At 46.2% G+C, this 130160-nt stretch overlaps 2 protein-coding genes across 3 annotated transcripts; one reads left to right on the top strand and one right to left on the bottom strand.

The window, feature by feature from the left end:
- Nucleotides 1–2384: 2384 nt before the first annotated feature.
- On the bottom strand, nucleotides 2385–8807 carry LOC142587016 (uncharacterized). The gene is made up of 4 exons (XM_075697890.1): nucleotides 8555–8807; nucleotides 7781–8065; nucleotides 4279–4417; nucleotides 2385–2628 (listed from the first exon to the last, which is right to left on the bottom strand). Exons 1-4 carry the CDS (start codon nucleotides 8756–8758, stop codon nucleotides 2447–2449), a joined length of 810 nt encoding a protein of 269 aa, XP_075554005.1. The 5' UTR covers nucleotides 8759–8807; the 3' UTR covers nucleotides 2385–2446.
- A 20748-nt stretch (nucleotides 8808–29555) lies between these two features.
- Nucleotides 29556–93118, top strand: LOC142587014 (uncharacterized). Of its 2 annotated transcripts, XM_075697888.1 has the most exons (12): nucleotides 29556–29831; nucleotides 30918–30947; nucleotides 36157–36251; nucleotides 47737–47810; nucleotides 49725–49815; nucleotides 50941–51220; nucleotides 71382–71541; nucleotides 73360–73484; nucleotides 82182–82299; nucleotides 85621–85788; nucleotides 90803–90934; nucleotides 91779–93118. In XM_075697888.1, the coding sequence occupies exons 3-12, from the start codon at nucleotides 36179–36181 to the stop codon at nucleotides 91941–91943; spliced, it is 1386 nt and encodes a 461-aa protein (XP_075554003.1). In that variant the 5' UTR covers nucleotides 29556–29831; nucleotides 30918–30947; nucleotides 36157–36178; the 3' UTR covers nucleotides 91944–93118. The 2 variants fall into 2 exon arrangements, with proteins under 2 accessions (XP_075554003.1, XP_075554004.1); XM_075697889.1 differs by lacking the exon at nucleotides 30918–30947.
- Nucleotides 93119–130160: the final 37042 nt, after the last annotated feature.

The following is a 130160-nucleotide window of genomic DNA, read 5'->3' as shown; positions in this document are numbered from 1 at the left end:
CTTGTATGGGAGCCGAAGCGTATTGGTTTCTCTTCTTTTAATGTTTTTGGTCGGCCTGCGTTTCACCCTTGACTATGAGCAGTCCCTACCAGACGAGTTTTCGTCGAACTCTTGATTCCAGCTGGTTACCTCAGCATCAACCCTCTCGACGCCTGCGCCATTCCAGGCGTGACCTCCTCCGACACCCCTCAGCGAATATTATGGTGATGTGTGAACTTCAGTGATCTAATTATGGAGTTTGTAGACTAGTTGGAGACTTCGTACTTAGCAGTGTTTTTTATTAGTGTTTGTTACCAGTTATACGCCGTTGAATTGATATAAAGCATTTGTGTGTCTGTGTGACAGGGAGTATACGTTTCGTGTGTTTTATTTGCTAAATCACTCTGTATTGACTACGTTCAAGAACCAACTACAAGGAAACAAATCAGCTTTGTGATAGCTTCTTTTTTCTTGTCACCCATCCTGCAACTCTAATGGTACATCATTTATTTGTCATACGCATTACATGGGCTGCCCAGCTCTATTTCTTTCTCCTAATGTCAACTAGAATATCGGCTCTCACCGTTTGCTCTCTGATCCACACCGCTCTCTTTTTGTCTCTTAAGGTTATGCCCAATATATTTCGCTTCATCGCTCATTGCGCGGTACTTAACTTGATCTCGAGCTTCTATGATAACCTCCAAGTTTCTGCCTCATATGTTAGCACCAAAGGAAATTAATAATTGTAGATGTACTTGCATATTATGGAACGAGTAGGTCGCATTTGAATGCTAAGAAAAAGTTATATTGCACTTCGACTTCGTATGAAGACAGTTCAGACCGAATGCACTAATAATTTCAAAAGGCAACCTATTAATTGCGTTACTTTGCATAAATTCTTTGGTAATGTCGTTCACAAAAACTTAAACTACTGGATATTCTTTAGCTATTTATGGACGAAAGTTTCCTGGGCTATCAAATATAATTTGTACGTTAAGCCAATTATTGCCGATTTTGGTAAAAAAGCAAATTTACCAAGGAAATATTCATTCGTACTTTCATAAGTGCCTTCCTGTGAGGGAACTACAAAGAAAACTAACTTGGATTGTATATACATCTATTACGAAAAGAACTTAGTTAAAGGGTGTCATTGGGGTGTCCTTTTGCTCTCATACAGTGCCACTTTGTAGAAAACCTGAACTAAGAATTAATTACATAATGTATAAGAAACTAGCGGTGGTCGTATGTCACTAAATAAAATTTAATTTCATAAATCCTTTTAAACAAATATCTGTGGAAAGATTACATCAAGACGTATGATCAGAATTTACAAAATAGGTAGACGTCACATTAACTATGGAAAACAAAAAGATAGCTTATGAAATTGCACACTTCCTAACCAACGCTCCTCGGTGATCACATGAATTGATAAACTCACTTCTAATCAAGTTTTTAAAAAGAAAATGGATATACATTTATTAAAACCTCGAAGCTACCTTCGCAACACGTTTATTGATTCTTCTGTCATATATATCTCTCGCGTCTGTTTTACAATACATGTTTTATTGACAGTCAAAAAGTTGTACGTATTATTTTCTTTTAATGTTCCTAATGTTTTCATATGTAGGCGGTATATATTTCTTTTTATATCTACATCACAAAAAGCCAACAAACACGGACATCGAGAACAACATAGAAGAAATTACTTGTGCTTAATAAATGAAACTGTAGAGAGTTATTTCATTTATTAGGCACAAGTAATTTCCCCTATGTTGTCCTCGGTGTCAGCGTTTGTTGGCTTCTTGTGATATGACTAATAAAAATCGGGCCCCTCAGTTAACCCCCCTTTCTTCTCGTTTCTTTTATATCTAGTCTGTTTATTTAGAGCATCTAGCCGCAATGCATTCTCCTCTGTACAACTTTTATTTCGCTTCAGGCGGTGTTGAGCTGTGTAAACAAAAAAAAGTTGGTTGGGGGACGCTTGCTACATCCAGCTTTCTGAGCCCCTTTGCGCCGGTTCCCTGGGCAGCTACCTATTTGTTTGAATAATGAGAAAATGGAATGAATATCTGAAACTTGCAGCATCTGTACAACATTATTCTAAATTTCCATAAAAGATTTCTGTGTGCTTTCGCAAGCCAGGAACGTGCAGTGTACCGCATTATAGGAACTATCTCGGACAACGTATGTTTGTGCAGGATAGCCAGCGGTGAATACCTTGAACTCACCTCCTCACTGTCACGCGTCACGGACATCCCTATCATGATGCCGTTCACAAAGGAAAAGCGTATTTCGCACATTGGTTTCATAATATTTCTTACAGATACGTTCGGCCTCCCGGAAATCACACAGGGAACCTTCTCGTGGAGTTTTTTCGCCTTTGGATATATTAAAGACCGGTTTATTGTCAAATAAATAAGCAAGGTGTTTGCGTCGCGGTATACAGTGTTCGATTCCCGACCCTTCCTTATATGGCATTGACCTTTCTCGGCTTAGTGGCACCAAAACGCTTGGGAACGGCGTTGGCCCCCAGAGGGCCTCGCAGCCCGAAGCGGTGCCCGATGGCGACGTCGGCGCAGTTGCGGTACGTCTCCTGAGGACCGCAGCCCAGCGCCATCTTGCCGTCGCCGCAGTCTCCCCAGTTGTTCGCTGCAACAGAATTACAGAGAGTGGGTTTAGAAATTGTGCTAAGTGGGAGCCTTTATTACTAAATAAAAATGACCGGGAAGTTTATGTAAGTCGATCGACGTCTAACGGAATGGGTTTCCCCCCTTTTACCGGCTTCTATTCTTTATCTGCATAAAGTACGGGACATCCCCTTAGTTATTTAAATCGGAAGTCCAAAGACTGCCTGTGAATGTAATCGTAAACCACCGATAGACCTAGGTTCTCTACAAACATGCATTGTATAGATAACATAGATAGCGATGCAGGTATTTTGTATGTATTGGTCGTATGAATTCTGACAAATAAAATTAGCGCCGTTTACTTCACCCTGGACAGACGCCTAACTTTTGCTAAGCGTTTTCCAAGTTCAGTGCTGTCTGTGAATCTCATCAAATCGAATCTCTTGATTTGCGGCATCACGGTACGGAAGCACTGGTTTAATCGCATTGTCGAACTGCTGAAGCGAAGAGAAGGATACAAAGAAGTAAGGCGACAGAGGTGTGTGAAAGAAACGTCGTGTCATGGCACACAGATCGAAATAGCTATTGAACGTCTTCGCGTTGCAGACCTCAGCAAGTATCAGGTTGACCCTAGAGCTAAGTACAACTATGGAGGGGCCGCACAACAGGCTATGGTCTTTATTTAACGCCCCGTAATATTGTTTAAATGGTTGCCCCTTTTTTGTAGTCAACTTCGTACAAACTTTTCGTAGAAACGTTAAGCTCGATTCTTGAATATCACCAGCGTCCTTTCTTCTTTCGTTGTTGAACTACGTTCGAAGTGACTGTTGCGATAAAACACTTGTGTGGTGCACCGTAAACTCGTATCATACGCACATCCATTCCACTCAGAATGAAAAAAGAAAAGAGAAGTGTGGGCACATATCGTAATTCGGACAATGTTGAAATGGCCTCCATATCTTCAGAAATGGTGCATTGCGGCAACGCCGAAGTCCGCGTACGTCTTTCTTTTTTTTTTTTAAACGGTCCCACAGCAGCTTATTCATTGCGACAACGCGGATGGGCCAGTTCACCTTCATTATGGTGCCAGCACAAAAGGGGGACGACGACTGAGGGATAACCCCACAAGGTAAGCGCCGAACCAACTCTCTCAGTTTCACGTCCTACCGGAGCCCGCCTTTTCTGTAGTGAGCGCGAGATGCCGCTGCGATGCATTGAACGGTTGAACCAGGTGCAACGAGCGGTTCAATTTCCAATTCCGGTTCCAATTCCAATTCCAACGTCAGCCCCATTCTTGACTGCGTAACACTAGGAACGCCTTCGCAGACCGCGTGACAGTGCCCACAGAAACAGTTCTGTATTCTCGGTGTATGTGTGTGTGCGTGTCTTTGAGTTTTTTTTAGTTTTTTTTCATTATTTTTCTCTCTCTTACCTATCGCATCCCTTTGCCCCTTCCACGGTACAAGGTAGCCAACCGGAAATAATATCTGGTTAACTCCCTGTATTTCCTTTGCCTCTCTCTCTCTCTCTGACGGTGGGGCGCCATGACTCTGCCGTACTGAAGTGCTAGTCGGAGTGCACAGGACATCAGAGTAGCAAGGCACGAGGGGTCGCGGTAAATATGTGCTAGATCACATCAGGGTCGTTGTGACATCGACGCGGCGCCGCTTACCAGATCTCCAGTGCCAGCGGAGGACGCAGTAGTCGCAGGTGAGGAGCTCCGGCAGCTGGACCTGAATCATGTAGAATCCGTTGGCGGCGGTTGGCAGCCGGTAGCGGGTCGGCGGCTCGGCCGAGTAGAAGGCGGACTTCTGCAACGCCCGGCGAGAGAGTAGACGTACGTATACACGTACATTTACACATACGAATACATACGTGTACACATACACATACGTATACACATACGGATACATACGTACACGTACGTATGTGTACTTACGTACACGTACGTATACAATGTGTGGATGTACGTTTAGGTTATCGCTAAAAATTCCTTTGCACTCGAGGCTGAATCAGAACGTTTGGTCCTGGCTCTCGCTATCACGTGCAACGTTCAAGTCCCCGCCGTAAAGCGCATTCTATACCCGAGTTTCCGATCCGCCGTATTCTGCAGGTCGATAAGATTGACCCGCATTTTAGCTCACTTCCTTTAAACAATTGATGCGGATTAACTTGCCCGAAAAGCAATTTGGCTCGTAGAGACACCGTGTGGAGAGCTCTGAATTATTTGTGTGACCGCTCGAGGTCCTCTATTAAATCGTGGGGTGCTCAATGACTGCAAACTGCGAAGTGGGTTATGAGCTAGGGGTGTCTTAAGAGGAAGCCTTAGCTCATGGGCTCCTGTCTAAACACATGAGAAAGGAGAAATAGTTTTCCTCGGCAACCACTGTACTGAATTTGAAGAGGTCTGTTGCATTTCAAAGAAAAAAAAATAAAATCTAGTGAAGGTAGGAAGCAGATTATTTATTTAGGTCATTCATATTTATAAAAGTCGTTTAAAATTGGAAGCTTTTGTAAAGCGAAACTGTTCAGTTTAGAACTGAATAGTTATCATATAACTGTAATTTATTAATAATAAAAGTTATTAATTCATTATATCTACGATAACTATTATTAACAAGTGTCATTAACTAGTTATTCAGTTTAGAATTGAACTGAATGATATTAAGGTTCTGTAAATCGCATCTAACTTAGACCTAAAGTGGACAAATTGAAGTATTATACATGACCTTTAAATACTGCACTAAGATGTGAACAGGGATTTTGCAGAACACTTGGAAGCATTGCAATAAATTGCGGTAAAATAGAAATTAGTATATCAAATTTGTCCGCTTTGGATGTTCTAATGGGCGAAATTTAGAGAACTTCGATATCCGTTTTTAGTACAAAATTACGGATTTGGAAAGTAAGTTCTATTTATTTTTTAAAACTTACCAACTATTGCGAATTAAAAAAAAATGTGAGCCCTAAATGCATATTTTGCTTTAACAGTTCATAGAATTTAACTTTCTCAAATGCAACACATTTTACTGAAGATGGCCCAGGGGTTATCTCAGAAAAGCCTTTCTGCGTATTACATTTGTTTGCATAGGAGACAATGTAGTTGGACACGAGCTGGCACTTCCTCTTAAGAGGAAGTTATGCGCCGTTAATAAATTAAGGCTGAACCCCGCGTGTCCAGCTGCTTGAGAATGCGTCAGTCTGCGTGTCAGTGTGATGCCAGAATTCAAGTAGCGCTTGGTCAAAAACATAGAAATGAATGTAAACGAGCTTTGTTTTTTTGACTCGGGAGATCCGCTTATAATACGTTCTGTCAAACAGGAGTGGCCGCTGATCTCGACCACGTTCTGAGTGTTGCTTGTTTGTTTCTCTAGATTTGTCTACTCTCCTTTTTCGTGAGCCAATGAAATAGTAAAAGAGAGAAAGGGCCAATTTTGTAATGGTTGCCCGTGTTGAACCAACATTCAGTCACCATGTTACTATACGTTGGCGTTTTGATCTGCGCTCGAGTGTTCCCTTCTTTCCTCGTGTCCGATCTTGTCGCGCAGCTTCTATCGATGAAACAGCAATATGCCTCTGGCAATGGCACAACCTTTCTTTGTCGGTGTTGATGTTGGTGTGAAACTTGTTTTTCGGACAGCCTGGTTTTCGTAGGCGCACCACTCAATTATTCATTATCCACAGTGCCATGCATACACATAGCACGTAAGTAGTAAGGAACAAGAAACTGGAGGACGCTTAAGCTTCGCCTTCAACAGTGGAACGCGATAGCGTTATCGCGCCCCGTTCGCACCGCCCACTCATTGCTCGGCATGCTCTTGAGTCACACAATGACGAAACGTGTGCCTGTGCAATCAGAACGAACCAAAGAACTCGGTGTCTCGGAGGGAGAAACGATCTACGCGAGCCAAACGTCGTGATCGGCACGGACAGCCGGGCCGCGAGGCGCCATGAAGGCGGACGCGATTATGGGGCTGACGCCTCGATGGGATCGTCTTCTATCTCGCTTGGGAGCATCACGCAGACGCATGACTCCTCGCCAGCAGCACGGCACACATCGCAGGGGACGCTTTCCCACCAGACGCGCTACGGCGCAGCGATCACGTCAGAGGCGTCCCGCATCGGACGCTGCACCTAGGAATCGCACTGTGGGCGTAAAGAGGAGCCGCGTCGCCTAAACACGAGGGTTAGAGTGACGCACGCAGCAAATTGGAAGGGGAGAGAGGGAGAAAACTTATTAAACGCAACGGTATTGGGGCATCCTCGCACCGGTCCCTGCACGGCCCCAATGCGCTCAAACGAGACGAAGGGGAGAAGCGGGCTAGTGGCGCGCCACCTGTCGTGGCAGCGACGTACATTGCGAGAAGGGGGTCTTCTGTGTTTGCCGCAATATGGCTCTGCGTGCGCCCCAAGCGCGGAAGAAATGTAACGGAAACGTACTTCGCTACGCGTTTAACTGCGACTTCTGCAATTTACATGCTCATAATTACCGATATACACCACAGTATAACTTTCTACGGCACGTTTCTAAGGCAGCACCGCATTCAATAGAGGCACTTTTTCCCGCTTTGAAGCATCGAACTCATGGCTGAGTGGTAGCGTCTCCGTCTCACACTCCGGAGACCCTGGTTCGATTCCCTCCCAGCCCATCTTGCAAGTTGTTTTTATGAATTGCCTTCCGCCGTATTTCGCTTACGGCCAACGGCGCCGACGCCGACGACACCGGCTTTTCTGCGACACGAGCTGCTCCTTAACGCTATCACGTTAAAAGGAGCACCAACGGTAGCTGCATCGTCAGCAGTGCGCAGAAGGAATTGACGTACCCTGAAGCTTAGTAAACATCGCACTGCCGTAACCTGCCGCTCTTCTATCCCTTTGAACAAACCTCCCTACAATGAACGGAGCTCGTGGCGTGATACAATAACCAACAAGAACCACCGGGAAAGTTCACCTTCCAGAAGCGCAGGGGTGTTCCAAGCGGATGGAAGCATTACCTGACCAGCGGTCGAGGTAAGCAACAGATGTCTAAGTATCGGGGCAAAAGAGAACAGTCTTGAAAGAGATCGCTAGAGACAGCGTCGTTACGGGCATAGGTAACTGTTCAATGTAGAGATAGGTGTATATGAATGAGAGATAAAGGGCGTGTAATTTCCGCGTCGAGATAGATGTTTTACCCTGCGTCCCGGTCCGCTGGCAGTCACCACGGGGAGCGGGTGCATGTCGAAGCACTCCTCGCTTTCGGCCTCTTCCCACGATGCCCTGGGGCAGAGCGCGAACTCGAAGTGTCCCAGGTGGTTGGTCTCGACGTCGACGACCAGGTCGACGAGCTGCCCGGGCGCGTAGCGGCGCACTGTCACGTTGCGCGCGTACATGTTGCCGGTCTCGTGGCGCCGTGGCCGTGGCTGCGCGTAGTTGTCGCCGCACACGCCGCAGCGGCCGCCGTTGTCCTCCCACTGGGCCTGCGGTTCGCCGCATAGCACCCGAGCTCAACGGCAGAAAGGTTTCGCGCAGAGGCGTCAGTGTGCTCACACGATCATCCGTCTTCGTTGTGTGTTTCTTCAAATTCAAGCAGTAGCCACGTACGCAACACACCCAAACATACACAAACACGCACGCACACGCTCATGCCCGCACACAAGCACGTATATCTGCGTCAAACGGCTAGCGGGTGTGTTTTCGCCATCCGCGTTAGAGTGTCTTAGGGACGCGTTCATTATATTGCTAAAACATATACTTTAATGAAGCATTTCATTACCGCTTACCAGAAGTTACTTGATATTGACAGTTTCAGTTCATCTTTCAAAACATGAAGTAAAGGACATGTCTTTCACGTACTTTCAGCTTGACGGTAGAATGATGTATTCCGGAGAGTCCATATATTTACGACATGGCCAACAATGGTCATGGTATACTGCAGGCTTCGCCGCTTTGCATACCGAATGGCTTACCTTTATGCCTCCACAAAAGAGTTCCGTATCTTCGAAGTTGGGAGGCGTGTTGTAGCTTATCCGCCACATCGCGTTTCTGGCAGGCGGTTCGATGAGCCTGCCGTGGCCTTGTGCTCCAGGAGTGTGAAGTACGACAAACATCACCGAACAGAAGGCAAAGATCACAGGCCTCCTTATCCACAAAGGGACTGTGTTGAAAGACATCGCCAAGACGTCTCCTGGCTCTGGAAAAGACACTAAAGGTTATGCTGTGCCAATCATGTCAATATATAAAAACAACGTGCTCCGCGTCTTAGCATTTGTTTAACGGCGTTTCTGGGTATAGTAAAAATGAAAAAAAAAAGATGTTGCGTACTTCAATTTCATCTAAGCTCTGCAGGCGCTTCTAACTTTGGGTAACATTGGTCTACGTGTCAGTTGAATCATTTTCTTGCTGTGCCGTTGGTAACAAACTTGTAATATCGTCTGCGGGTAACTTAATTTAGCAGTAACATGCGTTCGGTTATTGCTTAGGCATGTCCGTGACAAGACGGCATGCTGTGTACAGGAATTTCTTCGAATAAAGGTATTGGTACCAACATGGGACCTGTAGACCAGTGCAATGAATTTTCGCAAGAACACTCGCGAGGCGCGACATATCAGTTTCCCCACGTTAGTCACGCCTCTAGGTGGTTGCCAAGAAAGTTTACACCCTTTAGATCTTGTCTTGTTTCCCAGCAATAATCGCGATCTGTCTTGAGTGTTTTTGCTTTAATTATTGCCGCGCTCTCGGTACTTTCGGGTCTGGAACGGCATGCGCTTATCAGCTTCACAAAACGTTCCTGACCGGAAAGTAGCAAGATCAGAGTGTTATGGCATATTCGGCTTTTCGTTCTAGAGGGATATTAGAGCGCTCCAGGCTGCACTACAAAAATTATGTACGACAGCAACTAAGCCTCCTTCCTCCGTGCATAAGCGAGTTCCAATGGCCAGATCAGAACTACTGTATACGGTTATTCTAGCAATACAATTTTAATCTGTCATTAATGACATTAATACCTCAGCCAGAACGCTCAAAAATCACCTTTTGAACCAGCTGTAATTAACGAAAGTGTTCCACAAAGATGGATGATGAGTATTGTCAGGGCACGAGACTAGTGTAAAAAAATTTTTTTTTCACACTGTAGCGACGCAGTCACCCGAACGAGTCGTACCTTGTTGTTTATCCGCAATGCTTGCGCAATCCTCGCTTTCGTCCTCAGGTGCTCCTCTCACTTGCCCTATGACGACTCCTTCAACTCGTGCCTACTTCCACTGATACGTCGTATCAACTTACCCCTGTAACAACGGCCGGCACGGTCATTCACCGGGACGCTATATGGCACCGTAAACAGATTTGGCCTCGACTAGGGCGATGTGAACCGGCAACGTGTTTCCTAGACGGGGCCTTGCGCACTCCGAACGGGACAACCCGCCACCACGTCTGGCCGACCGTTCCCCAGGAGCACGTGATGCGAGCACAACAGGAACGGGTTGTTGCGGGCAACAGGAAAGGGGTTTCCTCGCAGCCATCCACGTGCTTCAGTGACCAACACACGGAAGCCACGTGTGAGGGAGGGAAATAAGTAATGTGCGAGAGATAACGGAAGGCTCGGGGCTCCGCTCTACAAGAACTGTGCAGTGGTTCTTTAGGTTACCGCAGACCACCTCCTTTTTTTGGTGCTTGTTTACGAGGACCACAATAAGCTAGAAATCTATCTAGCTTATCAGAGTCACCCAACCAGTTCTCGCGGACGTCATTTCGGAAAATAAGGGGAATTCCGTAAAGTCGTTCACTTAGCCAAGAAACACGACACGCAGAAAACATGGACAAATCTCTTTTCGTGAATCTGACCTGTTCTTGTCTGTCTGTCCGTCCGTCCGTCCGTCCGTCCTAGTAAAGCAGAAAGCATCAACTGCAGCCCCCATTTCAGCCTTAGCAATCGTGAAGTATATTAAACGTACCCGACAAGCGCACTAATTGCACTTCTGTACTAGAATGGCATACTGCGTTACAAGTATACTATCGGACTCGAAAGGGAATGCGAACGGATCGAAACTAAATAGAATGCATATTTGTGCTTCTATTCACGGCATTATGTACGGCAGTGGCGTGGGTGGTCTGCGTTGCTTTCTCAAGTAACCAGGTGTAAAAGTCGTATTTTTTTTCCTCCTCAAACTTTAATCCCTGCCACGTAGTACTTGGGTGTGCTAAAGCTGGCTAAGCGCTATTTCTAGATTTGTAAGTTTTAACTGCCATGGATACGCACCTCTGCTATGAAAGCTCCATATCGGAGAGCTCTAGATTTACAATATTACGCACCGTTAGATTGGCAAGTGGAAGATAATGTCTGCCTTCTGCCTCCATCAGACTGTAGTCGGCAACTGAATGTGCCACCTCGATGTAAATGTGCACTAGAATGTCATACACGCATACCCACCGCTGCCTTTGCCATTGGTACTGGAAATACAATGAACCCTGTTGATGCATCCTCTTCATATGAGATTGCTTCAGTTCCCGGTGCTACTATCCAACCATGGATTTAACAACAGACTTTAATTGATATGCAGGACAAATACACACCAGTGACTTCCTGGGACTCTGGAACAGAACTTGGTACGCAATCCTACCCACGAAGGGCATGCCATTATACTTGCGCTAGTTAGGACTTGTGGGCGATCTTTATACTTGAAACAATGAGAAATGCTGTCAAGAAAGAAAAGAGGACGAGACAGACATAGTGGTGACTACAAATTGAATTTCAATAAACAAATACGAGCACGTTGTTACCAATTATTAAAAAAATAAGACCCTACGTGAATGCAGGATGAAAATACGCTATGCTATATTACCCTACGTGGACTTCGCCAAGAGACTACGTTATCCCCTATGCACCAGTTTCGTCCGTATATAGTTCAATAAATTATTTAAAAGAAAAGAAAGTCAATAATAAATAAAGGTGCCCCGATATAATCGACCGAGGCCATAAAGTAATCAGTGAAGCAATTCTTAAAGATACATTTCACGTTACTAACGTCACACGCGGGTTTGCCGAGCAATTTATTATAGCTAAAATTTATTCTGTGAAGAAAATAGTGCAAGTTCGTCTAAAATATCGTTTTCAAGGTGTAATACACAAATAAAAGCCAAAATTTTAAAGGTATGCTTACAAGCGAGAGGGCCCAATAGATGTTTTACTAGGACTTTATTCAAATAATTTTGCTGTCTTGCACAGCTATAACGAACACGAACTGACAGCGAAGTCGAAGACCTCTGTTAGAGTTCTGTTAAAGCAGCACCACGTGTTTCTGCAGTACGTTTCCTTTCGATGCAGTCCAATATGCCGTTCTTCAAAGCTCATATTTACACAGTTCCAGTGAGTCGCTGCTAAGCCTGATTTCATTTCGAGGACGACCTTCAGGTTTCCAGCTCCAATTATATTTGGCGTTCTTGTTTAGACATGCCACACTAATGAGGGTCCTCTCAGGCTGTGTGTCAGAGCGTGGTGAACGTAATATGAGCTGGGTCAATGTCACGACGGCCCTCAATTCTTGCGTGCCGTCACGATTTCATCTCTCATTTTTGCCCAGAATGGCGCAGTTTATTTTCCTTCACCATCGATGGGGCAGGTATTAAACAAACAAGAAAGGCGATTAATATTTTACAGGGTGACTTATTCATGGCTAGATAACTAGGAAGTGAGAGTTCGCCATTCCTGTTCGAGTCTTCCGGGGTCATACAACAAGTGAGCACAACGCTTCTGTCAGTGTGGCCAGGCCTGGCATGACCACTCTGGTTTACACGCCGAGAGCAGTCGCTGGTGCTATGAACTTGACCTCGTGAAACAAACGGGCAAGATACCGGGAGTCTTTTTTTCTAACCTCAAGGAAACGTGTCTGATAATACATCTAACAACGAATTCGGAGGTATCGTGCTTCAGTTTGTTTGCCTGCTTCAATGCAAGCAGCTATGCAGCGCTTGCACTCTGAGCCCAAGTTGACGTCTTCTAACGGGATCAATACTTGTGGGTTCACGCGGATGACGCCATTAAATTATACTGCGCTGGGCTGGATAAAGTTTTGCAACAGGGTTCCAAGAAGACGTTCGTCCTGTGTTAGGCAGTCTGCTTTCAGATTCTGACGGTACTGAAAAAAAAGTTTATTGACTCGTTGAATGAGTTCAGAACTTACCTCATGAAGCTGAAATGGGCCTTGGTGGGGCAGTTCATGTTGTTCACAATTTTCTCGTCCATGATAACATGATCATTGATTACAGCTTCCTGGAAAAAAAGCCTCCGCGTATCTCATTTTTTTTCTAATACACGCTCAATGCATTTGTGAAGGACAATTTACCCGCAATATTGCGCTAGAAGTCCATAACGTATACCAAGGTAACGTCCCTGTATCTTTGCTTACAGCGTATGACCATGAAACTTCGATATCTTTTTTTTTTGCAATTTCGGTAACAAATAATTTTATTGACTGACGATTAGCATTGCCACAGGCAAGGCCAACTATGTTTTCGACAGGGATGTTCCTCTTCGTGAATCAGTTTTCAAGTACTGATACTAGCACCTCAGCAGAACAACAAATCATGCCCAAGGGAACCACTTCACAGAGCTGAGCCGTAACCTCTCGTTTTTCGATTGAAAAGGTACCGCACTTTCATAGCAGAGTGGCCTATAATGTTGGAAATTTCGGTGCCTTCATCGACTTAAAGTTATAACATTCGCTTCCACGGCATTGCTGCCAGCTGACCAGTCCCGGTCTTCGCCAAAACATTTTCTTTATTATTATCGCTGTGCATTTTGTGTGGAGTAGCTGCAGCAGCATTGCCGCGATCGAGTACGGGAAAATGTGTTTTGCAAGTTCTCCTCGTGGTGTATTGCTGAAAGCACTGACAATCACCTAGAGTACGTTAATTACCCTACGGTTACACCGTTACGAAAATACTCTGCATTTTGTCTAACAATTATCGGATGGCTCTACGGCTTTACTAAGCACATAACACACTGAAGATACCCTACACTAGTGCAATGGAAGCACACGTACACGAAGAGAGCGACCATGCGGGCAATAGATGACCACTTGTGAATATCTAGGATAAATATTTGTTTTTCTAGCAGGAACTATCGGTGTCGCGTTAATACGCTTATCAGCAGCTTTACTAAAGAACATTTTTTACGATTTCACGTTCCTCCTCAGTTTTCTCCCGTTCTTCCGCTTTAGGAGCTTAGTCTTCTTAAATAAAGATGTTGAAACACTCTTTACAATGAACAGCCAAATAACTGCCGTATCAGCTTTCTACGTGGTTTTGGTGTTGACTGGGTCGACCGCTGAACTATTTTATGTAAAGTTCACTACAGCTTAGCGAGGTTTTGTACGCGACTTCTGATATGCAGTCCGCGCATTTTTTTTGTGTGGTTGGTGGAATATGCCGGCTGTCTTTCTTTACGTGAAAGGTAGCAAACATACAAGGAGCAGAAGAAACAACTACATTTGCTTCATGTCTGCTGGCTACTTTCACGACATTGTGAGGGAGCTTACGCGCACTCTTAGTCAAAAATGTACTAACTACGCTGCCGTTGACCAACAGACCGTCCCCAGTCTGTTTGAGGGAGTTGCTCAGGTACGCCGAAACTACGACACCCTGGAAAATGAAGTTAAGTTTCGTGTTCGCCATACATAGGCCTGGAATGTCAAGAGCTCCATGTACACATATAGCGTGTCCCAGCTAACGTTAGCCAAACTGTTCAACGAGACAAAAAAATGAAAAAGAAAAGAGATGACGCAAGATAGCATTTTTAAGACCTACGGTGTTGAGTAGTCAGAATGCTTACTATCGAACACCGTAGGCCTTGTAATTATAGCTTTCACGGTGTTTTTTAAATTTCTTTTGTTCGTTGAACAACTTCACTAACGGCAACTGGTACGCGCGGTATGATGAAGGCGGCGCGGTGTAGCCTGTCTACATTTGACAAAGGCTGCACATGAGGAGCTACATTCACTGGCGATTTTTTTTTCTCGTTTTCACATCTTTTACTTTCTACATGTGTTCGTTCTGAAAGAATCGCACGGAAATGGTAGGATCACTCGAAAACCCTGTGTCTTACATTCGCCTTGTGTGGGTATTGGAAGCCACACAATTAAGCTCGCGCTCACGTGACTTTATTAGTGCAGCCCGAAGGCCGGTAGAAGCAGTGCCATATTTAATCTACCTAATGTAGGCGCTATCGTAAGGGAGGACAATTTTCTTTTTTTTTTTGGTTATGTGCAGGTATGCGCAACTCACGTGCCAACCGGAAGTGAAATATAGATGAAGTTTGAGGAACTGAATGCTGTTGTTCGAGTGCGATCATTCTGAGGGGCTTAATTTCGGGCGCGAAATGCGCCAGAAGAATAACTGGTGACAAATGTGTCAGTGTGTGATCGCTCACCCAGCTGGTAAAAGCAATACTGTTTCTACCTAACTACAAATGACACTTTTGTATTGTACGCATGATCGCTTTCCATCTCTTTTTTCTTTGTCCGTAGAAGTGCTATTTATATATGTGCTGGTTTTTCCTCGACGAAATTCAGTTGGCAAGCTGCGCTCTGTCATTCCCCTAGCTACTTCCCTTTCCCGCCACTACTTTCTGCTGTTTGAAGAATAAAATTCGATGGTGAGCCGTCTAACCCACTTCGACTTACATACATTTTTGAGCTTTCGTTATCTGGACTAGATGTGGTAGCTTATTTCTAGTTCCTTTTAATTTCAGCAATTGGTTATTTTTCTTATCGTGTTCGCGCAAATGCAAACACCCTATTCGAAGTGGCCCGCACGCCGCATCATGGCGGCCAACTTGAGCTTTCATTAAACTCTATCTCATTCTCTTGTAACTTTATTTATATCGCTGCACTTTGAGTTTACGTAAACACATTCCTTCTGAATTAAATCAGCGAGTAGGGCTGTCGGATACGCAAGCTCGCTTCAGAAGCCCCAGTGTTGTTAACTTAGCGAAAAATTAGCAAACTTACTGAGTTTCTGGTAATTGTAGTGAGAACTACGCCTGCTTGAAGTCCTGACAGTTATATTAGTGAATTTTGTTTGGTAACGTAAAGGGTCCGCAAATGGCAATGGTAAAATTTCTCAGGAGGCTTTAACTGCAGTTCTGTGGTTCGCCCCCCCCCCCCCTCTTTCACTTCGTGGTGCACCCCTCCCCGTATACGTCTCCATTTGCCGCTACTTCAAATGAAATGAAATGAAATGATATCAAGCCAAGTTTATTTTTCCATAAAGAAATAGAGGGAGTTCTAAAGATATGCCGAATTAACGGGGATAGAAGCCATCTCCGTTAATCAAAGCTACTTAATTTTCCTTTTTCATATTCCGACCACTGACTTCTCACCAAATGAGCTAAAGTAATAAAGTAAAGCTATGTTAAGAAAAAGACAAGGAAGAGATCTGGGGAAAGAAATATAAGACAAAAAATGCGCAATTACGGGCAAGCCATCATCATCGTCATCAGTTAGCGACTTCCCTTTAGAAATGAAGCGCGTTGGACCGCAAATTGGGGCAATTGTCCGAAGATAAAATTGCCAACGCTATTGGAGATTTTTCTCAGCAAGAAGAAGGTTCTTCGAGGTCCCTATAGGCAAGCTTGGCCTCAAGATGAATGCTGCCTGCTATTTCTTTTTTTTTTTGTGGCGCGTCTGCATTGGAGTGCAACTGCCTGAATGTTTGCAATGTGATGAAAGACTATTTTTGAGACCCATCGGCTGCCTTCCTAATTATAGTAAGTTTATGGCAATTATTTATTCATGTTGTGACTCATTATATCATGATGACCGCTACTCTTTGAACCGTGTGCAATATTACGTCTTTCCTAAGACATTTTTCCTTCCTCTAAACTTTTACTGATTTTGTGCAAACCGCCCAATTCTTGGCTGATTCCCCACAGTGGGTATGGGCCACTTGTGCCGAACAACAACAACAACAACAACAACAACAACAACAACAACAACAACAACATCATCAACAACAACAACAACAACAACAACAACAACAACAACAACAACAACAACAACAACAACAACAACAACAACAACAACAACAACAACAACAACAACAACAACAACAACAACAGCAGCAGCAGCTGTGAATGACATGAAAAGCGGTCCGGTGGCTAAAACGTAATCTACCAATTAACAACAAATGAATAAAAAAATAAAGAGAGCAAGAAGCTCAGGGACGCGAGATTTCAAACAAACTGAAAGGCCAACAAGGTCTGTTTGATGGTGTAACACCAGTTCTTGAAATACTTAGCTACTGAAGCGGGCCTAACATCGATGCCGTACAGTGTGTACAGCATCGATTTCTTACAGTACAGCGTGTCATTTTCTTGTGCACCAAGTTTTGTACCTCAACATGCTGATTGAGGCGCGGAAAGTGTTATTGCAAAGACCATAGTAGCACTCTTTGTTAAGCAGGAGGGAATTCTTCATTGTGGATAGATAAGAAAACCTTTTACTAAATAAATAATTATACAACAATTATGTTTCATCTCGAATAACACTATTTGGGGAGGGGGCGAAGGGTATTTCTTTTTGGTTCAAAAGTATCTTCATGGCCAGAAATAGAGAAGAACAAATCGTGCTAATTTTCATTAATGTAATTTGATTTGTAACGTCAGTATTCAAAAAAAAAGAAAGCAGGTAAAATGCTTAAATTTTCTTAAGAATTAGTGTTTGGGCTTTTTCGTGTTATGCTAACGGTTCTTCACCTGCATAGTCGTTCGACGTCGAGGAGATCGCACTTGTCGTATTGTATCTTGAACACTGCACGGTTTTGTGCAAACACAGAGCGCACCTTTAAAAAACGTAATGCGCGGGCAAACGCAACACGGCGGAAAAAAAAGAAAGATACTTATGCAAAGAGCGCGATGTCACGTGTTTTTTCTTTCTTTTTTTTTGCCAGACGAACCGGCGTAGACGTTGTTTTTGTCGCCGCCCAACGGAAGCGACCGACCGACAGACTCACAACCCTTTGCAGACGGCTCGTCTACCCGAACCGTTGGCGCCACGCAGGGTGGCACGGAAAAACATCTGAGAAAAAAAAAAAAGACGTAAAGAAATCGGCTTGCGCCAACCCGGTGAAGGTCGGGGTCATCGTGCTGCCGACATGAGCTGTCTTCTTGCCAGACGGGTTTTCGAGTCGGCTTAATTTTTATTCCTTTGTTTCGTTTGTTTTTGAATGGCACTCTTTTTCCTTCACTTTAGGAGAGAAGCCCGACTACCGCAGAGGGTAACAAAGAAAACAAACCGCACGGTCACCTGACAGGAGTCGTACATCGCAGCATATCTCTCCTGTTCGTTGTAATCTGGCGTTTCCGGGTTCTTTCCTCTCTGCTTATCTGGTGACGTCATGATTCTGCAATATTTATACCCTGCGAAAAAAAAAGAAAAATGAAGTTGTAGCTGGTCGCAGTGTGGGCGACCATTGAACAACAAGTGCCTTGGTTGGTGGTTCAGTGGATGTATGGCGTTCACCTGCCGAGCAAGAGATGCTCGAATGCCGGCTTCGGCAGTCTCACTCCATTGATGACAGATGAAAAAAAAAAGAAAAAAAAGAGCCGCTCGTGCAGGAAGCTTTTTGGTTTGGTGCGCATTAGAATAAACTCCGGTTGACACGATTACCCTGGAGCCCCCTACCCCGACCCATCCTCATCATAGTGTCTCATTGAGAAGCTCCGCTCAAAAATATTTTGAGGTATCGTAAATAAATAAATAAATAAATAAAGCTGCTAGGAACGACAGCGACGAGTGCAACCGGCGTGGTTACGTGAAGACGCATCCACTCTTCTCCTACGAGTTTCATTCGAGACACATTACTTAGGTGCATCGCCGATGAGATGCATCAGTGAACCAATCAATCGATTTACTTGCACTTAAGGAAAAGCAAAATCGTATGCGGTGACACACAGGCGGAGAGAGAGAGAGAGAAAGAGATAAACGGGATGGGAAAGACCGGGAGGTTAACCGGATGAGATTCTGGTTTGCTACCCTGCACGGGGAAGGGTAAGGGGAAATGAAAGACGGGAAAAGACAGCGGAGAGAAAAAGCAAACTAACGAAAAAAAAAGTAGGGATGGTCGTGAACTGGCATGAGAATTACAGACTCTCCAATAGGCCACTGGAAGGTAAAAATTTCAAGAGGGCCTTCACTGTCTTGTGGCGTGACGACCGTACAGGTTGGCGTTCCAGGACTGCCTGCTTCCAAAACTGCCGGTCGTGAAGACCACAGGGGCGCATTCGGCCGATAAACTTGGACTATCTGCACGATGTCGTGAGCGTAACAGAAAATGGCTACGGGGAGGCCGTGAAATGATTCCGGCAACTACCGACAAGATTTGGGGCTTTAAACTCCAGAAGTTTCTCCGACGCTGCTGTATGATTTCTGCAAAAGCACTCGCAAATGTTCAGACGTGCTTCCAGGTCCCGACGCAGCATTTAGTGTAGATAGCAGCGTCCGGTGAACGCCAGCAGCCGTAACGGCACATTGTTGTGTTTCCCAGTGTTCCAAGCTCTTGCAACACAAAATCATCCATTATTCAGTTCTCTTCACACACCTCGAGTTTTCGGATGCGCTCCTTTGCCAAGCGTTCCCGAAACATTGAAATTATTGCGATGATTCAGCAATCCCGAAGCTGAATTAATCCGATACTGAATTTCACGCCTATCTGTCGCATCTATCCGCTCACAAGGCTATCTTGCTATGCATCCGCCGCGTTTTATTATGTGCCAATACCACCACTGTGCATTCGTTGCACTCGCGCCTCCAGACATGGCGTTTTTATTGCGAATAACATTCTTTGCCTACTTCAGCCATTCGGAATCTATGTATCTATCCCCTGACGCCGACCCTGCGACCTCAGTTGCCTACCTGCTTGGGCCACTAGGTATGTGTTCCTGGTCATGAAGATGTCGTGGTCGTTCGATTGTCATTATTACAGCTTCGTTATCTTAATATTGCTACGGGGGGCAATCTCATCATCATGCTGTTGTCACGCATTCCACCACGACCCAGCGGCACAATTTGTGTAATAGCTTGGGCCACTACGTAAGGGCTCGTGGTCAGGATGTTGTCGTGGTCCTTGCATCACCGCAATTCCAGCTTTTGTCATACGAAACTCGTCACCCATTTTTCTTTATACAGTCGTCAAGCACTCGTTGTCAAACCGCCATAGCGGTGCTGTCGTGGTGGTTCAGTCGTCGTCATTCCAGCTTCCTGATCTGACTCATGTCATGCTACCGCCGTCACACTTTCTACTCCAACTCAGTGATTCAAATTGTCCAATTGTTGGGCCCACTAGGTATGTTCTCAGGGTAGTGATGCCGTCGTGGTCATTGTATCGTCGTCATTCCAGTTTTGTCATCCGACTCTCGTCATGCCATCGTACACACGCTATCGTCATCACATTCGCCGTCATGCCGCCATCGTCATGCTTCCGTTTTATCATTGTCATCACTTCAGTAACATCATCCAATTCTCCTCATGCCATCATCGTCTCACCGCTCTCGTCGTTCCATCGACGTCAATCTTTATTCGTCATTGCATTGTAATCATACTGTCGTAATTCTATCGCGAATATGCTGCCCTTCTCATGCCGTCATCATCAGACAGTCGCAATCATGCCTTCATTGTCAGACCGTCGCCATAATGCTGGCGTGGTCGTGCCCCCATCGTCGTCATTCCTGCTTCGTCATCTCAGTCACGTCATGCCGTCATCATCCCGCCACAGTCCTGATACGTGCTTCGGGATACAGTCATCGACATTCAATTGTCATCGTGCACTCGTCGTAATCTCATTGTCCTCGTGCCGTTGTCGTGCTATGGTCGTCACTGAAACTTCGTTATAAAGTCGTCGTCCTGTATTTGTTGTCATATACCGTCGTCAGGTACAGCGGTGGCGTAGAGATAGAGCATCCGCCTCGCGAGCAAGAGGACCGTGGTTCGGATCCCGGTGCCGCGCAATTTTCCACCGGATTAAAAAAATACGCGTGTTGATAAAATTGCATAAATAATGCCAGGAGTGCGGCCTGATCCCGGTGACCAGAACCAGTAACGCACTCCCTCACCAGAGCAGGATTGCCCACCCTGGTGCAGTATATGAATACAACAATCAAACCCCGGCCCTCAGTCGGCAGCAGCTGCGAAGCAACTGACCACGGCGGCAGTTAGACCTGTGACGCAGCAGAGGGTGCTAAGAATCCCTGAATCCGGACAGGCCTCCATTGGAATCTGAACCTGGCAACGTTTACCGCTAGAACGTTATCTAGGGAGGCGAGTCTAGCAGTGCTATTGGAGGAATTAGAGGGCAGTAAATGGGATATAATAGAGCTCAGCGAAGTTAGGAGCCCAAAAGAAGGATATACAGTGCTAAAAAGCGGGGATGTCCTGTGCTACCGGGGCTTAGTGGAGAGACGAGAACTAGGAGTCGGATTCCTGATTAATAAGAATGTAGCTGGTACCATACATCAATTCTATAGCGTTAACGAGAGGGTGGCAGGTCTTGTTATTAACAGTTACAAAATGAAGGTCGCACAGGTCTACGCCCCTACATTCAGTCATGATGGCCAGGAAGTCGAAAGCTTCTATGAAGACGTGGAATCGGCGATGGGTAAAGTGAAAACAAAGTACAGTATACTGATGGCCGACTTCAATGCCAAGGTAGGCCAGAAGAATGCTGGAAACAAGTCAGTGGGGGAATATGGCATAGGCACTAGGAATAGCAGGGGACAGTTATTAGTAGAGTTTGCGGAACAGAATAATATGCGGATAATGAATACGTTCTTCCGCAAGCGGAATAGCCGACGATGGACGTGGAGGAGCCCGAACGGCGAGAATAGAAATGAAATAGACCTTATACTCTGCGCTAACGTTGGCATCATACAAGATTTGGACGTGCGCGGCAAGGTGCGCTGTAGTGACCATAGGATGGTACGAAATCGAATTAGCCTAGACCTGAGGAGGGAACGAAAGAAACTGGCACATAAGAAGACAATCAATGAGTTAGCGGTAAGAGGGAAAATAGAGGAAATCCAGGTCAAGCTACAGAACAGGTATCCAGCTTTAACTCAGGAATAGGACCTTAGTGTTGAAGCAAATCTTGTGGGCATCATTAGGAAGTGTGCAATAGAAGTCGGTGGTAACTCCGTTAGACAGAATACCTGTAAATTATCGCAGGAGATGAAGCTCTGATCAAGAAACGCCAATGTGTGAAAGCCTCTAACCCTACAGCTAGAATAGAACGGGCACAAATTTCAGTTATTCAACAAGCGTAAGACAGCTGACATAAGGAAGTATAATATGGATAAAATTGAACATGCTCTCAGGAACGGAGGAAGCCTAAAAGCAGTGAAGAAGAAACTAGGAATTGGCAAGAATAAGATGTATGCGTTAAGAGACAAAGCCGGCAATATCATTACTAATATGGATGAGATAGTTCAAGTGGCTGAGGAGTTCTATAGAGATTTATACAGTACCAGTGGCGCCCAGGACGATAATGGAAGAGAAAATAGTCTAGAGGAATTCGACATCCCAAAGGTAACGCCGGAAGAATTAAACAAAGCCTTGGGAGATATGCAAAGGGGTAAGGCAGCCGGGGAGGATCAGGTAACAGCAGATTTGTTGAAGGATGGTGGGCAGATTGTTCTAGAAAAACTGGCCACCCTGTATACGCAATGCCTCATGACTTCGAGCATACCGGAATCATGAAAAAACGCAAACATAATCCTAATCCATAAGAAAGGGGACGCCAAAGACTTGAAAAATTATAGACCGATCAACTTACTGTCCGTTGCCTGCAAACTATTTACTAAGGTAATCGCAAATAGAATGAGGAACACCTTAGACTTCTGTCAAGCAAAGGCCTAGGAAGGATTCCGTAAAGGCTACTCAACAATAGACCATATTCACACTATCGATAAGGTGATAGAGAAATGTGCGGAATATAAGCAACCCTTATATATAGCTTTCATCGATAGCGAGAAAGCGTTTGATTCAGTCAAAACCTCAGCAGTCATGGAGGCATTACGGAATCACGGTGTAGACGGGCCGTATATAAAAATACTGAAAGATATCTATAGAGGCTCAACAGCCACCGTAGTCTTCCATAAAGAAAGCAACAAAATCCCAATAAAGAAAGGCGTCAGGCAGGGAGATACGATCTCTCCAATGCTATTCACAGCGTGTTTACAGGAGGTATTCAGAGACCTCGATTGGGTGGAATTGGGGCTAAGCGTTAATGGAGAATACCTTAGTAACTTGCGATTTGCTGATGATATTGCTTTGCTTAGTAACTCAGGGGACCAATTGCAATGCATGCTCACTGACCTTGAGAGGCAAACCAGAAGAGTGGGTCTAAAAATTAATCTGCAGAAAACTAAAGTAATGTTCAATAGTCTCGGAAGAGAACAGCAATTTACAATAGGTAGCGAGGCACTGGAAGTGGTAAGGGAATGCATCTACTTAGGGCAGGTAGTTATCGCGGATCCGGATCATGAGGCGGAAATAATCAGAAGGATAAGAATGGGCTCGGGTGTGTTTGGCAGGCATTCTCAGATGATGAACAGCAGGTTGCCATTATCCCTCAAAAGAAAAGTGTATAATAGCTGTGTCTTACCAGTACTCACCTACGGGGCAGAAACCTGGATGCTTACGGAAAGGGTTCCACTTAAATTGAGGACGACGCAAGGGGCTATGGAAAGAAGAATGATGGGTGTATCTTTAAGGGATAAGAAAAGTGAGGATTGGGTGAGGGAACAAACGCGAGTTAATGACATCTTAGTTGAACTACAGAAAAAGAAATGGGCATGGGCAGGACATGTAATGAGGAGGGAAGATAACCGATGGTCGTTAAGGGTTACGGACTGGATTCCAAGGGAAGGGAAGCCTAACAGGGGGCGGCAGAAAGTCAGGTGGGCGGATGAGATTAAGAAGTTTGCAGGGACGACATGGCCACAATTAGTACATGATCGGGGTTGTTCGAGTAGTATGGGAGAGGCCTTTGCCCTGCAGTGGGGGTAACCAGGCTGCTGCTAATGATGATGACCATCGTCGGGATGGGGTTGTGGTCGTTACATCACCATCAATTGTAACTTCGGCATCCAACCTTGTCATACCATTGTTATGCCGTCGTTGTCAGGCTATCGTTTCAGCATCCTCATTACTTCGATGTCGTCGTTCTCATTGTCGTCGTGCCGTAGTCGTCATAGCCCCTTCAACGATCCATGAAGGTCATTCCTTGTTTGTCATTCCAAGTTTGAACGTGCTGTTGTCTTTCAATCGTGATTAGGCCACCGTTGTCATTGAGTCGCCGTCTCGCAGACGGTACACCTATGCCACCATCGTAATACCCGCTTCTTCATCTAGTTGTAGTCGTACCGTTGTAGTCATATCATTGCCCTCATGTACTCATCGTCGCGTCGTCGTCATTGTATGATCGTCATAATTTAAGAATCGACATTACATTGTCATCATGCCGTAGTCATTCGCTTTTATCCTTCCATCGATACCATTCCTTCTTGATCAATCCATCGTCCCTCCGTCAGCGTCATACCGTCATCGTCATGTCTTCGCGCTCAATGACGATCTTGGCAAGCGAGTGCCATAACAAAGTGGGGCGATAACACAAAGGTGTGGCATATAGTCGAAGAAACAAAACTCTCAGAATTAGCGCTGCACGTCTTAAATAAACGTGATTTCAGGAAAATGGTCAGCCGCTATTGCACGATCTCAACAGCAACTCCGCCGCTGGTCCCGACCACGTTACGAACAGAGCGCTAAAAATCTTAACAAAGCGGCCACCGAGAACCTCACGGCATACTTCAACACTTGCTGGTGAGCCGGGTCACTACCCCGGCAGTGGAAAGGAGCCAAGACTACCTTGATTGCCAAGTTGGGCAAACCACCCAACATTGAGAACCTCCGGCCGACCGCGCTTACGTCCTTTGTGGGCAAAGCGTTGGAGCATGTATTCATGAACAGGTGGCAGAGGTACCTGGAAGATTCGGGGCTCTATCCAAACACCGTCATCGGATTCCGAAACAAGCTCGTAATTCAGGACGCTATGATACAACTGAAAAACGAAATCCTCGATGACGCTACCAATACGAAAGACAAGCGAGCCATCTTGGGTTTGGACCTGCAGAGCGCTTTTGACAAAGTGAGACACACTGCGATCCTGGCCCAGGTGTCACGGCTAAACATGGGAAAGAGAACATATGCGTACGTCAAGGATTTTTTGACGGAGCGGACTACCGAAATCATCGCCGGTGACCAGCGGCTCCAAAAGAAGAAGCTCGCCCAATGCCGGGACCCCTCAGGGCTCGGTCATCTCGCCATTACTTTCAACCTTGTAATTATAGTGGTGGCCCAGCGCCTCTCGCGAGTCGCGCGGGTCCGACACACCATCTATGCCAAGGACATAACGCTCTGGGTCCAAGGAGGAAGCGACGGACAAATCGAGAGTACATTGCAAGAGGCGGTTGACGCTATCGAGGAGCAGCTGGACGGGTCTGGGCTCGTCAGCTCCCCAAGCAAGTCTGAGCTGTTGGTGATTCCTCCGAAAAGAGCAGCTAGGAAGACGAAAGGCAACGAACCTGCGAGAGAGCAAGAAACAATCAAGATCAAGACGAACGGTGGTCCCACGATCCCGGTTGTCGAGAATACCCGAGTGCTGGGGATGCTGATTGAACGCAAACGAGTCAACGGCCAAAGTCACCATGGCCATCCGCCTCATCAAGATGGTGTCACAGAGAACAGCAGGCATGAAGGAAGAAAGACTCACCCGGCTAGTGGAATCCTTCGCTATAAGCCACATTACATACGTTGCTGCTTTCAACAACTGGAGGCAGTGCGAGCGAAATAAGATCAATGCGGTCATACGCAAAGCGTACAAGGCTGCACTCGAACTTCTTGACTGCACAAGCACCGACAAGTTCCTGGTCCTGGGAGTGCATAACACCCTGGAAGAAATCGCTGAGGCGCAGAGGACCGCTTTGCTCTCGCGGCTATCGGAAACAAGAATGGGCAGACAAGTGCTGCGTGACCTAGGCCTGGGGCCAAAGGAAAGGGGACCCGAAACTACAGAGGTGCCTGTACCGGACGCAATTAGTAGACGGCTACGGGTATGTCCGGTGCCAGGAAACATGAACCCTGAATTTCACAAAGGGTGGCGGGCGGCGAGGGCCAAGGCGCTCATCGATCTCCATACCAAAGACAGGGGTGCCGTGTTTGTGGACGCGGCAGAGTACCCACATGACAGAAAGGCATTCGCCGCTGCAGTCGTCGGGGCATCGGCCGGTGCAACGAGAACAGCCGCGAGTGTGCGGACACTAGGGGCGCATCCAGCCGAGGAGGTGGCCATTGCTCTGGCCATCGCCGACCCCGAGTGCACGACCGTGCTCTGTGATTTTAGGACGGCAGTGAGAAACTACGCCAGAGCAAGGGTGTGTGGTGAAGCCGCGCGTGTGTTGCGTGTGGTCGATCTCGCGAGTGAAAATCGGTGTGTAGAGATAAAGTGGTTTCCGGCCCACATGGGCAGTGGTGTGTCGGATCGCGGCAACGCAAACCACAACGAGACGGCGAACGCGGCGGCGCGAGAACTAACCAACCGTGCCGCTGCTACTGCGGTCGACCCATCGTGGTGGTGCGAAACCAAGGACAAAATGACTTCTTACAATGAAATTGTGAAGTGGTACTGACTAGAGCGAAGGACTATGCCGCCACCTCATCCGGGCTTGACCTGTAAGGAAGGAGTTTTGTATCGACAACTTGAAACGGGGTTGTTATTCACCCCGGTGCTAATGAGGCACGTGTGTCCAAGTGTTTATGTAAGTGACCTGTGTTGTGTGTGCTGAAAGGAAAGAGCCACTGCAGCTCACATCCTTAGGGACTGTGCTAAGAATCCGCACAAAGCTACAACGACAACAACGATCCCGCCGCTGCTCGAAGCCGCAACGAGGTGCTATGATCAAGATGCCCAATCCTAGGCCGTGCAGAAGATCTCGGGGGCCCTCGAAAGGTAACGACCGAGCGAAACCGGAGGGATGCTGCCACGCCAAAAGAGGGGCAGGCGCGGTCGACCAAAGGGAATAGTGCGGCCGCGGCCGAAGTTGAGGCGCAACACGCCGCGAAGACGTCATGGCCGCGTCACGGTGACGCCTCCCGAACAGGGGAAGGCTAACCGTTCTGCAGGAATTCATAACAAAGTTGCTTCACTCACTCACTCACTCACTCACTCACTCACTCACTCACTCACTCACTCACTCACTCACTCACTCACTCACTCACTCACTCACTCACTCACTCACTCACTCACTCACTCACTCACTCACTCACTCACTCACTCACTCACTCACTCACTCACTCACTCACTCACTCACTCACTCACTCACTCACTCACTCACTCACTCACTCACTCACTCACTCACTCACTCACTCACTGCCGCTATTTGCTCGATTGCTATTCGTATTACCATCGACAGACATCATGAGTTGAGTTCCGCCGTATTTTTTTCTGCATGCAGACCTTGGCAGTAACAGAAAATAAAATAAAGCGAAAATAAATAAAACAAAATAAGAAAAAAGATAAATTGAAGTACAAAAGAAAGAGATCATAGATCCAATACAATAAAATGTATGAAGTAGTGATCTTTGCATAAAGAAGAATAAATAAAAAATGCCTGTTAAAGAATAGTTGAGGGAAAGCTATCGAGTGGCGTAATGGATATCTTACAAAATTCGGTAGGTGCACGATTCTGCACTGGTCCCCCTTGTCTTATAAAGTATGTTTATCTCAAGCTTTTCCCAACGCGTCGTTATGGATGTTCATTTGGTTAATCATTTGCGTTGCCTGTCCCCTATTGGCAGGTTGACAAGGAATCAATATGAGCAATAAATATTGATTTAGTTATACCACAGACAGGGAGCGACATTCGCTTTTCCTTTTCTTTTCTTCCATTTAGGAGGCTCAAGCGTTCATCCTCGGCAGTGACGGGGACCACCTTTTCCTTAACTTCCACAAGGCACAAAAAAAATAAGTTTTCCTTGAGTTCTTTCAGTTATTTGGGTTTTCTGAAGAAACAACGCGATACCGAAATATTTCTCAGTTCTCGACCGGTTTCGGTGGGTGCTTCTACAGCGAAGTAAGGAAGATGAAGCTCTGTCTTCCCGCATGCCCCTCGAGCCACGAGATTCACTACAACGGCTTCAACGCTCGCTTCTCTCGGCCCCTCAACCGCCAGTGCCTGCCAGGTTCGACCTTCTCCTCTGCCTGACCCCTCCTCGAAGTAGACATGGCTGACGCACAAGGTGAGTGCGGAACATTTATTCTTCTCACGCGGCAGCTCGTCAGATGCCTCAGCCCCTCAGCCATTCAGTTTCCTGCCAGAGTTTCACGCTGCACGATGCGGCTCGACCTTAGTGCGAGAGGCCATCGGCCATGTTGCATTGGGTGGGCCGGTTCTCGTTCAGTCACGTTAGCTGTGCGGGCCACACGGTATCACCGAGGACCGCCTCTCGGAACGTAGGACTCTTAAAAACGGTGTACAGCCTTTGGGGCGTCTCTTGTCTTCACGACATGAATCTATCTTCAAGAAATTCAATTACCGTACATCACTTTCTGGCCCTGTGTAATCAATATGTCGACGCCCACGACGTAGAAATTAAAGCAAGACAAGCTGTCAAACCTTCTTGTTTTACAGCTCGCGCAAACCGCCGTTAAAGTGGACTCCATCTCTCAAGTTAGCAATTATAATCTTTAATTATAGCTTCTGCTTCCATCATTTCTAAAAATAAGAAAGAGCTGTGAAAAAGAGCCTGAAGCTGAAGGGCCCGCTATCACGGCGGTCCGAAGAGCTCGAAGAAATTGCGCGGTTGATTTTACGCATCCGTCGCGGTTCGCGTTCATCAACGCTGACCACACGCCAGCGCAGTTTATCTCTACATATTATTTACTCCACAATCAAATACTCTAGAGAACATGTTGCAATCGCCCATGGTGACTAGCCAATGTTCGAGGTAATTTTACTTAGTAGGCGTAAGTCGAGACTAACCAGTTCTGAGATACCCCTCAGCGGACATGCGCCGAAGTACGCCGACAATGCACCAAGCACAATCTCAGAAATCCTTGCTTTCGCCGTGAAGGACTCGACTGTGTTGAACACTGATGTAGTTCGTGGAAGCTTTCGAGGATATACATCTGGAAACGTGGTAACAGCCGGGGTGTGCCTACTATGTGGTTATGCTTTGAGTACCCACCAGCTTCAGTCTCTCAGTGGCAAACCGTGCCCTAAGTTGGAAATATGACTGCGAAACGCTTACCTGACTTCCTCAGACACGTCTACCACGAAAAATTACATCTTCCACTCAATGCTGCGATTCCGTTTATATGAATAGGTCTCCGCCGAAATGCAGCAACTTAATTATGATGAATTGCAGCTCGAATAAACATTAATTTTCCTGCAGACCTAAAGTGCAGTCGATTTAGCGGCGTGGGCAGTGCTGCGCCAGCCTGTAGGTCGATCACGGTACTGCCCTTCGGGAAGTTCATTCCTCGAAAGTGAAGGATAAATAGATTAAAGAGCGAGAACAGCGAAGTGGCTGGGACTTTATCAAATATGGCTGTATTTATTGATTGGAAGAAAAAAGAAACAAGGAAAATCGATTAGGTTTCACGTCTCAGAGCAAAACGCTGCTTTTTGAAAGGAGCCGTAGCTGGTATGCTTATAGGTAAATGGGATGAGGTGGGCCTTTGCACTCCTTTTGATACCTTCGGGTCGTATAGATGAATTGCCCTGACCTCGTCATTGGCGGCATGTGGGCGAACAAGCAAAGTAAGCAGCTGTGTCTGTGACGTCATGCGCCGAACAGCTGTCTATACTGTCCGACCGAAGAACCGTGCGAAAGCGTTTTTTTTTTGTGTTCGAGATCCCGTCACAATTTAGCCGCTCGGGTCTACGACCGAACCCCTGACATCTTGTTCTGTAGAGGAAACCTGCAGCTTCGCTCTTGCAGCTTCTAAACCAGCGCTGCACGTTACTGACGCTTTTACTTCGTGGCTGCTTTTTTGCGTGTTCAGGTTATTACGACCAGCCCCAGTACCAACAGTACCAGGAACCAGATCCCCAGCATCACTACGCATACGGCTGGTACGAGCCGGCCCCTTATAACTACGCCGAGAACGAAGTGGCACCCATTCTTGAAGGCAACAAACAAGGTAAGGGTCAAAGGGGGATGTCGTTGCTCGCTGAACCTTTTAAAAAAGGACAATGAACACTTGCTGCTTGAACTGTTGTGCTCGAGTGTAAAGCGCACCCGATACGTCTGTACTCACGCATACTCACGTAACGTGAATCTAAGGAACTCTCGTTCGGCATGCAGTCTGTTAAAAGGATATCGCGGTGGTTAGACAAATTCGTAGTGCCAGTAAGCGAATAACCTATTCTAAATGACTCACCAACAATTGGCCCGCTTTCTATTGCTTCTGTGCATGAGGAAGACGTGAAGTCCCACACTGGAGTGGTCTATGCACTGCAAAGAGTGTGCTTCGGCAGAAACAAAGCATTGCGGAGAGTTGTTATACATGAAAATGCTGTGTGATATATGCCAAGACATAGCGTGATATAGTGCCTGGCACCACGTCGATTTGCAAGTGGTCTAGTGATAGCAGTCACGCAAGTTCTAGGCAGTGACGCGGCTATAAACCAACGATGTTTTGATACCAGACACGCAAGCGCTTCGTAGTTCTTGGGTACCATGATGACTTGCGAACAGTCCATATTCATAGCAGACACGTCAGCGCTTGCTAGTAATACAGGTAGCATGCTGACTTACAAACCCTCTAATAATAGCAGACAAGCAAGAGCATGGTAGTGTTAGGTACCATGCTGACCTGCGAAAGGTCAAGCGATGCCAACCACACGCGCGCGTAATAGCGCTTGGCCCCTTGCCAACTTGCAAGCGTTGTGGTGATAGCTGACACGTGACTTCTTATTAGCTAAGCCCGTCACTGTTAAGCCCATTACCAGTGCCGGTTTTAGGGGGACTTGCAACTTCCGAGCGAATAATCGTCTTTACCGGCACCAAAACAGTGTGAGAGGGGTACACAGTGTCAGGAAAGGGGCCGTTCAATTTATATAGAGGTCCTACTACTCCATTTTGATGCGCGGACAAATTCATTGCGCGGGCAAATCTTCCGTTCGTGTCAGGGTGAGGCAGCGTGAGTGTAGCTTCGACGAAAAAAAAAAGGCGCTACACGGTTAACCGAGTTGGCGTTGTCATTGTTTTTGTTTCTTACACGCAGGTTCCCACTTGACTCGCGTGTCCACTTCACGTAAGTTGACGCGCCAATCTGCGTTAGCCTGTATGTGGGTGAACGTGCTTCGTGCCCTGTAGTGGTTTGCCTAAGCCCCGCTTAGAAGGGGGACTGTGAATCCTTAAACGAAGCACGCTTAGAGAGTCTGCGCACTTGACGTCTCTTGCTCTTTCCTTTTACGTGTTTCGTGATTTTACTGGAAATATATACGGGCTAATTAAATACGCATTGTTTGCGAGCCCTGATTTTTGTATATGTCGGCGCCTTTGCGATGGGAAAGCAGTAGTACAAAAGCTACAAGGCCACGGAAGAACTATACTTTTATGCTTGCTACAGATGCCTACGCAATAACTTAGTGATTTCGAAAAAAAATTATAGTTTGGTTGTATGTATTAGGCCCTCAGGAACTGCTACAAATACAGTGTTTAACACAAACGTCCTATACACGCCAACTGGATGCGTAAGGACGTATTTCCGGAAGTTTTGCTTATTTTCCTATGCATTAAAGAAGTAAAAGGACTAATCTAAGGAGGTATATCTGCCCAACAGTATGGCCGAGTTAGTATACTACGAATAATTAGACCAATATCAAAGCCGTACTTCAATCGTTTCTGAACATTGCCTTCCCACAATCAAATGTGAGCCATATACACATCTTATTGTCTGGCAGTATTCGAATGTCGTCGAATATTCTGATGGCCTGCTTACATGTCGTACAACATACCGTCGAGGAGATCTGCTTTTTTTTTTGCTTCCCTAAACGTTTTCGACGGTCATGACTTTGCAAATCAGTCACGAGGGTCTAAATGACCGACGAACGCAAAATAGTGGAACATCTCGAGGACGGTTCGTCGCCTGATACTTCAGGCAGCCAATTTATGCGACATACGCTATTAGACGTCAGACGTCAGTGAAAAGCGCGACCACCATTAACAAACTGCTGTCACGGTTACGCTTTACATAGTGCGAATGACTTGTTCTTTTTTGCAATTTGGGGCGTTGGTTTCCCTGCTGGAGCTATCGTTGACATTCTGTGAAAACCCCTTGACGTGGTGCGACATGCCGGGCACGGAGTGCTTGCATTCGCTCTGTTTCAGCATCTGCGATTTGCCCATAGCCGTCAGTCGGGCTCTGCTCGCTTCGTCCATTGCCGAACCATTCCCTTCTCAACTATCCCGCTGACAAAACCAGCCGGGAACGCATCGGCACACGTGAACTGACAACGAGCCGCGGGGATTTTGTGGCTGATTGAGTGGCGGAATGTTGGTGGCACTGGCCTCACGCGGACTCCTTTTTTGGCGTAAAGCTCGGGAAACGATGGAGCACACTTTATCAGAATGTGAAGATATCTGCCCAACGGTCGATTTAGGCACCTCTGGAATCCTTGAAGCCCTTGGGGTCAGCGAGAGGAGGGGAAAGCAAACATGTCCGCAGTAGAGATTAGTAAGGGGCGATTTGAAGACTGGTGTAAGAAAAGTAGGGGCACGACAAACAACGGAGGCGTACAAAAACAAAGTTTGGTTATGGGAATCGTTTGTGGGTTTTTTCCACATAGGTAGCACATTTGGAAATATAATAGGTACTTTGCGGCGCAACCTACTGCCCCGTTCCAAAGGGGACGCTCATGGTATCCATCCATCCATCCATCCATCCATCCATCCGTCCATCCGTCCGTCCGCCGATCCCCTGCGCTAGCATGGCGCTATAGAAACCGCTGTTCGCGGTTAAAATGATTTCTGGCATGGTCGAAAGTTTTTTATACGCCATTTCAACAGTTATTGCAAGACCACCTTGATGACGGTGCATGATATCACTCACATTGCGTTTTATATTCCTTTACAGGAGGTGATGGGTAAGCGAACGCTTTGTATTACATCGAGTTTTTTATTCCAATTGGCCACAGAACGTGGTTTGTGTTATATGCCACATTTACTCCGCAGAAGTATTGAAGCTAGCAACCTCACAAGATATTTGCCCTTAACATTTATTAAACAATAGATTATTATCCCGCCAGTTGTTCCTAATTACCGAAGGAAATCGCTATGAAAAGTTAATACATGGAACGCCACCGCATTTCGATAGAAGTATTGGAGAGAAGATTTTTAGGAACTAGTACATGTAGCACAGCGATTCCCACTAAGATCAGATGCATTTGGCATTGATTATCTTCGTTTCCGAAATTGAAATGTTTAGGCTGCAGTAGCGTTCCTAAATATTTCAATTGTGAGTATCGTACTCTAGTTAAGCAGATAAAATATCAGACTATTACAGTATCTTCTAATGCAAAATTTGAGCGCAGCTCTATGCGTTTAATGAGTATGCGTGTCAATATTGTGTATCAGATTATATGAAATTTGAGCGCAGCTCTATGCGTTTAAATGGTATGCGTGTCAATATTGTGTATTAGGATTATATGGGCATGCGGCTTATATTAGAACTTGATAAGGTGGAAGCATGGGAGAGTTGGTGATTAAATATCGACATGTTTGCACAACGCAAAATACGAGGACTGAAGAAAGATCACATCACATGCGCCGACTTCAACTGATCTTTATTTTTGAGATCGCCAGAACTATATACATGAGCAAAAGTAATGAAAAAACAACTGTTGCATTAAGCCACACGTGAACCCCTATTGCAACACAGCCAGATACTTGATTTCGTTTTTTTTGTGAGGGCAATCGACGGCATGCTAATGCAAAAGTCGCCCTGCAGCCGCTGCATTTTGTCAGCCTCTATGATTTCACGTATAAGCTGTTCTCGGTGTTTGGAAATGTTGACACAGTCTTCGAATTCAGGGTCTCAATGACAGTCTCTACAGTGAATGCCGTTGCAAGGTCATCTTGGCATTCATTGCAGACTGCCATTATGACCCTGTATTTCAGAACTGCGACATAATTTCCAAACACCGAGAACAGCTTACCCATGAAATCAAAGAGGCTGACAAGATACAGCGGCTGGGCGACCTTTGCATCAGCATGCCATCGATTGCGCTCACAAAAAAACGAAACCAAGCACCTGGCTGTGATGAAATAGGGATTCACGTGTGCTTTAATGCAAAAGTCATTTTTTATTACTTTTGCTCATGTATATAGTTCTGGCGATTTCGCAAAAAAAGAAGATCAGTTGAAGTCAACGCCTGTACTGTGTTCTTCCATCAGTGCTCGTTTTTCACGCTGTGCAAACATGTCGATATTATACTAGAAAGCGTCCCTAGCACGGACAGTCTGTTTGTGCGGCATATTGCAAACCGAACGAGGCGTGGCACGACTGCCTCGCTAATCGGGAGGTCGCGAGAGGCAGCGCGTGGGGGACGCGTGGGCGCAATTCACAGCAGCCGCCGCCGCAGACGGACCTCCCCTCATGCAGCGCTTTGTTTCCTTATATGGTATCGGTGGACGCCGCCGCCGCATGCCTTATCGATGGCGTCCTCGGTGAACAGACGAAGGCGCGCTACTCTGGCGCCATCTAGTAGCGGTCGTCGCTGCAGAGCCCATCTTGCGGGGAACTACGCTTTTATTCACACGCTTTTGCCACACCTTCCTCCCCCACTTTCTTCCTCGCACTCTTCTCTATCGCCGTCTTTCATCCCCGCTGCACTCCGCGTTCGCTCTTTCATCGTTCGCTGTACTCGTTCGCTCGGTTACTACGACGACGCCGAGGGACGCCGACGCTCAACTCAGGAACGGGTGCCTAAAAGCTGAGCTGTAAAGGTGTTCATCTGAGTTGGTGCACTGATGTAATTTGCCAAGTGCTCCCATGGGCGACAATATTTTCTCCCCTCCGGTAAGAAACATTATGCCCGTTCCTGCACCGCCGGTGTCGCCAGACCTTACGCACGCGCATACACGGCGCATTGCTAAAATCACAAACGCATTGTTTCTATAGCAATACCGTTAAGTGGGATGCAGTTTGATTTAAACAATAAAAAAAGGTTATGTGTAGGAATACATACCTCAGAAGTATTCCAACATTTCCCACGTGAACTCACGCGAGGTAAGTATCCAAAAGGGCTAAGGTTTGTGCACTGGCAATTGAGTTTATACAATACGATAGTTCAAGACTGTGTTGTTGGTTTTCACCCAATATGAGGAGCAATGCAGACCCTGGAAAAGAGAACCCGCAGACTGACAGTTTTTTTTTTTGCGAAGGACCAGGCTGTCATTGCAAGCATTGCAACGCCACGCGAGTACGAGAAAAAGGAAATTTATTTTTGCAAAAAGCAAGATTACTCGCGTGATGCACAATAAATCTGAAACACTTGTCGCAGGGAATGTCAGTAAGTTATGCAGTCTACGTACGCCGTAAATATGGTGTCAACCCATTTTAATTGCACCCATGGTGAAGGGTTCCTGTAAATCTATTTATCGAAGAAAATAGGTTGGACTTGAGGCTAACTTCAGTACATCTCGTTCACCGTCAAAAGGGAAGTCTCTCGCAGTTTTTTTTCCTTCTTTTTTTTTTCAGACCAAGCTTGCTTTTTTTAGCCTTCCTCTCTGGGCTTCAGCTTGGTTCGCTGGCTCGGTTTCTCTCCGGATAGGCTCAGTGGTGAACTCGGTTAAAGTGTCACGTGTCCAGTAACGTAGTTGAAACAGAGCCCTGCGTGTAGCTACCTGTTGCGACAGAAAGTTGTATTGCATAGCATAAATTTGCTCCCTAAAGAGTGATTAGCAGACCTCATTACATATATAGGATATTCATCGTAACGTATAGCTGACTCGCTCCTTCACATACAGAAACGCCTCGCATTGACTTGTCTATTACAGCAGTCGCACTTTCGCTTTCAGTGACCATTGAGATCAACGGCCATTGAAACACTCGTCTGATCAGTTTTCTTTTGCGAGGTCGCGGGATGGATGGGATTGAGGCTCACCGAATGTAATATTTCATTTCAATGGGGATTAAAAGTGAGAGTTTGACTGCAAACACCGGCCGTGCGATGCAGTGCTGACATCTTTGATTTCTCCGCTGACTGATGTTGCTACCTTGTGTGGACAGCGCTCGACAGGACGACATTCTCGTTTGATTTTTGCTATCACAAATCAGAAATAAAGAGTTACTTTCTTTTGATTCTAGTAATTTATCTGCTACGCTTAGCGGCCGATCCCAGCAATAAATGGGCATGTGAGGCGTCGGGCAAAAAAGAACGCACAAAAAGAAAAAGTCATCAATGCAAAATGGTGCCCCTTTCGTCGTGTGTCCTATACTCGTCTTTCACGAATTGCAGGTCGCGCAGCAACAACTGGCCCATGGTGCTCGGTTTTCTCATGCTACTCGGGGCCTTGGTGGTCATCATTACGGTCTTATTTCTGTCCATAAGAGGTGAGATGTTACATGTCGCATGTACTTAGATGTACTTAGTATGTATAGGAACATGCTTCGGACCGTGTCTCTATATTCGCTGCAGTATAGTGTTTGTTTTTCTGGCATGTTTGCACATGACGAAAAAAGGAAGGGGGAGGGAAATCAGAATGGTTAGTGTCGTTCCTCCAACGTGTACTGAGACGCCCCATCCCCTTTTCTTTTCGAGCGTCTCTAAAAGGAGTTCGCGTCCTTAAAAGCCACACTTGGCTATAGAGGACACCGTAATGGCAGAACTCTGCCAATTTATTTTGGCTAGCATTCTTTATGAAAGCTGGGCGTGGCTTTTGTATCGCGAGACATGATAAAAAGAAACGTATTCCCGAAAATCGCATATTAGGTTTCCATTACTATGTTATCTGTTCCTATCTAAATGCGAGATGTCTTCACTAAAAATCAAGCAGGGGTACTCGATTTGTTGCATCACCTAGGTGGTGCAATATTTCACGGAAATCCCGAAAAAGAAGAGAGGTTTTTCAAGCCACAATGTCTGCGGAACTCATATCTCCTGCTTTAAATGTGCCGCTTCAGCTATCTATACTTGCCACAGAAACACGCGCACAAGAAGCAAATGATTGAAAGTCATTCGAAATTCTCCGATTGGTCGTGCCCGTCACGTGGCTCCAGCGCGCTTCGCCATTGGTCTAGCGCTCGCTTCGCATGGGCGTCGTCTGCTCGGCTCTTTGCACATCGCGAACTGTCGACCGTCTCTGTAATCTCGACAAGTCTAAATAGGGGCGCTACGCCTACGCGGTCGTCGCCATAAGCGTGGCCGGTCCCACGGTCTATGGACGTCTCAGACCAGCGGATAAGCACTCCGATCGATCGGCGATGCAGACTTCGTGACCAAGCATTGCGCGCGGAATACTCGGACGCGCAGCTAAGCCTTTTGAGCATCGGTGCTTCGGAATTTTTGACCAGACACATTTTACACGCAGTCCTCGCACCCGCGGCTAAGCATTCCGTCCATCGGCGCCAACCTCGTATTGCGTGACTAAGGACATCAGGGTGCCAACTCTTCGCACCCGTGGTTTGGCATGCCGCACATCGGCCCCTCGTGGCCGCGACCAAGAACATCTCGCACCGACTCTTTCGTCATATATTGTAACAATGTCTGGTATCAATATCTATCGTACCAGACCATCATAAAGAGAACCTCATCATGAGCTCTGTTCACTAAGCCTCTTGTGCTAGTGCATACGCCTGGCTTCAGAAGCGAGGCATCAAACAGCAGTGCAAGATGAATAAAGCACCTAGCAAGTGCATCGCTGCTTATCTAACAGTGGATGTCTGATCCTAAGCTACACAGCAATTGCCAAGGGAAGACGATCAGGTGGCTGCTGAGAGCCCTCATTAAGTGACCTGGTCGATTCTATCAAACCAAAACAAAACGCTTCACTAACTGCACTACAGACTGCAATCAATGAGGCAGTCTCCAGGTACAACAATGGAACTATAGTCATGCCCACACAAGTTCTGCGCCTCATTTGGTTTGAAACTCAGGCACCATGCTCTTTGCAGAGCAGCAGTAAAGGATGCCATACGAACAGAAATAGGCGAATGAAGGCACACAACGCCAGAGGCCACATGTCCAAGAAGCCGCGCACCACAACATCTAATCTTTTTAAAGAACTGACAAAAGAGGGTAAAATTTTGAGCCATTTCCTCATCTTTTTTTTTCTGTTTACTCAGATTTCGGACCTGATTTCTTTGTTACCGTTAAGCCAATTTTGACTCTGCTTTTTTTTGTCACATTCCTTGGGCAGCAGTGCAAGACGTGACATTCTCGCTTTCTTAGCTTCACTTTTTCTAAACTTGAAATGTGGCTTTTTGGTCACCACGAAACTCTGCCTGATGCAAAGTTAACGTAAAATGAAGGTAATCCTAACATTGTCCAGCTAAAAAAAAAGCGTGTTGTTTAGCTCTGGTTAACCCTATCAGAATTGCGAAAGTAAGAGCTGCATGGCTACGCTTGCGGTGTTAGCTTGTGGTTAAGCGTTTGCTTTAGCTCTACTGTATAGACACGACAAGACACACTGTTCACGTAACGACTACGTAACGTCTACGCAGCGTCTCATTCCGATGCTTTCGAGAACTCAAAGGGGTCTCATGCGCAGTTGAAGAGCCACTCCGGGACGTGGCACGACTTTTTCTGGCCGCATCTTCGTTACAGCGCTTCCAGAGTCGTGCGGCGCGTTCTTCCGGCGTCTCTTGAGCGCGTCGTCTCTTCCTTGCTTCCTTCTGTCGATGCTGCGTCTCTCTCGCGCTCTCCCTAACGACTAAATACACTGAGGCGTAGCGCATGTATATACCCCCCGCGAGGCGACACCTCCTCTCTCTCTACCCCACCGGAACACATCTGGTGGAGCGAGCGGCGATGGCAGCGGCGTCGACGGCGGTGCCATCTGTTGGAGCGCGGCTGCGGCGTCGGTAACATCGGCTCAAGGTAGTTCGTGCGACGAAAAGGGGACTTTTGACACATCTGGTAAGCTCACAAAGTGAGCCACCAGCTGTCATAGCCCTTCAGGAAGTCGGATCCCAACAAAACCTTCAGGGATACGAGGTGTACACACACCCGGATTCGGAGAAAGCAATAGCTACTTTGGTAGCGAACGCGATCACCGCAATCAAACGTGGTCCTTTTACTGACACGGATATTAAGCATTTGTTAATAGAAATCATATATAAAGGCCTGAACAAAAAGAGTGCCTTTATACTAAACATTTACAGTCCACCAAGCCAGAGAACGACAAAGTTTGACAGCCTCCTCCAGGAAACTGCCCGCCTGGTAAAGGGAAGACCACTCGTAATAGTAGGTGATTTCAACGCCAAATATCCTAGTTGGGGATACCCAAAACAGGACGCTAATGGCATAAACATTCTAGAACAAACGGAACAATCGATAACGGATCCTGCAGTGCCCACTAGACAGGGCAACAGTATGAGCATGGACACCAGCCCTGACCTCACGATAGTGCAGAATTGTGAAGATGCGCAATGGATAAACACCCTAAACGATTTAGGCAGCGACCATTACATCATCAGCACCACAATTCGGACTGGGAAAATCAAACGACACACAGGAATAGCCAAAATTGCCGACTGGGTGAAATACCGCCGGATGCAAAGCCAAGAAAGCACCACAATCGATGATTTAAGTAAATGATGTGAAAGTTTAAGAACACAAAATGATAAAGTCACAAAAGAACTAGCCCGCACGTGTGAGATACCTGAGATAGACCCTCACTTACTGCATCTCTGGGAGGCACGCAGAGGACTAACAAAAAGAATGAAGCGACAGTCACAGAACCGGAAGCTAAAAGTACGCATTGCAGAAATCACCCGCAAAGCGGAAGAGTACGCAACGCAACTAGTTACGCCCAATTGGGAACGCTTCTGTGACTCCCTGAATGACACACTGAGTACCGCAAAAACTTGGCGCATACTAAGAGCAATTATGGAAACAACCAAAACCAAGAACGAGGGCTGTAAAGCGGTGGAAAGGCTAATCCATACGTACCCAGGGACGGAACAAGAACTTAAAGAAGAATTATATAACAAGTGCTTCGGAACAGACCCATCTCCCGCACCCTGTGAGACGTAATACACGGGGGGGGGGGGGGGGCTCCTCACCCTGAACTCGATGAACCCATCTCCATCGAAGAAGTTACAGCTGCCATAGCGAAAATGACCCGAAACACAGCGGCAGGCAAAGACCGGATAACTAACTCCATGATTAGAAACCTAAGCGATGAAGCTTTAGAGGCATATACTACCTTTATAAATGAACATTGGCAACAGGGTACTATTCCAAGAGAGTGGAAGCACGCTCAAATAGTTTTAATTCCCAAGCCTGGCAAGAAATTAGCAATTAGTAACCTTAGACCAATCTCCCTAACTTCCTGTCTGGGGAAACTATTTCAAAGAATTGTGAACTCTAGATTACAAAACTACTTAGAGGACAATGAAATCATTCCAGACACTATGTTTGGCTTCAGACCCAAGCTCTCAACTCAAGACATCCTCCTACAGTTGAAGGAAGAAGTCCTAACAAATATACCACGATCAAGCAAACACGTTGTCATAGCCATCGACATAAAGGGCGCTTTTGATAACGTAAGCCATCAAGGAATACTCGATGGCCTGGCTGAAACAAACTGCGGAGAGCGGATATACAACTATGTTTGCAGCTTTTTAAACCAACGAACCGCTGAGATTAAATTTGGCGCAGTAGAAATCAAGACCTTCAAGGCACCCAACAAGGGTACTCCCCAGGATGCACTAGTGATCTCGCCAACGCTATTTAACGTGGCGACTATAGGCCTTGCAAGGAAACTACAAGCCATCCCGGGTATCCAGCACGCCCTATATGCGGATGATATTACAGTCTGGTGTGTCACCGGGTCGCTACGTGAAAAAGAAGAACGATTACAAGCAGCTGCCTGTGAAATTGAGACGTACGTGCGAGCCAGAGGGCTGCAATGCGCGTCAGAGAAATCTGAGATTATACGAGTCTGGAGAGGGAAAGGGAATCGTAACGTCCCGACGGACCCTGCCCTTAAACTGGAAATCAGACTTGGCAATGATGCAATACCTGAGAAGACCACAATCCAGGTACTGGGCATGTGGCTACAATCAAATCAACACTGCCAACACGGGCTTAACCTCATCAAGACGGCAACACAACAAGTCTCAAGAATGATAAAGCGGGTAGCCACTAAAAGGACGGGGATGAAGGAATCAGACACCCTTCACCTAATCAGAAGTCTGGTGGTTAGCTGCTTCATTTACAGCTTGCCGTATTACGAGCTAACGAAAACAGAGAGGGATGCGATCAATTCGTGCTTACGGAAAGCATACAAGATCGCCCTACAAATTCCGCAATGCGCCTCAACCGAAAAACTCATGTCTCTTGGAATTCATAATACATTCGAAGAACTGGCAGAAGCTCAACTGATAACTCAAAGAAACAGACTTGCACAGACGACCACGGGTAGGAAACTCTTTGGCATACTCGGGTATCACGAGTTCCTAGAAAAACACAACCAAGCTAAACCCATCACCACAATAATCAGAAACAGCATCAAAGTGGCGCCAATACTAAGAAATATGGACCCAACTCTACATGCAGGCAGAAGAGAAGCCAGAGCTGCATACATTGAGAAAACGCACGGCGACAAACCAACCTCCCGCTTCGTGGACGCGGCAAGATACCCAGGCAGGCAGAAAAGAACGGTAGCTGCTGTCACTGACTATTTGGGCAGAGAAATCATTAGCGCCTTCACTCGCAACTTCACTATCGTGGAAGCAGAAGAAATCGCAATAGCCCTTGCTATCAAAGCGACGGAACCAAACTAACAACAAATAACCATCCTATCAGACTCTCAAGCGGCATGCAGAAGCTACCTCAGCGGACGAGTATGCACCGCAGCCTATAGGATTAACGAGATATAAAACCCCGAGCCAGATTTCACCTTATATGGGTACCCAGTCATGAGGGAATCAAGGGAAACGAAGAGGCTGATAGAGTAGCTCGTGCGCATGCTACACACCACGGGTGCTCACAGGACGCCTCTGAAGACCTGATCCTGATTGACCAGAACTACTCTGCAATTTTAAACTACCACAGAGGAAATAGAATGAAACTACCACCCCCAGATAAGAACCTCAGTAAGGAAGAACAGGTTATATGGAGAAAGCTGCAAACGTATACATATAACAACCTGCACATTCTACATAAAATTCACCCTGAAATTTATGCGGACACATGCCCATGGTGCGGAGCCACGCCAACCTGAGACCACATCTCATGGGCATGCACGGCATATACACAAAAGACAAACACAGAAATTGCGGATCATACACAGTGGGAGGCGGCGCTGTCCAGCTCACAGGAAGAGGTCCAAAGGGCCATCATCCGACAAGCAAGACGGTGTGCGGAAGCCAGTGGGGCCCTTGTCTAGGGGCTCCAACCATTGAGCGTTTTATTCTTCAATAAAGTTGCTCTATCTATCGCCGGCCACGGCATATAGCATGCGGCATAGAGCTGCCTGCATAGGTATACAGCGCGACGAGCCGAAATGGCTCGCTGGCTGGCGTAGTACCATACGCAGACTAGAGCGTGCGGTCAATGAAACGATCCGGTTACTGAAACGTATCACGAACAGACATAGTGGAATGAAAGAAAGCAATACGATCCGCTTGGTACAGGCGTTCGTAACCAGTCACATAAAGTACGTCGCCTCCTACCTCAAGTGGCAGGTGGTGGAACGAACTAAACCAGACCGCCTCATCCGCAAAGCGTACAAACGTGCCATAGGATTGCCGATCAGTACCAGCACGGATAAATTTCTCGAACTGGACAACGTCGCACAGTACGAGCGTTTGTCAAAAAGCAGAACCGGACGACACATCCTCAAGACGCTGGGCATCAGCTACCACACACAGCAGGGCGAAAACGTTGCGATGCCCACACCGATTCGCGAGCGCATCGCCGTTTCGCCGTTGCCCAAGGACATGCACCCGACGCGTCACGTTGGCCGGCGCAACTGGCGCGCGCGATATTTACAAAAATACGGCACCAAAAAAGAAACTGTTTACGTAGATGAGGCCCGTTACGAGTGGTGACGTGGTTTCGCAGTCGCAATCACGGACCACAGCGGAACTTGCGTCGCGAGCGCGACGATACGCACGGAAGAGACGGAGGCGGCCGAGGAAGCAGCGATAGCCCTCGCGGTAGCCACCACGGATGCCGAGGTGATAATAAGCGACTCGCAGGCAGCGATACGCAACTACGCTAGCGGCCCGCATTCTCCAAATTCAACAGGGCAATATTTGCCGCAAAAACGACAGTTTCCTCGTATGGAGCCCGGCCCACACGGACCCTCCGCTCCCGGGAAACGAGACGGCCCACGCCACGGCTCGAGGACTTACATGCCAAGCCGCGGCGCCCGCCGGCAATCCCGACGTCTCGCCCACCGCGAGAGCGATGCGGGAGCGGACGGGGGGGGGGGGGATCGCATGACCACTTTCAGAGACATCACGCAACACTACAGATTGAACAGATGTAAATACCCACCACCGCACGGCAAACTAAACAAGAAACAGGCGGTTGCCTGGAGGCAACTGCAGACACACACATATCCTAACCCGGCGATCCTTCACCTCTGCTACCCCGACATTTATCCGTCCGACAACTGTAAACCGTGCGGAGCCAGAGCGACGCTGCAGCACATGCTATGGGCATGCACCGGCAGCGAGCAGCAGGAGTCCCCGACGAACGGTATAGAAATGGCAGTTTCGAACCGAGGGGCGCGTTGGGAGGCGGCCCTGTTCAGTCACGACCTCGCCGATCAACCTCGCCGACCTCGCCGACCTCGCCGACCCCGCCGATCGCCGTCCGGCACGCCGAGGAAGCCGCCCGAGTTCAAGGACTCGAGGCCGTCACCTAGGTTGGGGTGCTGATGGCCGCACCCCGCCCAAATCGCCGGACATTTGCAATAATGTTTTGACTCACTCACTCAGAATGTCACGACCTTCAGTAGAGGGTTAGCTATGCAGTCAATATTCCATAATAGTTCCATGAGATTAGTTAAGCTTTTCAGAACCTCCAGAAAATACAAAAAAGAAGAATTCTGCTGAAGATACCAATCTGAAACTTGTGTCGGAGCATCAGGGAGAGGTTCTGGGCATTTGTGCCAATTTTCATCAACATGCGTAAAAAAATAACAGTTGGTTCTCAAAGCCCCTTTCTCCCTTTAATGTGCACCGTAATCTCGACAAACAAGTGTTTTCGGTTACAGCGACGAAAGATTGGGCAAGTTTGTAGAGATTTATGGTTAGGAGATGCAAGCGTGGAAAACACGAACAGAACAGGAGAAATGACACAAACGCCGCCGGCGTTTTGTTTTCTGCTCCAATACTTACGTGTTTGCCCTTTTGAAGTTCAGACACGAATCTACGCCTTTGTTTATTAACGCCCATCTTTCTGCACGAAGTTCACCAGAGTGCTATTCAGCGAAATGCAGCCGCTGCTGGCAGTGACCAAACCTGCGACCTTGTGGTTATAGAAGCAATGCCATATTCATCGAGCGAGCCACCGCTGCAATTTCAGTTGCCGCACGGCGTCATGCTGCAATGCGAGATAGCGGACCCATTCGGTTGCAAGCCGCGACGACCACTTTCATACGAAGGCGATATGCACAACTGCTCGTCCAACTAAATTTAGTTGCAGGTTCGAAAACGGCAGGTGATCGGTAGCAACCTAGGCAGCCAAGTTAACCGCGTCGCACTCCCCTCCGGATTAAGACGCACAGCGAGGTCGCCGAAAAGTGGGCGTCGCGGCGTCCTTGGAACGGCAATCCAGGTGGCCTTCCGTCAGGTTTCACTCAATGTGTAGTGCCATCATCGCGTTGGTTTTTACGCGATAACATTGAGGAGCGCATGTCGCAGAAAAGCCGGTGTCGTCGGCGTCCGCGGCGTTGGCCGTGAGCGAAAAATGGCGGCAGGCAGTTTATAAGGAAAAACAACTTCCAAGATAGGCTGAGTGGGATTCGAACCAGGGTTTACAGAGTGCGAGACCGAGACGCTACCACTCAGCCATGAGTTCGATGCTCTAAAGCGGGACAAAAACGCCTCTAGTGAATGCGGTGTTGCCTTAGAAACGTGCCGTAGAAAGTTATACTGCGGTGTATATCGGTAATTATGAGCATGTAAATTACAGAAGTCGCAGTTAAACGCGTAGCGAAGTACGTTTCCGCTACATTTCTTCTGCGCTTGGTGCGCACGCAGAGCCATCTTGCGGCAAACACAGAAGACCCCCTCCTCGCAATGTACGGCGCTGCCCCGACAGGTGGCGCGCCACTCAACCGCGCGAAACGGCTCCTCTTTTATCTCAGAGTGCGATTCCTAGGTTCAGCTTCCGATGCGGGACGCCTCTGACGTGATCGCTGCGCCGTAGCGCGTCTGGTGGGAAAGCGTCCCCTGCGATATGTGTCGTGCTGCTGGTGAGGAGTCATGCGTCTGCGTGGTGCTCCCAATAGAGAGAGAGGACGATCCCATCGAGGCGTCAACCCCATCATTGCGTCCGCCTTCATGGCACGTCGCGGCCTGGCTGTCCGTGCCGATCACGACGTTTGGCTCGCGTAGATCATTTCTCCCTCCAAGACACCGAGTTCTTTGGTTCGTTCTGATTGCACAGGCACACGTTTCGTCATTGTGTGACTCAAGAGCATGCCGAGCGAATGAGTGGGCGGTGCGAACGGGGCGCGATAACGCTATCGCATTCCCCTCTTGAAGGCGAAGCTTAAGCGTCCTCCAATGTTTTTATGCGACACAACCCCAAGCAGTATACTGCTTAGAGCACTAGCGGTTTGTTTCGGCTTGTTCCGGCTTCTTTACTCTAGGCGCCATCGTTCCGGACAGTTTTGTCTCTCCGCATGCGCTTCCCAACAAACGAACTCGGCGAGACTCTCAGCCCTAGCATTGATTGGTTGGCTACACGTATAAGGCACTACCTTCCGTTGGCTAGGTAGCCGGTGATGTGGGGGAGTCTTCTGATGCCTACGCTATAGTCAAGCTGAACAACTAGAGCAACGCATAACAATGAAAGACAGGACGCGAGAGCATCGGTGGCACACACACTTCATAGCTCGTGCTCTGAAACAAGAGACGCAGTATGGCTCACACGAACAGCGATTCCGGTAACTGTGCTAACGAACAATGGCGCACCCAGCTCCGGGGTTTGAGACCAGTTTGTTTGGGAGGTTTTATGTGAGAGAGGTGTCGTCGGAGGATGACAGCCGTGTGTGCTGTCCATCGCTGTAACAAGCTTCACCTTGTTAGATTCGGGATACACCTGTACAATGTCACGGTGAGCTGCCTGTTGAAGCTGATATCCGCGATTGCTTTTGGCACAGCGACCAAAATCATTAGGCTTGACTCCCCATAATTATCTAGGTTGCTGATCGCGTTTGTTTTTCATGGCACAGCTCGTGAGGATAAGCAGTAGCTCACGTCAATTTAGTATTGCCTATTAAGTTGCGTGACATGGTAATCTTGGATGTGTTGAAGTTCTTAAGAAAGCACAGGAAGATGTGAGCTGGCAGAGCTTGCAAGGTAACATTCGCGAATCCTGAAGCCGCGAAAGATGAGGAAATTTTCGGAGGCTTTTCAGGTTTCTCGCCAAAACCCGGCATGTTTCATCGTTGAGCACACAAAACCGGTCTCCATACGGGAGCACTGTGATAGTGTCTTTTGGTTTGGTATCATTATTATGAGCCGACAAGGCTCTTCCGCTGGTCTTGCCCGACGAGCTCTTGAGGTGCTGCTCACATTTGCTGACCCAACGCTGTGTCAAGTACACCTACGTTACAACCTCTACAGATAAAAAAAAAGTACAGACTAAACCTTTCGCACCAGAGAATTAAGAACAGCAAGGACGTGTTCTCAATCGTAACATTTTCAGTTTCTGTCAGTTGCCAGCACATTTGTGTCTATGCTGCGCAGGAATAAGCGCTTCACAAATGTTTCATTACCAAGCGTTTTTGCGTACGCAGGACAATCCCGTAAAAAATACTATGTGCGCCGTACCGTAAATTTATCTTCACATTGTCACGTTGTAGCGACAACGAAGAATCAAGTACATATGAGTTTTCATAGCCATACAGTCATATGATCGTATAGATCCATAGCCACGTACGGATGCAGGGCATATCGGGCACACGGGTCGTTCGAAATAGGAATATGTGGTACGTATTCCTTGATAAAACATTGTTGTTGCCCGTATATTGCCGATGTGCCTCGACAGCGTATGGAGCCTTTATGCAAGCGCTTGAATGTAGGCTGCCCACCACTTAGTTTCCACTCTCTGCGCCAAAAGAATACGATGCTTCGTATTGTTTACGAAGAGTAGTAGCTATATAGGACAGCACACCTCCACTCCAGTGCATTCGAGTACACGCCACGAGCTCCTGGTTGCGAGTTTTCTCTCAGAAAAGGTGGCGGGGGGTCACAAAGCCGAGTAAACACATTACTTGAAGGGTGGCACTGCCCCGCACTATGCTGTGTCAGGATGAAGTGCCAAGTGAAGGACCATACAACAGTTAAGGTGGTTAGTACCACGAATTCTTCGCCGATAAATTCTTTCACGCTTTTATATTGTGACAAAACGCTGCAAGCGCACCGTTTTCGCCTTCATGACATTCGTCTTTAAAACACATCTCGTAGGAAGTTTTTTTTTCATGCTGAGAAAAATGAAACAGAAGTCTCATTTTGAGAAATTTATCTCACTAATTCATTCCCGACAATGCGGAAATAAGCAGTTCTAATCGCCGTCTCTATATAGCGACGGGTGCGGATTTCACAGGCTGCAATAAAAAGCTGTTTGTTCTAGTCATTCGTAATTTGGAGCGTGAGTTATACAAACGTGTTCCTTTGCATTTTTCAGACAGTGAGATGGAGGAAAATGAAGGTGCACGAGGATCATCTGGAAAAGGCGGTGGTGGCGGAAGCAACGTGCTGGTGAGTTTAGCTTTGATATAACCTCAACCTAAAGTCCCTTCAAACCTCAACTGCCTTTAAATTACAACATTACCTTTAAATAGAGCTGGCGGTTTTGTTCAAATGGCCAAGCGTTGAAAGGGATAGCAAGGCATATCTTGGAGAAGCCATGCATCCAGCTGGCTAAGACAGCCAGAAGCCTATCGAAATAAAGCTGAGGCCAAACACCAGTTTGTTAGTTGGAACCCTTAGCTTCGACTCACTGGAACCTGCGAAAGTGATTGTTGAGATCATCATAAACCTTTCAAGTCTACTTCTAGACCAGCTTTTTTTGATAACTACATGAAGCCATTTAGAAAACCGGATGTTGATAGGCCAGGCAAAGGGCTCGCTTACGTTCTTGCTAAGGCTCTATCTACACCAACCTTCTGAAAATGTTTTAAAGACCTGTTCTAGATTATCTAAAAAATATAATTAGGCCGGGCATTAGCCGACATGTACGTCGTTTTATGTAGTAAATAGTTTCACGGAGAACCGCCCGGCTGGGTGGTTCTTGCAACCGACAAACGAACGACGATAGTGACGCGTCGGCGCCCGTATGGGAACCCTGTTTACGAAACACAACAAAGAAATGGCCATCACTGAAACTGTTGGCGCAATCTTTAATATGTGAAAAGTGACTTCGCATAGATGGCGTGAAGATTGCAGTCCATTCTGTTAAGGGTTTTGTCAGTAGTTCGAATGATGAGTGATACACTACACTTGGCGTAGTGTGCAAGATACCATGCGCGGATTAGAAAGTTCTTTATGCAGATGAGACAGCAAATATAAAGAAATGTTGCAGCAGCTCCAAAATGACGTCAACAAGAGAAACACGTCGACAATTGCCTTAGCGGAGGATGTTGAAGCACCCGGAAACACAATTAGGTGCGCCCACCAACACGCCCAGGATGGCGTGTTGGTGACAGACCTCAATGGGGTGTCGTCACGGCCTCATATGAACTCTCTCTTAATGGAGACTACTGACAACACCCTTAACAGAGGTCGTGACTTCGTATTGGCACCTACACGCCCCATAGCTAAGCACTTGTGGCTACGAGATGAGCGAAAGCAGGGTTTGGAGAGCACCCATGGTAGCTTCTGAAATATCAGCATCACACCTTTATAGTATAGTAACTTATAGTAATAGTCATCTTATAATCTTATAGTATTTGCGTAAACTGAACGACCGTATGTGACTTGCCTGTTGCACTCAATTGAATCGGTCTTCTTATGTGGCCGAACGCCTAATAATCACGCTGATTAAACTCACCACAGCCACGAGTCCTCCCCCATTCCCCCCCCCCCCCCCATTACCAGAAATTAAACCAAACTACTTGCATATTAGAAAAAAAAATATGCCCATCCAACGCACTTTTCGATATCTACTCGAAGCGAAGCTGGCGGGAAGCGGCCAATCAAACGCTCTAAATTTACCCATTTCATTGGCGTAAGGGAGACTGGTTCGCGGGCAGGTGTTATCGCACACCCGGGCTGCGCAATGTGACAGACGCTGCCATTATTTCAAAGAGCTATAGTTGGTAATTATCTCAAAAAGCTGGTGTCGCCTCGCGGTTAGAAGTTGGGGCTGCTGTGCTGGGCTACCGACGTTCGATGCCACCGTCGGACACGTTACTCATTCTTCGTTTTTTAAGCTGTGATCTATTCGGTAAGACAGCAGCAGCACCTAGCAATGACGGTCAGGAAATTCAGGCAGGGTTAGCGAGTAAAGCTTAGCTTAAAAAATAAAAAAACAAGAGAAAAAAAGGGACATATTTCCGTGCTTTTCGGTGTTCTTTTGTCAAATTCGTGACAGTTGTTGGAATCCATATTTATAAGGCTGTTTTAAAGCATCCGTACCGAAGAGAATAAACGTCACCGTTAACCTCTCCATAGGTTGTTCCTCAGGCGCCGGCACCACCTACGCCACCCGTCGTACCGCAAGGAGATACGGGCTCGTCCAATACAAAGGCGACTCGGAGGCCAAGTGAGCCATTCAGACTATCTTGTGACGATCGGGAATTCGGTGCTAGGTGATGAAGGCGATTGCTAGCTTTCGTAGATCCGTTTCAACCTTTACGTGGTATCTAAAAAAATAAAGAACAGTAGAGCTCCTATTATCTATCTCATTCCGCCAACTTTTCACGCACTGTGTATATATATTGCAATTCCACATGCCAGTTTGGTAGAGACTCGCAGTACGGAGTGTTTCAGGTAGCGTCTCGCAAGCCTTAGAAAATGCAAGTGAGCACTGCAAGAATGTGATCAATTCAGCGTTGCTCACTGCCCCTTGAGACATCCAAGCAACTTTTGAGATGCGGTTAGCTCTATAATTAGAAATTGTGCAACATATAAGATATTGGCTTAAGCAGAAAATTTTCAAGGGGAAAGTGTTAGAAATAATCGCTTGGTTGTTTTGCATGATACAATACTCGGCTTAAATAATGACATGTAAAAGCAATACTTTGGGATGCTCAAGAGGATGATGAATAATAACAAGTTGGTTAGATTCTCGGGACGGATATTTGCGTTTTTTAAGGCTTGCCGCAAGTTATATAACTGAAAACCCTATAGTTGGCTTCACCGAGCACGCGGCAGCATCGTAACGCTAAGCGAACACATCGATCATTTAATTAACAGAATTCAGGCTGACACTTATAAGAAGACACGCACCCCTTGTGGCGCTCAAGGCAGATGTGACGCGAGCAAAGCGGATGTGACGTCAAGCCCAGAATCGCATGAGGAGCGCATGGAGCTGTTCCAGTCACACTTCTTGCTATTAGCATGGAAGAAGAGGTATAAAAAATTCAACCACGACAAGCATACACGATTCTGTCTCTAGCAGCCACTTCAGTTCTGAATAAGAGAGGTCCGAGATTGCTCGTCTCATTCAGCATGCTTTGATGTGGCGCGTTTTCCAGTTTTTATATAGAAAGCATGTTTTTTTTTTTACTTTTTGCGGTCGCCACGTTCCGAATCTGAAAAGTATTCGCTATTCCATTCGATATTATATTCCGGCATGTATAATTTATAATTGATTCTATTTGATAATTTCACGGTTTTAAAATTCTTCTTTCTTCTCACGCCAACGCAAATCTCTCGCACTCCGCAGCACCTCCGCCAAGGACACCAACGCCAACAACTCCAACAACTCCAACAACTCCAAGAACGACGACTACGCCACCGCTTCCTCTGCTGTGCTCGGTGGGGACGCAGACGGCGATTTCCAAGCGCTTCCCGCCGGACAGGTTATGCGACATCGTCATATACACGCACGTGCGCGTGTTCAAGAAAACTGTGATTGGGGCCGTCAGCGACATCAGCTACCATGCATTCAGGAACGCCTGCAGCACTTACGTTGACACCTCGTGCGGTTTGTCCTTCGACGTCCGGTGAGTCCCTGACACACGCGAAGCTTGGACCATTAGTATCCCACTGAAAAGTATCCCACCGTCATTATTAATGCGATCGTATCCGGACCGCTAACTGCGATGGTTGAAGTGTACACGTCACGGTTGCCAAGATTTAGACGCCACCTATTGTAGCAATTATAACACAATCGTTTGCCAAAAGTGATTAATTTAGCAGAGTCGCAAAGCCGGTTTACGCCAGAAGGACAGTTTATGCAAATACCTGTACTAACCACAATTTCCATTCTTGCTGAACCACCACGCTTGTGGTTCCCGTTGATATTAGGAGCAGAGTCCCTTCTACTAATTTTTGCGGGCCATACTCTGTCCGAAACCGGGCTGCACAATGAGGCGTACGGACGGACGGACGGGCGGTTGGACAGACAGACAGACAGACAGACAGACAGACAGACAGACAGACAGACAGACAGACAGACAGACAGACAGACAGACAGACAGACAGACACAGACAGACAGACAGACAGACAGACAGACAGACAGACAGACAGACAGACAGACAGACAGACAGACAGACAGACAGACAGACAGACAGACAGACAGACAGACAGACAGACAGACAGACAGACAGACAGACAGACAGACAGACAGACAGACAGACAGACAGACAGACAGACAGACAGACAGACAGACAGACAGACAGACAGACAGACAGACAGACAGACAGACAGACAGACAGACAGACAGACAGACAGACAGACAGACAGACAGACAGACAGACAGACAGACAGACAGACAGACAGACAGACAGACAGACAGACAGACAGACAGACAGACAGACAGACAGACAGACAGACAGACAGACAGACAGACAGACAGACAGACAGACAGACAGACAGACAGACAGACAGACAGACAGACAGACAGACAGACAGACAGACAGACAGACAGACAGACAGACAGACAGACAGACAGACAGACAGACAGACAGACAGACAGACAGACAGACAGACAGACAGACAGACATATCGAGCCACCGGGTGGGTGGGCGGTGGCGGGCAGGCAGGCGGGAGAGGACAGATAACATGAAGTAGTTATCAGTGGTTGACAGGCGATAACATTAAGTTGTTAGTGCGTGAAATGCAGTACCTGGAAAAAGGATAAATAAATACTCATATCAACATTAAGACAGCCTACTACAGCGCAGACAGAGAATTGTTATGGGATATTCTCAAAAACGAAGACGTAGATGACGAGTTCGGGGATGCTGAGGTATATCGGCATAACCGAGTACAAATGTATGGACAGGCCGAAAACGTAATCAGGTCATACACAATGAACAAGGGCTGGAGCAAGGGTGACCTCTGCCTCCACTGTTGTTCACGCTTTATGTAAAGGGCACAGAAATACGATTGTAAAACGGCGACTTATGATTTGATTTATCCTGCATGCGTAATGGACAATCGGTGCAACAGAAGGTCCTAGGACTTATGCTTACAGACGACATAGCGGACAATATAAGACATTTACACACACTTGCGAATAGCTGTGGCAACGCAGTGACAAATCTAAGCCTTAAGTTTAGCACAGAGAAATCGGCAATTATGATCTTTATTCCAGAGATGAGTAATTGCATGGTCTCAATTCAGCAGCGAGTCATACCCATAGTTAAGCAATATAATTACCTCGGCATATACATTACATACATTACCTCGGCATATATACAGGGGAACTATTGCGCATCGGGAATGGCACGCTCCCGCTGGTTCATGTTACAGGGCGCTATCTCCTGGGCGGTCTGTTCTTGGCTTGTTCATCCAAGCCAACAATCTGGTATCAAGTTATCGCCGCCACAGTCTGCATCACAGCGCTTTAAGCCGATTCTGAACGAAGCTTGCCTCACCAACTGTTGTATTCTAACATTCACAATGCTTTATCTGCCCTTCTGCTCATACTTTCTGGAGACGTTGAACCAAATCCTGGTCCAATGTCCAAAATTGAAGCTGATGCATTTGCCCAGGCTCTAGAATCCATTCGAAAGCTTGAAAATGGTCACGCTGCTTTAATTTCAGAACTCAAGGAGACTAAACAAAAAATTACCGACGATTACGTTACTTCCTAATGCGAAGTTTGAGCGCAGCAAATAAGCTGTTTCACCTTTTCGATAGATTGAGGCAAAGAAATCGAGCAACACATGTATGCGCTATCACAGAATTTTTTTTTTATTTTTCACACGTATTCCTTTAACAAAGACTCCACTAACAGTTCTTGACAGTCATGAAGGAAGCTTTGTGGTCGGAGAAATAGACTGATATATGTTCGACTTGGTACACCAATGCTTGATTCTCAAAGACGAGATGTATACAAGTGCCTCGCGAGGTTGTCACAGCCGTGGTACGCGTTACGAGCGAGAGGAACGGGATGTTCTCCCGCATAAGTGTTAGGAAATTGCTGTTTGTCTTTATGTCAAGCCGCCACCGATCTGGCTCTCTGATTGCCACCGCACAGGGCGAACGGCAGCGGCAATTTCGGCTCGGTCGGTGCACATATACAGATCCGCCGCCACCGATCTGGCTCTCTGATTGCCACCGCACAGGGGTTGCATTGGAGGAGGAGCGAAGAAAGGAATTAAGTTCGAGCCGGCGCTTTGACAACCGGAGACTCGCAGGAAGAGGGGGGAGGGGGGCGGCGTGTACACCCAGCGGCAAACGATGGGGGCAGAAGCGCGCGCAGCAAGCGGACAACACGATAAAGGGAGGAGGGAAGAGATAGCAGCGACTGACTGAGTGATGCCGCTGACGCCGATAGTGAGTCAACCCCAGCTGCGGAGTTGGTTTCAGGGACAACGAATAACCGGCGCGTCGGCAACTGAAGAGCACCCTATCCGCCACACAAGAACAGGGGGGGGGACCCTTTCCTCCTCTTTCTGCATGGCGGCGATGGTGTTCTATGCAGTCACGTTATCTTGACTCTCTAGCGGCGTCAGCGGCATCCAGCGGTATCAGTCGGTCGCTGCTAGCGCTGGGGGGATGAAAGGGGGGCGGAGCTGGTTACGAGGCCGACGACGACGACGACGCGAAACCCAGGAACGGACGCCAAAGAGCTGCGCTCTAAAACAGGAGGCAGCCGACAACAAAGTTAAGCTGCTCAGCGCAATCCGCCCTTTCTTCGCATTCCACAGCCGAAGCCGGGACAAATTCTGATGCTATAAGCAATGTTTCCAAGCAATTGGCAGCAATATATTCAAGATGTAATGACGCTGAAAATAGACTACGCCGCTCGAATATCTTAATTAAAAGTATGGGGTTTTACGTGCCAAAACCACTTTCTGATTATGAGGCACGCCGTACTGGAGGACTCCGGAAGTTTCGACCACCTGAGGTTCTTTAACGTGCGCCTAAATCTAAGTACACGTGTGTTTTCGCCCCCATCGAAATGCGGCCGCCGTGGCCGGGATTCGATCCCGCGACCTCGTGCTCAGCAGCCCACCACCATAGCCACTGAGCAACCACGGCGGGTATCGAATATCTTGTTCTTTGGAATAGATGATGATCCCAAAGAAGATCGGGCAGCATCCGAGCAAAAAATTATCAAGTTTTGCTCAGAAAAACTTGGCGTTACCACGACAGGTCAACAATTCGAGCGCGTGCGCCGTTTGGGCAAACATTCGCAAGAAAAGCGCAGGCCCATCATAGCAAAGGTAACTTTTTTTCAAAGACAAATAGCGTATCTTGGCTACAGCGTCTAAGCTTAAGAGGAAGCTCTAGCTCGGGTGCTCCTATCTTAATACATGCAAAAAGAGACTTCGTTTTTCTCGGCTACCACTACACCAAATTTGACGAGGTTTGTTGCATTTAAAAGAAAAACTCAAAATATTGTCACTGTTGGTTCCGAATTTTTCAGTTAGGTCGCCAATTTTTTTATTAGAAATTGGCGAAAATCGAAATTTTTCAAAAAACGATACTATCAAGTTTATGACTCTGTAGCTCATATGATGTTAGAATACTGAGCACGAGGTCGCGGGATCGAATCCCGGCCACGGCGGCCTCATTTCGATGGGGTCGAAATGCGTAAACACCCGTGTACTTCGATTTAGGTGCACGTTAAAGAACCCCAGGTGGTCGAAATTGCCGAAGTTCTCCACTACGGCGTGCCTCATAATCAGAAAGTGGTTTTGGCGCGTAAAACCCCATAATTTAACTCTGTAGCTGAACAAAAATAATAATACAATCTTGTGAATTGCATCTAATAGTACATCTAAAGCGGACAAAATTGGTATTTTACACATGAATATAAAATAAATTTAGTAATATGGAAATACAGCTTTTGCAGAACCCTTGTGACCAACGTAACAAATTCACGTAAGATGTAAAATGACGTATGAAATTTGTCTGCTTTGAATGATCTAATGGATGCCGTTTACCGAACGGCGACAGCTGCTCTTGATGCAGAGCTAGGAATTTGTAAACTTCGTGCTTCTATTTTTTCAAGCGGTTGAATATTTGCAAATCTTTTTAACAAAATTCAAGCCCTAAATCGAAATTACGCTTCCGACAGTCACTAGAATTTAATATTCTCTCTCAAATGCCACAGACTTCACTAAAATTGGTCCAGGGGTAATCTCAGAATAACGTTTTTGAGTTTTACATGTATTTGAATAGGCCGTGTCGGAGTTCGGCGCCCGAACTAAAGCTTCCTCTTAAGGGATCAGCGTTTTCAATCCGCGAGGATTTTTCACCCGCAACGCGACAAGCGAGACGGAAATTAATTAACTTTGCTAAGAATAAAAACAAGGCGTTAAGTTGCATGTCGACCGAATGCGCATAGACTCTGAGACGCACACCTCCGATGTCGCAAGTGATAAAGTTGTCATGGTGAATAGATAGCTCCGGCCCAATACACATGTGCGCAATCACCATAAACCAAATCAAACGCTTACTTCCTTATCATTATCGTTTGCTAACATCCGTAGTATTATGTCAAAGCGCGATCTCGTCTCTTCTTTTCTTGACGACTGCAATTCGGACGCTCTTGCTTTTACTGAAACTTGGTTACACCTTGGAATAACTGACAAGGAAATTTCCCCCGATAATACAACTTACAACATATACAGGCGCAACCGTGATAAGAAAAAGAGGGGGCGGAGTCATGATAGGAATTAAAAAGAATGTCACATCTTTGGTTGTTCAAACCCATACTAACCTCGAAATCACATAGGTGGCCTGCTCTGTATCAACCGTGAATGTACTGCTGAGTAACGGTTACCGCGTGCCGCATTCAAATTTTTCCTTTCTGACTGCAATACACGATAGTATTAATGAGGTAATTCGTCTGTATAAGGCAGATATAATGTATCTATTCGGAGATTTCAATCTTACTTTAATCGACTGGGTCAATTCCTCCTCATCGTGTCATATGTGCACAAGCTTTTTTTTCCTTAACATTAGATTTTAACCTACTTCAAGTAGTCAATCAACCGACGCGTAATTCAAATCTTTTGGATCTCATTTTAACAACAGCTCCAGAAACTGTCACACATAACTTACTTAGATGGATTCAGTGATCACCAGCTACTCCAAGTGACCATAGATATTCCGCGTACGTCCACCGATTTCGCAACAAAGCAAATTAGAGACTACAATAAAGGTAATTATAGTATCATCAACTTAGAACTGGACAACTTTTTTATTGATGTATTGGAGGCATCCTTTTACAGCAGATATGTCAACGAAAATTGGGTGCTATTCAGAGATGTCCGCATTCATTGAAAAGCACATTCCTCTTGTTACTATAACTAACGATAATTCCAATCCATGGTTTACTAAAACTCTTCACAGAATGAGAAGAAAAAAGAAACGCCTATATGAAAACGCGAAGCACGTACAAACAGCATTGGCTGGGGATAAATACAAAAGCTATCTAAAAGAATACTGCGCAGCTTTATTGGTCGCCAAGGATAAATGTTTCTCAAAAGACTTACCAGAAAGTTAACCCTAGTAATAAGTGCAGTAATATTTCATTGCAGGATAAAAACAACTCACCTATTCCTGACAGTCAATGTCCGGCAGCATTCAATTCATTTTTCACATTAGTCTTTACAAGAGAAGATAGTTCTAACATACCCTTTGTACCCGATTTTGATTTCCAGTACATGGCTGCCATCACTATCACTTTAAAATGCGTAGTAAATCTTATAGGTAACCCTAAAATGTCTTCATCCTCTGGCATAGATGGTATAAATTCTAAAATACTAAAAAAACACAATGCTAGTATCGAGCAAAATTCTGCTACACCTATTTGACCAATCCCATACAACTGGTATGCTTCCTAAATACTGGAAGACAGCAAAAGTACTGCCTTCTTTAGGAAAGGTAACAAGAGCTCCAGTGAAAATTACCGTACTATATCACTAACGTGTATTTGCTGCAAAATGTTAGACCGAATTATCGCATCCCATATTTATTCTCATCTTGAATCCAATAACTTTTTTTGCCCGAAACAGCATGGTTTCCGAAAAGGATTTTCTTGCGAAACCCAACTACTAGAATTCACGTCAGACTTACACTTTGTTATGAACAGTAATAAACGAATTGCCTGCACCTTTTTGGACTTCTCGAAAGCATTCGATCGTGTAGCCCGTAGTCGCCTGATATCAAAGCTATCTGCAATTAAACTTGACTCACTAACCCTATCATGGATTCGTAATTTCCTTACTAATCGCGAGCAGTTCACGGTTGTTGCCAACTTTTCCTCTGGCCTGTCTGACATCACCTCCGGCGTACCTCAAGGCAGCGTACTCGGGCCTCTTATCGTTTTAATTTACATTAACGACTTACCGAACAATATATCCTTATCTGTACGATTATTTGCTGACGACTGCATTGTATACCATCCGATTAACTGTTCCGCTGACCACGCGGTACTCCAACATGATCTTGCGCACATTAGGGATTGGTGTGCTACGTGGCTCATGTCCCTAAACGTGTCGAAGTGCAAAGTGGTTTTCCTTTTCTAACAGTACTAACATATAACATAACAGATTGGTGGGCTGGTGGACTTTTGGAGCAAGCGGTAAAACCACCAAATGACGCAGTGCAGGCTCAGATGGGTTGGACCTATTTTGAAGTCATGGAAGCGCAGAGCAAAATTAGTTTTGAAGAAAGGCTCAGGCACATGGATCAAAATAAATGGACGGCTACTGTTCAAAAGCAGTTTTACGCGAAAAGCGTGGACAAAGAATGGAGGAAGAGGTCAAGAAAGCTGGCAACCAAGTGCACGGTAACTGAAAGTGTAAATACTCAACCTGAAGTCATCAAACAGAAAATGAGAGAAACCGAGACAGTGGAATGGTTGCAAAGAATGGCGACAAAAAAGAGCATGGAGTTTTACAAGGATGACAAGAAAGGAATTATAATGGAATATCTGCACGAGACCATGCCTTGCTATCTGAGGCTCGAGCTGGTTGCTTAAGCACAAAAACATAGTGGAGCATTTACTCGCAACAAGCTTAGGCATGTGTATGCTGAAGCAGAAAAATAAATTACCCGACCATTACGATACTGCCTAATGCGAAATTTGCGCGCAGCTCTACAAGTGTTTTCACTTCGCGATATATTGGGGCATCGCACCGAACACCGCACCGACTGGCAGGGCCACGACACGCGGGGCTATATTAGACCGGCCCCCCACAGTTGCCACTTCTCGGCAACGGCAGCTTATGTTACCGTAATATTTACCGGGAAACACTCACGGCGAACGCTATGCGTTAAGGTGAGATTTCTGATTAGTTTTTCTTGTTTCCCCCGCATGGCCGGTGACGCCGCTGGTGCGTATGCGCAGACGTGAGCACCATCTGGATGTGCTTCGATGTAGCTTCCCCCGCTTTCCTCCTCATGCTACTGCTGCACTCTCCTGCTCTGCTTTCCTCCTCGCGTTCTCTTCGCTCTCGCCGTCTTTCACCCGCCGCTGCGCTCCGCGTTCACTATTTCATCATTCGCCGTGCTCGTTTGCTCAGTTACGCCTATAGGTACGACGCCGAGGGACGCCGAGGCACGCCGACGTTCAACGCAGGAACAGGCGCCCAAGAGCTGTGATCTGAAATCTGGACACCACTCAAACCCGGAAACAGTGTCAACTTACAAACAGAACCACTCAAACACGTTATTGTCATCATTGTTCCGTTTGGCAAATAATGTTGTCAACTTAATATTGTTATCCGGAAATGTTCCTCAACGTCTACAAGTTGCCGAAGTGTGTCTTGTCTACAAAAGTGGTAATGGATATGACATGTCTGACTGCAGGCCAATATCATCGATTCTCCCTGTCATTGCGAAAGGTATGAAAAATTATTACACATGCGAGAGACCTCTCTTTTGACATAGCACAACCTTCTGGTACCATTCAAATTTACACACACACGCACGCACATGCGCGCACACACGCACACACGCACGCACATGCGCGCACACACGCACACACGCATGTACGCACACACACACGCACGCACACACACATATGCGCACACACACACGCACACACGCACACGCACACACACGCACGCACAAACACACACACACACACACACACACACACACACACACACACACACACACACACACACACACACACACACACACACACACACACGCACACACGCACGCACGCACGCACACGCACACACGCACACGCACGCACAAAAGACGTTCTATAGAGAGTGCATTTTTGTTGCATAAATCATTTATTCTAGACTTCCTTGAAAGTGGCGATTACGTGGTTGGAGTACTTATTGATTATTCCAAAGCTTTCTATTGCATCAATCAAATCACAATTATTAACAAACTTTCTGATTAAAGTTTTCAGGAAATTTTCAGAATCTTTTAAGCTGCTATCTACGTTACCGCATACAACAAATGCGACTAAAAAACTTTAAATCTCAGTTTAATAATATAAATATCATATACCGAAGGATATCATCCGTGGACCTTTGCTCTCTAGCATATATGTCAATCACCTAGTAAATATTGACAGAAATACAAAGTTTATCGTAGAAGCCGACAATACTAGTTACATTTCTCAGATTATCTCCTGCCGGCACTTATATATCGAGCTGACGATGTACTTGCACATGGATATAAGTGGAGTTCACTGGCAATAACTATTGCGAAAATATATTTCCCGCCCGAAACAAAACTATGAATGTTAAAATAAACTATACTCTGAGCTCTTCTAGCATTGAAATTGTACTTGTTGTTAAGGGACTTGGAGTTGTATTGCTTGAAGTCATGTATTAGAAAGAACACGTTGAGAAGGTTTGTTCTTAGTTATCAGGGGCAGTTGGAGCTTTATCGAGACTGTGGTCTCTTCTTCCGTCACACATAAACTTGTAGTCCATAACTCTTTCTTCTTTTCCACTTTATCATATTGTCACCTGATATGGGGCACGGCTATCACTGCAAACTTAACATTCACAGATTCGAGAAGAAAGCAGTGTGAATAATCGTTAATGTCCCGTATGGCTCCCACACTAAGCCTATCTTAGTGTGGGAGCCACACACACACACACACACACACACACACACACACACACACACACACACACACACACACACACACACACACACACACACACACACACACACACACACACACACACAGACACAGACACACACACACACACACACACACACACACACACACACACACACACACACACACACACACACAGGCGTTCTAATGAGAGTGCACTTTTGTTTCATGAGGCATTTATTCTAGACTCCCTTGAAAGTTGTCTTTACGTTGATGGAGTACTTATTGATCGTTCCAAAGCTTTATATTGCATCAAAGTACAATTATTAACAAACTTTCGAATCATGGGTTTCAGAAAAATTGCAGAATCTTTTAAGCAGCTATCTACGTTACCGCATGCAACAAACGCGACAAAAAAAAATGAAATTTTGGTTTAATAAAATAAATAACTATCAAACACCGTAGATAGCACATATCCAGCTTTTCTGAACACGAGGGGTTAGTTCGCGTGAGTGCCACCACGTGGCGTACTGACCTTAAACATTTCAAACTTCCCGCGGTGACGCGTGATGACGTCAACAAAGTTAAAATCAAATAATTAAGCTATCCCTGCGCGCATTGAACTTTGCCACAAATGCCTCTCCGCCGGCGTTATCAGTGTTCTTGATAAAGCGTAGCCACTCGTCGTCTGGAAATGACTTATCATCCTAAGAGCATTTAGTCGCGACGAGCGATGATAAACCAATATTATTATTGGTTTGGATATCTTTGGCACGAGGCCCAAGAGCGCATCCTGTCTTCTAACGGCGTTCTTATGTTTGCGTTCGCGTCTCTGTCTTGAAAGGACGCGCACCGTAACATGCTGCAATGGTGCTCGTGTTGAGCATATGTAAGGCGAAAAAACGCTGTTCTAAAATGTCTGTTCTCTAACTTGTGCAGCAAAACCTGTGTTAATAGTATTCCCGCAATAGCAAGAGTCCCGAGTATAGCAAGCGTAACCGCAAGCTTCAAGTTATAGTCGTAACTTGAAGCGACAGCGTAGTTGTAATCAATAGACCTTGCCAGTAAGGAATGAGCGGTGAGGCATGGCTGATGAATAAGTAATTGCCAAGATTGGTTTTCAGTAAACGTTTGTTACCAAGAACGGCGGGTGCTTACACTGCCGCAAAGGACGGATGCTCGGCGGTGACTCGAATCATTTACTCGCCACATTCACACATCTACACTTGAATTCAACTGGTTTCACCAACTATCGCTTATATTTTCCCGGCCCTAAACTGCGACTTCGCCTGCCAACCCGGGCTCCTGCTTTTCTCTCTTTGTGCCTAAAGCTTCCTCTTAAGAGGAAGCTTTAGCTCGAATGCTCCTATATAAATACACGTAAAAGCAGAATACGTTTTCTGGGCAACCACTGCGCCAAATGTGACGAGGTCTATTGCATTTAACAGAAAGAGTTAATGTCTAGTGACTGGTGCTTTCAAATACTTGATTGAGGTCGCCAATTTTTTATTGAAAAGTGGCAAATATTGAGAATTTTCAAAAAACGAGGCTATTAATTTACAGCTCCGTAGCTCAGCAATGAAACATATCACAATTCTGTGAATTGCATCTAATAGTATATCTAAAGCGCACAAAATTGATATATTACACATGAATCTAAAAAAATTCACCAATTTGGAAAACAGATCTTGCAGAACCCTCATTCATAACGTAACAAATTCGCGTAAGATATATATTGACGTAGAGAACTTGTTCGCTTTGAGTGATCTAATGGATGCTGTTTACAGAACCGCGATATCTGTTCTTGATGGAGAGCTATTCATTTATAAACTTCGTGCGTCTATTATTATCGAAATTGCGAATTTTAAAAAATTCTTTTCACGAAATTCAGACCCTAAATCAAGATTCCGCTTCCAACTGTCGCTAGAATTTAACTTACTCTCTCAAATGCAACAAATTTCATTAAAATTTGTCCAGGGGGTAATCTCAAAAAAACGTTTTTGCGTTTTACAAGTATATGAATAGGCCACGTCGAAGTTGGGCCCGATGTAAAGCTTCCCCTTAAGCTAATGAAATTCAGTTGCGCTAAGATAACCTGTCCCTACTTTAATACTTACTTTATAAGAAACCTACCGCACCACCAATGTGCCGGCTGCTTCTAACTGCACCAAACAAAACTATTAAACCAATACAAGCAATGGTGACATCATTTTATCATGCGAGTGTTCAGATTTGTAACCTTTGGATGCGGAGTAAGTTGAGAAATTGTGTGCATAATTAACAGAGCTACGTTAAATAACTTTTCAGTAATTGATCTTACATGGCTTAAGAAAATGAGTAGCTTGGAGCTCGTCCTCGAGATTATGCAGCCAGGCGAAGAAATTTCGATTAAACATGCTTCTGTAAGAGGCATGCGAACAAAAATTTTCTAAGTAGACGCTCTTGGAAGGCGTAACTGACGTAGAAAAAAAAAACATATGTAAAGTCACAGAACAGCACTTCAAGACGGGACACAAAGGAGGAACCACACACAAACTGCGCTAACAATTTGAAGCGCTGTTCTTTCTGTGATAATGAAGCAACTAGCCCGTCAGTCATTACTTGAAAACCTGTAAAGTCAGCCTGACCGCACCTAGCCTTTTATGATGCTGTCATCAATAGTATGGCCCTGTGAGCATGTTCTTTGTGGCCGGCCTGTCCGCTTTCGATTTTTACTCACGCTGTTGTTTCGAAGGCAAGCACTTTAAATTCTTATTGTCAATATAGCAGCGAAAGTGTGCCGCCGAAAGCTTGCTTGGCCGCAGAAGCGATGCATGGCGCAATGATCGTGGAGATATAGCGCTTCGCTGGCATCAAGACAATGCGCTGCCGCCGAGGAAAGGAAGATAACAAAAGTGAACAGCTTGGTAGCTGCTCACAGAGCCGTGCCGATGGTGACGGTGCCATCGTGACGAAATCTGGGGCGCCGGTATTGACGGCTGAGGAATTTATTTTCTTTATTTCTTTCTTTATATATGTAGCGAAGCCGTTAAGAGGAAGTTCTAACTCGGACCCAACTTCGCCGCGGCCTATCGAAATAGATTTAAAACACCGAAACGCTTTTCTCAGATAACCCCTGGGCCGATTTTACGGAAATTTGCGGGATTATAGAGAGAAAGGTAAATTCTAGTGACTTTTGGAAGCGGACTTTCCATTTAGGGCCTGAATGTTGTTAGAATTTGAGAGATTCGAAACTGCGAAAAAGATAGAAGCGCGAAGTTTACAAATTAATAGCTCCGCATCAAGAATAGATATCACGGTTCTGCAAACGGCATCCATTAGATCGTTCAAAGCGGACAAATTCGATATGTCAATTTATATATTACATGAATTCGTTCCGTTGTGTACAAGGGTTCTGCAAAATGCTGTATTTCCATATTACTAATTCTCTGTTGAGATTCATGTGTAATATATTAATTTTCTCCGCTTTAGACGTGCTGTCAGATGTAATGCACAGAATTGTGATATTTTTCATTGCCGAAAGACAGAGTTGGAAGCTTGATGGTATCGTTTGCCGAAAATTTGCGATTTTTGCCAATTTTTTCACAAACAAATGACGACTTAAATCAAAAATTCGAAACCAACAGTCACAAGATTTTACGCTTTTCTTAAAAGTGCAACAAACTTTGTCAAATTTGGTGCAGCGATGGTTGCCGAGAAAAGCGAATTCTCCTTTTACATATATTTAGGTAAAATCACCCGAGCTAAAGCTTCCTCTTAAGGGCTACTTTCTTCGTTATCATGTCCGCGTTTAGAACAAAATCGCGAAGATAGTACAATGCCGGCTTGACCCGCGGCGGCGGTGAAGCAGGTGCTAAGCACTCCCCATACGTGAGCCGATCCCGAAGATAGTGCATTACTGGCCTGATCCGCGGCGGCGGTGAAGCAGGTGCTAAGCACTCCCCATACGTGAGCCGATCCCGAAGATCGTGCATTACCGGCCCGATCCGCGGCGGCGGTGAAGCAGGCGTTAAGCACTCCCCATACGTGGGCCGATCCCGGAGGTAGTGCATTACCGGCCCGATCCGCGGCGGCGTTAAAGCAGGCGTTAAACACTCCCCATACGTGGGCCGATCGCGAAGACAGTGCAATGGCGGGCCGACCCGCGGCGGAGGTGCAGTTCACCATTAAGGGACCCACATACACAGTTTTGCTTGTCATCCTTCTTCACAGAGTGGAAGGGCACTGATATTTTTTTCTCATGCGCGTTTGTCCTGCATGCGTCTGCGATGAAAACAAGAAGCAGGTATGCATGAAAAATCTAAGGTAGCGGCGGCCGGTGGTAGCGCAGAAGTGAGCCTGCCCAGCCCCTGCACGTACTTATACCTCCATTGACATGGGTTTGTGGTAGTGATAGCAACCAAAGCTCTCCTTTTTCTGCGCGCTCTAGCGATTGTGAAACTAAGGATGTCGTTAGCATGCCCTGCCAATGAATGCAAATTGCAGCAGTTACGAGCGGTGGAATCCCGCTGGGGCTGATTGTGAAGAAAGCTTCCTGTCTTTGTCCGCTCTCGCGATGGTGAAGCTAAAAATGAGGAGGAGGCCTGACGGACACAACATTGATCGTCACCATAACGTTATGGATGGACGACCTGCGGAAAGGGCAAGGCACATGAAGTTTTTAGCACTTCACTTGTCCTACAGTAAAGCGCTACAATGGCTAGTATGCCCTCATGGGTATGGTCGACGAATTGCTTCTCACTGCTAACACTGGGCTGATACTAAGAAAATGCTCCGTTCGCAGACAGCTCGCTACACTGAATTTAGCAAAACAATATCAGTTAATAAAAGTGCATGTGCCAATTATCTGGTGTCCTTCTTGTATGTGTGGAGGGCATAAAGGTCTTGGAAATGAAACGGTAGTATCGACGTTTTTGCTGCAGTTACACACAAACAAAATTCGTTGAAGTGATCGGACAGCGATTGACCAGCCGAGAAGACCAACCCCAAATTGAAAAAAATCGCTGGTTTCTGATCTTCCAATGTACTTTGCGCTTATCTGCCAACTGTAATATTTTTCTTTCTGTGCTCTTATGAAGAGGAAAACTCCACATTACTAGAATATCAACAACAGTACACAAAATAGACTGGCTTTGAAGCTGTGACCACGCACCGCGCTTTTGGACATTTAGCCCATACAGTATTGGGGCAGAACGTTTGAGCAAAATGATTAGGTTTTCGGTCAAAGCACTGTGACAGACGGGAAGAAATCGTTGCCATGCCCGGTCGTAACAATATCATCTGAAATCTTATTTACTTATATATTTTTTTGAAATACAACTATAACCGTTTATACATTTGCTTCGTATCACTTATATACTAGCTTGCCTCGTCAATCTCAAAAATGTATTCTCTTTGCGGTAGAACGCCTTCGTGGAAAACGACGCAGCATAACATTAAAACCTCCAGCAAGGTTCCTATCCAGATGATTAGCGAAATTGTGCACTGAGAGCGTGTCGCCTAGCGTGCGATGGAAAGTTGAATTATGATCGTTCTAAGCTTGTGTTGCGTCTAGTACGAGTGAGTAGTGTTAGCGATGACATTGGTGTGAAAATGGTCAGCTCGGTCTGCGATAAGTTCTTGTGGATCTCCACGTTGAACGTCGCAGTCGCCACGATGAGAGCACTCCTGTGACATTATTAGCCCAGTGGGCTGGGAAGGCTCGAGTGGTAGTTCACTTTGAGGGGTATTGGCTAGCAATTATTAGTACACGTACTTTGCGATGATGAAAAGGATGCAGAAACACCACTGGTGTTGTTTAACTATTCGTAAACAGGCCCCCAAATTTCAGTTAGCCCACCCCCAAACATAAATTAGGCCCACCCCCGAATTTCAATTTGGCACACCCTCAAATTTAAATTGGCCCATACCCAAATTTAAAGTCAGCCCCGCCCGATTTTCATTTCGCCTAGCCTTAAACTTCAAGTTGGCCCAATCCCAAATTTCAATTGGGCCACCCCTAATTTTGAAGTTGGTCCACCCAGGAATTTCAATAAATCGCCCCCAAATTTCGAGTCGACACATCCCACAATTTAGGTTGGCCCGCCCCATATCGCCCCCAAATTCAGATTGGCCGACCCGGAGAATGCCCCCACATTTAGGTAGGACCAACCCCATGTCACCCGCAAGTACAGAATGGCCCGCCTCCACAAACCACCAAATTTAGATTGGCCCACTCCAATACCACCTGCAAATCCAGGTTAGCGCACCCCCATATCAGCCCCAAACTTAGCCTGGCCCACCACTCGATCACCTGAAATTTAGGATGGCCCACCGCAAATCACTCCCAAATTTAGGTTAGCCACCACCATATCACCCCCAATTCAGCTTAGCCCAACCCCATATCAACCCCATGGTTAGGGTGGCCCGCCCTCATATCACCCCCAATTTTAAGTTCTCCCAACCCCATATCATCCCCAAATCCAGGCTGGCCCACCCCCCATATTCCCCCAAACTTAGGCTTACCCACCCCTATATCACCTCAAATTTAGGTTGGGCCACCCCCATATCAGCCTCAAATTCAGCTTGACTCACTATACCATTTCACCCCAAATTTGGGTTGGGCTACTCCCATATCACTACCAAATTCAGCTTGCCCCATCCTTGTATCACGCCCAAATTTATGCTGATGCCACTTACAATTTCAAGTTGGCCACCCAACCATTTTTATGAAGACCTATGTATATATATGGGAAATGCGTGAAGTTTATTGGCGTTACAGACACGATTTTGCACGATTTTGCTACCAAATTTGCGGGGGTACTCGCCAAAGAATGCTGCGCATTAAAAGCAAATGCACCGAACGAGGGACGCCATGTGTTGATCCTAAATGGTGACGGCTAGCTCTGTAGAACGACCGGGGCAGACACAGTACGGGTCATTTATTCAAATGGTTTTTTTTACGGCCACACCTACGGATTCATACCCCTTGGCTGTAGGTAACACATTAACAGTAGCTATTAATCCAGATGCTGCACATCTCCTAGTTGGTGCATTTCTTATTTGGATGAATCTTTAGAAATAATTAACGTTCGGGCAGCGACTCAGCCTAGAAGACCCTTGGTTCCACACGAATGTTGCATAGGAATGGCACTGGCCACCGGGTGGCAATGTGGCACAGGTGGACCTGGTTCACTCGGGGTGGGTGCCATTAAGGACAGCCGAAAGTTGAAAAAAACGGCCTTCCAGAAGAACGCAATGAGAATAGCCATTTTGTTCTCCCGAGGTCCACGCTACAAAGCAGGGAATTTTTTTTTTGCATAACACAAAGCCATGCGCAAGCTTCTAGTTATGATGTCCAATGAACAAAATCTTCATAAAAGCGATGAGGAAGGAAAAATAGAAAACATAATATTTCAAGAGCACCACTGGAAAACGAGAACCGAAAGCAAATATTGAGTTTTTTGTTTCTGCCATCTGGTAGGAGATAATAAAACTCAGTCCTACGCGGTTTCAAAAAAAAAAAAAAGAACTGCGCTGCTGAAAAACGAAAACCGCAAGCGAATCTTGGGTTTTGTGTTTCTGCCATCTAGTGAGGGACTACAAAACTGGTCCTATGCGGTTTTAAAAGTAAGTGCGAAGCGGGAATCGAACCGCGGCCGCCGTGAAGCGGGACTGGAGGTGCGCGCGATTCTACCACTCAGCTACGCCTTCCGAGGCTTCGCCAAGTGTTACGCTCCTGTTTCTATAGATACTACGTGAAGTTTTACGGCAGTGTTACAAAAATCGTTTTCAGGAACAGTGTTACGCCATGTGTGGAGAGTCGAGATAGGCATCAATCGAAACCTGAGTCTCCGGACTACATACGCGGCCTGGGTATTACGATAGACGCCGTACATGTATCACAGACATCGTTCTTGCCTCAAAAAATCGAGTACAAATTTTCGTCGTTTCCATATGCTTCCATTGCTAAATCTTTAACCGCTGTGGGAACAAAATTCTTACGTGCCATAGCGTGATCACTGCATTTGGCTCGTGTGGATTGTCTTCCAGGACACGTCTGTCACCTACCTTTTCCGATAATCGACCTGCAGCTTTTGTTATTTGCGAAAAACCCGCTCGTTCCATTGAAAACGCGCTAGCTTCATGCCGGGCCCGCTTGGGGCGCTAGTTGGTACGCGCCCAGAAAAGCTGGATATGTCCGTGGACCTTTGCTCTCTAACATATATGTAATCCACCTAGTAAATAACGGCAGAAATACAAACTTTATCGTATACGCCGACAATACTAGTTATATTTCCGAGATTCTCAACGACCGGCACTTATAAATCGAGCTGATGATGTACTTGCAAATGTATATAAGTGGAGTTCACTGGCCATAAATATCGCGAAAATAGAATCTGTAATATTTCGCGCCAAATACAAAACTAAACATGTTGACATAAATTTTACCCTGAGCTCTCCTAGCATTGAAGTTGTACTTGTTAAGAGTCGTGGAGTTCTATTGCATGAAATCAAGTATTAGAAAGAACACCTAGAAGAGGTTTGTTCTAAATTATCATGGACAGTTGGAGCTTTATCGAGGCTATCGTTTCTTCACCCGTCGCACATAAAGCTTCTAGTACATAACTCTCTCATCTTTCCTACTTTAACATATTGTCACCTTATCTGGGGCACAGCTATGATTGTAAACTTAACAGATATTCACAAATTGGAGAAGAAAGCAGCGTGAATAATCGTAAATGTCCCGTATGGCTCCCACACTAGGCCTATCTTTGATTACCTCAGATTGCTACCCGTTTCTGACCTATAAATCCATTCTTATGAGCCGCTACAATGTAGGCGTGAAACATAATGACGTATTTATCCGACAATTTGCGAATCTAAATGAACCTTGTCTCAATTTTCTTTTATACTGCAAGTACTGTATGTGCTTAGCATTTTCTACAGAGATTTCATTTTTGAGCAGACTAACTGGACGCTGCCACTTGCTGCCTCCTGCTGCCTCTGTGTTTTAAACGGGGTGGAGGCCCGGTCACCCCTTTTGTGGTTTGTCGCTTACAAGTCCCAGCATCGCTGTACTTTTCAATATGGATGTTGAAATAAAGTGATGTTGACTGACTTTGACCTGACTGACCAGACTTGATCTAGAGCGGAAAGCCGGGACAGTCAGGGTAACCACTTAAGAGATGAGTGACGTGGTATCGGAATACATCATTGCGGTGTTCACGTGGGTGAATCGGAGAGGCCTGCAAAAACAGCACCCCGCCAACCGCAGGCATCACGTGAACGTATGCGCAGGAAACTGCTCAATGATCCCTCAAGGCTGCCAAGGTCGAGACGCTCGCTTTGCAGTGAGCGAGAAAAGTTAGGGGAAGTGAGAAGTTAAATTTATTGTTAGAACAATGATTCTTAGTGCTAAATGCATGCTAAGAATAGTTGCAGTATAGGGGTTTACTTGATTTTTATCTCTCTCTTCTGCAGAATTCCATTTCGACTTTGTAGCGGTTAAGGCCTTTGCTTGGTGCTTCCCTCTACAACAAAGTATACGTCGAGCACTAGCTCATAACAGAAAAAAAAAAAGATGAACAACCCTTAATAATTGAGAAACATCTTTCTGAAAACGGAGTGCACTGGGTCATGATCAGCACTTTAACTTCGGCAAAGAAGTCACTACTCCAGCTCAGTAAAAAAAATTTTTTTTGCTTCGAAATGCCTATAGGCGAGTTCAGTTTACTTGTATCTATTTGGTTGACACGGTACCGTGACAATGCGCATGCGAACATTTCTTTGACATTGTTTGACGCCTCCGGACAATTAGTATAGTGAGTATACAGAGAGAGAGAGAGAGAGAGAGAACACGAAGCCACGCACGGGGCTTCGTGTTCGTGTTCGTGGCACGGGGCGATATTTATGGCCAGTGAACTCTACTTATATACATCTGCAAGTAGGCCTTTACAGTGGACACGGGGAGGAGGGGCGGCACATACGTTCTCGCACTTTATCGCGCAATGCAGCGTGCAAACACATCTGCGGTGCCAACGAGACGTCAGCACGGCCTAAAGCCCCACAACTTTATTTATTTATTTATTTATTTATTTGTTCAGTTACCTCACAGGTTCCCGAAAGAGTATTGCGTGAGCGGAGGACACAGGGAATTAGGAAAAAGAAAGGAGTACAAAGAAATTATGCATTGTTAGCAAGTAAACATGAAAGACCAAATATCTAACAATATAGATTATGCGATAAATGAAACAAAACGACTGTGTGAAGTAGCAAGAAGGGAGTACCAAGAAATTATACAAATGGTAGCTGGTGAAGATGAAAGAAGAAGTCTAACAATGTTAGCGCAATACAAAACAAACAAACAAAGCAAAATAAACTATACAACGTCGCTAAAAGTATTTACTTAGGTGCGCAGTAAGGTTTAGATGAGATGAATTATGGAAATAATATGAATAAGCGTGCTTTGAAGGATACAGGGTCAAGAATGTTAACTATGTCGCTTGGTAGGTATAATGCTGAAGGGCACGTGGTAAGGCCACGTGCCAACTTATAGAAGAAGGTTCGGCGTTCGAATGCCATGTTTTTTTCTTTCGAATATTTATTACTAAAGGAAATTTCAAAAGCTGGACGCTTGCTACCCGACACTTATAGAGACGCCCGTTTGTTTCCTTTGTAGCTACCTCGAACAGGACATGTTTCAGACCGTGCAAGTCAGGGACGACCTGACCGCGATGAAGGAGCAGCGCCGGGTGTACCACTACGGCATCCTGAACATCATCGAAGAACCCGCACAGGTCGAAAATCTCGCAACCGTGATCGCGCCTGCTATACTCAAGGTAAAGGGGCTGGCACGTCATTTCAGTGATAGTCACCTCGACTAAAAGCGGCCGGCAAGTTCAAAAGAGAAGTTGAGTAATGCGGAAAGTTGGGCTAATTGGTGATTAATCATCATACCTGGCTGGTGAAGCAGCGCACTGACACGGACGCAGTGAAGACACACAAGAAAAGACAGCGAGTGTGGTGTTTTCTTGTGTTTCTTCACTGTGTCCGTGTTAGTGGACGCAGTTTCTTAGCCTGGTCCCGAAGGTTTCGCTTAAGTGGATGGCTGCACCTTGTGCCGGATAGGCTCGGCGGGGGAGACCGTTCAGCACGAGCTGTCACTCAACAAAGAAGACAGATGATACTTGTTCGCAACCTTGAAATATTCACAACCCAATCTTCAGCGAAGCTGTTCCTTTCGTGAAGGTGCATTCGGAATTTTCCTTGCTTGAAATTAAAACACGTACTTTGAACCGTTGCCCGTATGTGACTCGCACTTTTGAAGTCAGGCACTAATATAATATGATTTTTTAGCACTCTCTTAAGTAACATATCACGAAGCCTATATTCTATTCATACCCATACGACTTCTAGTACTTGTTCCGTATAAGATTTATAGCTTGCTCAGGGGAGTGGTCGAAGTCAGGGGAGGGGTGCATCGTTCGTAGAACACACTTGTGACGTTTATGATCACTGGCGTACGTAACTTAGTGCTAAGGTGTTAGTACAGCCGCACACTTCCAACTTCGCCTACACGTTGACCATTAGTCACCCCTAGTGTTAACCAAATGTAAGGTGCCTTCTTTTGTTCACCGAGGACATCGGGAAACGTACTGCGAACCTGTGTAACACATGAAAATATTCCAAAACAAACAAAAGAGGGTAGTATTTTTTTTCAAAGCCCCTGCCCTAAATAGGCTACAAACATTGTACGAAGTTTTCTTAGATGCTATAAAACACCCTTGCCCCTCCTCTCCACATTCCTTTCCCTCATTTTCTCCGTCTATGATCCAGTCATTTAAAGCTGTTTTAGGACTCTGAGAGACATTCCGGTTAACGGTAGTACGATATCCTAGAGGGCTTGAATAAGAACCAAATTTGACGCAAAGGCTGTAAATTAATCCATACGCATTTAACTTCACACACTTAGTTGCCTCCGCGCTTTTTCTAGGTTTGAACTTGGTGTAAAGTGTAGTTATGACAAGAAAGCGGGCTCAATTTCGCACCACTCGTAAAACGAACGGATAGTCATAAAGCTCTGGAGCACTCGCATATCTAATACATTGAAAACACCGCAACTGGGCCACATATTTTGAACTTAGCCTATATTGTGCAAAGTGGGACGCACGTGACATATTCAAATATGAAACATTATATCTGCCCCCTCCTTTCCTTCCCGATGCTTTACCTACGAATACGATTGTCAACCGGGCTAGAAAGGCGAAAACTTGTCATGTCTGCTACCAGTGCGTTGCTAAATCTAGTTTTAATAGTCTGCTATTATCTCGACTTGTGTTAAGAAAAGCGGCAACAAAGTATGCAGCTTTTTTGCGCCCACGACGAGAACGAGAACAAAGAAGAGGCTGAAACACACGAGCGCGCTCACATGTCTCAGCCTCTTCCTTGTTCTCGTCTTGTGTGCAAAAAGCTGCATTCATGTCCTTCCAACATGCCCAAACAGTCACCTTAAGGAAGTAGTTTGTTCAGGCAGACAAAGTAGACCATTTCCATGTATTTGCGACTATCTTGGAAAATCTTGCTGCTGTTCTTTTTTTTCTTCCAATATTGTGCCTGAAATAAAGAAATGGGTTTTCCGACCTTGTTATTATTGACAGGTAATGCGGAGGCTGCTGGGTTCAAACAGAGAACGCGACAAGGTCTTCGTGGGCGTTGGGTACTACTTCTACAATGAAAAAAATGCATGGTCGGACCTGGAGTACACTGCTGAAAACCTTGCATTGTGAGTACGCAACGTCCAGTGAACATATGCACCTAGAGGTTTTGGAGCGTATCGCTCCAAAGGTACCCGGGATAGGCGGATACATTATTTTACAAGCTTCGATCCGCCCGTTCGTCACTAGGCACTGCAGAGCACAAGTTCTTCACGTAAATTTTCGTTATAGTTTCCCAACTCTGTTTCCACAATTTCTTTCCCCCGATGCTATTAAGTGTTTAGACGCGAAGAGCGTACCTGACTGAAAAGCGACAAAGATTAGGACAATGCATGCAAGAATATAACTACAATCACGGTTGCGCGACTCAGCTTGCAAAACCTGTTAGCGTCGAATATGTCACACGGTGGCGTTTTAATGAACACGTCCCCGTCTCTCGGTCTTTATTTCTGTTCATTCGAATGTTTTCCGTCTTCGGCGCCACTCTAAACGCAAGCGAAGCAGAAAAAAGAAATTTAGACGTACTTGGGGAGGTTTTTTTTTCGTAATTTTTATAACAACCTCGTCATCAATATTGAATGGCCAAGGGAGACCTCAACCCGGAGGCAACGTTTTCGACGGGAGCACCTTCCATCGGCGGGACCCTGGCAAAGACTCATTCCCTTAGCTCTCATCGTCCAAGTATTGTTCACTTGAAAGTACCAGGGCATGGGAAGGACACGTAATTAGGAGATTAGGTCATTAGGAGATTAGGTCATTAAGAGTTACGGAATGGATTCCAAGGGAAGGGAAGCGTAGCAGAGGGCGGCAGAAAGTTAGGTGGGCGGATGAGATTAAGAAGTTTGCAGGGACAACATGGCCACAATTAGCACATGACCGGGGTAGTTGGAGAAGTATGGGAGAGGCCTTTGCCCTGCAGTGGGCGTAACCAGGCTGATGATGATGATGATGATGATCATGATGATGAAAGCACCAGTTACGCAAACAAAGGCGGCTCTGACTAGAGTCGTCACATGATACAAATTTCTTCTACGAAACGTTCCTTCAAGACTAAGGCTCAGCTTGTTCAACCACTGTTGCTATATTTAAAACTCCATCCTCCTATGGAACGCGATCTTGGGATTTACAGAAACGCGATTCAGTTCAGTCCATCTCTCAATCCCGAATGCGATTGACCCGCCATTGTGGCGCAGTTGATTTCGCGTTGCACGTCTTAAGCGGGTGCACGTTAAAGAAATGCAGGTGATCAAAATGAATTGCGAATCCCTTACCACGGCGTGCTTCATAATCGCGTCGTTGTTGTGACACGTAAAACCACGGAATTTAAATATTGACAAATCTCCATTAGAAAAGCGGTAACATTCAACCCGGGCAAATTGTTTTGCACCCGGAAGAATCACGAATACTTTGTATTGCGAAGACATTGAAAATGCCGGTTTCACCATAATTATGTTATCTGAACATTGGCACATTTCGTTTTAATGGTAAAAAAAGTTGCACAAGATTTCTCACGCTGAATTTGAGAGATGTCTGCGTCAGCATTCGTGAACATCTCTCAGAGATGAATTTCCACTGTAGACTCCATCCAAGATTTTCAGAATTCTGTCACGCACGTGCGAAGAAATCATTACGAAATTCAGCAACACAGGGAATGCGTTCTGTGGTATGTAGATCCTGGTACCTGTGCTCGATGTGTCACCGGAAAAGTGTTTTTACGTCATAGCATCATCAAGGCCTAAACAGTCTAAGGTGATGTAAGGAGGTATGTCTTCAGCGGAGCAACTGGTTCGCAAGAAAGTGACGGAGCGGAAAAGGAGGAGCACAGCTGAGTCATGTGACGTACTAACGCAGATGACACGAGGAGTGCTGCTGGTTGGGGGCGGCGGGGGGCGGGCGCTTTGAATGGCTCAAAGCAAACCAACTACCTTTGGAGTTAATTAGGTCGAACTGAATTAAGGCCAGGTAATTAATATATAGTTAATTAAGGCCGTTGAACCCACGATCCTTGGTGGGAGTCGAACCCTCTTGGAGATTTGGGCGAACTAGCGATATCTACAAATTCGATTCCGATTGACATCGCGAAGGTCGAGAATTGGTGCTAATTAAGGCGAAGTTGATTGATGCACACGAATCTACTATCCAACATGGAGGTATGAGTGAACCAGTCATATCTCCAAGTTGGATTTCAATTGACATTGTGAAGGACGAAGGTTGAACCTTTGGGGCTAACTCTGCCGAAGGGAATCAAGGCACAGTTAATTAACATAGAGTTAACTAAGGCACTCGTACCCACCATCCTTGGTGGAAGTCGAATCCGCGGCCTTTTGTGGGAGTCGAGCCCGCTTGGAGATTTAAGCAAACCAGCGATATCTAGAAGTTGGATTCCTGCTGACATTGTGAAGGTCGAGAGTCGAACCCACATTTGGTGTGAATTGGTGCGATGGTAAGTAATGCACGATTAATTAGGATATAGTTAATTCAGGCCCTCGTGCGCACGACATTTGGTGGGATATGAAGCCGCGACCTATGGTGTTAATTAGAGAAAGTGAATTAAGGCACATTTATTTATGGTAGAGGCAATTAAGGCACTCAAACCCAAGACCTTTTGTGGGAAAATACAAGTGATAGGAAGTCAGAACGCTTTAGAATGAAAATGTCAACTGACGTAATGGATATCTCGTGAGTGGGCAGGCTTTCGCCGTCATCCTCCTTCGCGTATGTTAAAGTCACGGTCAACTTTTCAATTCTTGGCTAGAATGTGCAGCGAGACAAGGCCAATCCCTAGACAAAGAAGCCGACGACAGACACCAGCGCTACATCATATATATATATATATATATATATATATATATATATATATATATATATATCTGAGGCAGAGAAAGAAGTAGAATGTTAGCGCGTGATCTCGGGGTACTCTGCGCCGGCTGGACCTGGTCTGTAGCTTCTTTCTCGGACGTCGTTTAACCCTGGACACAAACATCATTCGTAACGTCTTTGGTGGACGTGCTGGGTAAATCTTGGATGATCCTGGACGACCCAGAAACTGTCCGACGGAGTAGAAGCTTGGCCGGTTTACGACCACAAGCAGCGGACATGGCCGATTCCGGAGAAAGCAATAAACGACCCCACAGGCGGCGGACGATACAGCAGTCACGCAGGCCAAGCTGGCTACAGGACACTGCTTTGAGAGCCACCCACCTTTTCTGGGAAAGCGAACGAAGACTGGCTTAAACACTACAACAGAGTGAGTAGCCACAACCACTGGAGCACTACGAAGCAGCTCGATAATGTGGTTTTTTTTCTCGCTGGAACCGCGCTTCTCTGGTTTTAAAACCACGAGTACGTTCTGACAAGCTGGGATAGTTTTGTAGAATTCACTAATTGCTTCGGGGACCCGACCTCTAAGAAAAAGAAGGCTGAGCAGGCGCTTTGCCGACGACCTCAATTGCCTGGCGAAACGCGTACAACGTACATAGAGGCTGTTCTGAAATTATTCGGAATCGTCAGCGCTACTATGACAGACGAAGACGAAGTAGGACATCTGCTTAAAGGAATCGCTGAAGATGTTTATAATTTTTTTATAACGAAGGAAGATCTTAGTACTCCGTCTGATCTGAAGAAACACTGCCGGGCGTTCGAAGCGCTGAAAATGAGAAGGATTGGGCCAAAGTTCGGACGCTTGGACAATGTTACTACTATTGCAAGTGTGTCCGTCCCAACCCACGACGACATCTCGGTAATTCGGCAAATGGTTAAAGAAGAGCTTGAACGCCTTAAAGCTGTTGACGACGCTCATGTGTTCCATTAGTGCGCGTTTGATCATCGCTCTTGTGTGCCACCGGCCACCTGGGCACATCATAGTTACCGAGAACCTCGCAGGACCTGTGCTGATCGTCCGGAGAGCAGCAAAGTGCCACCGCAACCGACAAGTCTGGGACGCCGACAAGATGCACCACAACGATTTGTTCCGCGGGCTCTTCCTTCCTACAACAAGCCTGAGATTACGTTTCTACCCATGACATCCATGTCACCGGTGTCAGCCGCGACAAGCCGCGACTCCCGCATTTGCTACAGCTGCGGTATGCCTGGACACATTGCTAGGTGTTGCCACCGCCGCCAGCAGCGTGCTCAGCTGCTCAGACAGCCTTCGTGACACCTGACGGTCTCTTTGAGTTCAACGTTAAACCCTTTGGCTTATGCAACGCTCCAGCGACATTCGAGCGATTTATGAATACCGTGCTCCGCGGACTCAAATGGGAAATTTGCATGTGCTATTTAGACGACGTCATTATCTACGGCCGGACATTTCACGAGCACAATGAGCGTCTGTCGATCGTTCTTGACTGTATCCAGCGAGCTGGCATTATTTTAAACTCGAAGTAATGTCATTTCGGTGAGCGTCAAGCCCTCGTACTAGGCTTTCTGGCCGACAAAGACGGCATACGACCAGACCCTGAAAACATAGCAGCCGTTCGCGACTTCCAACAGCCACAAACGGTGAAAGATCTGCGAATAATTTTGGGCCTTTGCTCATATTTCCGGCGCTTTATCAAGAATTTCGCACAGCTTGCCTCTCCCCTCACGTCTCTCCTTCACAAAGGCACCCCATACTTGTGGACTGCTGATTGCGCGTCGGGGTTTCAACAGCTGAAGTTTTTGTTGACTTCTGGACCGGTAGTGCGGCATTTTTATCCGGAGGCGTCAACTGAGCTGCTTACTGACGCCAGCGGTGCGGGTGTTGGCGTTGTGCTTGTTCAACTCTGCGGTGGCCGTGACCATGTCATTGCCTACGCTGGTCGGACACTTACAAAAGCGGAGACAAACTACACCGTTACGGAACTCGAGTGTTTAGCAGTCGTCTTCGCCATTCAGAAGTTCCGTCCGTATCTACATGGCCCCGCATTCACGATAGTGACTGACCATCATTCACTCTGTTGGCTGGTTGGGCTGCGTGACCCGTCTGGCCGGTTGGCCCGCTGGGCTTTGCGCCTTCAAGAGTACAACGTTTCCGTTAACTACAACAGCGGACGCTGTCACACAGATGCTGATTGCCTATCCTGTCTGCCTTCGCCGCACACTAAAGCTGAGGATGATGACTTCGATGACTACCTAGTTTCCATCTCTTCCGACTTTCCAGACCTGAGTACCTTCTAGAGCGAGCAACGTTGCGACCCTACCTTGATATCCCTACGGGCAGCTGCACGTAAGCCGGCAGGAACAACACCGTTTACTTTTCGTGATGGTTTGCTGTATATATAAAAAAAACTTACTAGGCTGATGGTCCGCCATTGCTTCTACTTGTGCCCGAAAACCTGCCCTCTGCTGTCCTTCGTTCCATGCATGACTATATCACCTCCGGGCACCTTGGCTTTGCACGCACACTACACCGACTTCGACAGAGATATTTCTGGCCCCAAGCTCTGGAAAACAACGGAACAGTATGTCGCCAGCTGTACTGTTTGCCAGCGCCACAAGCAGCAAACGATGACGGCCCCAGCAGGCTATTTACAACCAGTTAGGCCACCGACGTTACCCTTTGAAAAAGTCGTCATCGACTTGCTTGGCCCACTCCCAAAGACGTCAGCTGGCTACTTTGGATAATAGTATGCGTAAATTACCTTACTCTCTACACAGAAACGGCGGCACTTCCATCTGCCACTGCAGCAGATGTCTCTGCATTTTTGTTGCATCACGTCATACTCCACCACGGCGCTCCCCGTGTTGTCATCAGTGACCGTGGACGGGAATTCACCGCCGACGTCGTTGAAGAACTTTTACGGCTTTGTGGTTCTGCATATCTTCATTCCACTCCTTACCACCCGCAAACCAATGGTCTCACGGAGAGGACGAATCGAATCCTTACCACCATGTTATCAATGTATGTCGCTGCTGACCACAAGAAGGGGGACGCCGTCTTACCTTTTGTAACGTACATGTACAATAGTGCCAAGCACGAAGTTACTGGATATGCGCCGTTCTTTTTGCTGTACGCAAGCGCTCCCCAGAGCTTTCTGGACCCTATTCTACCTTTATCGTGCCAATAAGATCTTTCCATCGCCCAAACTCTGTGTCGTGCTGAGGAAGCACGTCGACTGGCACATCTTATGTCGTTGTCCTCACAAGGCAACAGCAAGATTCGCTATGATGCGCGGCATATCCCCGTGAGCTTTACTCCCGGTGATTATGTTTGGTTGTGGACACCTGTTCGCAAAACGGGATTGTACCGCAAGTTTCTTGCCACTTACACCGGACCATTCGTTATACTCAGCCGCTTGAGTGATGTGAACTATGTCGTCGCCAAAGTGACGGCAAGTAATCGGCGTTCACGTGCGACGCAAGTTGTTCACGTGGCCAGACTCAAGCAGTACCACCACAGGTCCCTTTAACTCGCTCAGCGAGCTTCGTCTGCCCCGGGTGAAAATGTCGCAGCACTGCGCGACTGAGGCAGAGAAACAAGTAGAGTGCGCGCGCGTGATCTCGGGGTACTCTGCGCCGGCAGGACCTGGCCTGTAGCTTCCCTCTCGGACCTCGTTTCACCCTGCACATAAACATCATTCGTAACAATATATATATATATATATATATATATATATATATATATATATATATATATATATATATATATATATATATATATATATATATATATCGGACGGCCGGAAATAAGAACAAAAATGACCTAAGATCAGAGCTACACATAAAATTACCGTACGCGTGTCCACAGTGGGATCAAAACATGCAAGGCACAGGTCATAGCAATTTTCAAGAAACCGCATTTCGTTTTCTGATAGCGACACTGAACGCAGGCCCACGTACCCTCATTTTCTTCTTACTTCAGAGGCCTAAATATTTTATGTTGCCATTTTACTTTTGGCGCGCTTATGTTATTTTTCTGTTACCGGGATTCAGCCGCGTTCTCGGCAGTGCAAGCATAAATGACGCGGGAGTCGGTTGTAATATGACCAGAGTAATAATTGAGGCCTGTGTGATTGCAAGGACGGAGACCACGTGAGCATACTTATGGCATCGCTGTAAAAAAAAGCAAAGAATAAACCCTCGGTTTCTTGATTTACACCTATTTACCTTTACATTGTATGTTTTACATACTGTGCACACGGGTACAGTTCTCATATGCGTAATGCTAAATGCATGTTATTCTTGTTTGTATTTCTGTCCATCGGGTGCGTATATATATATATAGGGTGCCTCTGAACACAAGATATTTGTAGTTGAAAGTATCACAGTACTTGCGTGGTGGCCTTGCTGACTGCGTCTAGTCGCACTATGCATTCTATAGTCATGCCCATTTTATGACGCGTGCTATATTCAGAATAGCCTTTACGAATCCAGTGTCTCACGTTTACATTTCCAACGACACTGAGAATAAGAAAGATGCTAACGTTCGCGTTCTCAAACAATACTCCACTGGAACGTCTTCATCCTCTCATCGATGGATAGATAGATGGATGGACGGATGGATGGATGTGATGAGCGTCCCCATTGGAACGGGGTGGTGGGTTGCGCCAACAAGCTCTTATTATTATATTGCCTAGTGTCCTTACCTATGTTAAATAGTGATAAAAAATTAAAAAGAAAAAAATCACCATAAATTCCCGTAAGAAAAGTTTCTGAACCCCTATTGTGAACTTTGTTTTTGTACGCCTCTGTTGTTTGTCGTTTCCCTACTTTTCTTCCACCAATTTTCTAATCGCCGCTTACTAATCTCTACTGCGGATATGTTTACTTTCCCCCTGCTCTCGCTGAACCCATGGGCTTCAACGATGACAGTGGCGCATATATCAACCGCTGGGTAGACATCTTTACATTGTAATAAAACATGCTCCACCGTTTCCCTAGCTTTACCGCAGCAAGGACATGCTCCTTATTGTATATCTTGCTTTATAGGTGTGTGTTCTAAGGCATCCTGATCTCGCTTCAAAAAGTAATGAGCTTCCATTTGAGTTATCGTAAAATTGTTTCTTTCCTGATATCGTTTTTTCCTCTGAAGTAGCTGCTCATGGCAGGTTCCTTTTCTATTGCCGCCACCTAAGAGATTATCTCAGCTTGTCTGATTTCCGTTAGACGTTCTTTATCGCTGTGTTGCTCACCTACAGGCCGCACACATGCTGGTAAGCTTCCTAGTGCTCTTCCTTAACTGTGAATCAATGTTTTTCTTCGATATGCTTTAGCCGTTCTTGATAAATAATTTTGCTGGGAGCTTCCCTCTCTTCAAACCTTGTCCAGCCCCTACCACACTACAAAGCTTCATTTGTAGTCTTCCCGTGAGCACCCAATGCGAGGCGTCTCACAAACCATTGGTTGCCATGGAGTCCTGATTGTAACCCTGATTTCAAGCGAACAACCGCATTTACAAATGTAATTCCTCGAACCATTACACCTTTTCACATAGCCCGGAGCACCTCGTACGTATTGCATCCACAACAGATTTTACCACAGCGCCACTCCTCGGCTGAAAAAGACGCTGTTCTTCTCAACTGTTACCGTCGAACGGCAGCAATGGACAGCAGGGACCACCTTTTGTGGATAGTTGGTGCTGCCATTCGCCTTCTAGATTCGCGGTGGAGTTGTGTCAAGGAAAGTTCTAGAATACGAGGGTAAGTTCAACAAGAGTGAGCGAAAACAACGTTTTGGAGTCTGGGATTACAGCGCTGCGCGGATCTTTCGTTGGCTAGTTTCGGAGAGATATTTTTCTGCTCACTCGCTGTACCTCGTGTCATTTGCATAAATTTTGTTGCCCGCAGGCCTGAGGTGGACATCGTGGTGATACTGAGCACAACTGTGACGATGCCGAGCCCCGCAGAATGCTTCACGCTGCCTGTCAACGTTTACAAGAGCCGAGACTTGCATCCAGCCACTCTGGCAAGTGTATCCGCATGTTTACAGGGGGAATTAAGAAAGCGTGCGGAAAAAGGTATATTTCTTAAAATTTTCAAAGTACTTGCGCTTTGAAGAGATCAGTCAGAAATAAAACGGGTAAACAACAAAATATGCTATTTCTGTTAAGCCATTATGAAAGGCTTGGATACGCCTATAGAGTAGATAGAAAAAAAGACAGCACAGAAATTCACCGATGATGAGACGATGATGCTACTCCCTAATGCGAAATCTGAGCCCAGGACTGCATATGTTTTCCTTTCGTGATATATTGGCTGGCGCGGAGAATCTCTCTCGTGCGGCCCGTTGCAGTCGAAGCGAAGCGTTGCAAAACAAGATACACTCAAGCACAACGATAGCCGCGATCACAGTCGGCGATCGTTGATAGCCTGATCTATGGGTCAAGCGCGTCGGCTTTTATACATCAGTCGTCGTAGGTTCCAGTCTAATCACTAGTGCGCGAGTGGCTTCCAGAAAGTACCACACTAAGCGCGGCACCCGTACAATCAGATTACGAATACTATGGCGCCATCTCTTAGTCTCGCGCGGCATTCTGCTTTTCTCCTCGCAATTTCGCCATTGTCTCCACTTCCGCTTTCCTCCTCGCGCTCTCTACGCTATCGCCGTGTTTCATCACCCGCTGCGCTCCGCGTTCGCTCTTTCATCCTTCGCCGTGCTCGGTTACGCCGAGGGAGGAGGACGAGGTAACTGAACGACGCCGAGGCACCCCAACCTTCAACGATGCCTCCAAAGAGTTGGGTCACCTGCTAACCTCGCCGCCGATACTGCGTCACTTCGACCATACAGCTCTGACTGAAGGGCACATTGACGCCAACGCTGCTGGACTCGGCACTATGCTCTCGCAGCGCAAACCTGGTTTCAACGAGTACGTCGTTGTATAAGCAAGCCGCACCCTCACCAAAGCAGACCATTAATCCGTTACGAAAAAAGTTTCGCGATAATCTAGGCACTTGGTAAATTTAGACGCTACCTATATGGGTGTCCCTTCGACCTAATTGCAGACCACCGTGCGCTTTGTTGGCTGTCCACGTTGAAGGAACCCTCAAACCGGTTACCTCCCTCAGCTTTGCGGTTGCAGCGGTTCGACGTGCGCGTTGTCTACAAGTCTGGCCGCCGCGCCACACCGATGTCGACGTGCATTCCCGTTTGCCCGGGTCAATCAAAATGGTGCCTACTTGTCTGCCGTTGATAAAGTACTTTCGTTCCGAGCAGGCTGCCACATGGCTTGGGTGCAACGCAAGAATGCCTGGATTAGCGCTCTTATCCGCTTTATTTCAAACCCGTCGACTCTTCCTCCACCTTCTCGAGCTTTGTACCGTCAAGCTTCTCACTTCGAAATGCGGGATGACCTTCACGATCACCGGAACTACCTCTCTGACGGCCGCAAATGGTAACTGGTTATACCTCGATATCTTCGCAGTGCAATATGTTTGCATTCCACGCTGATGCACAGTGTGCACATGCGGGTGTCTTCAAAATGTACACCCGGCTTCGCTACAGGTTTTATTAACGAGGCATGTACACCTTTGTGTGCAAGTACTTTCGATCGTGCCCTCATTGACAACGTCTCAAGCTTCCTGCTGAGCATATCTCTGATCCACTTCAGTCATTCGCGTGCCCTGCCAGGCCTTTCCATCGCATTGACATTCATCTGTATGGAACCGTTCCGAGCACGGCTTCCGGAAACTGCTGGATAGTTGTCACCATGGACCATTGACGGTTGATAATCTTCGCCATTGACGCGATACACGGAAACAGCCACTGTGCCTGCAGCCACAGCTCGTGATATAGCATCCTTCATCATGAAAAACCTTATTCTCTGACACCGGTGGGTGGGGAGGGTTTCCTCTGGGCTCAACAAGGGTATTTGCTGCTCCTCCTCCTCCTCCTCTGTCACGGCGCACCTCGCCAACTCCTCAGGGATAGAGAACGTGTGTTCCTTACCAAGGTCGTAAACGCGCTCCTTGCTGAATGTCGCATCGTTTATTGAATCACCAATGCCTACAATCCTCAAACTAATTGTTTGGACGACATGCTGATACGTCGCATCTGATAACACTGATTGGGACCTTATTTGGCCGTTCGCGACGTACGCCTACACCACTGCACCAACGGCGACCACAGGTTTTTCACCATTCTTCCTCTTGTAGGGCCGCGAGCCTTCGACAACGCTCTCCACCGTTCTCCCGTACTTACGCGAATCATCCGAATGGCCGCGCATCCGTAAAGCTGCCCGCCGTGCCGAGAAATTGCGTCAGCTCGCCCATTCTTTTACCATTCCTTCGACCAATGGCAACAACAATCGCGACGTGACTATGACCACCCGCATTTTCATTTACTTCCGGATCCCTTGTATGGATTTGTGTCCCAGCTATTACTGCTGGCCTCTCACCCAAGCTTTCCTCCATATATCACAAACCCTACCATGTTGTAGCGCCGCAATCACCTGGGAATTATATCGTAGAGCTTCTCATGCCACCTACGGGCCAGCGCTGTCGTGGTCGTAAAACCGTCCACGGACAGCGCCTAAACCCGTATTACGACCCACTCATATTATGTTCACCAGGAGTCGCCAGGATGGCTCCTTTTCCAATGCGGGAGTTCGTAGTTAAGAAGAATGCTCCACGCTGCAGCAACATCGCCAGTTCTTCGGAGATGATAATGTACCGTGCTTCGAGCGGAAGAACCCTGTGCGCGGTCAAACTGTCGCTTACCAGGGACGACGGCGCCTCCATTCGGTGTGCCACCGTCAAAGATGCTGACGCACTGTGAAGTCGATGCCTAGTCACGGCCCCTCACTTAGCCATGGTTCGCGCTCACGCTCCTTTCGCTGCAAGCACGGTTGAGAGCGCTGCAATGCGACAGCGCATGTGTGCAGTCACGTGGTTTTATTTATTTCCCGGGCTTTCGCAAAACGCCGAGATAAATCAACACAGCATGTTTGTCACAATAAAGAAATATGGAAACTTTATAAGCGTTACTAAACGCACTTTGTCCTAAAATTAATATTTAAATTTTTGCAGAATTGATCCTATTCAATTCACTAATTAAGCGGCATATAAAACAATACTCTAAGGAGCGCCATGTCTCGGCAAACGATAGGTCATTGGTTTCATTCAGCTGCAGTTCACCACTATTTCTGTAAGTGCTTGGTTAAAGTTACGGGAAACACTTTGTAAATGACATTATAAGATACGGAAGATACGAATAGCGATGGTAATTAAAGGCAGATTTCCCGTTGCGTAGAGAGCTTATGTCGGTGAACTTGCGTTGTGAAATCAACAGGACAAGGCCTACCGTATGGCGACGTCACAATTCTCGAGGCCGGAGATCGTCGTGGCGTTGGCGCTGCAGATGGGCGTCGCCGTTTACAACTTGAGTGATCAACCCAGTAGCGCCAACAATGCGCTGTACAAACCATGCACTGGCTTCGGCATCTCGGATTACTCTCAGGCAAGTTCCAGTGTTTCAGCATCTGCGTATTTACTCTTATTTCTTCCTTTTCCTATAGCAATATATGGTGTCTGAATCCAAACGTATACATGGCAACAATTTCAACTGCAGTTGAACATAACTATAACGAACAGGTTTATGCACCAATAGCAGGCCCATAACCTAAACGAACCTTTGTGACGGTTTCTTTATATAGGCATCTGTCATCTGCAGTGGTAAAACGAAGTGCGCAAAGAATCCATTTGTTGCTGCGACCAATCCTTTGCATAGCAGGCAGTGACGTTCTGCCTGTGCCTTGAAACTAGTTTACTGCGTCGCTAGTATGAGCCTTTTGATTAATAATCGCCTTCAGTGCCAGTGTTAATAATCGATTAATAATTAATAATCGCCTTCAGTGCCAGCGTGCCAGATTAATAATCGCCTTCAGTGCCAGCGACAAGTTTTGCTGCTACTTTGTTGTCCTCTCGGAAGAACACTGGTGGTCGTAAGAATTCTCCCTCTGCGAACACAGCCTTTGCACTTGAAGCTCTCAGCTGTCTTCATCACGAGGCTGGGGGATATGTATGAAGCTTGTCGTGTGAAGAACGTTAATGAGAGGTGTACGGGGGCTCAGAGCAGCACGACGCACACCTAAATACAGTTAGGGCTTCACACCTCTTGCCTCCCTAGTCGCACATCACTCTTGTCGATTGACCAAGGACGGGCACACATTCGGTGCCGCATACCAGTGCCAAAGTTGTTTGTCTCGGGCACCGACCGAATGGCACGTACTCATTGACCCATGTTGGTTATTTGGACAAAGCCTGCCACAAGGTGTCCATTCGGGCACACACAAAGGGGCCCAATGTTTCTGTCAAGACAGCACATATCAAGCGGTCCCACTTTATTCTCTACCCTTTCAGATACGGCGGGACTTATCCCTCCCATTCCTACATGGGCAGCTCTTGTACACATGCACAAATACACATAAAAGTGAACGCTGTTTAGTGTGACGACAGTCATGGTAGGCTGCGAAGACGAATATACAGAGCTTTTTCAGAAAAGATTTATTATGATGTCCCCTCCCCACTGTATTAATTTTACTTTCGAGTAAACACGTTCTATCTCTGTAATTGAACTAAGGCTACTCAGCACGGAAACTTCAAGTTGAATAGTAATAGTAGTGGTTTACTGTGGGAAATCACACTTATTTTTGCTCCCCAATGTGGAGCACGGTGAAGCGTCAGGGGAAGGGGAAGTGGAAAATAAAGATGAGAGAAAGGGTAGAGAAGGCGAAGCATCAGGAGTCTCGTCCGTTTATGGAAGAGGCCGTTGATGAAGGCAGTGACCAGCAGGGTGTGGGCGCCTATCGGTAGGCGGTCATCCCGTTCGCCCCCACCAACTCCAAGAGGCTGTGGAGAGCTCCGATGTGAAGAGGTGACGAGAACGGGGATCGTTGGATGTTTGCAGTAGGTGCGCCCTGTGGCCTGTAGACAATAATGACCCTTGAGCGTTCCCGTGCCAGCACTGCGCAAGCATAGAGGAGTTGCTCAAGGGTCTCGGGGTCACCGCAAGTTCAGTAGCCTATATAAGCAAGAGGCGATGTTTATTGTGAATCCCCATAAAGTATGCGCGACTGCTGGCTCACGCAGTTTTGTGTGACCTTTATGGTGTTGCGGGTAATACCACAGCCACTGTGGGTTGGTCAATCAGTTGCCAACTTTTTACGAACTGGTCAGTCGTAACTCCTAAGAAACATTGAGGCGAAATACTACAACACGCTGCCATGAACTCATCTGGCTGCTGTCGATTGCTCTACAGAGGCGTTGATATGAATGCACCAAAAAGATGTTGGGCGCCTTTGTTAGGATATATTCGTGGACTCGGTGTGACCAACTTAAAGAGGGGGCCTTGCTGAAGACTAGCTTCGGTGTTTAAAACGTTGGCTTTAGCGACATTCTGTGTTTGACACCTTTTGATCACAATTACGCAGCTTGTTTGTTTGTTTATTTATTTATAATGTCAGTCCAAGGATGGATCATAACAGGAGGGGATGGAAACACAACAAAAATATACATAATATCGGTACATGTATAACAAAAAACAATGCAATAGCAGTATCTGCAAAAAGGGACATGCGGTGATCAAAGACAAAACACTGGCAGTATGCGCATCAGAAACAGGTGCAAATGCAAACGTTGAATATATAGAAACCAGCATGTTGGTCCTGCATACGTCGATTATCCCTTGCTCCTGAAACAGTTCGCTGTTTGCACCTTTGCTCACGTTGTTCATTCTAGCTGTACAGCGTATTGTTTACTTTTAGTTTATCAAAAAGAAGCTTTACCTTCTTTCCCGCCTTCTCTTCCTCACTTGCTGAGTCGCATAGCTTTTTTCTTATTTCCTGTACTATTTTAGAAAAATCTTAACTTACGCTGTAATCTGTGTCTTTCAGTTTTGTGCAGTTCTGCAAAACTTTTTTTATCCATATAGTCTGCCACCCTCACTATGACTGGTCCAGTTCTACCAGAAACCTTCTTGCCTAGCTTATCAATTCTTTCAATAGAAGATACATTCACTGTCAGAGTAGCACTGGATCCCGTCCTTTACTTCGCTTAATAGGGTCTCTTCGTTTTTATGTTCTTCTTTAATTTCTCTTATGATAAGATTATTTCGTCGTGAACGTATATCCAGATCATCCAGATGTTTGATCAGACTATATGTTTCAACGCTGTGGTCAGCTGCAATTCCCTCAAGAGTTGCGAGGCTGCTGCGAGTCTCGTCTAAGCTTTGTACCTTACTCTCGGATAACAAGAAGCCGGTTCTGCATGTCTAGGCTTCTTGTTTCAAACGAGTCTTGCTTCTCTTGAACGGCAGTGAGTTTAGACAAAATTTCCTTCTGGTTTTGGAGCAATGCCATGCACATTACTTCTGTTATTGGTTCTGGATTTTTCTCCACGTCCCCAGAGAGACTCAACAACAGGTTCGCAATAGAAAAACAATCGCATATATAGTCAACGACAACCTGTGGACACGGCAGCACTACAAGACCAAGAACGTCACTATGGAAGCAATTTTTTCGGTCACCAACCTGCATGAACAGCGGCATATCCGGCGACATTTTCACGGCAGTGCTGCCGTGTCCACTGAAGCTGGTAAGCGATGGGCATGCTTTTATAGCATACTGCTCATCCCTTCTGGGCATGCTGTTCCTGACGTCATCGTGCCCCAGATGGTGAGCCGAAAAGACCATCCACGTGTCGATGCTCCTGGATACCGGTGAGCTCAGCAAACTGGCGGAAGTAACCGCCCACACAGAGGTGTAGCAGCAGGCCAGTATCGTAGGGAAAGCGTGATGTTTCTAGCGTCAAACGGTTTCGCAGCGTCTCCAGCGATGAAGCTAAGGCATGCGCAGAGAACCTGTATGAACAGCTGCACGTCAGGCGACATTATCACGGCGGTGCCTCCGTGTCCACTCGTATCGAAAATGAGGTGCCTGCTGAAGGCAGAAGAAATTCAACTGAAAGAGAACCAAATTTGGGTAACAATATCCTCCTTGGCGAGTTACCGCCAATTTGTTCGAAAGGTTTATGTCGGTTTCTTATTCTAGTCTTGTTCTATCGCCGATTGTGGAGATAGTACAGCCTAAAATCGTGGGCCGATTGCGGAGGTAGTGCAGTGTAATGTCCGACGCTCCTTCTATTCCAATCACGTCATGGGTGACACTATAAAACACCGGTCCGACCAGACAAAATTAAGCAGCGCCTTAAATGATGTTTTTCAGTGGTGTCATGATTGAAACGTAATCGTTGACAAAGAAAAGACAGTTCCTATGTCCGTTACAAAGAAAAAATTCCGCGCAAGTTCACTTGTGGTTCTGATAACACCGCACTGCGAACTCGTATTGAATACCAATATCTGGGTATTATCACATTGAACTTGAACTGGACAACACACGTTCAGCATGTAGCAAAAAAGCCATGAACAAGCTCTTTTTCCTTAAACGTGCCTTGACTAACTCGCCTCCCGGAATAAAGCTACTGGCTTAAGTTTCGCTTATACGTCCGATATGGGAATATATGCTAATATTGCATGGTTTCTTCATCCAGCTACCAACCTAGCCACACTCGAAAGGGTGCAGCGAAAAGCTGCGTGATTTATATATAACAAATACAGTCGCACGTATTCACTGGCTGAACTTGCACTTCGCGCAGAGCTTTACCGTCTATCTAGCCGACCTCAGATACACCGCTCGATGTTCCTATGCTTAGTCCTGCACAATAATTTAGGATTAACTCCGAAGACTTTATCAATATACGCCACTCCTGGATCAGCCATCACAAACACCCTCTCAATCTTGGGGATTTCTTTGTAATGACAACAATCTTTTTTTTTTCTTTTTCCCCAAGCAGTGAGCGATTGAAATGCACCAGATGTCTCATCTCAAACGTAGTAGACAGCCCTGAAATTTCTAGAGCTTGCCTAGCTGAGTATAATGCTACTAGACTGACCTAATCTCTGATGAGACATGGCGGATATGTTTCCTATAGTACCTGCATAAGTTGTATTTACAAATTTGCTGTTTGTTTGATTTTCTTGATTGTATCATGCTTGTTTGCACCCTTAGCTGAACATGGTTGATGCGTAGATGCTAGATGTGCATAGACATGCTTGGTTTGTACCCGTAGAATAGTATAGCTGCTTACCATGCCAAAACTGATATATCTGGAATTCTTGAATATATAAAATGATATATATATATATATATATATATATATATATATATATATATATACACACACACACACGCCAACTAGCACAGTGAGCTCTCGTTGTCGTAGGCAGGTTCTGGTGATACGATAGGCACACTTTTCTGTTATTATCAGCGACGTTCGAAATTAGGACACTAGGTTGCGTTGGGTGCTCAACTTGCGCGATAGCTAGCAGAGCTATGGCGGCAGTGACTGCGCGAAAAAGAAACGAAAAACAAAGCACAGCTGACAGTATCTCTATGATCATTGCTTGAATGCTCCAGGCATGCCAGGTGCCAGAAACGGACCTCAACATCGAGAAGACAGCCGTCGGCCTTGCCACCAGGGGGCAATTCCCGCGACTGCAGGAGGATAGGTTGTTGGCGTTTGATACGCTCAGCCACCTTATCGACAAGGTGACTTGCTTGGCCCTGAACATTTTATATACAAAAACAACGCTTAATTTCCGTGATTTTAAATCTGGTCTTAGGAGAGCTAATAACAATGTCCTCGGACATTAATTATAATTAGTTTTCTCGGTAAACTGCTTAATAATTTGTTCTAGTTCTCACTTCATGTAATTTTGTTGTCTTTCGATGGGACGTCTAGTCGTATTGCCTGCTTTAATTTCCAATTAGCGATACTAAGATGAAAGCCTTAGTAGACGGTTCATCTGACGAAAAATACGATTACCGTTGTAATTGCCCAAAAATTCATGTCACCAGAACTCACAATGAGCCGAACCCACTTGGAGATATGGGCGGTCGGCCTTATCCAAGTTGGGTTCCAGTTTACATCGCGATGGTCGAGAGTAGAACCCACTACCTTTGGTGCTTGTACCACTTGTAGATATGGGTGAACTGACCATATCTCCAAGGGGGTCTGTTCAATACAACACTTGCGCTTACGTTGGTCGACGCCGGAGCCACGCGGAAGACGCACACTTGGGTCTCCCGGGCAGTGTTTCGGCAAAGAGACGTGCATCCACTCTAAAAGTGCGTCTCCACCAGTCTCTTTAACGTCACGCTGCTTTGCCGTGACGTTTTCACGATGGCTATTGCGACGAATTCGAAGAAAGGAGCCACATTTATATTTCTAGACTTATATTACCCTTTAGCCATGTGCTGTCAGTCACACTTTGTGAAAGCGTTCTTCATAAGCATGCAGAGCTTATGCTACATTTAATTCAGCCTCTATAGATTAGGTGTCCGCGCTTTCTTAAGGAAGCGAAGAACCAGTCTTTCCGTTTCGGCTTCCCAGGCCACGATCATCATGCAGAAGCCCGACGTACGGACAAACCTGACGTGGCTGTTGCTCAACGCCGACCTGACGGACCCAACGAGGCAGTGTCTCCGAGAACCCTTCGAGCGCGTGAAGGAATTCAGAGACTTTTACTACCGGCGAGCACAGATGCCGACGGGTTAGCCACATACGCTGCTGCTGAGTGGTAATTGCGCATCGAAGTGCAGGTGTCGCACCGTCTTGCGAGCCGTCGTGTAACGTGTCTATGGGCGGGCTGTTTCGTTAGCCCTACGTGACCAGGTAGAAAAAGAAAAAGAATGCCTATATTTTTATTCAGCGTCTCTTCCTCTTTGCGGTACTGCATGCGATAAACACATTGTGGTCAAATACTTTTGTACCTTTCTCTTTGCTCTAGCAATTGTCTTTACCATAGTGGTCTCGGGTGGTGGATCACCTTCGCTAATGGCCGCGAGATCGGGTGGCAGGACGGTTCAGCCCCAACCAGACGTACGCGCTGGTACGCGGCCGCACGCGCAGCGCCGCGTCGGAACGCGTACGGCGTCAGGCGCGGAGGCTGCACCGCATGTTGACGCGCGGCGGCATGGAGACCTTGCACTGCTAGGTTTCTTGCACCCGCACCCGAAGCAGCCGCTCGCGTCACCCGCCCGTCGCGCCTCACGTGACGACGGCGAACCAACGTGACTTCCGGAACGATCCATTGCGCGGCGTGCAGGCAAGCCCGGCCTGGCAAGCTGCGTGCGTTGTGATAGGAGTTCCGCCCGGTGCTTGGTATTTTATGATGGCGGCCGCTGAAGTCTTCAGCCGTAACCGGTGAATTATTAACGAAATGTTCATCGCCGAAGTTCGGGACCGGACACACAGAGCACGCGAGTGATGCTATGCCGACGCTGCTGCAGGAGGCCTGCAATATCTTCCTTCAAAATATAAAAACAAATTTTAAGTTAAAACTTATTGCGTGTTATTGACATCTTTAGCACATTGCTTAATGTGACCATTAAGCGTAGGCTGGGCTGCATTGAATCGTCGCGTAGAAACGCGCCGCGACGAGCGCGCGGCAACTCCTGCATCGTTCGGGTGCGCGCCCTCTTCCTCCGCCGGACGCGACGCGACGTCGAGTGAGCGCGGCGCGCGTGGACGCGTTCCAACGCGTACGTCTGGTTGGGGCTTAATGATGAGGATGGGCGGTTGGCGGCGCGCATTCAAATATACACGGCGGAATTTCGCTGCAATCGATTTGGGCCAATTGCATAGTAATAAAACACGCCGACTGCAGTGAACTGTTGCTTTATTGCCCTCGAATGCCACAGTTTTGCGAGAAACGCACGGATCATTCCTACTATACGCCAAATGAGCACAAACCGCAGTTCGGGCACATCAATGTCGCGTTCTTTTTTTGGGCGTTGGGCTTCCGTTCAGCCAATTCCGATGGCGCCGTTGTTGTGCAAAAATAAGAATAAAACTTGGCGTAGAACAGGGCGAGATCTATACAGTGCTACGAAGTAAGGTCATAAGCAAATTCCTATGATACAGTAAATCTAGCGGAATTCGATACTTGCGTGTACAAAACCCAGAGCAGCCACGTACTTCGAGTTACACGACGCTGGCGCTGCGACCGGCACGGGAAGAACCGCAGTTATTGCGTGGCACGACATTATATGCTGTGTGGGTGCGACCAGAGTGGCCAGACCACACCGCGTAGCCTGCCGCATCTCGATAAATCTTCCCTCCCGAGAGCAACATAAGTAGACAAAGTAGAGAAAATAAGGTAAGTTGATGTGCAAACAGGCCCAAACATATTGCACACTCGTGTATGAAAGCCTAAGGCAACTGTTGAGTCTTCGGAGTACGCAGGCCTGCTTGGCGCGTGTCACGTAAGATTTATTACACGTAGTGTGTGGGTACGCGCGACTTTCACGTGTCCTCTGATGTTGTTTCGCATGGCTTTCGCGTCTCCTGTAATCCGGCTTCTTCCTCTAGCTAAGCACCGGCCGCAATCGGTGTTGTTGCAGCATATTACGGGAGGTGGCGCGAGTGTTGTGCTCTGAATAAAGCCCCTCGACAACTTGAAAATAGCGACACTCTCCTCTCCGCGGCACTTTCCTCCTCGATTCTCTTCCCCTTTTCTCCTCGGCTCTCGCGGAGGGGCCACAGCATTCTATGGAAGCGCGTTCGTTTGGGCCAGTCGCACGGCCCAGTGGTGGTGAAAATTTTGAGAAATGCTTATAGGCGCCTCGATCATACTGAAGGCAAGATTTATGAAGAGTTTGGTTTTTTCCTAAAGCCATATAAATGGGGTATACTGATGTAAGAGGAGCTTTGAGGCGAGTTCAATACTGCAGACAATTCTTGTGCCACATGATGCGATGCTTTATTTTCTGCGTCTGAACTAGTATTGCTTGTGGCACATCGCTCTGCGTCTGGCTGATTAAGCTAAAGCCTTAGATCTCTGTTTCAAGGACGCGTTGTGAGGTATAGAAAATACCACGTGACCAAAGGAAGGCCGGAAGCGAACCAAAGCATGTCCACCCGTGTATAAGAGATGGTTACTGATTATCAAAGTTAATTAGGTATTGATTAGGGATTGTATTATGATTAATTAAGGTGTATTATGGAGGAATAAGGTGTGTTAAGGAGAATTAGGATGGATTAAGGTCGATGAAGGAGGATTAGGGTGTATGAAGGTGCATTATAGAGGATTAGAGTGGATTAAGGTGGTTCAAGGAGAACTATGGTGGATTAAGAATAAATAAGGTCTATGAGGGAGGATGAAGGTTGATTAGGATGAAATACGTTACAGTGTTAAACATCATTGCCTGCAGAATATTTCTTGCATTATTGGATCATGACCACAACCATGATTGATTGCTCAATCTTCGTAATCAAAGCGCATTGATGCAATGATTTGGGCTTGCGTTAAATCAATAGAAAAATTTGCACACAGAACAAAACCGCAGAAAGGTGGTTTTAAAACATTCGCTATTAAAGCGAAGATTCCCGCCCGCCGCCTAAATTTCCAATTTCAACAGCAAGCGTGCACGATCATGTGAACACCCCTGCATTTGCCTGCATCCGTGAGAAAACCAAATAATAATCGGCGCCCACTCATGCGTGCGTGGAAGTGCAGTTCAAAGCAAATGATAAAAATCCAAGGTGAACTTAGGCTTCCCCTAGAGACGCGAATGTGAACGCTTTGTGAAGCCTACTGTAATTCCCCTTAATTGATCTCCATCCACCTTCATCCCCCTATTCTACATTAATCCTCCTTAATACACCATTGTTGGTCTTATTCCTCTGTCGTGAATCATAATTAACTTAATACACCCTAATCGACCTTAATCCTCCATCTCCTTTAATCCATCCTAATTCTCTTTATTACGTCTTAATCAGTGTTCATGCACCTTAATTCTCATTTATTCACCATAATCCACCTTAATCCACCGTAATCCACCTTAATCTTCCTTCATACCCTTAATCCTTCTTAATAACCTTAATCCTGGTTCATGCACCTAAATACCCCTTAATAAACCTTAATTCTACCCTAATCCACCTTAATTCAATCACTAATGAATCATTAACTTGGCTAATCATTAATATCTAATACACGGCAGAACATGCTTTGGGTCGTTACTGGTCTTCCTGGGTCGCGTGATATTTTATGTTCACAAGGCGAGCTTGAAGCAGAGCCGTAAGGCTCTAGCCTTAAAACATAAAAAAAAACGCAATGTGGACTAGCTAGCGCTCATCACCTGCAATATACAGGTATATTTGCCGCTAATCATTTCGGGGCGTGCATTCATTGTATGACTGACGCAAACATCGACGTAAGATGAAAATAATACCTCCTCTACAAGCCGCTATATAGATTTTCAATAAAACAGGCAACGGATCCTAACAATAACTAAAAATGCGATCTAGAGGCTGTATCATCGCCCAGAATTCTTCACTGCGGAAAACAACCTATAGTGCTTCATTTCCCACTGAATAACTACAGTTGGCGACTTGCGAGGTGATGGAGTCCTGCCAGAATAGTAAGCATACTGAGGACAACGCAATTTTTATGCAACGTACAAATTGCCGAAGCAAAAATGCTGTTGAGCAGGCCGGAAAAAAAATACAGCATTAGGAGATGCTTTGATACGACCAATAAGACGCCTCACCTCGCAAACAACATTGTTCTTTGTCGGAACCAAATTCTTTCGGCCAATGTTATGCAGTCACTACTTCCTGCGCAAGCCGTGATGCTTTCATTGTGGTATCAGAAATATTGCATAACCATCTTCATGCTTCTTGCTGCACTTATACGCGCAACAGTTCGGTGTAGCGCCAGCACAGAAAGCAGGAAACACAGCTAAAGCGCCGAGCTAAAGTGCCGAGGCAGCCGAGCTGAGGACCAAAATGGCGCGGACTAAAAAGGAATACACAACGAAAATGCAAGATCCGGGCGTTTCCAACCCGTACAAGAATGACTGTTGATTACCCATTGATATACTGTTGGGCAATTGTTGAAACAACGGACTTCAACAAGTGTTGTGCAAGTTCGCGCAACACTTGCACAACAACATTATCGTTGAGTGTTCTCAATAAACAATTTATTGGGTAATTTGTGTTGATTTTTGTAGTTTCTTTTGTTGTGGTAGCAGTTGAGTGCAGTATGCAATAATTAGGACTCTCATACGAAGACATTCCCAATATTTAATGCGGAGCGTTCCAGTCTCATTCTTATCACTTTGTGGCAAGTAGGTTCTTCTTTCGCCTCGCTTTCATTAAAAGAGAATGTGTGACCGATGGTGTGGCACCGAATGTCGGCCGTCGAGCCCGGTGCTCTAACCATTAGGCCACGAGCGCGCGCACACTCCTCTCGTTCGAAAGCCAGTAAGCTCAGAAATACTTGACGCGTGAGCCGCGTGCCACTTCCTCGTGCGGTCGCTATAGCTGCCGCTTTGAAGCGCCTATCTCCGGGACCACCCCACTTTCGTAGCCGTTTTCGCTACGTAAGAACTGCAACGTTAGACTAGCTTCGTGACCGCCCAAGTTCGTAACGATTTAACATTCCTTCGCCGGTGTACAAATGCCATCGTCGTTTTAACATACAGTAGATGACATAGCCACTGGTACGATCCAAAATGAGCACGTTTCGGGGAGCAGAAGACTGCAAATTCACTTGCAAACAAGGGGACTACGCGCCTGTGGAGTTCCCCAAAAGTAGACACGGCGGCAGCGCGGCCGGCGATAAGACATGCGCCGACACGCGACGACGCTACCTTCGAGCATCGGACGCACTGTGGGAACCGTAGGATGCAAGCGCGCACACGCTGCAAACGTACACGTGAGAGGTCTTCGAATTTCCTGCGACGCACCCTCTCTCCGGAAAGCAAATATAGTGTTTTATCCAAAGGCCGTGGTACTAGAGATCAAACAACGAACGCGCTTTGAGATCGCAGCGCGCAGCCGCTATAACCATTGACTTCAAAGAGCTTCGGATTCAGCAACAGCCCTAACAGTATCGCAGCTAATCGCTGTATCTGCGGCTGCTCCTGACTATCGCCTTGCAAGAAGCATGCGCTTTATTTGAGCGTCGCCGAACTGTCGTCCTCTCGTCTCCCAAGCCGGCAGGTATCGGTTCAGTTAAGTAGAAGAAGACAAAAGGGAAATGAAAGAAATACAGGTAAATGACTCTTATCACACCTTACTTGTCACTTCGTCATCTGCAAAGGCGCTGTAAACTATTTTAATAGAGTTTCTTTTGTAAAAATTAGTAATAATCTTTATTTATAGGTAGCGCCACAAACGTCAAGGTAGCGTTCCGGTGTGTCTGTGTGTGCGCACGCGGTTGTAACCGCTGCAGCTTCGCTTTGCGCAAGCTTTTGCAACAGTACGCATGGTTACCGCTAGTTTCGTAGTCGCATTTCTTGGTCGTATAGTATTTATTGTTTACGCTACCAATTAGGTTGTTCTGAAACAATTATGAAAGCTAGTAGATGAAAAATTATCACTAAATAAATAGCGGTTTTTCAGTGCAGTTATTTTGTGTTTGAAAGGTTTGTATAACTCAAAACAATGGTGAAGCTGTGAACGGCTTTCTAACTGAGTTACTTGGTCGCAGTTGTGCGGTGGTTCACGCATCACGCTTTTTGATGAAAGCATTTTTCTTTTTGGACATCATGACGCACACTTTAGTGAAATACTTTAACGACGATAAGTGGGACGTTTATCCGTTGAAGTCGTTGGCTGACCCAGCTACTAGTCTTCGACTGATGTGCAAGCCTGGCTGTTTTGATTAGTTGCGCGGCAGAGGTCATGATGCCTGTTGGAGAGAAGACACCCGGAAACAGTCGCAGCCGAACTTCTGCACATAGGTAAGTAACCTCGTTTTCTTGAGCACGTAGCCTTTTTTTCTACTTTGATATTGACAATCGTGAGATGTTAAGCACACCGTTCACTTTCTTCAAGCAAACAGTATGCCCCGGAGCGAAAGCGCGCGATACTAACGCTCGCTGCCGGCGTCACTTCGTTTGAAACAATAGTCAGCGAAGAGGCAGCGGCGCCTCACGCGCGTAAAATTGCATTGCTTCATGTGTCCCTGTCTAATAACGTTCCCTTGATTGGTATGAGAGAACACAATTGGAACATAAGGATCAACTTCTCTGCGTAGTGAAAATTTTGTACTGTGGCCACGCCATCTTTCACAGGGACTCACGTGGGCAGTTTAAGCGCCTGTTATCGCGTTCCGATACGTGGGAGGCGCGCTGCCTTTCAAGGTATTTAGGCAGGCATTACGAGCTTGGGAAAACCGCGACAAATAATTGTGCAGCAGGTGCGCAGCTGTGCTACGCTTGTACCATACTAGTACCGGAAGGCAGTGTTGCACTTCACGCTTACGCAATTCGTAACTATGGCGGCCGCCGTGCCAATTTGGGGCTCGAGGTCGTGGATACAATTCCTGTAGCGGCAGCATTCCAAAGGAGCGGAATGCAAAAACGCTCGTGCATTGTGTATTGTATGCACGTAAATATTTTAAGGAAGTCAAAATTAATACGGAGTCCCCAACTACGACCTGCCTCATAATCAGATCGTTAGTTTGGCACGGAGGGCATCAGAATTATTATTTTTTAATCCGTAGTGGCTCGTCGTATACCATACGGTTAGTGTGATCACCTTTTGTGCCGTAGCGGTTAAGCGCGCCTCGATTTAGGTTGCGGCTAATGACGCGGCGAACCACGAAATATATTTCGCCTCTTTGGGATTTGCGGAGCACGGCCAACCGATAGGTCGCAGCTTGCGCGCGGTGACTGTACAAGGATACAAAGCGCAAGTGAACAGAGGTGTGGTGACGACGTCGGCAAAGAACACAGCCGCCGATGGGCTCGCCTTATCGCCTAGCACCGCCAAAACCACCGCAATAAGCATCTTTATCTAGCGCGGCGCATTGCCGTTGAAGGCGTACTGCACAATTTTAATAGGCGATAGCCGAAACATGCCACCGTTCTCTGCGGCCTCTTTGAGCTGGACCGATCCGCATGTTCGTTTCTTGCAGAAGAGCAAGGAGCGCCAATCGGCGCGTTGTCGCCTCGAGCTAAGCGTCGCACTCGAGCACCGTTTGCGCGTCCAAGAATGGCGCGTGCATGAAGCTAGCTCAGGGCGCAGACGCTACCGCGCAAAACGCGCAAGGGCGTGCACGCGACGTTCTGCGCACAAATGGCGTGGGATAATCGGAGCCACGCCGTAGCGGCGAGCTTCAAAGAAGCGGTACATGTTTATTTACTACATACTGCCAGCCTGAATGTCAGGCTTTAGGCAGGAGTGGGGTACATAACAATACAGTATATAGGAATACAATGTACATTTGGTCGAGCAAGTACGCCATTAGAAGAGCCCACATAAGCTATACAAAGCGGAGTACAAACAATAAGTCACGACAATCTCAAGTATAGTTAGCTATTGCGGAATCCACTTAAGAAAGAAGACCCCGTCGAACACTCAACCACATTGGCAGGTAGGTTATTCCATGCGCGAATTGTGCTCGGGAAAAATTAGGCTTTGAACACATTTGTTCTGCACAAGAACTCGCTCACCTTCTTTAAATGGCAAGAACGGGTTTGTCGCTGGGTAATTGAATGAAAATATGCATTTTTGTTTATTCCAAGTTGGTTATGGTAAATTGAGTAGAACATTTTTAGTTTTTCCTGGTGTCGTCTTACCTGTAGGGTCTCTAAATTGGCTGTTTGCAAAAGGGCTCATGGGGATTTTTTCCAACTATAACAATTATATATGAACCTGACGCACTTGCGTTGGACATTTTCAAATTTGGTAATATTGCACTTTGTATGTGGATGCCAAAGAATTGCTGCATATTCTAGAATTGATCTAATGAAAGTTTTGTACGCGCGCAGTCTAATTTCTGTAGGGGATTTATTAAGGGTTCTTCTTAAATATCCAAGTTGTTTCATTGCCTTATTTACAGTGTACGTTATGTGGTCATTCCATTTCAAATGGGATGTAATTATGACTCCTAAGTATTTGTATTTTGTAACCTGAGACAAGGTGTTGTTATCGATGATGTAGCGGAGCTTCAGAGGATTACCTTGCGTGTCACAGTCATAGTTTTTCTTAATAATTATTGCACATTTGCCAAGTTGAGCAACAGGCTTGAATTTTACGTAGAGACATATTTAATAATTCCTGATCGTCGTGGCACAAAATCTCATGGTAAAGTATACAATCATCGGCAAACAGACGTATTTTAGCTGGTATACTGGCAGCAATCACATTTATAAATACCAAGAAAAGTAATGGTCCCAGGACGGAGCCCTGAGGAACACCAGACCCTACAGGGGCAGGGTCTGAACTGATTCGGTCAATATATACGGTTTGATGCCTGAATGATAAGTATGCCGCTAGCCATGCGAGCAATGTATCATTTTTCAGAATAGGTTTAAGTTTCAAAAGTAGTTTTTGGTGGCACACTCTATCAAAAGCTTTCTCAAAATCCAGAAATATCATGTCTATTTGATTGCCCCTATCTAATGCTGCTGCGAGGTCATGTACAATCTCTAATAACTGCGTTACCGTGGAATGTTTGCGACGGAAACCATGCTGTCGGCTATCAACAATGCAGTTTTCCTCAGCAAAAGTGGAAATATGTGCCAAGATAATGTGCTCGAGTACCTTCGTATATGTACATAATAAGGAAATAGGCCTGTAGGAAGAGACAAGAGACCGGTCGCCGGTTTTGGGTATCGGTGTGATTTTAGCATGTTTCCAATCGTTCGGAAGTTCAGCACAGGACAATGGTTTATCAAATATCAAGCATAAGTACTACGCGCACCATTCAGCGTAACGGAAGAGAAAAGAAGCAGGAATGCCGTCACTTCCCGGCGACTTTCTGATATCTAGATTGAGCAGAAGTTTCAGTACACCCTCTTCACTAATAGAATATTGATTGCAGGAATCCCGTCGAAAGCATTGAATTGTGGAATTACGTCATCATCCCTGGCGATCACGGAACAGAAGTAAAGGTTTAATGCATCCGCTACGTCCCTTCGATCCGTTACAGCAGTGCCATTTATGATAAGGTTTGAAACTGATTGCTTCTTTGGCGACGAGTGACGCGAAAATTTTGCCGGCGATGCAACAAGAAACTCTTTTAGGCGTACACTCTGATAATGGTCCTTACTTTTTTTGATAGCATTCTTGAGACGCAGTCGCAGTTCAGATAACTGGTGTGCGCCCTCAGGGGAAGGTCGTTGTAGAAACCGTTTCCTTGCTTTTTTGACTTTACGGCCTGCACTGGGCTATTTCTTTAGTCATCCATGGCTTGCAAGTGCGTTTTACAACCTTCTTGTGTGGAATGAAACATTTTGTGCAGTGCATAACTGAATCTTAAAATTGCAGCCATAACTTATCAACGGATATGCCATTGCATTCATATTGGCAAACAAACGAAGAGAATGAATTGTCCGATGCATCGAGTATATCCACATCACCGGGGCGACGAAAATCGAGTACAGAGGTCTCCGTCTGTTTAAGTTTTGAAACTTTCTTCAATTCCATGGCAAAGGACACTATTTTGTGGTCTGAAATCCCTTCAAAAATGTGCACGCTCGGATTCATGCGAATAACTTTGTCATTTACGAGGAATAAGTCTCAAGTTGACGCACTTCCACCGTGAACACGAGTAGGCAGTTTCACTAATTGCGTTAAACTGTGTAGCAGAACTATGTCAACAAAGGGCTCCGCCGTAGGACAGCGCGCATTTTGGAACTCATTATCCCAATCGACATCTGGAACGTTAAAATCACCTGCCAACAAAATGATACAAGACTGGTTCCTGTATTCGCATAGAAATTCATTCAGGTTTTCAAAAAATGCAGGGCTGCAGTTTGGAGGGCGATAAAATCCCGCAATTAGAAGATGAAAATCTTCAAGAACAACCTTTACAACAACGCTTTCCATTCCAACAGGATCAGGTAGTCTGGACGCATTCAAGCACCCCTTAAAAAGTACGGCCACGCCACCATCTGGGGAATCTCTGTCGTTACGGTAAATTCCGTACCCTGCTGGAGTGATTTCGACATCGTTGATACCTCGATGTAACCAAGTTCCAGTAATAATTATGATCTGTGGGGTATGGACCATAAGAATACTTTCCAGATCTGCTGTTTTGTTAATTACACTACGTGCGTTCACGTTGTGACAACAAAACGTACTTTTAACAAGAGAGTCGGGTCATGTCTTCTCAGACGCGAGCGAACGTGCAACGATGGGCACTATTTTCGTTTGGGTACTGTCCCATTGAAACATTTCATTATCAATGCGAACTTTGTCGTATATCAACTTGACCTTTCCTCCCGGCCTTCTAATATCAGCCGTATTGTCCCACAAGTATTTTCTTACTTGACTCGTGGCTGCCGAGAAGTCTTCACCAACAGATATAATATAATATTTGGGATTTTACGTGCCAAAACCACTTTCTGATTATGAGGCACGCCGTAGTGGAGGACTCCGGAAATTTTGACCACCTGGGGTTCTTTAACGTGCACCTAAATCTAAGTACACGGGTGTTTTCGCATTTCGCCCCCATCGAAATGCGGCCGCCGTGGCCGGGATTCGATCCCGCGACCTCGTGCTCAGCAGCCCAACACCATAGCCACTGAGCAACCACGGCGGGTCCACCAACAGATATGTTCGTTTCTTTTTTTTAGCTTGAAACAGTTCTGAAGAACGTTCACTTTTTCACGGTGATCAATAAGTTGAAGAATGACTGGTCTTGGTTTATCTGGTTTCTTCCTGTCAATTCTGTGTATCCTTTCTACGGAATATACCTGTACGCCTAGTGTAGTTTTGAACAAGCCATCAGCCACATCTTCCATAAGTGACGTAGACGTTTCGTCGTGGCGCTCAGGAATGCCAAACACAATTAGGTTGTTTTTCCTACTCCTACTCCTGTTTTCAATGTCGACTAACTCTCTTTCCAGAGTTTTAATTGTTCTTTCCATATCAGCGATCCTCGTGTCTACCTCCTTTACTATTGCTGCTGATTCTTCCACCTGCTTAAGCTTTGCCTCGATTGCGTCCAGTCTTTCCTGCATACTCTTCTGACCACCCAGAAGTTGCAGTAGCAGCTCCTGATCAGTGTTCGGCCCGGGATTAACCTCGACATCACCACATAGCATCAGCAATGAAACCAAAATATCCTGTACATACAGGAACACCGCACAGGCCCTATTGGGGCACGCCAGCAGGACCAGGCAACGGTTGCTAGTTTTTACTGCGGAAGAATTATTACTGACCTGCGCAAAAAGCAGGAACGGGTTTGACATGGTGTTGACCGGTGGCCCGCTGACATGCCCACTGAAGTGATCAGCCTACGACGAGCTTCTTATATAGGCCGTGGCCGTGGAACTTGGGGGCGGTGCCGTGCAAGCGTCGACGTAATGCAGCAGTCTTGGCGCGCAGACTCCATGAAGCCTGGCAGTGGTGACACGTGTTGCTCAATCGGGTATGCGTGCCGGTCCAGTCAAACTCAGTACAATCTGCGCAAAAAGCAGGAACGGGTTTGACATGGTGTTCACCGGTGGCCCGCTGACATGCCCACTGTTCTCACTCGTACAGGCACGCTCACGCTTGCATCGCTCTCGGCGTATCTTTAGGTCATTCCTGCTGCTGGACTTCTACCGAGAGATTCGATATCTGCTTGGTATCGGCTATGCGCTGTCGCGTGGTCTTTGATTCTGCGAGAGAGCCGGGAATATTTTTCCCCGCTATAAAAGATCGTTGTACGTGTCTTAGCTAACATTTACCGTAGCAACCTATTTCTTCCTGTTCTCGAAAACACTCGTAAAGAGTCGCAAATTTTTACTTGCCAGTATATTGTGTACCTCTATTTCGTGCGTAGTTATGTGCAGTGTGTGGCAGGTTCTTATTCCGCGTAATCTCATTTTCTGTCCGCATTCCCTTCTAACAGGTTTCGCACGCAGCAAATGCCCAGGTGCTAAAGTTTTCTACGTCAAGAGAAGCTTGGCGTCGTGCAAGAGGCACCCATTGGTATGTCTCTGATTCACTAGGAAGCTCGCATCTCTGTTGCCACTCCATAAAGTGGGATTTTTAACTATTTTTTGTGCTGCTCTGTGGTGTACTAGCTGCCGCATGAACGCTGTGAAGGCTTACTTTCGATTTGCTCACGCTTTTAGTAGTAAAGAATGGGCTACCTTTTGAGGGGAGGTATTTCCTTTTGCTTGTGAGAATGTTTACTAGCCTAACCAAGTGATACGTGTTGACTCGAAACAGCAGCGCGAACAAAGGCGGACGACGGACGACGAAATACGTAGGAGCGCACATGAGCGCAATTTCAACTAAAAGTTTATTTTTGAAGACAGAAGCATTAAATACACTGGTCAACTTGACAAAGGTAAAAAACCGTGCATGCGTGGCAGAAACAGCCACGTGCGACAAGAAAAAAATATGAAAAAAGCCATGTCATGTAGAATAAACGTGCATAAAAACGAGAACTTTCAGACAAATATTTCGAAAAAGCGAAATATTTGTCCGATAGGTGACGCTACCCAACGAGAAATACTCTTTTGAGAACTGCAACTCTTTCCCACTAAGCGCAAAAGATAACTTGGCTAGGCATTTGTTTCGTTTGTGATCAATAAATATTGCTTCTGGAACTCCTCTGGTGTTGCGGTATAGGGCAGAAAGAATGATTGTTTCATCAGAAAGACCAGAACACAAGAGGACTTATGGTAGCATTATTTATTGATCACGAAGAAAATTCATAAGCAAGATTTTTGTTACCCTTACTGGGAAAGAGTTGCTGCAGTATTTCTCGTTAATATCACTTACAGGACAAACCTTTCAGTTTTCATGTGTTCTTTATTAGGTTTTGACGTACATGTTTATTCCACAGGACATGTATTTCGGTCCTTTTTTGTTGTGCCGGGCTGTTTCTGCTGCGGATCCATGGCGTTTTCTTTGTGAAGTTGGCCAATGTGTTTAAAATCTTTGTCTTCACGAATAAACTTCTAGTTGAGTCAGCGTTCATGTGTGTTCCTACCTTAATTCATCGTACTCGTCTCTATTTGGGTGGTTGTCAAATATAAATGTACACTGAATTGCCGAAGTGTCCATAGAATTGATATATGAAGTTATTTGCGCTGTTTATTTCAGGAAGAATGATATAGGGGGTCTTATCTTCTTTGTTTTTACCACTGATCTACATTTTTCGATTTCATCTTGAAGGAGTCCCCTGAGTAAACCAATAAGAGTGATGGTAACTTCATTTGTGTGTAAGATTTATGAATTTCCTCCATTCAAGGCATGACATGTCACATGCCTGTTTTAAGGTGTGCAAGCATTCGTAGTTTTTAAACGTACTAAGCTCTACGTTTCGGTTCTCATGACGCTGCTTTGTACTGTGCTGTATTCTCCTGTTGCACTAACCTTTTTTATGCCGTAAGTACATGTGTTCTTTTTGTATATATTGGAGAATAAATTGTGAGCTTAAATATGCATGTATATTGCTTTCCTTGTTTTTTTTTTCAACACGGGTGCTGTATCTCCCTCCGTCTTTGTTACTGCATTGTCCGAATTTTTATGCAACTTTTATGTAGTTTATGCAATAAAATTCTGGTAGCATTTTAATTACATTTAACCTGCGCAATCGAGGTAATTGGTGTTTCATATACGCATTTATTAGCCTTTTTTCACCGTCTCGCCAATCTGGCTGTCCAGTCATTGGAACCTTTTCTCATCCTTTGACTATTTCTGGGGTACTTGATACTGCAAATGCAGGTGACCATTTATTTGGCTCCTTGGAATTGTGTTAGCCGTGTGTTACTACCAATTTTCTGTGCAAAGTAATTATTTTTTCTCTTGCCGTTCAAGGTATTAGCCTTGCCTTATCTCTTTACTGACTGAGGTACCACTTAGTTATGAGGATAGTGAAAAAGGCCCCAAAAAGTGCTCTCATTAGCTTTGTGCAAGTCCAGAAAAATTAACTGAAAATGAGCTCACTATGTTGAGGAAATACCACCAACAAACGCTTGTGTACCCCAAATTAACATAACTAAATGATGTACTATTTGTTCTTGAATTGTGCCAGGGAGATAAGCTGCACTCAGTACACAAAAGCTTTACAAGTTTTTTTTCGGAACAAAGCGAAGTTGGCTCGTCAGAAACATGATTCAGGTGTTCACCAAGCCCGACAACATTCTAAATGATGTCTCGTCAATTAATAGCTAAGTTGGGTGATGTTATTTTTTAAAATAATTGGGCAACATGAAAATATAGACATCTCGAAGACAATAAGCTCAGACAAGTCTACCTTGGTACTTCATTAAATTTTAATCATGGTTAAAGTCGTGTGCTAAAGCTTGTATATATTTACGTGAAGTCATTTGTTTCAAGTCTTTTATTTTGCCTTCTCACATTCAGCCGTAACTCTTCCTGGGATGTGTTGGTGTGCGAAATATTTTAATGTAACGTATTCAGATGTCTTTTGTGAATTTCCACATGCAAGCAGCTTCAAGTGTTCATGTGTTCAAAGTTGGTTGTCACAATCGTATGCTTAAGCCCTGCCTTTTGAGTCGCTTTGCCTTCTTGCCATAAACTTAAGTCACAAGTGAAGACCACAATGATTGTTTTGATTGAATTCATATGTATAGTTTTTTCAGATGTAGTTACGCTGTCAAGAGTGCTGTAGGTGCTAGCCTACGTCGCCATGTTCCATGTAGTGGCGCCTTATGTACTGTATTAACGTTTCATGTATACACATCTTTAGTGTAAATAAAGGTAGTTCAAATTGTTCAGTCTCTGCTTTGCTTTTGTTTGTGTTTGGGAAAGTTATGAGCAGGCACCGGGGCATGTAAGTGTGAATAGGAAAGCAATTACAATCTATGAATAAAAATCCACTAGCCAAACAAACTGTCAATCATATTTCAGTGTCGACTTCTGAAATCTCAATGCCATCTCAACTGGGCCACGATGTACTTTTCAGTGCTGTGGCAATAACTCAACAACAGGTCAACAGACCATCACAACGTGAGTTCAATGCAGCGTCAATGGTAACGCAACAACCATTCAACAAAACGAACACAAGCTGTCTACGCACAATGAACTTTCAATGGTAACTTAACAATCATTCAACATTGAGACACCTAATCGTATCTTAATTAAATTTCAGTGTCCAATATTCAAAAGCCCTCAACCCTGAACCCAACGATTCTCCAACAAACTCTCTATAATTCCTCAATGCAAAACTCAACATTGACCAAAGATATTTCAATGCCTTCTAAAAATCTTTTTTGTAAGGGAAGGGCAACGGCAGGGAGACCAATCGTCGTGGAAAAAAACGGGCGAAAGACCGCTTCCCGCGAGGGGGAAGCGCAAGGGGTGAGGAGGAGGCGAGGATCTCGCGCAGCGGCGACAGAGTTCAAAGAGTGGCGGTGCTTTCAAATTATCAAGGTACTTTAGCTGTTAATGCCACGTAACGGCGGGATTACTCGAGCGCGACCCGGATGTGGCTTTACAATTACTAGTAAGTAAAGCAGTGAGTGCCACTTCCGGAGGCGGTGGACATTTGTGCGCATGCGCGAGTAAGAGCGGGTGCGAGAGAGAAAATGTGGACGCTTTTGCTCCTTGAATTTAAGACACGGCCTAGGCACTACGGAGGAGGTTTCTTAGTGCGTGTTGTATGTGTTTGTCCTTAGGCGCGCTGGCATTGCGGACTGGGGTCGAGTTTGTTTACGCTCGGACGCTGGCTGCCGGCGCGGTGAAATAGGTTAAGCAGCGCGCACTGCCGCTCCATCTGCGGCGCTCGTGTTAAGTAAGTCGTGCAGGACTATAGTTTTCTCGCGCCTTGCGGCAATGCACCTTGCATATAACATCACAGGTGTTTCCGCGGGAGCAGTAGGGACCGTAGTAGAGGCCGGGCCACATATATTGAAGATGTAGAAGGCACTAGTGGAGCGCCTTAGCAACCGTGGTTGAACGCAAGTGGCTGAAAGGTCGCCAGTGACGCCCCTGCAGCCGCTATGAGAATACGTCGCGCTACCCTAATGCCTGTTACGCTAACCTAACCTAACGCAGCCTAACATTACCTAACGTTAAACTAACCAAAGGTGACCGAGACGAAAAGAATGATCCTCATGGCAGAACCCCTGTGAGAAAACGACGATACCTAACGTCTTTTACGCTAACCTAACCTAACGTAACCTAAGGTTAACCTTACTTAACGTGGTCCAGACGCAAATACAGTAATCCTCACGTTGTAACCGCTGTGAAAATATGCAGCGCCACCCTAACGCCTTTTATGCTAACCTAAGCTAACGTAAGGTAATGGTTTCAACATCAGACTTGTGTGTTAGAGGTCCTCTATTCGAATGCTGGCATTCGACAATATTATTAATGTTTACAACCGGCTACTTTGTTGAAAATAACGAGTTTGCAAACTTACAAAGCCATTTGAAGCCGAAAGCGCGAATTTCAGGCACGTTTTTCAGTACCCATTCAACTTCAAGGGTTAAGATGTTTTATTGTTGTTGGTGTTTTCATTTTGACTACCGTTATTGCTCCCGTGTTGAAATCACTGTTTAATATTGTGTTTGCATCAGTAAAGATTCGGTTGATATTTCAGTCGGTATTGCGTTACTTTCTGTACCTGGCGATTTCTCTTTCTGTCCGGAAGGCGGAATAGCCTCGAGTGCTCAACAACCAAGGCTAGAGACTAGAGGTGAGTAGACTGCCTACCCACGGAAAACACCGTCCACTGGAAAACGACCTCTCGGTGTGCGATTTCAGGCAATTTAGGCAGCGCGACAGGAAGTCGACAAAAGGAAAAAGAAATCCGAGGACACGTAAGCACTTCTTATAAGTTCTGAATGCGAAAGCATTAAGGTCCCATTGAACGCCGCTGAGCTGTCCTGTAGAGTAATTTTTTCGAGTTTTGCAGCTGGTTATAATATCGAGTATTGCGAAGAAATTGGTGCCGGTCATTTTTTTGTAGTTTCTACATTAGGATGTTGGCTGTAGACCGGAATCATTCGGACGATACTGCTAAGAAATCAAGGACGCCGCATTCCAACGACGTCATGCGGAATGAGAGGCCGAGGAACCAGCAGCGGCCACCAACAACGGGCGTCGACGCGACGCCTCGCCGAGTCACGTCGCGACACCTTCTCCGTCAAGGCACGCTGGTGACGTGGCGTCGCGACAATGGCCTCTCCATTCACGCAACACCTGGTGCGCAACAGCCGCAGCAGGTGTTCCGTTTCGCCCTCCTCTGCTCAACCGAGGCCCGAACCAGCAAGCGCGAGACAGCGCCACGGGCACACGAGGCGCCTTCCTGACGTGGCGTTATGGCCAATCGGAATTTAGGTACCGTTTCGCTCCTACACAGGCCGCCGGATTTCACGCTCAATGTGCTGTTTGAAGCTTTGGCATCCAAAGGAAATGAACGGATAGGACAGAGCATGTCCTGCTATTGCGTCTCATTTTGTCCTCAAGTCATCGCAACGCTTATATCCGCTAAAATAATAGACTGGGTAGCGGCAAATGTTTGTTGCTCTATATTCCCAAACTGCGGGATAAATCTGACCCTCCACAGTTAAGATACACTGTAAATATTTTATTAATTGTGAGCTGGTCTGACCTACCACCTTCGTAGAAATCACGTGGAAAGGAAAGGAAAATCTGAGAGTGCGAATTATAACTGCACGGAAGAAGACGTCCCCTACAGTTCCTCTAGGAGAGAATCCAGGATTCTCTTTAGCCGCTGTGACTGCCGCTTACCCTCGTCCCATGCTGGACCCATCTGAGGAAGATTTATGCGTGCAGCCTGCTTATATTGTTGCGTCGGTGTTCGGTCAACGCTGTGTGCTCGCTTTCCAATGGTGCACTACTAACGGCCGTCTGTCAGTGTGTCTGGTGGACTAGAACCAGACCTGTTGCTCTTTGGGAAAGAGTGCCAGCCTCGCCGATGTGAGAACCATACATGTCCTGACTACACACCTGTTGACTGCCCTGGAAGTTACAGCATACTCCTTCTTTAACACTACGTGAACGGTCTCAGGCATTCGAGGCGCGGCTGACAGGCAGACAACGTGGACTCGATGGCGTAGCATGGATGAATGGACGTATGGAAGTTTTCATGGACGGATCTCTTCCAGAGATCTAGGCACATCTTTTGCTGTGGTACGGGTGTCTGTTGCAGGTGCTGGACCATGCCTCCTGTGCAGGTGTCTGTATAGGGACACTGCTTATACACTTTTGTGCAGTAACGCGCCTTGATATGTTTTTCTTGCTTACATTTATTTTTATTTTGCTTTGCTGTCGGACTACGCTTTTTGTACATCTGGTTACCCGGTTCTAAAAAAAAGCCAACGTTTCAATTGCTAAATAATACGAAGTTGCGCAAAGAGAAGCTCTTCGTCAATGTTTAGGTCTTCCGTAATTCGCTGCTGATAATGTGTTATACCAGGAAACGCGCCTACCTACTCTTCACACGCGATTCCGCATACTTACGGTTCAAACCTACTTAAGAGCTTGTGAATATTCGCAACGACATGGACAATATGCATTTATTAGGGAACCAAGTCCATTTTTTGAGAACACGTGGTCACGGTTGCATACCCCACAAGTTGTATTTGTGCAAGCACAATTAGCACCTCTGAATGTTCGCCTTAGAGAAATAATTCCGCTTCATAGTTCTCCAGGGTTGCTCAATTGAATTTGCAGACATTTTTCCAAACAATGCGAAATTTCTGCCCACAACATATTTGAATGACCGTTTACAAAAATATTTGCGCGTTTCAAAATAAATGTAATAGAGACTGATGCTTTCTCCTGTGAAGAGAACGCAGGCGTGGGTATCTAGTCACCATCCCTCGACTGGTCTTTTCCACTTCGCCTACCAGAATACACATCAGTTTTTCATGCCGAAATTCTGGCCATAGTTCTTGTTTTGTGAAAATTACCCGTTCAAACTACAAGAGTTATTATCGTCACAGATTCTCTATCTGTATGCAGCGCAATTACTGCATCTACAAAGTCGACAACATTGAACACGTTTTATTCATTCGCTCCACCTCACTTAAGTTTAGTTCATATGGTACGGCACCCAGGCCACCGAGACATTCATATTAATGAAATAGCCAATTCCTCAGCACGAGCTTCTTTAACAGGAGCTGTGATATCTGTGCTTCCAGCAACTGCTCGCATCAGTGCAGCCAGATATAGGCAATTTTCTTTGAGCGAAGACAAAAAAAAAGAACTGTCATTAGCAAAATCTACAGATTTCTTGCCCCTAAATTATTCTTGGAACCAGTAAGGGTGCCCAAACCGGAAATTCGAGGTTACATTTACTATGCTCCCCCGTTGCCTTATGCCAACACCTAATTGTTACTTGCACAGATGGTGGTCTGGCGCTATCCCCTTTATGCTATCTCTGCAATTAACCGGAATTATCATGTCAGCGGTTTTCTGCTCATCGAAAACTATGTCTAGAAATTCCACTTCAAAATTTAGGATTTCCATTGAGCAGTACTGTTATACACTACCTTGGAGCAACAGTATAGGGATACTGCCAGAGTAACGTTTGCCTGGCACGTGGCAGAGTAACGTGGCACAAGAAGGATGCCTCCTTAATAGTTCTTATATAGCTTCCACAATTTATTTACTTCTACTTCCAGTTTAGAAAATTGAAAAAGTAAAAGCACAAATTCACAGTTTAAATCTTACTAGTATTATTATTCAGAATTTACCATACTCAAGTTTAAGTATATCCTTTTTTTTAGTATTCCTATCAACCCAAGGCTTGCTATAGTATTGATCACTACTTTATCTCATGTATTCACAGTTTATTTTTCAGCTTGGATTACATACTTATTTTCATTTCTGCGTTATTTATTTATTAACCAATTTCTTTTATTTATTCATTCATATTACCACCCGATTCATGGCCTATCCCCCATAGTGGGTTTGTGCCATTAACTGAGGCTTCTTCATCGTCATCATCATAACCTCGTGCCACGAGATTCACTACAACGGCTTCAACGCTCGCATCTCTCGACCCCTCAACCGCCAGTGCCTACCAGGTTCGAGCTTCTCCTCTGCCTGACTCCTCCTCGAAGTAGACATGGCTGACGCATACGGTGAGCGCGGAACATTTCTTCTTCTCACGCGGCAGCTCGTCAGATGCCTCAGCCCCTCAGCCATTCAGTTTCCTGCCAGAGTTTCACGCTGCACGATGCGGCTCGACCTTAGTGCGAGAGGCCATCGGCCATGTTGCATTGGGTGGGCCGGTTCTCATTCAGTCACGTTAGCTATGCGGGCCACACGGGATCAGCGAGGACCGCCTCTCGGAACGTAGGACTCTTAAAAACGGTGTACAGCCTTTGGGGCGTCTCTTGGCTTCACGACATGAATCATCTTCAAGAAATTCAATTACCGAACGTCTATTTCTGGCCCTGTGTAATCAATATGTCGACGCCCACGACGTAGAATTTAAAGCAAGACAAGCTGTGAAACCTTTTTGTTTCACAGCTCGCGCAAACCGCCGTTAAAATGGACTCTTCATCTGTCAAGTTAGCAATTGTAATCGTTAATTACAGCTTCTGCTCCCATCATTCCTAAAAAAAAAGAAAAGCTGGGAAAAAGAGCCTGAAGCTGAAGGACCCGCTATCACGGCGGTCCGAAGAGCCCGGAGAAATTGCGCGGTAGATGTTACGCATCCGTCGCGGTTCGCGTTCATCAACGTGGACCACAGGCTAGCCCAATGTAACTCTACGTACTATTTACTCCACTATCAAATACTCAAGAGAACATGTCGCAGTCGCACATGGTAACTAGCCAATGTTCGAGGTAATTTTACTGAGTAGGCATAACTCGAGACTGTAACCAGTTCTCAGATACCCCTCAGCGGACATGCACCGAAGTACGCCGACAATGCACTAAGCACATTCTCAGAAATCCTTGCTTCCGCCGTCAAGGACTCGACTGTGTTGAACACTGATGTATTTCGTGGAAGCTTTCGAGGATTAACATCTGGAAACGTGGTAACAGCAGGGGTGTACCTACTATGTCGTTATGCTTTGAGTACCCACCAGCTTCAGTCTCTCAGTGGCAACCCGTGCCCTAAATTGGAAATATGACTGCGAAACGCTTACCTGACTTCCACGAAAATTTACATCTTCCACTCAATGCTGCGATTCCGTTTATATGAATAGGTCTCCGCCAAAACGCTGCAACTTAATTATAATGAAATGCAGCCCGAATAAACATTCACTTTCGTGCAGACCTAAAATGCAGTCGACTTAGCGGCGTCGGCAATGCTGCGCCAGCCTGTAGGTCAGTCGTGGTACTGCCCTTCGGAGAGTTCTTTCCTCGAAAGTGAACCATGAACAGATGAAAGAGCGAAAACAGTGAAGCGCCGGGGACGTTAACAAATAGTTAGCGCTGTATTTATTGATTGCAAGAAAAAAACGCCGGAAATTGATTAGGTTTCACTTCCCAGAGCGAAACGCTGCTTTTTGAAAGAAGCCGTAGCTGTTTTGGCTATAGGTAATTGGGATGAGGGGGACCGTTGCACTCATTTCGATACCTTGTGGTTGTATGGATGACTTGCACTGACGTCATCACCGGCGGCATGTTGGCGAACAAGCACAGTGAGCAGCTGTGTCTGTGACGTCATGTGCCAAACAGCTGTCTATGGGCATCGTTCACCGCCTATAGAGGCGCCACTCATAGCCACTTAGCGGGCGCTTCCAACAGTACGCTCGGGAACAGTAGCAGACGACAACCCTTTGCAGCAAGGATGGCTGAAGCTCGCGGCTGCGCTTTCTCCTTCGTTCGGGTGCCAGGCTGCTTCTTCTGCGGAGACAGCTGTAGGGAAGACGCTGATCTCTGTGGCAGCGGGTATGAAGACGATGTTACCGGCGCTTGGGACAACATTGTCCACATACGCGCCAGGTTGTCCCGCAGACAAACTCCCCGAACCCCATTTACATGAAGTGGAGCTCATGTTAACCATCCGATAAATTTTGTTGAGTGATGTGATCTCTTGATCGTTATTTTTAATTCTACCTTTGCCGTAATGCTGCTTTTATACCTCAATAATAAGCACCCGTCGTTAGTGCAGACTTAAATCAAACAAATCCGCACGGTGCGGTGTCTGCACATGCCGTTGTGATCTTAGTGCCGATGAATACATGTGACATCGTTGAATAAGGGCAGTCGGAGTCGCCTCAAGAAGAGTAGTTTGCAAATTCATTGATGGAAACGCGTACACGAGTCAACGAACTTACCAAACACATGGGCTAATAAAAGCGCGTGTTATAGTGCTGTATCGACAATGAGTTCTGCTGCATACGCCGAAGTAGTGCCGTTCCCACTGCAGTTTTTGCAATTTTACATTCCCCAAGGGAGCTGCTTGGTAACGTACAAAGCTAAAGTCTAACTTTACTAGAAAGAGGTCCCGCATGATATATTTAAAGGCGGAGCTGCGCCAGTCAAAGCAGATGATCGCTGGCGGCAAGGCCGGGTTTAGTCCTCTGCAGCGTAAGCATAATAAAGAATTCATTTGAGTACAAAATTCACATGCAAGAAGGGACTACGTTGTGAAACAAACAAATCACTCGGCGTGTAAAGTCTGCTCAGGCAGCATCGAGGTGTGATGACTTTCCAAACGTGACGTGAACTTTTCAGCGAAAAATGGAACAAAAATACCATATGCAACAACTATTAGCAATTCTCGCCCTGAACTACCCATTTTCTACACACATTTCCCCCCCCCCCCAAAAAAAAAACACATAATAGCTATGATGCCCACGGACGGAAAGGATAAAGCTGTTAAAGAAGAACTTCCTTTGTATCATTCCGTTAAGACACAGCGTGATTTATACCTTTTACAAACGAGGCAGGGTGAAAACCTCGCAGCTCAAAAGAATCAGCAAGAGTTATGCATGGAGCAAATAGCCACAGTTAAACACGTGCGAAGCCATGCATAAAATAAATGTAAAAACATGAAGTGCGTGACGGCTGGTGCGAGGATTTACCCTGCCATATAAAACCAACAATTTCAGTTCTTGCGAACTTCAGTAGCTTTAATATACAGCACAATGCGCTCGTGCAGTCGTGCTGCCTAGCTAGCCCAAAGCGGTAAAGAAGCGGAAAACAATATAAGCGGCAAACATTCCGAACTTTAGCGAAATTCCTTTAAACTGCATGCTGTGCTGCAGACGAACTTCGTCGCGTAGGTGTCCAACTATGATCGAGTGAAAAAAAAACACCGTTGAGTCAAACGAAAGAATGCGAAGAAGAAATTTCCTGCCGAAGCGAGGGTCCATTTTTCCTACAGTTGCTCCCGCTGATGAGGCTTTGCGGGGAATGATTAGAACCGTGTCGCCGGCACGTTTTAGCCGGTATTTGAGCCCCCCCCCCCCCCACCCCAACCAGCAACAATTGTTCTTGGACCTTCCCTGAAGCTTCGGCCACCCCACACATGCGATGGGTGTTGCCTATTTTACTCTGAAAACGTGAATAAGACAGAGAAGCACTGTTAACGACAAAACAAACTACGACGCGCGGCTGGCTCCTCTCCCGAGTGTTCTGCGCAAGGCCGCCACCAGTGGCGTGTCCATCGGCGCGCACTGCGCGTATGCTGTCCGAACGAAGCATCGTACGAAAGCGTTTATTTTTGCGTTCAAGATGCCGTCACAATTTGGTCGCTCTGGTCTACGCCTTAACTCCCGCCATCTTGCTCTTGCAGCTTCTAAAACCAGCGCTGCAGGTTACTAACATTTTTACTCCGTGGCTGCTTCTTTGCGTGTTCAGGTAATTACGACCAGCTGCAGCAGCAGCAATATTACCAGCAGCCGGAGGCCCCCTACCAAGATGCCCAGCTCCAAGATCCCCAGCATAAGTACGCGTACGGCTGGTACGAGCCCTACGTACCCCCGCCCGAAGTAGCACCCATTCTTGAAGACCAGAAAGAAGGTAAGGGTCAAAGGGGGATGTCGTTGCTGTCTGAACCTTTTCAAAAAGGACAATGGACACTTGCTGCTCAAAACTGTTGTGCTCGAGTGTAAAGCGCAAGTGGTACTTCTGTGCTCGCGCATACTCACTTAAAGTGAATCTAGGGAACTCCCGTTCTGCATGCAGTCTGTTAGAAGGATATCGCGGTGGTTAGAAGCATTCGTAGTGCCTGTAAGTGAATAAACTCTTCTAAATGCCTGCCAAACAATTTTCCCGCTTTCCATTGCTTCTGTGCATGACGAAGACGTGAAGTTTCACACTACGATGATCTATCCGCTGCGAGACGTGTGCTTTCGCAGAAACAAAGCAGTGCGGAGAGTAGTTCTGCATAGAAATGCCGTGTGATATAGGGCACGAAAAGCATGATATAGTGCTTGTAACCACGCCGATTTGCAAGTGGTTTAGTGGTAGCAGTCACGCAAGTACTCGGCAGTGACTTGGCTATAAACCAACATTGTCTTGACATCAGACTGCCCGCCATGGTTGCTCAGCGGCTATGGTGTTGGGCTGCTGAGCACGAGGTCGCGGGATCGAATCCCGGCCACGGCGGCCGCATTTCGATGGGGGCGAAATGCGAAAACACCCGTGTACTTAGATTTAGGTGCACGTTAAAGAACCCCAGGTGGTCGAACTTTCCGGAGTCCTCCACTACGGCATGCGTCATAATCAGAAAGTGGTTTTGGCACGTAAAACTCCATAATTTCTTTATATCAGACACGCAAGCGCTTGGTAGTTCTTGGGTACCATGATGACTTGCGAACAGTCCATATTCATAGCAGGCACGCCAGCGCTTGGTAGTAATATAGGTAGCATGCTGATTACAAACCCTCTAGTAATTTCAGACAAGTAAGTGCATAGTTCTGTTAGGTACCGGGCTGACTTGCGAAAGATCAAGTGATGGCAACCGCGTGCGTGCTTGGTAGCGTTTGGCCCTTTGCCGACTTGCATGCGCTGTGGTGATAGCTGACACGTGACTTCTTATAAGCGAGGCCTGTCACTGACAGCGGCCCATTAGCAGTGCCGGTTTTAGGGAGAGTTGCAACTTCCGAGCGAATAATCGTCCTTACCGGCGCGAAAACAGCGTGAGAGGGGTGCACTGCGTCAGGAAAGCAGCCGTTCAACTTATATAGAAGCCCTGCTATACTCCATTTTGATGCGTGGACAAATTCATTGCGCGGACAAATTTCCGTTCGTGTCAGGGTGAGGCGGCGTGAGTGTAGTTTCGACGAAAAAAAAAGGCACTACGCGGTTAACCAAGTTGGCTTCCTGTATTTTTTTTTGCTCCTTGCGCGCAGGTTCCCCTTTGGCTGGCAGGAGTCACGTGTCCACTTCACGTAAGTTGACACGCCAATCTGCTTTAGCCTATATGTGGGTGAACGTGCTTCGTGTCCTGTAGTGGGTCGCCTAAGCCCCGCTTAGAAAGGGGCTGCGAACCTTTAAACGAAGCACGCTTAGAGAGTCTGCACACTTGACGTATCTTGCTCATTCCTTTACGTGTTTCGTGATATATACGGGCTAATTAGATACGCATTGTTTGCGAGCCCTGATTTTTGTATATGGCGGCGCCTTTACGACGGGAAAGCACTAGTACAATAAGTACAAGGCCACGAAAGAACTATATTTTTATGCTTGCTACAGATGGGGGGCTACGCAATAACGAAGCGATTTCGAAAAACAAAACAATTCTAGTTTTGGTATTTATTTATTGGACCTTCAGGAACTGATCCAAATACAGTTTAACACAAACGGCTTATAGATGCCAACTGGATGCGTGTGGACAAATTGTCGGAAGTTTTGCTTATTTTGCTATGCATTAAAGACGTTAAAGGACTAATCTAAGGAGGTATATCTGCCCATCAGTATAGCCGAGTTAACATACTACGAATAATTAGTCTAATATCAAACCCGTACTTCAAGCGTTTCTGAACATTGCCTACCGACAATCAAATGTGAGCGGTATACACTTCTTATTGTCTGGCAGTATTCGAATGTCGTCGAATATTGTGTTGGCCTGCTTACATATGGTACAACAGACCGTCCAGGAGATCTGCTTTTTTTTTGCTTCCCTAAATGTTTTCGATGGTCATGACTTTGCAAATCAGTCGCGACTACCTAAATAAGTGACGAGTGCAAAAAAAAGTGTAACATCTCGAGGACGGTTCGTCGCCTGATACTTAAGGTAGCAATTTATACGACATACTCTATTAGACGTCAGACAACACTGAAAAAAGCGACCACAATTAAGAAACTGCTGACAAGGTCATGCTTTACATAGTGCGACTAACTTGTTCTTTTTTGCAATTTGGGGCGTTGGTTTCCCTGTTGGAGCTCTCGTCGTCTACATCCTGGGAAAACCTCTTGACGAGGAGCGATGTCCCGGGCTCGGAATGCTTGCATTCGCTCGTTTCGGGGTATCTGCGATTTGCCCATAGCTGTTAGTCGGGCTCTGCTCGCTTCGTCCATTGCCGAACCATTCCCTTCTCAACTACCCGCTGACAAAACCAGCCGGGAACACATCGGCACACGTGAACTGACAACGAGCCGCGGGGATTTTGTGGCTGATTGAGTGGCGGAATGTTGGTGGCACTGGCCTCACGCGGGCTCCTTTTTTTGGCGTAAAGCTCGGGAAACGATGGAGCACCTTTGGCCATAATGTGAAGATATCTGCCCAACGGTCGATTTAGGCACCTCTGGCCTCCTTGAAGCCCTTGGGGTCAGCGAGAGCAGGGGGAAAGTAAACATGCCCGCACTAGAGTTTAGTAAGAGGTGACTTGGAAGACTGGTGGAAGAAAAGTAGGGACACGACATACGACGGAGGCGTACAAAAACAAAGTTTCGTTATGGGAATTGTTCGTGTTTTTTTCATTTTCCTTTTTTTCTTTTATAACGTAGGTAGCACAGTCGTAAATGCAACAGGAGCTTGTTGGCGCAACCTACTGCCCCGTCCCAAAGGGGACGCTCATAGTATCCATCCATCCATCCATCCATCCATCCATCCATCCATCCATCCATCCATCCATCCATCCATCCATCCATCCATCCATCGATCCGTCCGTCTGTCCGGTCATCCATCCATCCCCCTGCGCTAGCACGGCGCTACCGAAACCGCTGTTCGCGGCTAAAATGATTTCTGGCATGGCCGAAAGCTTTTTATACGCCATTTGAACAGTTATTGTTAGACCACCTTGACGACCATGCATGATATCACTCTCATTACGTTTTATATTCCTTTACAGGAGGTGATCGGTAAGCGAACGCTTTGTATTGCATCGGGTATTTTATCCCAATTTGCCACAGAACGCGGTTTGTGTTCCATGCCACATTAACACCGCAGAAGTATTGAACTTAGCAACATCTCGAGATATTTGCCCTTAACATTTATTAAAAAATAGATTATTGTCCCGCCATTTGTACCTCATCACCGAAGGAAGACTCTATGAGAAGTTAATACATAGAACGCCATCGCATTTCAAGGGAAGTATAGCAGAGGACATAATTAAGAACTAGTACATATACCATAGTGATTCCCACTAAGATGACATTCCTTTGGCACTCACCCTCTTCGTTTCTGAAGTTGAAACGTTTAGGCTGCAGTAACTTTCCTAAGTATTCCATTTGTGAGTATCATGCTATAATTAAGCAGATAAATATATCACTGACTATAACAATACCCTCTAATGCGAAATTGGAGGCAGCTGTATGCGTCAGAAGAGTATGCGTAACGATATTGTGTATTATGATTATATGGATTATGGAATGGAAATGGAATGGATATAGAAATTCAGGGTCACAATGGCAGTCTCTGCAGCGAAAGGAAAGATGACCTTGCAACGGCATTCACTGCCTAGACTGCCATTGTGGCCCTGAATTTGAAAACTGCGCCACAATTTCCAAACACCGAGAACAGCTTACCCATGAAATCAAAGAGGCTGACAAGATACAGCGGCTGGGCGACCTTTGCATCAGCATGCTATCGCCCTCACAAAAAATTAAATCAAGTGTCTGGCTGTGATGCAACAGGGGTTCACGTGTGACTCAATGCAAAAATAACGTACAGCGCGAAGGACAAGGACAGCGATAGACGACATACGCAGCGCCGACTTCCAACAATATTTTATTGCGTTGCCACATCGTGTGTATGTATACAAGAGAGGGCATGCGCGAATTACCAACTAGTCCAAGCAACCACCCTAGTTCAATGCAAAAGTTATTTTTTCATTGCTTTTGCTCGTGTATGTGGTTCTGGCGATTTCGCAAATAAAGATCAGTTGAAATCGGCGCCTTGCTTGTGTTCTTCCTTCAGTCCTCGTCTTTTGCGCTGTGCAAACATGTCGATATTATATTAGAAAGCGTCCCTGGCACGGACAATCTGCATTTTGCGAACCGAGCGAAGTGTGGCACGGCTGCCTCGCTAATCGGGAGATCGCGAGAGGCAGCGCGTGGGTTACGCGTGGGCGCAATTCACAGCAGCCGCCGCCGCAGACGGACCTCCCCTCATGCAGCGCTTTGTTTCCTTATATGGTATCGGCGGACGCCGCCGCCGCATGCCTTATCGATGGCGTCGTCGGTGAACAGACGAAGGCGCCCTACTCTGGCGCCATCTAGTAGCGGTCATCGCTACACAGCCCGTCTTGCGCGGAACTACGCTTTTCTTCTCACGCTTTAGCCACGCCCTCCTCCTCCGCTTTCTTCCTCGCGCTATCTTCGGTATCGCCGTCTTTCATCCCCGCTGCGCTCCGCGTTCGTTCTTTCATGTTTCGCTGTAATAGTTCGCTCGGTTACTACGACGACGCCGAGGGACGCCGACGCTCAACGCAGGAACGGGCGCCCAAAAGCTGAACTCTGAATGTGTTCGTCTGAGTTCGTGCGCTGATGTATTTTGCCAGGTGCTCCCATGGGCCACAATATTTTCTCACGTCATGTAAGAAACATTATGTCGCTTCATGCACCGCCGGTGTTGCGAGACCTTCCGCACACACATACACGGCGCATTGGTAACATCACAAATGCTTCGTTTCTGTAGCACTATCGCTAAGGGGCGCTTTCTTGGGACGCAGTTTGATTTAAACAACAAAAAGAAGGTTATGTGTAAGAATAGATAGCTCAAAACTATTCCAACATTTCCCACATGAGCTCATTCGAGGTAAGCATCCCAAAGGGCTAAGGTTTGTGCACTGGTAAGTGAGTTTATGCAATACGACCGTTCGAGACTGTGTTGTTAGTTTTCACCCAATATGAGGAGCAATGCAGACGTTGGAACAAGAGAACCAGCGATCTGACCGTTTTACTGCTATGGACCAGGCTGTCATTGCAAGCACTGCAATGCCACGCGAGTACGGGAAAAAGGAAATTTATATTTGCGCGCAGCTAGATTACTCGCGCGATGCACAATATATCTGAAACACTTGTCACAGGGAATGTCAGTAACTTATGCAGTCTATGTACGCCGTATATATGGTGTCGACCCATTTTAATGACACCCATAGTGAAGGGCTCCTGTAAATCTATTCATCAAAGAAAACAGGTTGGACTAGAGGCTAACTTCAGTACATCTCGTTCACAGTCAAGAGGTAAGTCTCTCGCAGTTTTCGTTTTTTTTTCAAACCAAGCTTGAATTTTTTAGCCTTCCTCTCTGGGCTTCAGCTTGGTTCGCTGGCTCGGTTTCTCGCCGGATCGGCTCAGTGGTGAACTCGGTTAAAGTGTCACGTGTCCAGTAACGTAGTTGAAACCGAGCCCTGCGCGTAGCCACCTGATGCGACAGAAAGTTGTATTGCATAGCATAAGCTTGCTCCCTAAAGAGTGATTAGCAGACCTCATTACATATATAGAATATTCATCGTAACATATAGTTGATTCGCTCCTTCACATACAGAAACGCCTCGCATTGACTAGTCTAATACAGCAGTCGCCCTTTCGCTTTCAGTGACTATTGAGATCAACGGCCATTGAAACGCTCGTCTGATCAGTTTTCTTGTGCGAGATCACGGAAGGATGGGAATGAGGCTCACCGAATGTAATATTTCATTTCAATCGGGATTAAAAGTGAGAGTTTGACTGCAAACACCGGCCGTGCGATGCAGTGCTGACATCTTTGATTTCTCCGCTTACTGATGTTGCTACCTTGTGTGGAGAGCGCTCGACAGGACGACATTCTCGTTTGGTTTTTGCTGTGACAAATCACAAATAAAGAGTTACTTTCCTTTGATTCTAGAAAGTTATCTGCTACGCTTAGCCGCCGATCCCAGCTATAGCTGGGCAAGTGAGGCGTCGGGCAAAAAAGAACGCACAAAAAGAAAAAGTCATCAATGAAAAATGGTACCCTTTCGTCGTGTGTCCTATACTCGTGTTCCACGAATTGCAGGTCGCGCAGCAGCAACTGGCCCATGGTGTGCGGCTTTCTCATGCTTCTCGGGTCCATGCTGATCATCATTATGGTCTTATTTCTGTTCATAGGAGGTGAGATCTCACATGCTGCATGTGCTTAGTATATATTGGAACATGCCTCTGACGGCGTGTCTATATTCGCTGCAGAATAGTGTTTTTTTTTTCTGGAATGTTTACACATGACAAAAAAAAGGAAGGGGGAGGGAAATCAGAATGGTTGGTGTCACTCCTCCAACGTGTACTGAGAGCGCCCATCCCGTTTTCTTTTTGAGCGTCTCTAAAAGGAGTTACACGCCCTTAAAAGCCACAGTTGGCTCTAAAGGACACCGTAATGGCAGAACTCTGCCACTTGATTTTGACTAGCATTCTTTATCAAATCTGGGCGTGGCTTTCGTATCGCGAGACATGATAAAAAGAAACGAATCCTTGGAAATCGCAGATTAAGTTTTCATTAGTGTTTTTCTATCTGAATTCGAAATTTCTTCACCAAAAATCACGCAGAGGTACTCTAAAGATTTGTTGCATCAGCCAAGGTGGTGAAATATTTCACGCGAATCGGGGAAAAGAAAAAGATGTTTTTCAAGCCACCATATCTGCGGAATTTATGTCTTCTGCTTTAATTGTGCCGCTTCAGCTATCAATACTTGGCACAGAAACACGCGCACGGAAAGCAAATGACTGAAGGTCATTCGAAATTCTCCGATTGGTCGTGCCCGTCACGTGGCTCCAGCGCGCTTCGCCATTGGTCTAAGGCTCGCTTCGCAGGGCCGTCGTCTGCTCGGCTCTTTGCACATCGCGAACTCTCGACCGCCTTCGTAATCTCGACGAGTCTAAACAGGGGCGCTACGCCTACGCGGGCATCACATAAACGTGGCCGGTCCCTCTGTCTATGGACGCCTCAGACCAGCGGATAAGGACTCCGATGGATCGGAGATGCAGACTTCGCGACCAAGCATTGCGTGCGGAATCCTCGGATGCGCAGCTAAGCCTTTTGAGCATCGGTGCTTCCGTATTTGTGACCAGGCACATTTTCCACGCAGTCTTCGGACCCGCGGCTAAGCATTTCGTCCATCGGCTCCTACCTCGTATTGCGTGACTAAGCACGTCGAGTGCCGACTCTTCGGACCCGTGGTTTGGCATGCCGCATATCGGCCCCTCGTACCCGCGACCAAGAACATCTAGCACCGACTGTATAATCATATATTCTCACAATATGTGGTAACAATATCTATCATACCACACCATCATAAAGAGAGCCTCATCATGAGCTATGTTCACTAAGCCTCTTGAGCTGATGCAGAGACCGGACTGCAGAAGCGAGGCATCACACAACAGTGCAAGCTGGAAAAGCACATAGCAACTGCATCGATGCCTATCTATCAGTGGATGTCTGATCCTAAGCTACAGAGCCCTTGTCAAGGGAAGATGATGGGAAGACTGCTGAGAGCCCTCATTCAGTGACCTGGGCGATTCTATCAAAACAAAACAAAACGGTTCACTAACTGCACTGCAGACTGCAATCAATGAGGCAGTCTCCAGGTGCAACACTGGAACTATAGTCATGCCCACACAAGTTCTGCGCCTCATTTGGTTTGATACCCAGGCACCGTGCTCTTTGTGGATCAGCAGAAAAGAATGCCATGAAAATAGAAAGGCGCAAATGAAGGCACACAAGGCCAGAGGCCAGATGTCCAAGAAGCCACGCATCAGAACATCATATCTATTAGAGAATTGAAAAAGTTTTTTTTCCTCTTTACTCACATTTCGGAGCTGATTTCCTTGTTACCGTTGGGCCAGCTCTGATTCTGCTTTTTTTTTGTTTGTCACGTTCCTTGGGCTGCAGTGCAGGTCGTGACGTTCTCGCTTTCTTAGCTTGATTTTTTCTAAATTTATAATGTGGCTTTTCGATCACGCCAAAACTCGGCCCTGATGCAAAGGTAACGTAAAAAGAAGGCAATACAAACATAGTGCTGCAAAAAAAAAGCAAGAATTCCGCGGCCGTCAGTACAAGTTTAGCTATGCAGTCAATATTCAACGATACTTGAATTTGATTTTTTAAGCTTTTCGAAGCCTCCAGAAAATGCAAAAAGGAGAAATTCTGTTGAATAAAATGTGCTCAAGATACGAAACCTGTATTGGAGCATCAGGGAGAGGCTCTGGGCATGCGTAGCAATATTCATAAACACGAGTAAAGAAATAATACAGTCGGTTCCTAACGCCACGTTCTCCCTTTAATGTGCGCTGTTATCTCGACAAACAAGTGTTTTCAGTTACAGCGACGAAATATTGGGCAACTTTAGGGATATATGGTAAGGAGATGCAAGCGTGGAAAACCCGAACAGAATTAGCAAAGAGAAACGACACAAACGCCGCCGGCGTTAGGTGTTTGCTCCAATACCCATGTATGTACTTGCGCTCACGAATTTCAGAGAGACGAATCTACGCCCTTGTTTATTAATGCCCGTCTTTCCGCACTAAGTTCACGGGTGGGTCATTCAGCGAAATGCAGCCCCGACCTTGTGGTTATAGAAGCAATGCATTATTCATCGAGCAAGCCACCGCTGCAATTTCACTTGCCGAACTGGGTTATGGTGCAAGTGCGAGATAGCGGACCCCCCATTCGGTTCCCAGCCACGAAAACCACGCTCATATGTAGGCGATATGCACAACTGCTCGCCCAATTAAATTTAGTTGCAGGCTGAGAAACGGCAGCTGATCGGAAGCAACCTAGGTAACCAAGTTAATCACGTCGCACTCTCCTGCGGATTAAGATCCATAGAAAGGCTGGCGAAAAGTTGTGGGTGTCGTAGCGTCCTTGGTACGGCAATCCAGGTAGTCTTCCGTCTGGTTTCAATCGAAGTGCAGCGCAGTGTTCGCGTTGATTTCAAGTGTTTTTTTCTTTGCCACATAACCCCAAACAGTATACTGCTTAGAGCACTATCGGTGTGTTCCGACTTGTTCCGGCTTCTTTACTGTCCGCGACATCGTTCCAGATAGTTTTTTCTCTCCGCATGTGCTTCCCAACAAAACAAGTAGGCAAGGTTCACGGCTCTAGCGTTGATTGATTGGTTACACGTGTAAGGCACCGCCTTCTGTTGGCTATCTAGCTGGTGACAGGGGAGTTTTCTGGTGTCTACGGTACAGTCAAGCTGAAAAACTAGAGCAACGCAAAACAATGAAAGACAGGACGCGAGAGCATCGGTGGCACACACACTTCGTACATTGTGCTCTGCAACAAGAGGCGCAGTATGGTTCAAACGAACAGCCATTCCAGTAACTGTGCTTACGAACAATAGCGCACCCAGATCCGCGGTTTAAGACAACTGTGTTTGGGAGGCTTTATCTGTGCGTTAAGAGACAAAGCCGGCAATATCGTTACTAATATGGATGAGATAGTTCAAGTGGCTGAGGAGTTCTATAGAGATTTATACAGTACGAGTGGCACCCACGACGATAGTGGAAGAGAGAATAGCCTAGAGGAATTCGAAATCCCACAGGTAACGCCAGAAGAAGTAAAGAAAGCCTTAGGAGCTATGCAAAGGGGGAAGGCAGCTGGGGAGGATCAGGTCACAGCAGATTTGTTGAAGGATGGTGGTCAGATTGTTCTAGAGAAACTGGCCACCCTGTATACGCAATGCCTCATAACCTCGAGCGTACCGGAATCTTGGAAGAACGCTAACATAATACTAATCCATAAGAAAGGGGACGCCAAAGACTTGAAAAATTATAGACCGATCAGCTTACTGTCCGTTGCCTACGAAGTATTTACTAAGGTAATCGCAAATAGAATCAGGAACACCTTAGACTTCTGTCAACCAAAGGACCAGGCAGGATTCCGTAAAGGCTACTCAACAATAGACCATATTCACACTGTCAATCAAGTGATAGAGAAATGTGCAGAATATAACGAACCCTTATATATAGCTTTCATTGATTACGAGAAAGCGTTTGATTCAGTCGAAACCTCAGCAGTCATGGAGGCATTACGGAATCAGGGTGTAGATGAGCCATATTTAAAAATACTGGAAAATATCTATAGCGGCTCCACAGCCACCGTAGTCCTCCACAAAGAAAGCAACAAAATCCCTATAAAGAAAGGCGTCAGACAGGGAGATACGATATCTCCAATGCTATTCACAGCATGTTTACAGGAGGTATTCAGAGGCCTGGAGTGGGAAGAATTGGGGATAAAAGTTGATGGAGAATACCTTAGCAACTTGCGATTCGCTGATGATATTGCCTTGCTTAGTAACTCAGGAGACCAATTGCAATGCATGCTCACTGACCTGGAGAGGCAAAGCAGAAGGGTGGGTCTGAAAATTAATCTGCAGAAAACTAAAGTATTGTTTAACAGTCTCGGAAGAGAACAGCAGTTTACGATAGGTAGCGAAGCACTGGAAGTGGTAAGGGAATACATCTACTTAGGGCAGGTAGTGACCACGGATCCGGATCATGAGACTGAAATAACCAGAAGAATAAGAATGGGCTGGGGTGCGTTTGGCAGGCATTCTCAAATCATGAACAGCAGGTTGCCACTATCCCTCAAAAGGAAAGTGTATAACAGCTGTGTGTTACCAGTACTCACATATGGGGCAGAAACCTGGAGGCTTACGAAAAGGGTTCTACTGAAATTGAGGACGACGCAACGAGCTATGGAAAGAAGAATGATGGGTGTAACGTTAAGGGATAAGAAAAGAGCAGATTGGGTGAGGCAACAAACGCGGGTAAACGACATCTTAGTTGAAATCAAGAAAAAGAAATGGGCATGGGCAGGACATGTAATGAGGAGCGAAGATAACCGATGGTCATTAAGGGTTACGGACTGGATTCCAAGGGAAGGGAAGCGTAGCAGGGGGCGGCAGAAAGTTAGGTGGGCGGATGAAATTGAGACGTTTGCAGGGACAACATGGCCACAATTCGTACATGACCGGGGTAGTTGGAGAGGTATGGGAGAGGTCTTTGCCCTTCAGTGGGCGTAACTAGGCTGATGATGATGATGATGATGATGATGATGATGATGATGATCTGAGGGAGCCGATGGACAGCCGTATGCGCTGCCCATCGCTGTAACAAGCTTCACCTTTTTAGATTTGGGATAGACCTGTACAATGCCAAGCTGAGTGGCCTGTTGAAGCCGATATCTCTGATTTCTTTTGGCGCCGTGACCGCGTTTGCGTTTTTCGCGGTACAGCTCGGGAGCATAAGCAGCAGCTCACGCCAATTGAGTATTGTCTCCTAAGTTGTGTGACCTGGTAATCTTGCCTGTCTTGAAGTTCTTACGAAAGCACAGGAAAATGTGAGCTGGCAGAGCTTGCAAGGTAACATTCGTGAAGCCTCAAGCCTCTAGAAATGAGGCACTTTTCGGGGGCTTTTCAGGCTTCTCGCCTAAGCGGCATGCTTCATTATATAACACACAAAGCCGGCGTCCGTAAGGGAGCACTATGATGGTCTCTTTTGGTTTGATCTCATTATTGTGAGCCGAGAAGTCTCTTCCACTGATCTTGTAGGACGAGTTGTTGAGGCGCTCAAATTCGCGGACCCTACGCTGTGTGAAGTGCACCTACGTTACAACCTCTACCGAGTAAAAAAAAAAAAAGCACAGACTAAACTTTTCGCAACAGAGAATTAGGAACAGCAGGGACATGTTCCTTATCGTAACGTTTTCCGTTTCTGTCAGTTGCGAGCACATTTATGTCATTGCTGCGGATGACTAAGCGCATCACAAATGTTTCATGTCCAAGCGTTTTTGCGTACGCAGGACTATCCGGTAAAAAGATACCATGTGCGGCGTACGGTAATATTATATTTATATTGTCACGTTGTATACAGGGACAATGAAGAATCAAGCACATACGAGTTTTCATAGCCATATGATCATATGATTGTATACGTACACAGCCACGTACGGATGCAGGACATATCGGACACACAGATTGTTCGCAATAGGAAAATGTGGTACGTATTCCTTGAAAAAACATTGTTGTTGCCCGCACATTGCCGACGTGACTCGACAGAGTACGGGGCCTTCATACGAGCGCTTGAATGGAGGCTGCCCACCCCGTAGTGAAACTCCCCGCACCAAAAGAGCGCGACGCTTCGAATTGTCTATGAAGAGTGGTAGCTATATAGAACATCACACCTCCACTTCAGTGCATTTGAGTAGACGCCGTAAGCTTGTGGTTACGAGATGTTCCCTATGAAATGATCGTCGAGTGTCACAAAGCCGAGTAAATACATTACTTGATGGGTGGAGCTGCCCCGCACTTTCCTGTGCAGGGATGCAGTGCCAAGGGAAAGACCATTCAACAGTAAAATGGTTAGTACCAGGAATCCTTCGCGGATAACTTCTTTCAGGCTTTTATATTGTGACAAAACGCTGCAAGCGCACCGTTTTTGCCTTCATGACTTTCGTATTTAAAGCACATCTCGTAGGAATTTTTTTTTTCAAGCTGAAAAAAATCAAACACGGAAGTCTCATTTTTTGAGAAGTTTATCTCGCTAATTCATTCGCGACAGTGCGGAAATAAGCAGTTCTAATCGCGGTCTCTATCTACCGACGGGTACGGATTTCACAGGCTGCAATGAAAAGCTGTTTGTTCTAGTCATTAGTAATCTGGAGCGTGAGTTCTACAAACGTGTTCCTTTTGCATTTTTCAGGCAGTGAGATGGAGGAAAATGAAGGTGCACCAGGATCATCTGGAAAAGGCGGTGGTGGCGGAGGCAACGTGTTGGTGAGTTTAGCTTTGGTATAGCCTCAACGTAAAGTCCCTTCAAACGTCAACTGCCAGTAACCTTCAAAAAGAGCTGGCAGTTTTGTTCAAATGGGGGGGCCGAGCGTTGAAAGCGACAGCAAGGCGTACCTTGGAGAAGCCAGACGTCCAGCTGGCTAAGACAGCCGGAAACCTATAGAAATGAAGCTGAGGCAAAACACCAGTTTGTTGGCTGGAACTTTGGCTTCGACTCACTGGAACCCACGAAAGGGAGTTTCAGGTCATCATAATCCTTTCAAGTCTACTTCTTTAAACCAGCTTTTTTTGATATTTGCTTCAAGCCGTCCAGAAAATCAGATGTTGATAGGCAAGACAAAGAGCTTGCTTAGCTTCTTGCAAAGGCTATTTCTGCACCAACCCTCTGAAAATGTTCTAAACACCCTTTATAGATTACGTAAAAATATATTTAGGCAGGGCCTTAGCCAACATGTACGTCGTTTTATGTAGTAAATGGTTTCACAGAGAACCGTCTGGCCGGGTGAAATTATAGTACTGCAAATAAAAATCTTGCAACGGAACAACAAACGACGATAGTGACGCATCGGTGCCCGTATGGGAACCCTTTTTACACAACACAAAAACGAAGTGGCTATCTCTGAAACAGTTTGCGTAATCTTTATGTGTGAAGAAGTGACTTCGCATAGATGGCGTGAAGATTGCAGTCCATTTTGTTAAGGATTGGTCAGTAGTTCGAATG

This window comes from Dermacentor variabilis, chromosome 7 (assembly GCF_050947875.1).
Source record: "Dermacentor variabilis isolate Ectoservices chromosome 7, ASM5094787v1, whole genome shotgun sequence".
Lineage (NCBI taxonomy): Eukaryota > Metazoa > Arthropoda > Arachnida > Ixodida > Ixodidae > Dermacentor > Dermacentor variabilis.
The sequence above is the reverse complement of the archived record's forward strand: the minus strand, read 5'-3'. Positions and strand labels throughout refer to the sequence as shown.

What these genes read in the sequence shown, in the direction of transcription:
- LOC142587016 (XM_075697890.1), bottom strand. Translation starts at nt 8,758, where the DNA reads ATGTCTTTCAACACAGTCCCTTTGTGGATAAGGAGGCCTGTGATCTTT. An exon ending in TCTTTTGTGGAGGCATAAAG is followed by an intron (nt 8,066 to 8,554) that starts GTAAGCCATTCG and finishes GGCGAACCGCAG; the next exon opens with GCCCAGTGGGAGGACAACGG. An exon ending in CCAGCGGACCGGGACGCAGG is followed by an intron (nt 4,418 to 7,780) that starts GTAAAACATCTA and finishes CGGGCGTTGCAG; the next exon opens with AAGTCCGCCTTCTACTCGGC.
- LOC142587014 (XM_075697889.1), top strand. Translation starts at nt 36,179, where the DNA reads ATGGTGCTCGGTTTTCTCATGCTACTCGGGGCCTTGGTGGTCATCATT. An exon ending in GTGGCGGAAGCAACGTGCTG is followed by an intron (nt 47,811 to 49,724) that starts GTGAGTTTAGCT and finishes ACCTCTCCATAG; the next exon opens with GTTGTTCCTCAGGCGCCGGC. An exon ending in GGTTTGTCCTTCGACGTCCG is followed by an intron (nt 51,221 to 71,381) that starts GTGAGTCCCTGA and finishes TTTCCTTTGTAG; the next exon opens with CTACCTCGAACAGGACATGT.